At 38.4% G+C, this 144179-nt stretch overlaps 1 protein-coding gene across 1 annotated transcript; it reads left to right on the top strand.

Annotated features, from left to right (window-relative positions):
* Window positions 1-30633: 30633 nt before the first annotated feature.
* Window positions 30634-141199, top strand: LOC146762144 (LIM zinc-binding domain-containing Nebulette-like). The gene is made up of 4 exons (XM_085538692.1): window positions 30634-31094; window positions 31943-32037; window positions 99829-99913; window positions 140762-141199. Exons 1-4 carry the CDS (start codon window positions 31026-31028, stop codon window positions 140909-140911), a joined length of 399 nt encoding a protein of 132 aa, XP_085394818.1. The 5' UTR covers window positions 30634-31025; the 3' UTR covers window positions 140912-141199.
* Window positions 141200-144179: the final 2980 nt, after the last annotated feature.

The raw sequence follows: 144179 nt of genomic DNA, 5'->3' as shown, positions 1-144179 counted from the left end.
TGGAAGCTGACACTTCAGAGCTGCAGTTGGGCTCTTCTCCATCCTGGCCCTTGCAGCTCGAGGCCTTCAAAGACTGAGGGCGTGTCACTGCAGCTGCTGCATCAAACCAAATCAAAGAGATTCAGTTAGTATAAACTTCAAAATCAGTGCCATCTTTCCTTCACAAAATACTTCAAACACAGCAAGAAATGTCATCTCCCAGATGATGGAGGTTAATCTGCTTAATCTCTCCTTTTCCTCGCATCTGAATGTAAACTACTGGCAGATACCCAATTATTTCTTGTCAGTCACAATGAATTTTTCATTCCCACTACTTCAATCAAATTTTAAGGGAAGACTTCTGGTCCTTTTGTTGTATCAGTCTGGCTTCTGAGCCCATGAAACAGTGCAAAGTAGGATGGACAAAACAGCAGCCACCAGCTCCCGACTATCACTCCATCAGAAGAGAGTGATTAAACAATTCTGGACTAAATGTGGCGTTGGACTGAAACCTCTGAGCTCACTGGATGTGGCAGTTGTTGGAATTAGACTGATGTTGTTTGTCTCCCCATTGCTGATGTTTAAAATGTCTGAGCTTTTGGTGAAACCGCATGTATTTTTCTCAGTAGTCTTGAAGCTCAGAAGTGTTCCCCAGCCCCTATGAAAAAGCTGATGGCACAAAGCAAATAGATGTATGATTCTGTTAGTGTAACATCTCTTCATCTAATACAAGACTGGAAATGGAGTATTCAGCTTTAAGTTTACAAAAAAGAACAATTCTAAATCCTTTATATGAGGTTAGACACCAAAGAAATTGAAATGAAATTGAAATAGTCATTTTTCCCCCTTGAACTCCCATCATGGCTGCATAATGGTGCACTCCAACAATAAGCAAAAAATTCAGTGTCTTCTACAATGTAAGGTAGTCACATCTTAATATTTGATTGATGCCTGTCTAAAACCTCTCTAAAACTTGATAGTTACACTAAGAAAATGAATGAAGGTTTCCCTGCTTATAGCACTAAATAACTTGAGGTACATTTTGGAATGATAGGAACCAACATGTAAGTTCACAAACCTGATCCCTTCATGTTTAAGTTGGCATTATTTTTAATGCGATGATTCTTTTGCTTTTTGATGCTAAATTAGTTACCTCAGCTTTTCCAGCTACAGAAGTTTTTTATGAGCCTGTTTTAAATGGCTACTTTAGAGGAGAAAATCCAGACAGAAATTTTCCTTAGTACTTCCTTGTATTTAGATACCCCTTTGGAACCAGTCATGGTGAGATGGCTGCCAAATTCCCAATTGCTGCTGAATAAAAAACAAATACAACAATAGGTTGCCAAACAGGGCAGTATTGTGATGTTTTTGGCAATAATGCATATGCATGTGAATTTTTGGAATTGCATTAGTCAAATAGGGTGATTGAATGGATCCTGCTGGGGCCATGGGGGCTGCAAGGAGGTGGCTGGGTGCAGGCAGATCTTTTCTGAGTACTCTCTGTGGAACTAGGAGGCACAAATAAGGGCTTGCTAAGTCTAGAAGTGGTTGAAGTGGAATACAAGTGCTCAGAATCTGTGCTGTGGTATGATTAGGTTACTCTGGAGAATATTTTTACATCAGGATTTCCTGTATTTCATAACACATCCAACAGTTAATATTGGCTGGTCGTCAGCAGCCAAAGAGTGCAATGAAAACTCAGCTCCCTGTGAGGTAAAATTAACAGCAGAGCACTTTAGGATATCATGCAAACCCCTCTGGTGTTAAATGCATTTGTTTGTGATCTTGAAAGAGAAGAGACAAATAGAAGAAGAGGGGCTGGAAGCCAAAGTTGCCTGTGTTGGTTGACCACTGTGAAAGAAAACTGTGATGAAGTTAGTTGAGATTTAAACCAGTGAAAGAAACAAGCAAAAAGATTGTAAATTAACTTCAGTGTTGGTAAATGCAAAGAAGTATGCACTGGATGGAAAATCTAGTGCATTTCTCTTCCTCTGAAATCCCCTTGACCGTAACAGCTGGAAGGTATTAGATTGCATATGCACAGAAAAGTGAACGATATCAGAGTACCTTCACAGAAATGGGGGGAGCTCCCCTCTAGGGGAGCAAGTCCATTTGCTCCAAAGGGGCACAGCAGAATTAGAATACTGAGAGATGGCCAGGACTGAATAATCTGCATCTAACCACAAACATAACGAATATGGAGGACAAGATTCAGTTGCTTAAACATAGGCCCTGGTGTCAGTTTTTGTTGCAGTAGGAAATCTTCCCTAGCATTCAGAAAGGCACAAATCTCCCACAGGTCCTTTGCTTCAAGTGATGGTCTTGGAAACCCAAGGCAAATCAAACAGTACTGTGTTTAGGCAGCTGAATCTACTTTATGTTCCTCTCCTTGCCTTTTTCTCAGGACTGTTTAGCTCAGTTCTCAAAAATCCCACTCATGCCTGGACAAATTATTACCCTCTCTGGTGCACAGAGGAAGAAAATATTTGTGATGCTATTTACTATTCTTAGTGGGGAGCTGTGAAAACCAGCATTTAGACTAATGGCTACAGGGTAATTCTTTACCCGATATCTGTATAGCCTGCATTTCTAGAAGACTATTGAGAGAGTTCATGATCTTGTCCACACAGTGTGTTTGAGCTGCCTGTTCCATTTGACATCCCTGGTAAATTGAACGTCCTCACAGTACAATGTCATGTGGCTGCCCAGCTGGCAACCACGTTGTGACAAAGAGCATGGAAATTTATCTGGGAAAATTATGGAAAAAAGCCAGAGGCTCAGGTTTTCTGTTTCTTTGCCTTTTTTTTTTTTTGGCTAGCTGACATTAAAATTAAGGAGGTCATGCATACAGCTACAGTAGTCTACATTATGTCAAGGAGGTATTTTCACAACAGTGAGAGCTGGATGTTCCTTTTTATCCTTAAAAGAGAGCTTAAGTTCTGATTAAATTGCTTGGGGTCACCTGCGGTGCACACGATGTTGCATTAGTAAGTAAGCATTAGTAAGTTAAATATAAGCACTGTTAGCTCTGCCTGGCCCTGCATTCAATCATTTTGTCGAGGAACTGCACTGGCCAACTTTTTTCTAATCCTTTGTGTAGTTGTAGTGAATCAATCTGATACACCTGACATCCTCTCCCTCTAATGCTGTTAGTGGTATTTTCCATATTTACCCTTGAGATTTTGTACAATATGTAGTGCCCTAATACTCAAAATATATGGGCAGTTTTCCGACATGTTGCTGGCCATGCTCAATTAATGGGAGAGCTGACTTCAGCTGTATGTATGACCAGACTGAGATAGTGCTAGCTGATGAATTAGTGAGAGACAAAAGAGTCTTATGATTGTTATACAGACTTCTCAGTCTTTCCAAATTCCTTTCTGAGACAGAGTGCCTCCCTTAGTAAAGCTCTTCTTCCTCAGCTTGTCCTCCCTTCTTATTCTGGCCTCATCCACCAGCCTCCAGCTCAGCCACCCCCTTCAGCATCACTGTCCTGCCTCACCCTGCTGACATGGCTGACAGAGCTGCCCATGAGCAGCCATCCTCTCCCCCCAGCATGACTCCTCTTTATGACTCTGCAGCTAGGAGTTTCCAGGCCTGCTTTTCCCATCCTCACTGGCTTTCCCAGCCCAAATTGCATGAGCAGACCTCATCCCAGAAAGGTTCCCACAGGCTGCGGGAGGGCTGCTCACTCCCTGCATGCCTGGGAAGCACTGCTGGGACTGAGGACCCTGTGGATTACTCAGCTCTGGATTGACTCCTTCCTAGAATGACATGAAGATTATGAATTGGGAAGAGCCAGCAGTTGTAGCTGTGTTGATCCTCTCATTATCTACTCAACACAAGTTCTACCACTACACATTTCTACCTTCCAGACCATGAAAACACAAAACTTTTATCACCCAAGTAATATGTTCTGTAGACTTGTAGGTTATGAAACATTACTTCGAGGAAGCAAATGGCTCACCCAGTCCTCCCATTTGTCTTTGATATCTTGGTATCTATTTTTTTTCCACTCCTATTTATGGTGAGATGCTTTTCTTTCCTGTGAGTGTTAAGAATTCATATTCCTTTTCTAAATCTCAGCTTAATGACTTAGAAACATGCCTGGGGAAACTTTGTTCTTTCATTCTCCTGCTAATATTTTCCTATACAGAAGTTCTACTTTATTTTCTTACACTGTAGTGTATAGGTACAAGACTTGAGCATGAGTCTAGCTGGGCCATGGGAAATGGTGGTGGTGTTTTTTTACACATGTATTGTTGGCAAATATTTTTAAGTGTGCTTAAATACATCTTGTATTTTCCATAACTTACCATTTTCTCCTCTGGTATTCATGAGAAGCAGCAAACTGTAAGAAAATTGGAGTCTACCTCACGAAACTCACTTTAGTAGCCCAACGACGTGTTGACCTGTATAATGTTGAACTTAATTTGCTGTCAGCTTTACTATTTTTTTTTCTTACATTTTATCATTTATTGCTTTTCTTGTATTCTCTACACTTTTCTTAACTTCCCTCTTCTCTGTTTCCATTTCCTTTTCCCAAGGTAAATATGTTCCAAATATTTAGTTACTGCCTGTGGCAGCCACATTAAAGGTTCATCTGGCCCAATTTAATGCTGTATGTGGAGGCCAGCTTCAGAGGAGGAATTACAGGCTGCACAATTACTTTTCAGTTCCCTGTAGAACCCAATAAGTCTAATTCCCTGTAGAATAAGGGCTTATAGCCTCATTTTTGAAGTTTTTTTTCTTCTAATGTGTGAATTATTCCTATTGAATACATGCGGTACATCTAAGCATTTTGCTCAGGTCTTTCAAGTAGTTGGCCTGCCCTTGTGAATGAATTCCACAAACTAGTAATATATGGTATTTTTTTCTGAGGAAATAAGTACTTTCTTTCATCAGATCTATGTTTGTTGCTGCCACTGGCGGTCTCCTTTCTCTTGTACCAAAAGAATAATGTTGCTTTCTCTGTACATTTTTCAGTTCTCTCCTTTTTCTTCTCTCAGTTTAACAGTCCTGATCTGTATCTGAAAGTTTTTCCTATACTCCTGTTCATTTGCCATGTGTCTCTGAGATCAGCTGACCAGTGTCCATCAGTTCAAGTGCAGGCGTTGATTCATACAGTGCTATTTCTTGTTCTTTCCATTTCCCTCCAGAGATGCTAACACTTTGTTTACTTGTTTGTTCACCTCTATAAGTTAAATGGAGCCACGAGCACAAGTCAGAGGTTCCAAGGGACAGTACAAAGGGCTGTTTGTTAGTTAGAGCACCCCGCAGCCGGTGCACCCACATAATTTTTCTGTGGTCCCCCTCCACATGTCCCTATCCATGGCGTATTCACAGCTGCACAGGGGCCCCACATTAACAGACAATGGAGGCAGAGAGCAGGTGTGCACTGTACGTCCTCACTGCCCATTCCTGGCTACACAATTCCTGCCATGGCTGTTCTTCTTCTTTGGGGGAGGTGGGGGCTCACATCCTTCTGAGAGTAAGAGGCTGGCACTGATGAACCCACATGGTCACTCTGAATCCCGTTTCATTTCCCTAGTAGGAGGTTTCCCAAATTAATAACAAATATACAGTCCTGTTAGGACTTCATTCTACTTTTCCTTTGTCAGCCTCCTGTGGCACAGATTAATTATCCACATTGCTAAATGGGTCTGTATTTTACCATTTAGCAGTATTCTGTTCTAAAAGTAATCAGATGTTCCTTCATTGTTGCGTTTGATGGGTAGACCAGTAATCCTGTATAACTGTTACTCTTCAGAACCTACAGCTTTTTATGTTTTCTCTTTTTCATTCTCTTTGTGCAGTATTTCCAAAGAAAAAATCAGTGGTTTTGCCCTGTTTTCCCATAAGAGATTCCTGCACCCTTGATCATTCCTATTTTAAACAAACCCCCCCCCCACAATACTTGAAAGATCAAAAGCAGCAACACCAAGAAGAGAGCACTTCCCATAAGTATTTAAACAAATGAAAGGACAATTTCTTAAGTAAATATATAAGGCAGAGCTTATCCTCCTTTTGAATTAGTGAAACACCAATTACAGTACGAAAGCCATAATCTGTTGCAAGTCAATGTTTCGCAAAAATGGCGACAGTGTTCTTCAACAAGATGGCTGAGGCACACAGATGCAAAATAAATGAAGGTACAACATTTTAATGAAGAGTTCCTGCCTGTTGATTCAAATTGCTTTGGTCTCATTTGTGCTTACAACTGCACTGTCTGAGGGAGGAGGAAGCCACGCAGCACCCACTGACAGCTGCCTCTGTGGGGTGGGCTGACCCAGGCCTGCACCCCTGGGCACGGCTGCATTAGGACAGAGCAGGTGATCATTATGGCATGGATAGCCTTGTCTTGTCTTGATGGCATCCAACTCAGCAAGTTCTATTTCAGGCAGATATTGTGCGCAGCAGATCTATCTTGCATAGACTGGATGTAAAGAAAAGAATTTTTCCTGTGTGGACAACTAAGCATTGGAGCAGCTTCTCCATACTGGATTGGACAAATCCTTGAGCAACCTGTTCTGTTGATGTTGACCTTGCTTTGGGCAGGGGATTGGACTAGAGACCTTCCAAGATCCCTTTCCATCTGTTACCCAATCATGACTCCATGTCTCAGAGACTCACAGGAGGACTTGCAAGGTGAAACAGGAAGCTGAGTCGTGCCCTTTTTCATGTCCTTCCCTCTGTCCTCCTTCTCCTTGTAGGAAACCACTTTCCAAAAAGGATTAAATTTCAGGCAAAAGAAGTGAAAAGGAAAGTATGATCAGAAATTCTGTGTACAGATACACACACGTCACAGCTGCAGACATTTGGATGCCGAGTGTTTCTTTCCTTGCATGGCATTCTTGAATGGGTGGCAGAAGTAGACAGTGCTGCATGAGTTACCTAATCATGATCTGTGATATTACCTTTGGGAAGGATTTATGATGACTTCTAAGGGGAAACCAGGGTTGTGACTGAAGCAAGTTCATCATTTGGAGTGATTCAGACCATTGGTCTGAGAGTATCCTACAGTTGGGCCACAAGTCTCAGCATTAACTGTCTTCCCTGCTGCTCCAGGAAGGCCAAATGATAGCCAGAGATTTAGCTGAGTTTGTGACTGGCCAGAAGGTGGCTGAAGACAGTGCTTAGAAAGGATGGGTAAGAAATAATCTCTAGAGCAGCTTGGCCCTGGAGAGTCAGTAGTCCTGCAGTGATGGATGGCCATGATGAGATGGAGTGGCAAAGGGAAAAGTGAGGCTGCAAGCAACAGACAAGATGCATACTTGGCTTTAAAAAAGAACATGCAAGACTGAATCTTACAGTCTAGAAAACACGTACAGCTGTCTTAGTGTACATCTCTGAAATGTTGTGAAGACAGCAATGATTCCCATCTTTGTAAGTCTCATGGGGAGAACAGCGAAGTGCTGCTTTCACGGCTTGTTCTACAAACGTGCTATTCTGAAAATTCTTCTCCTTCATTTCAATCCTTAGGTGTTTTTCATCAGACTGATCTGGATTTCAGTTTCAGTACTGGATCATGTTTTGCTGTGGTATGCAAGTGCAGGCCTCTGTTCCACTGGTTGGATTTCGTACAGTATGACAAATGTGTACAACAAACCATTATGTTTCAGCATTATAACACATGAGGCAGAAACACGTGCACAGTACATGCCTAGCATGTAGACTAAAAGACTATATAAAGACTTCCCCAAGACTGAATACTAAAAGCACACCCTAAAACTGCCTCTCACTGGTACAGTACAAGGGATTCTATTTTTTTAATAACTTTAATAAAGTATATTCAAAGGATAAGACAATAAAGGAAGCACACAGTTTTCATTTAGGTCTGGGATCGATTTCCACATCAGTGAGGAAGGAGCTAAGTGAAAGGTACATGACTGCACAAGTGAAATAGCAATAGCACTGGGATCTTAGCTCACGAGGTCGGACATCTAAAATCTTCAAACAGTTGGCTCAAAGCCTAAAGAGAATACAAGTTTAGGTATAGGAGAATAGTCCAGAAATCTTCATTGCTGTTAGCACAGATCGCAGAGATAGGGGGAAAAAAATAAGGGCTTCAGTAATTTTCTGCTTTTGGATACTGAGAATTTGCATTTCTCTCTTTAGGACTGAATGCACATAGCCAGGTCTTCTCCACAGCTGCCCAAGCTTTTTCTCTCAACTTCAATAGTTCTCCATGTACTTTGAAGCACTGTTGTGAAGCTGAAGGATAGAAGGTATTGCTGAGAACAATGTTTAAGTAGTAGAGTTATCGTACCTCAGACCTTTCCCCTCTCTCCTTGTTAACCAGTTCGAGTAAATACGTACTACGACACCTCTAACAACCTACCTTCAATTTCCGACCCAGTAATTTTGCAGCTTTGCGGAAAGATTCCAGCGAGAGGCACCTATAAACATCAGTCACTGGCTAATCAGGTTAACAACGCCCCTTCTTGAAGATGCTCCCCGTACCCGCTGCCCGCCCTACCGGCTGCTCCCAGCAGATGGTGCCGCTCTGCAGCAGAAGCCCTCTGTGGAGGACGGGGCCCGGCGGCCCCGCGATCAGAGAGGGGAAGTTTTCTCTTTCCCGAAGACAGATTTCAGATTGCGAAGAGCGCCTTTTACTCTGTGGCGAACCTTCTTTATATGATAATCTACAACAGCTTTTTTTTTGGGAGTTTTACCCCCCCCTCCCCGCCTCCCTCCCTGCCTCCCTCCCTGCCTTAATTACCTAAATTAGCTGCTGTGGGGGAAGATGAAGGGAGCAAGAACCTGAACAGAATCACAAAGAAGCTTTGTTCCACAAGCCGGTTCTTAAGTGCTGTCTCCATCACAGAGTAGGAACTTCATTCTGCTTTCCACCTACATTTACCACCGATACAGCTTTTGAAAATAACATGCTTGCTTCTGAGTATGTGAATGCATTCAGTGCTTCCACCTGGAGCACTTTTATGGAGTGCAGGAAACTCTTCTGCTCGGAAGTCGGTGCTGGGGGAGGAGGGCTGCTGCAATGAACTGCTGCTTCTGCAGCTGTGCTAATAAAGGAGGGGGAGGAACTGCTAAAATCCCGAAGGACTGTGCTTGGTCAATTTTTCTAGTTCTCAAAACTCTATTTTATGTGCTTTGGCACAGTAAACATTTTGAGTTATCCTGTGCAGTGTGGCAGGGCTGTCTACCACGCTCAAGCACAACCATGCACAGCCTTGTGCAGCCACCCAGTGCCCTCCAGACTCCAGCAGGACATGGGTCCCTCTGCAAGGCCTACTGAGCGTACTTCTGGCAGCTTGCATTGACTAAGGGCAGTGTTTTAAAGGCAAGCTTTCTACCTGACCTCTAGTTCTGTGTTTTGTGGTACAGTGGGTGGAACTGAGTGAGAGGGACTAATTGTTTCACTTAAAAGCATGTGGATATCCAAATTAAACACATGCGGAACAGACAGATCTTTTACTGCTGTTATAGTTTCTCTCTCCCAGTAGACTTTGCCAGAAGAAGGGTGGATTCACACCTGAAGAGTGATGGGTTGGTACCACTTACCAATGCCCACATAACTAAACATTTTGATTCCCTCTGCAACTGGAAAAATGTCTGTCAATCAGTTGCCTGTCATCTTAATCACCTTTCTGATTAAAAGTCTTCTTACAATTCACATGTAACTCCCTCCACACCATCTTACTGGAAACTGAAGAATTTATAAACCTCTCAAAGCTGCAGTTTGTGAATTTCCCTGTCTTGGCTCATCTCTGGCAAGAAAATATTACAAGTGATTATCTCTGCATGTTGCATTCTGTCACAGTGATTCCAAAAGCCAAATATTTGGGCCCAGTTGCAGCTCTCCTGTGAGTCAGTTCCAGCCAAACCCATTCTAAATGAGTGGTACAAATAGATGGCTTTAGAGCAGGTATTTATTTCTGCTTGTGCTTGAAAAGACAAAATCAAGAAACAGCTGTTAGTTGTGTTCAATATAACTACATTTTACCTCAGTTTTTTAGTCTTCTTTGACTAATGTTGTCTTTGATCAGATTCAGCTGCTGACTATCTGCTGTTCTCTTCCACAATTTGCTGGACATTCTGCTGTACAGACCATTGCTGTGATTGGAGGAGCAGTGGGCTATAGCTGCCTGGAGGTGCTGCTTGATCAAAGTCTGGAGGCTGCACGTTCACCTTCCTGTCTCACCAGTGAGCCTGGATAGGAGCATTTACTGGTTTCCATACAAACTTCAGGTTTGGCTCCTTCTCTTCAAAAGACTGACTACTTATAATTCATGACAATGCTGCAACATGGCATGATAAGGCACAGGATATATTTAAACATAAAGACATCTGCTCTGGGTCAGTTGAGGCAGCAAAATTTTATTATTTGGTTTTGGGTAGCTACAGTTTCTTTCTTACATGTTGTTTTACAAATCACTAAAAGTGAGGTGTGTGCACAGTTCCTTATGTTAACTGCAGAAAAGATGTAATGGAGATGACATTTGCTATTCTACAAAATAAAAGAGTTTCAACTTTCATACTTATTGGAAATAAAGCATATTTTTGGCTTCTAGTCGAACAAGTTTAGCTTGTTCCCAACAGTTAATCCTCATTTGTATTTAAGTTGCCACTCTCCTCAGCTATTTATCCTTATCCTTAGGAGCTGTCAGGGAGCAGACACGCTGCCAAGAAGCCATCCTCCTTGGAAGATAGAAGCAAGGTTCTCCTCCCAGCCAGGAGCTCAGGCGCATAAGAATGAAGCGGGCTCTGTTCTCCCTTTGCAGACACACAGTGCTCCTGCACACTGCTGACCTGGCAAGAAAAAGTCCTGAATGTGCCCCAGACCCCGAGACACCTGGCCAGCTTCTTTAACCTTTTCACAGAGGCCTTCTAAGCTAAGTAATTTATTTATAGTAATATTTATCCCTCTCAGACATTTTCCTGGGGCGGTCTCTTTCATACTTCTCTTCATCTGATTAGTTTCCATAGTGACACTTATTTGTAGAGTTTAGAGTTGTTCCTAGCAGGTTTCTGCAAATGCCAGCCGCATGTGCACCATGTTAATAAGACAAAGGCAGCCCCAGTTCTTTCCTTTTGGTGGTTTGATTTTGCTCTGTGTTTGGGAGTACCCTTGGGGAAATAACAAAACAAAACAAAAAGAAGTGGGGCAGAGGCTCCTTTGGATCCCAGAAGCTTATTTTTCTGGGTGGTACTTTTGACTGAGCTAGTTTTGTCTGAATGTCAGTGGCAGGCTCTGAAGTGCTGTCTGTCTGCATGAACTATTATATAAGTGAGGGAAACCTTCCATTACAGCAAGGCCTTTAGACCGCTGCTTTATTTAAAATGCAGAATTACATGAAAAAGCAATTCAGTTGAGTGGTGCCTTGTAGGTTGCCTTTTATCCCAGGCTGAAGTAGGAACTTGTTTTTCTTCTAGGGAAATTACTACTATTTTAAAAATAGAAGAATGCTAAAATCAGATGCAAACTCGTAAACACATGCATGTACACACACATCTTAACAGCATGCTGTTCTGTGAAAGGGCTAAACAAACGTCTGCAATCAGGGGATAAAAGCGACCTCCATACTGACAAGAGCAATTGCAGGAATACATCTATTAAAAAGAAAAAAAAGCAGATTCTTTGTGGCCATCACAATGAATTTGTAAGGAGAAAAATGATAATGATAGAAGGAGACCTAAAGTTTAAAAATGTGTGTTTTGTCACCCCTCACCCCTTCTGAGTTTTTACAAAATGCATGCAATCAGTGGGGGAAAGGAAGACAGATTTGTGAAGCAGGAAAGCTCCTTGACTTCAGTGTGAGGCTGACACTAGAGTGTCAGTTCCATGTAGTGTTGCTGGCCTTCAGGTGCACTGCAAAGAGGAGGGGAAGGATGTCCTCAGTGCATCCCGTGCTGCTCAGAAGGATGGGATCTGCTGGGGAAGCTCAATGAGACAGATGGTGGCTGCAGGTGAAATCTTGACAAGAAATCAAATGAAATCTCCAGTGAATATTATTATAGGGAGAAGAGCAGCACTTCCTTGATTTAGGTTGCCTATGATTAAAAATATTACTGAAGATTTTTTTGTTTGTGGAAGCCCTTAGAAACTTGGCAGGGAGAAAGTGATGTGACTAGAGATGTGCTTTGCCCTTCTGTGAAATTCCACTCAAGTTTGATTGATAGATTAAGTCTGACAGGAAGGAAATGATGATTTTTTTAGTTGAATAATGAACAAAATAATGGCAGTGTGTCAAAAGCAGTAGGTAAACATGAGAATTCTCATCTAGGACTGCCTCTGTTCAAGCATGAAGCACGGTGGTGCTGGGAAGGACAGATGGCCTCTCTGGGGCAGGGAGGGCAAATGAGGCTGCCCTCAGGCCCACCCACCCTGCAGACAGGTGGCAGTGGCAGTGCTGTGCTGGGCAGTGGCAGCACCTTGGTGTTCTGGCTAATAGGTAATGTTAGGTATAACAAAGTGCTGCTTGGCACTTTGGGAGATGCTTCAGCTACCAGCCTGAGCTCCAAAGTGGATTTTATCTTCAGGCAATCCTCTTTAGCTCATTTTACTCATTTGTGCTATCAAGACAGTCACATTCTTAACCTGTGGTAGTGATTACACATTTAGAAGGCACAAAGAAATGTGAGTACTGTAAGAAAGGCCTTGAGGAAACAAATAACTCCTCGTTAATTACTGGCTTTGGGTGGATCACTGAAAGATATATGCCCTACTAATTAAAAGATAAGGATAAAAATATCAAAAGCCTCCATCATATGAGCATCAGTCAAAGAGATGAGAGGAGGCAGCGCACAGTCATGGTACGCATATGTGGGTTCACAGTGTGTATAACTGCAGGTTATTAAGCTGTCTCTGTGTACATGGTTACCCAGGCATGTGAGGTTCACATGGCTGGGCTATCTGCCCAACTATCAATCTTTCTCTCCTTTCCTCTCAGTAATGTTTGAACTTGGCTAAATTCAATCAAATCTGATATGAATGTAAGAACTATAAAAGTTATGAAAATCAGTGTCTGATCAAGGGCAGGGTCCCGGATTGCCCTTGCTTTGGAGAAGACTGTGACAAATCAGTTTGCCATCTGGTCCTTTGGTACATACTCTGGTAGGCCTGGATGGATTGGCATGGATCTGTTTCATGGAAACAAATGCACATGCTGCCTTTGGCTAGCAGTCATCTTAAAGACATGGGAAAAAAGATGATAAACAGGGCTTTGTAGGGGACAGCTGGAAGAACTGCAGGTTACAGTTACTATTGTGGGATATGCTGAGACAGGATACAAGTCTGTGGAACACCAGACATTACTAGATCTGGGACTGTTTAATGCTTTCCAGTCAGTATCCATATAAAGGATACAGATTTAAGGGGAGATTTTCTTTGTCATTCATAACTGCAAAGAAAACACTGTTCTTTTCTAAGGTGTTCTGTCATTTGTGTCTATTGTCTGATTCAACAGTATCAATCTTTTGTGCTACTGCAATACGTTCAGGCCATAAACCAGTTGTTTACCGCAAGATGAAATGGTATCCAAGAAATAGACTTGATACCCACACAACTAAACTGCTTATTAAACTGCAGGTCCAGAAATATGTAAGAGGTTATTGGATGACTGTTTTTGTCTTCAATGTCATATTTTATCTCTTCATTAGTACATTTTGGGCACATCTTGGACAGATCTACCCAGACCAGTTGAACAATTTCTTGTGAATTTTGGATGCTTCTTGTTAGCTCCTTGTGCTAAAAGCATTTATTCAATGCTTTTTTTTTTTTTTTTTTTGTGTGTATTTGTATATAGTGTATTAACACTATAATGAAGTTTATCTTCTTCTCTAATAATTAAATAGTAATTTATTAGATTACTGTGACCTGGATAAAAAATGAGTTCTATGTGTAATATCCATTTTAGAGGGGAATGAGCTGAACAGTACAGTAAAACCAAACTCAGGTCTTGACAGTATTTAACCAATGCAGTTAGGAACAGATTTTGAAGATGCTTTATAGATACTACATGGTTTCCCCCCAAAGTACTCAGCCTGTAGGCTCAGACCTCCAACCTCTCTGCCTCCCTCATTACTCCCAGCTGCTTTATGACCCTAGAGCAGCAAACAGATCACAATGTCTCTTTTCTGAGCCTGAACACATCAGCTGAGGCAGTGCCTAATGATTTAAGTGCAGTGTACATGCCAACACCATGCAGAGATATGAGAGCTGCCTTTGAACCAAACCTGCTGGGGTAGCAAAACGAAAGGTACTAAATCATCCCCCTTGGAGTATGTTACAGCTTTGCTTTTCCTGTTGGAATGAGCTTGCTCAGGTGAAAGTATTTTGTGTACACAAGTTAGTTATCTACCTCCCCTCCCCTTGTTCATTTTGCGAGTCATATCCAGTACACAGTCCGTCTCTATGTCTTCTTCTCTGCAGACAGTATAAAAGTCAAGCATCTTTTCTAATAATGGCTTTGGCATACCTTGTGCATCTTTAGATCTCTTGTCATGATTGACAGCATGGGGCATTTATTTATCATGCATTAGAATTTCATAGAGTAACACTGTGCTGGTTGATGATATTCACATTCCTCCCTAAAAAGTTGAATTTTACTTCTAGTTGTGGACTCCTCAAACACAAATAAAATTTCCTCCTCATGCATTTAAATAGGGCAAACATTTTTTTTAAAGTGTACATAGCTGTTAAACTACTTTCAGCTCATCTAGAAATTAAAAAAATCTGCAGTAAAATGTCCAGATATACAGAATAACACTCAGAGCCTTAGAAAAGTATTGAAACAACAGCAGAAAAATCATCAAAAGGACATCCGTAAAAGTGAATACATCTGGAAGGCTTTGCTGTTGTAGAATCACAGATTCATTAAAGGAGGAAAAGACCTCTGAGATCACCTGGTCTATAAAACAAAGTAAGTTTTCAGTATTTCTGTTTTGATTTTTTTTTTGAGAAGGTGTTTTCTTTTCATACAGACTATTTCAGAAAAAAGCCCAATGTATTAACACATATTACACTTGTAATACTCATATTCACCTGAGCTTTATCCCCTTTTCACAGTATTTTGCCCATAAATTTAAGCATAGATGACAAAAACTGACGTCCAATTAAAAAAGCAGTTCAGGAATGGCTGAAGCCATTAATGACCCTGGATTTCAAAGCAATTAGAGAAAGAATTAAGGGATTAATATTAATATGTGCTAATCTCATTAGTCATGAGGTTCTGAAGCTATAACATTTGACACCAAACCTAAACTGGGACAACAAGGTTGAATCTGTACTTTTCAGTGAATTCCAGGTAGTGGTAAGATAGCATCTAGTTTTGTTGACTTTATTTTAATGATTATTTACAGATCCTTCAAAGAAAAAGTTGCAGCACAAAGTGTATAACTTGAGTCATGGGCTCACAATTCTTTGTGCTGCACTGTGTGTGTCACCTGCAGTAACTGGGTAACCTCCTGGAGGTGTTCAAGGCCAGGTTGGATGGGGCCCTGGCCAACCTGATCTAGTAAGCGTGGAAGTTTGGTGGCTCTGCCAGGTAGGGGGGTTGGAGCTTAATGATCCTTGAGGTCCCTTCCAACCTGGGTCATTCTGTGATTCTGTGATAAGCATCTCAGAATCTGAAAGCATAAATAGTAGAAAGGAAGCAGATTTTTGTGTGAACACAAGGTTAGAATTAAAGGTTATTTTTATGAGATCAAAGTAGGAAATATTCAACTCTTTTCTGTTATATTCATGCAATTCATGTGGATAGTACTTTGTATTGCTGGATTCCGAGTGTTTAAGAGTCATAAACCTGAGCACAGAATGAACAAATGCACAGGAAACACAAAAATTACTTTTTTTTGCTTTCTATTTTCATTATCCTTTAAACATAGATTTTCAAAGTAGAGGACTAGAAATTCATACAAAAAATAAAAAGAAATCAAATCGAAATCATTACAGTCTTTGGATTTCAGTGTCTGGAGTTTTAATAGCAAAGAAACTACAAAGAAATGGCATATTACTGAGTTAAGGACTGGGACAGGAGGCAATTAAGGAACTCTGTGATGAATGACCCCTGGATCCCCTGGGGACATTCTGGTGTTTCTGCATGTCCTGGTTTTGGGTGGGATGTGTGGGAGCTCCTGATTTGGTCCTGGATCACCAATTTCTGCTATTATGCTCTTTACCATGTGGACACTCACTTTGAATTCTAGAGGGGCATATAGTCCTTAGCATTTTTAAAACGTACTGTGCTGTGATTTGCATGCTCCAGGGAGGCCTTGCCACTTAGAGCTATTTTGCACAGTCAGAGCCATTTAGAGTGAACACTGATGAAAAAAGAAATCTCTTAGGTATGCTTTTTCCCATTGGATGCATTATTTATTATGTCAGAAACGACTTATTTTTGGGATAAATCTTTAAAATTCTTAATCTCATTTTCTACTGATTCAGTTCAAAACTAATTGGTTTTATATGAATATTTCTTAGAAATTGTCTTCCTGCTCCTTTCTGGACATTTACAGCTTCACAAGCAGCGTCTTCTGCTGGTCATGGTAGTGTGAGTAACATTTGCAAGTGAAATACAGATTCTGAATCTCAGCGTGTAGGAAAATGATGCATCAGTTTGATCAAATTTAATTTTTAAGTACACCTGTTTGTTAGTACTAGAGCCCACAGCTTTAACGGTGGTCTTGAATGATGGCTGACCTCAGCCAATGAAACAGGCAGAGGTGGTCCTCCCTACAAAACTGGGATGCAGTTCTGTGATGAGACCATAGCAGAAATTATTGAAAGCTACCACATGACTGGAGAGCATCCAAAGCTTGGTGAGATTTCTCCAGCCCTGAACCTCCCTCTGACTTCTGCTGGGTCCCCTTCCCAGTGTGCAGATGGAACCCTCACATTTTAGAAGACTGGAGATCCCATCTGAAGTCTGAGTTGGCAAATGAAACATCTTTGCAAAATCTTCTGAATTTGCTGTAAAACTGAACACTGGAATATTGAATTCCTATTGGGAACTTAAAAACATTATTAGTTTTACCTGGATCCAGCCATGATAATATAAAGGGATCTGCTGGATCAGTGGATTACTGCTCTTTCAGTAGACAAGGCCTGAAGCAACAAATAAATGTTTTTAAGTGAATTCTAATGAATTTATTGGCTTTTTTTTTCTTTTTTTTTCTTTTTTCCATCTTTTCACTTTTTATTAAACATGTATTTGAGGTTGAGGTCTCTCAGGCATGGGTCAATGAACCATCATGAGGAAAATCTTGTGCTTTAGAGGTGTGCTCAACATGTGCAGCTGGCTGGGGGTGAGACAGCATCTTGCTGCTGAGTATGAGGTAGTGCTGCAGCCAGCCTGGAAAGTGGTATCAGGGATACATCCTCACACTAGGTTAGTGAGCTGCATAAGGAGGCAATTTACTCTGCAGGTTCATCTTCTGCTCCTATGCTGCCATCTCTTACAGAGCTTGTGCACCTCTGATCAATGCCCAGCCTTTGTGGGCTGCTTGTTAGCTTTTCAAACAAAGTTTCTTTGTCCTTTCTCTCTTATCTGAATGAAACTCACAAGGACATTCCCAAGACCAACTTGTCTTTTAAATGTTTTCCTTCCCAGCTGTCTAAAAACTTGTTAGCCTAATTCTGTAGGAAAGTGTTATCGATATAATCTCATTCTGTTTTTGTATTTCTCTTATGACTTCAGCTACTTCTCATCCTTTGCCTTAAACTGTCAAGTATCTATGAAGTTTAATGTCTTCTGAATTTCTGTTTGTCTGGAAATTCACAGAATAGATTCTGAACCAGTATATAACATGTCACATCCCTCAGTAGCAAAGGGCATCAGCTGAGGAGGAAATCCCCTTGTGATGTGCTGTGCTTTGGGACTGGACATCTTCTGAACTTTGCAGTTCTGAGGATTTGCTCAAAATCAAACCACAGCGTTTTCTTAACTGGTTTTCATTCAAACTTTCCTAATGTTTATTTTGACCACAATTTTCAGGATACTTTATCTCACAAAAAAATGTACAGGTCTTCTGAAGCAGACATTTAGAGCTTTCCTCAAAGGCAGACAGAGCTGCGTAGATGTTTAGAAGCAATTCTTTGAAATGGGGAACTGATTGAACACTGGCTGGGTGTCTGTAGCTACATGATTTTTGGATGACACACTGCGCAGGAGCTTTCCCAGTTCTAGAGGTGATGTTCTGAAAGCAGCTGCTACCACAAATGGGGAGTTTGCATTTGTCAGGCTTTTCTGAAACTAGAAGCACCTTCCTCAGCTCAGCTCACTGCTGAGCACCAAGTCTCAGCGGGTTAAGTGGAATGAAGCCAAAGCCAGGAGCTAAGGACTTCCCGGCCTCCCCCTGGAAAGCTGTGCTTATGTTTCTCTCTTCAGAAAATGTGCAACAGTGCAAGTTATTAACATGCAGATTCAGCAAAGGGACTGTTATGTAAGCATGTGCTGCCTTCCCTCTAACCTCAATTTTGCTTAAGAAGAAAATGCAGAGGGCTTGCAGATCCACACAAAAACAACAGCTAAGTGTCTTCAGCCACCTCCGACCCACCAGTGCTTGTCAGCTCTCACACTATCTGAAGACCCTGGTTTACATCTTCCTTTGCATTCTTTGGTCATTTTTGTTCTCTCCTGTTTGCTGAGAGAGAGCTACTTAAATGACATCTCTCTCCATTACAAATTCTGAGTGCTTTCTCCTGCCTGCTTCCATCATCCTCAGGATGATTAACAGGTAATGAATTTTGCAGATTTACCATAAACTTTATGTGCAGACTTAAAACAGTAATTCTTGGTACTCAGGTACCCCTATTTGTCGACTTTTACCTGCTGTATAAATGAGACAGACATATTCACAGTTTTCTAAGTCATGATAATTCATTCCATAACACAGCTTCTGTGCAGTAATGACAGTTCCTGTTAGCAAATCGCTGATTCACTCTACGTGGAAACATTCAGTGGTACAGAGATTTAATAAAATCAATTGGCATTTTCAGGCTTACTTAGATAGATTCCCTTGTGTCAAAATAATAATAAGAAAAGGATAATAATTTTTCTTATAGATTTATTCAGAAGATAATAATTTCAAACAATTATTAAAAGACAGTTTCTACAAGGCAGCTATTTAAATCTCATTAGTTTTTTCAAAGACTTCTATGAGAGTGGGAACTGATATATCACATTTTGAGCCTGTCTTTGGGCACTTGGTTCGGCACTGTTTGGAGCACGTACCGTGGCAATTTTGCATCCCTGGAGAAATGTGTTTGCTAGATTGCAGGTAACAGGCTGATCAATTCAAATTCTTGGAACAATGAATTGGATCTGCACACACTGTATTTATTATTTTTTCCTTGAAAAAGCACTTCCTGAAATTTTGAAATGTTACTTTTTTTAGAAGTAGCCAAGTTCAATTAAAGGATATGACCAGTTTTATTTTCTTTTTGGCCATAATTTGAGCACTGGGAGCTGTAGTATTTACTGCATTTTTGAGAAGCATTTCCATAATGGATAAATTGTTTCAATCCCTGTACTGACTGATGAAGCTAATACCTCTTCCAGGCAGACAAAAGGAAAAAAAATATTAAATTCCTTGCTTTTTCCTGAATTCCAAGCCAGTGTTTTAATAAAGTAAGGAAAAGAGCTTTAAGCATCATACTGAAATGAAAAGACTGTGGAAAACATAATGGCCACACAATTTCTACTAAGTAAATATTTAGCTTACTTGAATATATGCATCCTTCTCAGGTTGTTCAGAATGTCTTATGGAGAGAGCACTCATCACTTTGGGGAGCGGTAAATACATTCATTCAAAGTCCATTATGGACCTTCCAGGCAGAATTACGCTACTACTTCGACTTCTGCATACATAGAGTACACTCAATGACTGTTCTTTTTCATCAACATTTCCTATGGGTAAATACCTTCTGTTTTCTATCAAGAAGACCATCCTTGAGATGTCAGGAAATAATGTTCCAATCCATCACTAAAGCAGACAAACAAAGTAGGCTGGCACAATGTTGGGCAATAGGAAACCTGCAATTTTCGGAGTTGGATGGTGTACAGAATAGAATTCTGCGAAATCTTTAATTATAAGCAGTCATTCATTATCTTGAGTGAACACTGGAAGCTGCTGGAGTATTGTAAACATGAACCACTGCAGTTAAAATGGAAAGAAAATTCAACATTTGAAGTATTTTTTCCTCTGAATAAAATGTTTTGACCTCTTCCAGGAAGATGTGCACTTAAAAAATCTCTTTACACTTAACAAAGCTTCCAGAAATGTAAACATATATTTAAAATCACCCAGCTAACTTTGCCACTGCCTCCTTACAACTAATAAAATAAAATAAAATATAGGACAAAATATGACAGCATTTAATTCTCTTTTCAGACAACTGATATCATCACTGCTTCAGTGACTTGGAAAATTGAGGAGCTATCTAGCTGAGCTGTATGACTTGTTTACAGACCAGTTGGATTTTAGATTACTTTAATATTTAGAAGAAATTTCACTTGCATTTATACTGGTAAAGCCAAATTTTATCTTCTTAAATAACGAGACAAAATATTTTGAAGAAAATACAGTATCGCTTTAAATGATTTTCCTACTTGTTAGATAAGAGATACACACAACCTTCATTCCAATTTAGATCATTTTTTCCTTAGAAATGTTTTTTAATGTTTCAGAATTATCCATTTGCTCAATGTAGATTTTTCAGGGCAGGATTCTGCTTCTGCCCTGATCTTTCTTGTTGCTTCAGATCATTGTCACGTAGGTGTTGGCTCCTACAGTGTGGTCTAGGTCCACTGCTGGCTCCTCAACAGCAAGGTTACAAAGGAAATCCTCTCTCCAAACATAATGTACTTCACAAAGTTGATCTGTCCCAGTTCTTGTCTCTCCAGGCAAAATCAGTACTATCTTCATTATTCTTGATAGTAATTAAAATCCATGTAGGTTGGATAGGACCTCTGGGAATCACCTCATTCTTCTCACATTCAATGCTGGGGGAACTTCAACAGTGGCTTATTTAACAATATTGCATATTTTAGCTCTGTAAATTCAATTTTGTTATTAATATTATAATTATATTAGCTAGCATAAATTTGTGGTTTGCATTTCAGGTAGTCAGATAGGTTGGCTGCAGATCTTGACTTATATTTTGAACAGTTTGCAGGGTAGGTTAATATGATGCCAAAAAAGAATAGATACTTCACATGATAGTTACTATATGTAATTATTCGGATGTACTTGACAAATTCTGGTATAATTTGAAAATCTGACAGCTTGTGGGTTTTCTGATCTATCATTAGCTGAGTGGATTAATTTTACAACTGCAATGTACATATGATGAATCTTTCCTTAATTGTTTTTCACATTTTCTTCCTTTCCAAGACCACAAATAACTTTTTAGGGCGTTGCAAGTGCTAGAAAAATTATACCTTGTAAGAGGATCATATCTGAAAACAAATTAAAGACAACGAACTTTTGAGGACATATATTTTTGGTTTTTTTTTTTTTATTATTGCAGTTGAGTTCTGATTTTTATTTTTTTCTTCTAAAAATAGGGTTAGTACTCTTACTGAGGAGGACAGTCTTCTGAAATATTCCATCCTATTAAGTAAAATACGTGATCCTTTGTACAGTCACCCTCCCACTGCAGAGGAACTCAGAGGTACAAAGGGGGTAGGAGGGTACCTCTGGACTATGCACTTACTGCTTCAATTTTAAGATGATCTTGATACCAGAGCTGGCTATAAAGGCCTACCCCAGTTTAGATATGGGTAAGTACAATCTCAGTTTTACTTATGGGGAAAATTTTCTGATAGGATATAATACCTGACCTGCTGTGCAATCCTGCCTTATTTAACTGGATTTATGGAGACTAGATGTACTCCAGTTATACCGAGCATTTATCCAGAGTGATATTTATGCACTGACCTCAATATTTATGCTGGATGGTATATGAGCTGAGCAGAAGAAACCGGCAGCCAAACACCAACTTGGGAAAGCCTAGAAATGATTGTAGTGATGCCCTTTTGCTGGGCTCTGAAGGCAGGCACAGAACGTGCTGTGGCCATGAGGATGCGGTTGGTGGCACCATTTCTGAACAATAGTTGCAGGGACTCATATTTATTGCACCAAGAAGCATAAATGTCATGTTGACATTTATTCTCTTAAAGTCATTTTGATAGCATCACAGTGTGGAAGTTCACTGCTATTTGTGCTTTGTTTGGAAGTTTTCCCATAGTACAGTTTCCAGGGTGCTACACTAATAAATTTTCTGTGAGCACAAATAATTTGTTTCAGTTAGGGGGCTCTCTGAAAAGTGGCTGAAGGTGGTTAGCATCTATTTATCAAGGATCTACAGATAAACTTCCCCAAAGTTTAATTCAATGTTATAGCATCTGGAATAGCCCCTAGAAATCTGACCTTCTTTCATCAGTGTTAACTACAATGGAAGACAAGTCATAGAAGTAACTTTCTGTCCACTTGCTCTAGCTGGTGCTGTGAAAGGAGCTTTAAACATTTAACACTGGTGCCAGCATGTAACCAACGACACTGTTTTCTGTTTATGGTGAACCTCCTCTGTAAAACACACTGCACAGCCTGTTGTATTTGAACTCTAACCTCACACACATGGATTTCAGTGGGAGTCTTTCTGCTGGATTTGGCGTGTATTGGATGAAGCCCAAGGAGATCAGCAACGTGTGTCAGCATCACTAGGATCTGGAGATGTCTTCTGGAGAGAGCCTTGGGCTGGTGTCCCCCACAGCAATCAGCCTCCACACCACACTGCTGGGCACAAAAGTTTCTTTCAAGGCTTTGCAGAAGGGAAAGCAAGTTCCTTACAGCCCTTGCCTTACTCCTTTACCTCTCATTTGTGATTCACCATAAAGAGTCCTTTCTGATATCTGTTATCTATTGCTCTTAGCCGAGGGACTGAGAGCAGGCAGTCTGATTCAGCCTTGCTCAGGTGTCAGAACAGCTCTCACCCCACCCTGGCTCTGTCACAAAGTGAGGAGTGCAGATGAGGAGGTGATAAACACAGATGCAAGGGCACTTAAATCAGGTTGTGGTCAGAGGAAGGAATAGAAAGGATCTTTTCCTGCTCAGAAGTTGATATCCTAAGAAAGCTTTTGGTTTTGAAATGTATTTCTCTTTACTAGCTAGTGTGCAACAGCTTCTAAGGGAAAAAATGGCACCAAACAGACAGTGCCTGTGATCTGTGGTGGTGGGTCATGCTGCAGCACTGTATCCCAGAAAAGAGCAGCTGGCAGCAAGGCAGATGCAAGTCACTTGGTCACTGTCAGAGCCGGGCCCTGGCTTGGGGGAGAAGAGACAAGCTGCCTGGAAATCTGGAGATCAGGTGCCTTTGCCATACAGCTTAATCTGGGAAGCTCACCTAGAACAATAGCAGTGGTTACTTCAGGGCTCAGCATGAATCCTGTGTGATGTGCTGCCTGAGACAACTGCCATTGCTGGCTGTGGACAGCTCAGCTTCCTTGGTGAGTCATGCTGCTGGGGACACTGAAAGCCAAGCGTTCAGGAGTTTTCCCTCCTTCCCTTGCTGGACCAAGTAGGTCACTCTCATGAGAATCTGAAACACACTCTGCTGCCAAGCCACCACAGGCAGCCAGCTCAGATGGTCTGCAGAGTACAGCAGGGGAAGGTGCAGACACAGCAAAATGGTTTGGGCTTTTAAAAACGGGGATGAAATAAACAAAACAACCTCTGTAATTAATATCATCATAATAATTCCCTTTGTGGTTATGTTCCAATAATATATCCTTCATGTAGCAATACTGCCACTACGCAACTTTAGAGCCATTTAACAATGCTGTTTTCCTTTATTTATGGTTCAGTAGTCAAGGGGAAATTAACTGGCTTCTCTGAACTGTAGCAATATTTGTGCTCTGCTTAATGCCCCACATAATAATTGCCTTTTCTAAGATATCCTTTAAGATAATTCATAGAAAGCTGCTAGGGGAAAAATGAGAAATTCACACTGAAAATACTGAATTCCATGTTAGAAAATTTCAGTTATGTGATATATTGCTGCACATTTACTTCCAGAGCTAGCTCTGATTCTAAACCACAAAGGAAAAAAACAACCCCAAAAACTAAACTATTCCCTTTCTGAAGTTCTTTCTTGCTTTGTGTATGTCTTTGCATCATACTAAAAATGCAACATTACTGAGAATCTGAGTTTTGAACTCTGTCTTCTTCATGACAGTAGCACTGGGGCTGCTACTCCCCATGTGCTCTAAGGCAGAGGGGAAATAAATACAGGCTAAAGAGATGACATAGGTACAGACACTTTGTGTAAAACCTACAGCTTAATTTCTAGTCCCACCGTAATTTTACCAATTAAAATAGTTAAGCTTTTTTTTTCCCCTAATAACAAAAAAACCCTTTAAGTTTATTTGGTATTAATTTTCTAATGTAGTTGTATTTAAGGTTTAAAAAAAAATAATTAAAAAAAAAAATAAAATTATGTTTTTCTCCATCCAAGGTTCACATGACCTCATATGACTGTTCTGTATTTAGGGTGATTGTACAGATTAGACTTTGCTCTGGCCCCAGTAAAGTTTTCTATGGAAATACACACAGAATGATGTTGGAGAGAAGACACTTTGCCTCTAAGTCATTATCTCTGCTTTTTCAATGAAAGCAGCCATAAATAATGCCTTTCAGGTCACTAGTTGTCCAAATGGTGTGAGGGAGAGGACTGAGCCTCTGCCTTGGCCTTTTGGCCCCAACCCTTCAATTCTTTGAAGTGTGGCTGTTAAAAACATAGGCACAAAGCAGAACTCAGAGCCACATCCTTAACACATCTGAGCTGAGCTTAAAGTGAGATGGGCTTTGCTAAACCTATTATAGGGGTTTATTTGGTTTTTAGCAGTATTTATTTTTCATTTTAGCCTCTCGAGTATATTGAGGAATGTGAATAATCCTTGGTCCTGCCTCCTGTTGTACGAGTATGTTTTGTAAGCTTGGAACAAGGAACACCATTGCAAAAGCCCATGTTATTCTTGTTGAGAGAAAACTATCAGAGATCATTATTTTACTGACTATAACCTGTAACATATCTTGATTTTTTTTTTTAATTTATATATAGGTAATAATTTTAAATGGTCATAAGCTTTTATTGATTTTAGTAGTCTTGGAGCTCATCCTATCTGTGTTCAAAAATGAAGAGTTCTAAAATAACACTTACTGGAAAAATACTAACATTGATTCACAGAGAGATTTTCTTGTTGCTTTCTGGAAAGGGATTTTGCTAAATGTCCAGGAATTGCCCTGGAATCCATCCTTCTATTCAGCAATGCGGAATTGTCACACTGTACATCCTCCTCCTCCCCTCCTGCTCCCAATGCCACAGGGCAGCAGCAGCTGTTTGGCAGGCTGCAGTGGGCCATCCAGCTGTGCCTGGCATGTGGGGTCAGAGAATGGGAGAGAAGCCATAGTGCAGTGTTGCAAATGAGTGTGATAGGGATCTAGCTGCAGGGGAGATAAGCTGGGAGCCAAACATGTGAGACCCCCTCTCAACGTGTGAGATTTGACAGGTCTGCACTGTGAAAGCTTTAATTTTAAGATCTTGCTAGGAGGGTTGGGAATAGTTTCCCCTGAAGCCCGGAGTTGGGCTTACTAATGATTCTGTACCTGTACTGAAAGAAATTGATTCCTTTAGCAATGGCAGAAGTGTATTCCCTATAACACTCTCACTCCATTTATGGAGTAAGTGTATGCAGTTACTCTGAAAGGGTCACGTAGCATTTAGAACACTAAACTGAAGGATCCGGTCCAATCACAGCCCAACCCTTCCTGTATTTCACCATGTCATTCAGTTTAAAAAAGGAAACCTTATTTTGAAAAGCTTTATAGACTAATTTCCATCTACGTGAACTCTTTTATTTAGGCAGGAAGCTACTCTGCTACTATTTCTGGAAATAATGGGAAAGTAGTTGCACAGACAAGAGCATGAATAGCGCCATTGTTGTCCTTTTATTCAAAGCGACCAGAACCCTCTTATTAGTTTTAAAAATTCACTTTAGAACCCTAATTCTATCTCTAAATCCCCATTCTGTTAGGCTAAACATAGGCCAGTAAACAATACCCACAATTAACAAATAATCTTGTATTTCCATTTCATCTTCATAAGCAAAACACAATAGCTTTACATTTTTACTCAACACAGCAAATAAAATGTGGCAGTTGTTAAGTCAGAAAGAATAATTAACATTTTGTCCTTCCACAGCTGCTCAGCTGATGTTGTAGCACAGAGCCTTTTTCCTGGACTGTGTTGGATGGGTTTTCTGTGGTGGTAAAGGTTTTGGAAATCTGTTTGGATTGGGATGAAATGACCAGTTTTGACAAAGGTCAACAGAGGTGACTGCTGCCAATCTTTTCCTTCAGCTTCTCTGAGAGCTCTGATGATATCTTTCCATTCCTGTATCAATGGTTCATGAAAATTAATGGAATAAAATATTTGTTTTAGCTCCCCCAATCCTTATTTCTTCTTGATTTGTTTTTATTCCTGCAAAACATGGTAGGAATCTCTAATTCTGCCTAGGAAGTAACTAGGTAGAAAATTTCCCAACATGTTCAAAACAATATATGTAAAATTTTGCTCCATTTATGTGCCTGAAACATCCTCTGAGTTCTAACTCTACTGAAATGTTAGAGAGACTATACCACAGAGAGAGGAATAATAATAATACCAAAGTACTAATAATGTGTATTTCTCCTAAGCACTGTCACTGAATAGGGAAATTCAGTTTAAAAGCACCCTTATTCCCAGCTGCTTTCTATGCTGACACTGTCTTGTGTTCAGCGAGTTCCTCACCTCCACCTGCAAACTGAATGGTAGAATGAATGGTTGAACTGGGGCACTGGGACTGCTGTGCCTTCGGTAGCAGGGAGCACTGTGCTCTGCCTGCACCTGTTTGCATTGCTCATTGCTTTTAAACTATATACCATGTAAGATTAATGTGAAGAGTGTGTAGGCAAGCTTCTGATGTTAGAATATGTTACTGAGCTGTAAGACAGCTTGAATGCTTTTCCCAAATCTCAGAAGACACAATTTACAAAGTACTGGTTGTATGGGTAGAGCTAACTACTTGCGCTCATTTACCTCCATCTCTGGATGTGTTTGCTAAAGAAGCTATTGCTTAAGCATACACTGCCAAGTTCTCAAAACAGCCTGTGAGCTGCCATCCACAAAACTGTACCTGTTTTGTTTAACTCAGGTGTATGCTTTGCAGATGCCCAGCTGCTTTTTCTGAAACAATACATACACATGCAGGTAACAAGATTTGCACCAGAACGAAGTTTTCAAACTGCTTTTTGCTCTCAGAAGAGCTGTTCTAGGCTCAAGAAAAACAAAACAAGCTGGGTAACAGCCTTCTGTTCAGCATAGTCCAAGCAACAAACCCTTTTTGACTAAGCTGTATTGCAGTTACCTTTTGCCTTCAGTCAAACGTAAAGGCAAACCATCCTCCCCCCACCCCCCCATAATTTGGAGAGAAATGATCAGCCAGGTATCCTGGAAGACCCATTAATAAGAGGAAACCTTGACACCTTGCATAAAATGATAGAAACCTCTGTGGCACCTTTAACATTAAGGGAATAAAAGTCTCTTCTTTTAGACAATTCTGCTGTCATGCTGACTCCTGACTATTGCTTTTTCATGTATCTGTTCAGCACATGGCTGTTGCAGGTTGCATTACTCAGTTTGCATGCATTTAAGTGAAGAAAGGAGACTAAGAACAGAAAACACTGCTAGCAATTGATCGTCCACATTCATTGTAGTGTTCCCTTACTCAATTAGATTAATCTGAGTAGCTAAACATTGGCTAATTCTGGGAATGAGTGTTTAAGATTCCACTGCAGATTGTTGTTTGGATCATATTACAGAAAATTATGAAATCTAACCATGCTGGCTTTAGTTCAGTTTTGATTGGAAAACATTCACTTTTGGCTTTAGCTTTTCTCTAGCTGAAGTTGAAAATAGGCTCTCGCTGACCCTTGCATATGAAAAGTATGAATTACTCTTTCACAGCAGAGAATTTGAAAGCTCATTTCTCCAGCAGCACCCTGGGTAGCTCTAAACAAGGTCACATTAAAATTGCATTGTTCCTATTTGAAATGTAACTATGCAGTTCCTTCTTTTATGTAGTTAAATGTAAGCTCAGACAGGAAGGGTCAAAAATCGACTGGCAACTCCTGTGCCAACCAATACTGGTTTAATGCTTTCCGTCCCTACACAATTAAGGGCAGACACAAAAATTCACAAAACCTCTTTCAGCATAATTTATCTGTATTGCAGTATGGCTCAGAGGCTTCATCTGCAATTCTCCATGCAGTGCCTTAAGCATGAGATCATCCTTTCACTTAAACATGATACAATATCTGTTATCTGCTGGAACTTGCACATGAACTTTATGAGCTGGTCGCAGTAGTAAGGCAGTACTTTGAATGCATTACCGTAACTTGGTAGTGATCTCACCTTTATAACTTTAAAAAGAACATATCCGATAGGAAAAAAAACCAACAAGAAAATATGTCAAATTATTTCCCTGAAGCAAAATAGCCATGTCCCTCAGCATCACATCTACATACTTCTTGAACATCTCCAGGGATGGTGACTCCACCACCTGTTTCATCTTGGGATGTAACTCATAACTTGCCAATATGTACAAGCTGGGAGTTAACTCTTGACTCTAATTAGAGGTCTACCTTCTACTAGTCTCTATGCTTGTGGCAACAGCTGTGTACCTAGAGAATATGGTCTTTGCCCTTATGTGCTCAATAGTTCCTCTAGTTATTTCTAGTGAGCTATGGATCTCTTTTACCCATAAATGACAGGAAATATGTATTTTCCTTATAAATAACATCCAGTGCTCTCTTTCTGAGATTAACTTAGCTGGGTCTCCATCCCACTTCCTATTACAGGCATGGGGCAAAATACAACATAGCTGTGATCTTAAATAGTTGCATAAATGACGGCTCCTGCAGCACACACAGAGTTACCATGTATTCAGGTTTCTTTCACTAACATATGCAGATGTCTGGCATTTACAGTTCCTTGAATAAAAGCCATTATCCACCTCCAGTCAGACTGCCCAGCAGAAAGAGCAAGGCAATCTGCACAGCACAGAAGCAGCAGCAGAAGGGACTTGCTGCCTCTGCACTACAGGGTACATATACTCCCATTTCTATCAAGTAACTTACACGTACTAATAAACTGAGGGCAAATTGGTCTCCAAGTGTTTATGATAAATTATCAAGCTATCATCTGAGAAGACAAATCTTATGCTCCAGATCAGAAATCTGGAATCAAAACATCAAAAAATCTGATTAATGACTTTTGAAATCTGCAAATTGTAGCGATGTCTATGAAATGGACCAGACTGCAGGCTGCAGGAAGGGAAACCTGGCCGGTCAGCAGTTTCTCTGTTTTCTACTGCACTGAGAGCCAGAGCAGACAATAAACATTTACTGGACTGCCTGCAAATCTGCTTTCCTGTTGCTTGCATCACAGCTACCATCTCAGTGTTATGAGTTTCATTGGGTTCCAGGTGTTTATGTCTCGATGAGGCAGAAGAAGCATTATAACTTCAGTCATTTAATATTTAAAGCCTGATTAGGTATTTCTCATTTAATCACATATATTATTAATTTCAATTAAATCAGTCTCCCCACGCCTTCAACCAGTCAGTGCATAGAAGTTGGGTTGCCAAGGAAGAATGATTGCCAAATATTCCAGTTGAGCTGACTGCATTCTGATTACTTAATAACATTCAACTATGTGCAGAATTTGTCCTTGCTGTTAGGCACAGAAAGCTCTGCTCTACTGAAATGTAAAAAAACTTCCCTTGCATCAGAAAAGGCTGCGCTGTATTGACTTATGGTGTGGTTTGTGTTCCAGGTAGTTAAAGAGGTCCATAGGTAAGGAAAAAGGCACAGCTTCTTGCTGTACCTACAGCACTAATGAGCCAATCAAAAATGAATGGCAAAAACCTCCTCTGAGGAGCTGAATTTACCACTCCTGCAGAGATTTGGAGATGCACATTGGAGCCTCTCATGGGACCGGTGTGTCTGATGACACAGCCACAGCTTGGCAGCAGAACTGAGCCCTTAAAGTCATCGAAACACAAAGAGCAGAGAATGCATGCATGTTCCTCTCTGCACTGATGGGAGCAATAGGTCTGCAAGTGAAAACCTCATTTAGATTGTGATATTCCTATTGCAAGTCCCTCTAGGTGGGTCTCCCACAGCTCCCAGGTGAAGAAGCTTTGCTGGAACAATTTCACTGAGACCTGACTGAGGACAGCCCCCTTCCTTCCCCTCGAAGTTTTGATGTGTTCAGTGTCATTCTGCCTTTTCGGGAATTAAACATCTCTTTTCTTCCTCCTGAAACCATTTTTCCATCCCACATCACGCCAAGCTCTATCCCCAGGCCTCGGGCCTAATTTCTGAGAGCGCCCGAGCTCCGGAGCGGTGCCCTGGCTTTCCTTCCTTCCACGGAGACGACGTGCTGCCATCTCAGCGTTACTCCCGTCGGGCCCAGGACAGGTGCGGCCGCCCCCCGCCGCAGGAGCATCCCCCATCTCGCCACCCCCGCCCGGGCTGGCTGCGGTGTAGGGCTCATCCTCCTTTCTTTCCCCCCCCTCCTTTATCTCTGCGGGCCGCATCTCGGCGCCCTCGTGGGCTTGGCTCGCGGCCGCTGCCCGCGCGGGGCTCGGCGTGAGTCACTCCGCCGGCGGCGCGGAGAGCCGAGCGCGCAGGCACACGGAGGCGGCGGGGGCGGGTGGATGCGGGGCGGCGAGCGGGCGGGGGCGACTGGCAGCGGCTCCCCGCCCGCCCACTCACACATGCTGCCGAGCCGCAGTCAGCTGGAGCGTCGCTTCCTCCCCAGCCGCCGCCGATGACCTCTTCGCCCGCCGGCAGCCGCTGAGGAGCCCCGGCGTCCCCGCGCGGGCAGGGGATGCTCCATCGGCCGCCCGCAGCCCCGTGCAGCCCGCCCGCCGCGCAGCATCCCCGGCCGCAGGGAGCCCCAGCTCGGGAGGAGCCGCACCATGAACCCCCAGTGCGCCCGCTGTGGGAAAGTGGTCTATCCCACCGAGAAAGTCAACTGCCTGGACAAGGTGCTGCTGCGGCGGCGGAGGGAGGGAAGGAGGGCGGGTGGGTCGGGGGCGAGGCGTGCGGGGAGCTTGGCGGCAGGTGGCCCGCACCGCACCGGGGGCTGCCGCTCTTCGGCCCCGCTGCCGCTCATCAGCGCAGGGCGGGCGGCGGTCGCCGTGTCACCGCGCTGACGCAGGGCTCGCCCCGAGCTGCGCCGCGGCCGCCCGGCTGTAGAACGGGGCCCGGCGGCAGCGGCTGCCCGGGACGCTTCCCGAGGGCAGAAGTTGGCTGCGCAGCCCGTTCGTTGGGCTGGGGGCGCCTTCCCCGAGTCAAGGCTTCGGTAGCTGCTTACGCAACGGTGCTTCGGGGGCAGCGCACCTGGGTGCGGCGGCAGCGCCCCGACCCCCGGCCCTGTCGTGTCCGCTTGGCAGATAGCGCTCCGGGCTGTGGCACTGTGCCCAGGCACCGTCCCCGGGAGGGGAAGGTGGTGGGAGCTACTGGAGGGAAACGCCGTCTTATGCACTGAACGTAGTTTCTCTTGTGTGTACCGAAGAGCCACGCATCGCATCTCGGGTTTCTTCTCCTTTTAACTAGAGCAAAATGCCCAACTCCTGCTTTGGTTATCTTTAAAACAATTCTGGCAAGGTCACCGTGCTTGGTATTCACTTCAGCAGAGAATTTGCATTTCTGAGGGTGTTTCAGAAGCTCCTTCAATTTTGTATGAAAGTGATGTCTTTGATGTAGTTTACAGAAATCTATGACGCGTGGCCAAAAATATTGGCGTATAACTGTGTTTTTACATGTCCTGTACCATAAAAAAGCTTTCAAAACATCGGCGTTGAAAGTAATGCTACTTTATATTTCTTTACAGTATTGGCATAAAGGATGTTTCCACTGTGAAGTTTGCAAAATGGCTCTGAACATGAATAACTACAAAGGATATGAAAAGAAACCTTATTGCAATGCGTGAGTATTGTAAATATCAAGTCTTGCAGAAATGCACATGAAAGGAAAGCCTGACTGTGGATGTTGTCGAATAGGTATATACTGCTGTAAAAACTTAATCTAGGATAGAGCAGTGCAGTCCAGAGCAGTTTGTATCTTTTCAGATGGAGTATTCTTGCATTCAGGTGGCAGAAGATGAAGATGTTTGATTATGATGTGTTTGGGCAATGTTTTACTATCAGGATATCAGGATACAGGTCCTTTCCTTCAAGAAAAGTCTGGATCTGGTGCTGACTCCTATTACATTCATTATTGACCTGCTGGGTTACAGTTATCCATTATGCAGCTCTCTGTTAAGGGTTATGGACCTGATCAGGATTTTGTAATAAGAAAGTGAAGCCCTTCTCTGTTGTGTAGTTTACCAGGAGCAATGGTGGCAGACTGTGGCAACTTATATTTCAAACTGTTGTGTTGGTTCACATATCTCAGACTACTAAGATAGATATTCACAAAATCTCTGCTTCTGGTGCTTTGTGCTATTCTCTTACATTGTGCTAATCTCTTAGATTTTTGATATAGAAAATGGATTAATTTCAGTTGTAGAGTATAATCATGTGGTATTCCATTCCAAGATGTTGTTATTTGGGTTTTGAAGAGTGCTTTGATGCTTGGCTCGCAGGTACTACAGAAGAGACTTTTGACAACACATACACACATATCAAAGGTGCTCTTGCTCTTTGTACTATGCTCCTAAGATTTGCTACGTGTGTTTCAGTATGTTTTCATCTTCAGCAACACTTACAATGGGTTTTGTTAAAAGGATATTTCTGAAGAATTTTGAACCAGATTTGATTGTGATATTATTTCAAATGGTACTCATATATTTCCACTGTATTTATCTTTACTTGCTTAAATATGCACATATGTATTAAGAGAGAAAGGAAGTATAAACTATAGGTACATTTTATTTATTTATTTATTTTAAAGAAATATTTTCTTAGAATCCTCTTAAAATGTTTGTTTTGTGTTGAAGTAGACAGGCCATGGCTGGCCTTTGTGGAATAGTTCTACAGTATATACTCATTTCTTCCAGGCTCAACTTGAAGCCAGGCAAGGCCTATTTGTCTGAAATGTGAGTTTTGTTGTAAAAAATGCAGTGATGCCGAAACTTGAAACACCTGTTTCAGTGTGCGTAGTTGTACTTAAGTTGCTTTAGGAGCATGTGCAGTTGCACACATTCTAGCTTTCCTTGAAGTGCTCTGCAGTGTAGGGGAGTGACATCAGACCTCTCCTAATCAGGTGTGGCCAGCTGGCTGTCTAACATGCTGTAGGGAAGGTTTCTGAGAAGGAAGACTTGTGCTTCAATGAGTGGCATGCTAGAAGTTGAGCCTGACCTAAAGCCTGACACCAGCTGGGGTCTACTTTTGGTAGCATTTGAGTTGAGGTTTCAGTACAAGCTTATATAATTTACAGTGGTTAAAGTTGCGATGATTCTGATGCCTTTTACCTAACTTTTTGGTGTTAAATCTTAGTGGTGGTACTTTGACTGCTTGACCGTTCCTTCTTTTATGCTTGATAACAGTTTTTAGAAAGCTGACTTCATGCTGTGGGTTGGAGTTTCCATGCTGTGTTTATTTCATTTCTGTTGCAGGAGAGTTTTTCGTTTATGTAGTTACATTGCATGGTATCTCTTTCTATTCATAAATGAGGGGGAGTAAGGATGATGGATCTGTTGCATACTGTTTAACTGCTGTACTTCCTATTAGTCCCTTTAATAAGTTTTGTACTACAAATCCCTACATTTGCAATGTCCCTTAAACATGGTGTATGAAACAGGAAGAAACAATGTAAAACCACAAAAAAGAAGTTTATTAAATCAGAGAAAAAAAATTATGTATTTCTACATATATAAACAATTTATACTTTGTGTAAATAAGGGTGTTTGTTTGTTTTTGACATACTTTAAACAAATAATTTAAATATTATAGGACTCCTGTGGAATGACTTATGGAAGACCAATGTGCAATTCATGTTTTCAATGAAATCTAATATGATTCGAAGTAGGAATATATTGTCTAGGCAAAGCTGTGTTTTGAATACACAATTTATTTAAATTACGATATTTTGACACAGTACTCTTGCATCTCAAAACTTCCTTATTTGCAAAGCAGATGCCATTATAGTATTTTCAATTATGATGCGCCTTATCCAGGGTTCATTAGTATGAGGCAAATCCATTTTTATGTTAAATATTGCTTGATCAGAAAATCAGTGAAGAAAAGAATGCAAATTTACTCACACAAACACCTACAAGCATTTGACAATGAACAATTACTCTTAGACTGTTTATTGAGGCCATCCGTCAATGAGAATGTAATTTGTAGATGAAAGTGAAAAAGTATGCACTAATTTGAATAGGAGAGCATTACCACTAAATTATTTAATGTGTTTGGAAGCTGTGGCTAGCTTTGTATAAGGACCAGTTGGAAAGCATGTATCTGCATTCCTGTATCTATTTGTTAGCTCAAGAGTTAGATAATATATTGAATGTATTTTAAGACAAAGTTGCTTTTGGGTCATGCAAAGTCTTGGTAAGGCAATGTATCTTTAATGCAAATGGGAGCCCTTACTATACTTCAACACCTGCAGACTGAGCATATTAAATACTTGTTTAATATATATGGAAATGGCAAAGAAAAAAAAAAAAAGAAATATTTTTCTTCTTGTCAACTCAGAGCTGATTCTCTTCAACTGCAGATCACCAAACTGATGTTAGGAAATGAATGGCATTTTAGCGACTGTCTGTGTATTAGTTCTCAAGCTTGTTAAGTGATTGACTCACATAAGTTGGTTACATGGTAACTTATTCTTACAAATATTCATGTAAATACTTTGGTTTTTGACAGATTCAGTAGACCAAAACAGAAGTCTGTTTTTTCTATGTGAAATGTAGAAGCTGAAATGGATATTTTTGGAACGTGCTCTCCATGTTAGCTATACCTGCTGATGGAAACAGACTCCCTGCATGTCTGAACACATCCAACAGAGATGTAATTTTTAATTTCTGCAAAACAGAAAGCTTCTGCAGACCTGATATACTCTCTTGCCAAAGGCAGACAGCCTAACTATTGGAATAAATCCTTCTGAAATGGTTGGTGTCTAAAATTTTGCTAATCACCCACACAATGGGGTAGCTTCATTCAAGTTTTTTATTTATGACAGTTACCATATGGAATGATTACTTAACTTTGAAATTTAAATCTACTACCATCAGTCTTAGCATGGATTATTGACATGAAGAAAAACTCATCATCGCTTAATTTTTTTCCAGGTTTATTTTTTTATTTAACTCATGCCAGTAGGAAATAGGTACACAAATATGTTCAAAATACTGTGATGTTTGAAGAATTGTACTACGGATAGAATCTACAAATGCAATCAAACTTTATGTTTTAAAGTATGATAGGGAGAAGATGAAAACTGTCAGCTCTTCTATAGCAGCTTGGAAATGATAAAAACAGGGTACAACCTTTTGGGCAGTCAAATAGGTTGGAAGTGGATGCAGTTGCTGGTGATTAGATGGAATCCATTGCCCTTAAAGAGGAACTTCAGAACTGGAGTTTCATTTTAGCTGTGAAACATGCAAGAGTTTTCTTTCTAGCAGTCAGGAAGCTTTAAAAGGTGAGCAGGTACGTGATGATATGATTCATGGTGAAATTAGTTAGCATTATCTTATTTTTCAGCATTGATTTAAGTGGATGATTATTTCTCAATTTAAATGTGACAGGAAGAAAATAGTTGGGTAAGAAGTAGCAAGAATAATCCTCGTAAAATATGTTGAAGTCACTCCTAAGATTTACAGGAAAGAATGCAAAAAATAAACAGATTTTTTAAATTTTATTTTTAAAATTCTCTATTGTCAATTGTTACTGAACATCAGTTTAGAAGGATAGCACTGATTTTGGCTCTAGGAAGCAGATTGTTTTATGCTATGATTATCCTTACTGCCAGTCATGTTTTAAAAAAGAATCTTCTCTTTTTGAGCTTTTCAGCTGTCTCAGATTATTAGCTTGTTAAAAAACAAGCTATTATATAGACCAATCCCAAAGGTCATTCTTATGAGAAAAAAAGAACTCAAAAATTCCCATGTAAATCTTCTTAGGAGGCAAAGATTTACACTTTATCACTATCAATTTTGTGTATCAAATATTTTTGTCTTAGGATGCAGTATAAAATGAACAAATAACAGAACTATTAGACAAGCAACTTAAGTCAGAGCCAAATGTGTAGTTTAAGTATGTTATTTCTGGTTCAGCATCCTGTGAAGAACAAACTCCTGTATTTGGAAACATCTTTCATGTCTCCTGTCAGTCATATAGTCTTTAAGCAGCTCTCTTTTCTCACAGATTGTATTTTCTGTTCATTCTTGTTTATCTGCTTTTAGTTATCTCTGAAATTTCCATGTATCTCACCTGAATTGTAGCACTCAGTGGAGTGTTACCACAACTGGTAGAAAAGTGTGCCCATTATGTTTTCTCTGAAGACCCCGCACAGCGAGTATAGTCTTCACCACTTCCTTATTATTTGTTGTTTGTTTAAGTCATATTCAGATTACTGTGGGCTATGTTTTTATCTTTCTATGCAGAACTGCTGCCTCAGCGCTTGTTATCCATTATCTGAGCAGTTAAATATTCTTGGTTAAGCAGGGGATCTTCTACTTCATTCTGATTCGACTAAGTCTTCAATTTTTTTTTTCTCCTAGGCTGTTTCCACAATTTGTTAAATTCATTTTATATTCTACTTCTGTTCTCTAATGTACTTACAGTCCCATCCTATCTACCTATCAGCCTTCCCACTGGAGAGCCAGTAAACACATTGCGAACTTAAAGTGCAATCTTAATTTTCACATCACCAGCTGAAAACACAGAATAGTATTGGGCCCAGCGTGCACCTCTGTGTAGCCTTCCTTTCTGTCAGTGAGCAGCAATGAGTGAATGAAGTTCCTTTTCTCTGCCTATTCATGAAGTGCTAGATCAAGTGTTGAATTCTGCATAGAAAGAAAGTAAATAAAATTGAGTGAATTTAATAATTGCTAATATTTATGCAGGAACAGGAATATGAGGAACAGCTACAGGCACTCCTGTGGAGCAAACACAATATTTTGCATCTGTGGTATCTGACGGTTAACTGAGCATTAAGTCCAAATTAGTACTTGATAGTATTGAGTAATGGAAAGGAGGATAGGATAAGAAGCCAAGTCTTCTTGCTAAGAGAGCTGAAGGAGCTTCTTAGGCAAAATTTATTAGAGTTTTAGAAAGATGTTTGATGTTTGTGTTTACATTGCCTTAACAAGGCATGCAAGAACAGCTGGTGAGTTGCTGAATGCTGTGCATGAGACTGATGGTTGGTTGCAGAAGAATCACTAAAACATAATCACCCCTGACACTCAGGTATGGGAAGAGTTGGGCAGTGTTTTGATCCCTGTGACTGTATCTCAGTAAAGGGATGCAAATAATTTTGCAAGTTCCATTTTAACATGTTCAGCTGATTGTGTCCTGGCTGTGTGTTTGAACAAGATCTGTACACAACACCTTGTGTGCAGATGCTGGTAGTTGGGCAGGGAGGGAGCTCTGTGTGCTTACTTGGTTCAGACTGTTGCAGGCTTTGGAAAGCATAGTGGAGTGCTAACAGCTTAGCTGCAACCAGTCTGCTTCCCTGCTGGTGCAAATGGAGTAGAAAAACTGCCCGGAGGGAGATGAGCTACGTTTTTTTTCTGTTAGAGTGGGTGAATTCAGAGACTGCGACTGTAGCGTCTAGTACCTTATGTGAGCATAGGGCCTGTGTTTGGAATTCTGCCAGTTGGTGTAATAGCTTCAAAGAGATGGTAATATTTCAGTGTTACTTAGGACGCTGCTAGGGCAAATAAATACAAAATGTGTAAGTGAATATTATACATTTTATTTTTGTGTAAAATTACAATAAACATCATATTCAAAGATATTAGTATGACATGCTTATAGAAATCCTTGCTCTGTTCTATTGCCGATCTATGTCTTGGCTCATGTAAATACATGATTTTAATTTGTGTGGTCGTTGGTCACCACAGACTGCAGGTAATTTTTCCTAGCGAGAGTATAGGCATCTCTTCAGTACCAATAGTCACAAGATAAAGTATGATTATTCTTGGGATGCTGTAGCTAGATGGTTTCATTAATTGTGTTTGTCTTCGCTTGCTGGTATTCTAACCACTCTTCAATCTCAACATAATTTTTAAAAATAGGTATAACTTCTTTTGAAACCTGTCTAAAGATCAGTGAAGTTAGTTTCAGTTGTATTTAGTAAAATATTTAGGCGATGCAACAAGGGCAATAGATTAAATTTTGTGATTCCAAATAATTCATTTATTTACACTGCACAGTTTGAGCTTTGAAGAGGGTAATAACTGGTTGTAGCAAGCCTGTGAAATCTTGATGGTGTGTTTTGTTAACAGTTTTGTGATTTAGCTGTTTGGAGAAACTCTCTTAGCCATATAATTTCCTGTCATATTTGCTAAGGAACTTAAATTTATTTTTGTTTTTCTCAATTTGAAATTCTGTGTTAGTTTGTTAATATTAGAATCATAGAATTGCCAAGGTTGGAAAAGACGTAAAAGATCATCCAGTCTAACCGTTCACCTATTACTAATAGCTCCCACTAAACCATATCCCTCAACACAACATCCAGTCTTTCCTTGAACACCCCCAGGGTTGGTGACACCACCACCTCCCTGGGCAGTCCATTCCAGTGCCTGACCACCCTTTCTGAGAAGTAATACTTCCTAATGTCCAGCGTGAATCTCCCCTGCCATAGCTTGAAACCATTCCCTCTGGTCCTACCGTTGATGGTCATAAGTAAAGATGCTGCTGTGACAGGCTATTTCCTTTGTAAAGCTTGAAGAAAAAGGTGTGTGTTCCAACCTTTCATGTCATGTTGAATTTTCAGAGTAGGCGATGTCAATACAGAATGACAACGTTGTGCCAACCAGCTCAGTGTCAATGAACAGGTTTAGATGTTTATATACAGTATCACTGGAGTAGCATGATTATCCAGATAACTTACAATCATGACTGAGGGTCAGTTCATGTTATTTGTATAATTTGAGCATTGTGGAGAGCTTACAGAAGGTTTGCCAAATTTAGGTATTGTAGAAGTTGCACAGAGTTGAGTTATGTCATGATTAGGTTCCTTAACAATGGGGAGAGGTGGCTGAAGTAGTTGTTGAATAACTGGTCTGTACACATAGAAATGAAATCAACTGGCTCATTCTGCAGGTAATCATATGATCTCTCAAAGCAACTTATTGGAAAGACAGGAAAACACAGGTAATTTTCTTTCTTCATTCACAAATTAGACCATTTTTCCTCTCTTGATGTTAGAGTTGAGAGTGTATCAGAATCACGCATGCTGTTTTCTTTTGCTTTGTTATGGAGGCTGAAGAGAATGGGGTTGTTACCTCTGTAACTTTTATTTGTACCAGGAGGAAGAGTCTGAATGATGAGCAGTGCAAAATGTTTCATCTCTGGTATTTCCTCCTCCACCTGCCTCTTCCTCCTCCGCTCCCCCAAATCCTTTTGTTCTCAGTTGCAGTAGAATTGTATGACTGTAGTTGATCCCGTAATATCTTAAGGGAGGAGGACTTAAAAATATGCCATCAATGTCACAGTTGGGAGAGAACTGGGGCAGCTTATTTTTAGAGATGAAAAAGTAATTGTAGTTTGGCCAGTAACTGTTTAAGCATATATTATGAAAGCTTTTCTGGGGGATGCAGAGGTGCCTTCCAAAGAGCATTATAAAATTTAAGACTGTGTAGAAGCTGTGTACTTTTCCTTCCTTTAAGATCTTGCCTCACAGTTTCCAAAGATTTATGTGCTATTCTTTTTCTTTAGGAATGCAAATGTTTGGAGGTAATCCATTGTGTTCTGCCTCTTGAAGTGGCAGTGTGTTTCATGCAGGTGTATTGGTGTAATGCCAATATCGCATATTTAAAAATAAATTTGTACTACATTTTTAATTGAGTTACATTATACCTCAGATATATATATATCTGCATATATATATATGTATACACACACACACATATATATATATATGTATGTATAATATATATATTTTTGAACTTGGCAAACTAAATGATAATAGCTGTTTTCATTTTGTTTTGTTTCAGTTTTATTCTGGAAGAATACAGTGCTCATAATACAGTTCCTTCCAGCATGAGAATACTATAAATAGAAATATTTTGGGAAAGATTAAAACAGTAAGATACTGCTTTTAGATTAATTAAGATGAAATAACTATGCTTCACAGAGGGGGGAAGTGCTAAAGTGAGATCATCTGCCTCAGCTAAAAAAGAAAAAAAATAAAAAGGAAAAAACCCAGCATACACCAAACAGCACTGATGTTGCTTTATTTAAATAAAATATGTGAACTATTCCTGCAGAGTGGTGTCAAGGGCCATGTGTTCAACACAGTAAATAAGGTGTTCATGTGCTGTATGACAATATTTATGTGCATGTGTGAATGCAAGAGTGGATTTGTCAGGGCATAGAGAAAGAAAAGGGATCAACAAGTGAATTTCTAGCAGCAAAGGTGCTTAACCAGTGACTGGCCAGGAGACCATTACAACGGCACTATGCTTTATGTGTTGATGTGGGCTTGGCTGCAGTCTCTGTGTTAAAGAACCTAACTAAAAGGACTCTCCTGATCATGTGTTTGATGCAGTGGTGCTAGTGCTACTGTTGATGTTAGTGTTTGAAGAGCAGTGTAGAAGTGATACTGATGTGAGGGGAAAAGGGAAGGAATGCCCATTTGAAGAAGCTTTGTGCAAAATCCATTGCTGAATGGCCTATTGTGTTGGTATATTTTAAAATTTTTGCTATAAAATTAGAGAAGAAAAAAAAAAAAAAAAAAGGTAGTTGATGTGATTTTGTCATGCTACCAGAAAGCAGATGAAGTTTGTTACAACAGTTATGCTGATAACTTTGTGGCATTATCACAAAATTGTCAGGAGTAAATGGGGGAAGGGTAAATTTGACTGGAAGAAAAGTATCCTAAGATATATTTAGAATAAAATCATTCCCTGAAATATCTGAAAGGGATTGACAGACCTAATGAACAAGAGTGAAGATATTAAAGGAAACTTAACAGTGCTGATGTGTCTGCTAACACAAAAAGAAACAAGTATGTGTGCATGCAAGGAAATCAACAATACAGAGATGGAGAAGAGAATTAATTTATTAAAAATGTTTGAGATTTTCAGCTTAGCAATAACAAACTCAAATCTCTGAAATGGTCACATTTTTCACTACTCCACACTTCCATTAGGAGTGGGGTACTGTCGTGCTGGGTAGATAGCTATCTGATTTAGTTTATTGGCATTGCAGGTACTGAAGATTTGGTCCTTCTTTGAGGAACTTAAGATGTTTTTAAAGTATTATGAAGTTAGAAATTCATAAGAAAAGTTGTGATAAGTTTTTCTGACAGTTTAATACAGGTAGGAATGTATTGGACATCACTTTTTTTTTTTCTTTTTCAGTGAGATAAAGATGGATGTTCTGTGTAGCAATAACTTAGATTTTGCATTTATCAATTATGAACAGCTCAGCATAGCCATGTAATTATTTTAAGGTATATATTTAAATGCAGCATATCTGGTTTTATTGACTCCTGCATTTCTTCAGTACCAATGAATGTTTTTAGAAAACTTAGAAATTATTTATAAATAGGGATTTCTGTGCTTGTCACTTCAGGAAGTTTGGAAGGAGATCCTGAAGTCTAACAGAAGCTGATCAAGTTTTCCATGTGGTATATATTCCTTGAACTGATTAAATGCTTAACTTTCATGATCAAGCTACTGCTGTTTCAAGCCTCATTTGAGTCAGCAGCAGGAATCTCTTACTGCCCAAAAGGAAATGACAGATTATATGTCTCCTATGCAGAATAACACTGTACATGGGGTACGTTAACAAAGGGAAAATTTAAGCTTGTCAGTCTGGGTACAGATGCAAAGGACTATGACATGTTTTTAAAATTTGAAGGAAATAGGGTAAAAATGATTATTTTTCTCTAATTATTTATTCCACCCGGAGGGGAATGGCAGCTCCTTCTTTTTCATGCACGCTCAATACTATCCTTTCTGTTGTACTGTAGACACAGACTTTTTTGGGTTAGCAGATCAGCCTCTTTCTGCCATTTTTCATTGTATGTTTTCAAAGTCACTTGGTTGTTCAGCTTCTCACTCTGATGGGTTTCTCTTCTCCGTTGCATACTTCAGGTGTGACTAATTCAACTCTTGATGTGCTGTGACCACTGTCCTTGATGTGAGACAGATGTCTCCCTCGTATTTTCCATGTGCATTGTTTGTATACATCCTGGATCTCAACTGTAAATGTCTTGGTCTTTTGATATGTGTTTTCAGAATATTTGTTACAATAAGGCACTGCTTCATAGCTGGTATAAGTGATATTAGTAGGTGCAGCTAACAGTAGCTAACATCTCATGCTGTATTAATCTCTCTTGGTTTTATAGTGGTGGTAGAACATTTGATTTGAAGGTCAAAGTATTTAGCTTTGTCAGTTGGTCTTATTTTGCTTAGATGAATTTTACCATTTTTTCAAATTAAAAAAGTAAAATATTGTGTGTTATTTATGATAATTTTGTTATAGTTGTACGTTACATTTAGTGTTATGGTGACAGTTTACAAACCATAGAGTCATAGAATGGTTTGTGTTGGAAAGAACCTGAAGGATCATCTAGTCCACACCCCTGATATGGGTGGGGACACATTTTGCTAGACTAGGTTGTTCAAAGACCCATCCAACCTGTTTTTCAACATTTCCTGTAACAAGACATCTACACCTTCTCTGGACAACCTCTTACATTGTGTCACCACCTTTGTCATGAAAAATTTCTTCCTTATATCCAGTTAAAATTTTCAGTTTAAAACTGTTGTTCCTTGTCCTGTTATAGGCACTGTTAAACAGTCTATAAATGTGGAAGGAGATAAAATATGCTTTTTTCAGGACTATTGAGTCCACTTAACATGTTGGAAGGAGAATCTAAAAGTATGTTGAGTATTATCCTTGGAAGCAAACTCATAAGATAGAATATAATTGACTCCAAACAATCCCAAGACTGTTACAATGTTCACAAGGACAGTATCTCAGTATATTCAGGTTTATCTTCTTCTAAACATAGAATTAAGTTATTTTCAATTGGATTCCTTAACTTCACTGGGTTTGTTCACTGTAGGATTGTTTTGAAAGGTTTTTAGTTCAAGATCTGAAACTGATAGTGGGTAGTGATAGCTGGAGATTTTGGTGTTGATGTTATGCAAATAAATTTAGATTTGTAAATCAGAGGACTTCCTTTGGAGCTTGATGTCTTCTGTAACTATGTATAATTAATACACAATTACATAATATACTATAAAATATACTAATATACTATCAGTATCTTTAAACTTTGTTCAAATTAAAAAAACAAGCAAATGTATTTCATGTCCCGTGAATGATGGTTCTGTATTTGTACTTAAATCTTATTTGAAGGAAACCTTTTGGAGAAGGGACAGTCTTACTTGAATAGCTGCCTTTTCTTACTGGAAATGCATAGTAATGTCAATTTGTATTATGTTGCCAGGAGCAACTGTCTCATATTTACAATGAAGAAGAAAGACAGTAAGGCCTGTATGCAGCTGTATGTGGGCCTACTTTCACCTGAACCAGATACTTTTTGGCTTTTTGATTTTAGACTTGAAAGAGCCTCTGCGTGCTTAACAAACTAAGTATTGTTTATTCATCCTTTGTTTATTGTAGTGAAAAGGTATACTGGACTGTAAGATAGATTATTATTTGAAAAATGTTAATTCTGGAAAGAATTATGTAGGCCATTTCAGTGCATACATTCCTTGCAGTCTTTTGCAGATTTGTCCTGTTTCATTGTTAGTTGCAAGAAAGCTGATATTAATTTTCAAAAGTTATTTTTCCAAAGTAAAATAAAAGAAAAAGAATAACTTGGTACCTTCCTTAAAGCAATACGAATCATAGAAAGATTTCAAGCCACCATTTCCTTCTATAGAAAAAGTATACTAAAAAAGTCATTTGTTTTGGTTGTAGTAAATTAAAGAGTAGATGGGCAAGAACTGGGAAAGCATTGGCATTCAGACTTCTAAACATAGGCAGCCATCAATTTTCTCAAGGAAGTGATGGGGTTATTTTTGAATAGGGACAGCACAATCACACCTTTAGAATGTGGAATGCACTGTATATGAAACCAGTGGGTACTGTTAGAAATAGGCATCTGAGCTGGAAAGATTTTCCATATGCCACTATCTTTATGAAGCATGTACTAGGTAGACCTTCATAAACAGTTCTGTTGATGCATGGGAATTCATCCTAGCTGTTTTGAACTCTCAATAAAGATGGGCAAAAAGAAAAAAATACTTCTAGTGTTGATGTAAATCAAAACAAAATGAAAAAAAAAAACCAAAACAGAAGGGAAAAGATCCAGCAAAGTCAGAAAGGCACCTGCACTATCTTTAAAAGTAAAGTACTTGAAGAGCACACTCACCAATTACTTCATCTGTTTGGTTAATGCCTTGTCTTTGTGGATCCTCATACCCAGAGGGTTTAGTTACACAGAGCTGATGGGAAAAACCTTATGAAAGAATACATGTCCCTGGTGGAGAAGTGGAATTCTTCATGTCCTGGAGCACCATTTCAAGGATTGACCAGTGAAGGGGAAGACAATTGACTGGAACAACCTTGTCCTAAATGTAGAGAATTAAAGGAAGGTTGGCAGGATTAAATACTGAAAAATACCTTGTGACTATAATATGGTACTAGTCTTTCAGGACATTGTTTTGAAGAGGATAGTTGAAGGTGCTTTCTAGATAGCTGACTACTAAAACTGTTGCTTGTCTCTTAAGCATTTCCTATCATGGGTAAGTGATAGTGTAGATAATGTCTCTGAAAAGTAATTGGAATAGGTCTTTACTTACTCAAAATTCTGTTTTCTCAGTACAAGATGTTAAGAAATACTGCCTGTTGTACTTTGAATTTGGCATCGTTGTCCCAGAGGGAAAGTTATTCTCAGTGGATTATCTTGTTATAGTTTGATTTCTTTCTTACTGTAAGCAGAGAAGCTTTTATTGACCTTACAAATAGTTGTACACACTAGGATAGTGGAGAATGCAGTTTTATTTTAGCTGATATGAATTATTTAGACTAGCAGCCATTTCTGTAAGACAAATATGTGAAGCATTGGTGAGAGAAGTACTTACTACGCAGTAGCAATGGCACAGGGCAGGAGCACATTAAAGGACACTCTAGATGAAACTGAAATGAGGAGAGGCAGAAAAGTGACATTCCAGGAAGGCTGGAGTACAGGTGATGATGTTACTGCATGAGAATTCAGAGTAGAAAGGGTTCTGCATGTATTATATGTTCCTTAAACGTTTAAAACATCCAGTCCTAACCTTTAAGCTTTTTTTTACTTAATGCTGGCAGATTTCCCTTTCTGTTCCATCTACATAGGTCGTTAAATGATTTGCCTTGCTATGGTAGCTGAGAGCCAGTCAGGAGCACATTAAGCAACATGATTAATGTGTCTGTTACATGTTTATTCTCTCATCTTCTTCTCAGCAGGTGGTGTGTATATGCAATTTTTTTTTTTTTTTTTTTAAGTTTAAAGGAAAAGAGATTGTTTGCAAAGATGCACGTCTATGTAAAGGAAGAATTTGTCAAAGAAGTCGGATGTGGACATCATATAATCATAGGGGGTTGGAAGGGACCTCTGGAGATGACCTAGTCTAATCCTCTCCTAAAGCAGGTTGCACAGGAAAGTGTCCAGATGAGTTTTGCAAATCTCTAGAGAAGACTTTGCAACCTCTTGGCAGCCTGCTCCACTGGTATGTCACCCTCAAAATAAAGTCATTTTTCTTCATATTAGAAAAATGTTACAGATTGTGCCAATTGCCCCATGTTCTGTTTTATTTATTGGAGCAAAAAGGATTTGTGGTAGCCCTGAGTTCCTGGAAACCGAACTGAGTAAGGAACAAATTCCTTCAAGGAAAATTTTCCATAAGAACAGAAAACATCTAAAGCAGAGAAAGACCTTTCACTGAGGGAAGAGTAGTGCATTGGGAAATAGGTCTTCCTCCATTGGCTTTGGGTTGCCTTCTAAAATACGTAGTCGCATTCAGAATGAGCGCAGGTAACTGGAACTTTGAAACTCTATAAAATCAGCACTGACAATGGAAGAAAGTTTTCACAGCTTTTAACTTCTTTTGCTTCTGGGTTTTTCTATTGTATTCTGTCTGAACTAGAGTTTCCTTACATTACCTGATACTGCCTAGCAAATATCTGTGTGTTGGAATGATAGGGTGCAGCATATGAAATCCTGTAAGTTATTAGAAAAATGCTTTTACTTGAGTGTATTTGTGATTAGAAAAAGTGCTTTTGTGTTCTAAATGCAGCAAATAGTTAATTACTGTATTATTATTTTCTTGTATACCTTATGTCAGAGTGAAATTTCTTAAAAGTTTTAGTAATAATACATAATTGAAAGTAGTCTAGATTTCTGTATAGTCTGGATAGCATTAAGTAGAAGAATGAAATGGAAATGGCAAATAATGAAACTTGTTTGAAGAGGTTTTTTTTTTTTTTTTTTTCTGAAAAATATACTGGGATTGATAGATCTTCGCACAGTTCATTGTATGGGGGATGTGCCTCCAACTGGTACACGCAGGTTTACCTTTTCTATGTATGTAAGCTAGTTCAAAGCCATAAACGGATGTTTTTCTTTTATTATGAACATGTTTATCTTTCTTTGACTATTAAATGTGATGTTGTATGTGATTCCTGTTACCTTGGAATTTTAATCTCAGTTACAGAAGTTCTTGGTTACAGTTGCTTAGTAACGTGTTACGGAAACAGATCTGTTGATTTATGATACTATATCTACAATATCCTTAAAACTAGATATGTTGTAAGGAGAGCAAGTACACAGCGTGGGTGCCAATTTCAGATGAATGTTTCTAATAACCTCTATCTTCACGATGTATCTTACAATAAGTGTCTTTGTACTGGTTGATCTGTTATGTAACTTACATAACATTTGTAAATTGCTGTACACTGTTCTGTTTTAGTTTTAGATAATCTTGACTTTCTACCTTCAAACACTGTGGTTTCTAGGTGAGTCTGAAAACTGAACTTGTGGCCATTTACTTTCACAGGACTGCAATTCCAATGTGGTAGTTTATAATGTAAGACTTGCATTTATAACAGGAACAAGCTGTAGGATAGAGAGGAGCTTGTGGTTCATTTTACATAGTGTTAGACTTCGGTTTCCTGGAGAGAGAAGTATGTTAGAGATTAAATGTCATGAAGTTTGATTTAAGTTAATATATATTTTTGACAGCTAACGGAAGTATCTAGAGAAGTGTTGACTGTTGCATACGTTTAAGTATTTGTAATTAATGCATTTTAAGGTTTCTTGGAATGGTTGAGGTCTTTCGTTTCTTTACAAGCAGGATTCAAGATTTCTGTTTACATCCTCTGCAGTATATTGCAGAAGAATTCAGAAACTGAAAATTTTCCAACATTAGCATGCTTTTTCTGTAACTTATCTGTGAAAGCAAAAATTAAGCAAGCACCACCAAGACAGATGGAGTGTTATTCAAAATCTTGTAGTCTTAAACACAGACCAAACCCCATGAGAAAAAAAAAAAAAAATTTAGGAAATTCATTAAAAAACAAAACAAAACATTTGATGAGGCCTGAATTCATTCTGCTGCTCCATATGTATTTTAAAGCAGATATGTTGTGTTATTCAATTTAGATCATGTAAGTAGTTCTTAGGCCGGTAAGTAGATTCTTCGTGACAGGCCAAACAAGCTGGTGTTATACGATGTAAAAAGTATAGTTTTGCCTCTCTGCCTAGTATCTGTGCTACACTTTGTGAAATAATGTCATTCAGGATCCTGTGAAACTCAGAAAAACTATCGTGAATCTTTAGAATTTTTTCCTGTATGCAACATGAAAATCCAGAGAGAATAACTGGTATTTTTAAAGTGGCATTCACACGGTTCTGTTAGCTTTCTGCTTTCAGATGCTTGTAAGCTCTTACAGTTGTTCTGATACTGTCACATCCCTTTATTGGAAAGCCGTGGGTGGCATTTATCTCATCTACCTCCAACGCATCCCATGCCAATGTGCATGAGCTGAAATAGTTGTTCTGGTTGTCCGTCTTTGTAGTCAGTGAAGAAGTAAGCATGTTGAGTCAGATGAACTGAAATCTTACTTTCTGATAGAGCAAACAGACTTCTATTCATTGTTAGTTGTGTTGACTCCATCTCTGTGTGCTAACTCTGAGAGTTACTTCTCATGAAATGAGACTTGTCCTGTGTGTGGGAGCTGATTTATAGTGGTTATCCATGCTTAACTGTCAGAACCAATGGCCTCACTTTTCTGGAACTCCTACCAACTCATCGTATTCTTATGCTTAGTACTTCATAGGTACTTAAGCAAATGTGTGGGAGAGGAAAAAATTCAAGACCTCCATTTTATTTTTTCATTTTTGTGTTCAGTTACCTCACTGTGCATGAAGCTCTGGGAGATTGTATCCCTACTTTCTTCAGACTCTTGTTATTCATATTATTAATGTAAAAAACATTAAGGTCTTGGATTTCAAAGTATTTATGTCTCCATTTAACATGAAAAAGAATTGTTTGGTTGTCAGTCAACTCTTGTTCTCCATTTACACTTAAAGTCAATATTTTTTTTACAGTTTACTTCTACTCCTTCAGAATAATTTGATTAATGCTCATTGAGTGTGTGGAAACCCTTTCTACAATCTTCCATAAAAAATTAATTTGCTAACTCCAAGTCAGTGATTTATCTCCTCACTCTGAGGTCTCTATTTGTTTCATAATCTTGTGTGTGTTTTTCCTAGATCTTATTATATCTTTATTTACATGTGATGGAAGGGATATACAGATTCTTGTACTAGAAACCTCTGCTTATGGTACTGTACATGTTGTAAATCTTAAACTGAAATAATAAAGATCCATCCTTGATTCTTTTATAGGAATTAAAATGATACCAACTACTAGTAAAATAGCATTTTCTTTTAATTTAAAAGCTTAGAAAACATTTTTCTTACATTGTTGATAATTTTGTAGGCAATGGAAGTATAATTCCAGGATACTCAGCTGGCTAGTCATGATTTAAAAAAAAATAATTATTTATTTACCAGGCTCTCTGGAGGTGGTAGCTGGCATGTAACCATGATTTTTAGTCAGCACTGCAACAAAAGTGTATTCCCTTGACCGCTTTTCTAACAGTTTGAAGTTGTGACTCTTGTTTTACAATAGCTGGATTCACTTCAGAAAGAAAGCAGCAACATGTTGTGATGCCCTGCCTACCGAATGGCCAAAATTCTCTCTTTTTTTTTTTTTTTTATTTTGTTTTTTAAACTCAGTAGATTTTTCTGTCCACAGCAAATCATTGCACTGCCTTTTACCACATGGAATCATTCAGCTGGTGATGTGACTTCTGTAGAGCCCGTCCCCACTTTCATCCTGCTTTATGACATGCTCGCTTCCTGGTTGTGTTGAGACAATGAGCCTGCTTATTGGTGCTGAGTTCAGACACCAGCCTGAGTCTGCCAAGTGAACACCACTTACAACTTTGAAAAAAGCAAGAAACAAATGGCTGCTATCAGTTTGGTGTTCTTTCTGTTTGAGTAACAAAGATGGACCATTTTGAGGTAGAACAATTCTTGTGCTATTACTGGGATTTTAGAAATGCAGCTGTGTAGGAAAGTCAGTCTCTGATCCTTTTATATTCCTGCCTTGGTCTGTACGACTTGCACACAATACGAATGGAACATTTTACTAAGAAATATTCTTACTTGCTCAGTGTTCTTTGTTTGATGGTTAATGTCAGTGAGCTATCCAGTAATATATGGATCCAGATTTAAAGGGAGCTTAACAGTTGGCCCATGTATGACTGTTGCCTGTGACTATTGCTGTTGTCATTCTTTGAGTAATTTAAAAAGTTCTGAAAAACCTTGAAGCTCGAGAGTATAGTGACCTGAAACCTGTCACAGTGAGAGAACCAATAGAAGTACTTTCTTTGTTTGAAAGAGGATAATTCAGTATTGAAAATTTTCTTTCCTGAGAGTTAAATGCTCAGGTTCATCATTTAGACTCAGATATTTTAATTCATGGAAAAAGAAATCCATTTAATTTCTTATTACTTTTTGAGCAAACCTTTCCCTACTCATTTACTTGCTGAACTAAATTTTCCATGAGATATGCATTTAATATTTAATTTCTGGCCTAGTTATAAATGTACCCATAATCTCATAAATATTACTATGACATTATCTGTAAAGTGAAATGGAAATTATGAATACAGTTCTTGTTCTACCTTTATAATATCTTATGCAAGAAATATACTTTCAGCCTATACGTGAATTAGGATTTTCTTTGTTCCTAGGATAGTTCCTATATAATTAAAGTCTACTATTTTTAATCACTAATTTGCTTGGAATATTGATTAGATCTTTGCCCAGCAGAGATGGAAATTATATATATATATATATGTGTGCGTGTGTGTAATACATTATTTTGCTTCAAAAATACATGGAAAAATAGTGAATTTACTCAGATACCAAATGTCACATTGTCTATGCATAAAATATTGTCATTGTGTCAGTTTATATCTAAACAATATGTAAATGCTGAAGACCGCCTTTTTAACCCCTAAACACTGAATACTAGTAATAACCTGTTTATCTGAAGGTATATACCATACATATCCAACCCACTTTTTAATGTTTTAATAATAAATTTCATATGTAGCCCAAGTCAAATCCTCTCCACTCAATGTGACTTAGGCAAGCAAAAAAGTTGGACACCCATAGTAAATACAGTTATTTATGTTCAGGTAATGGTGAAAGGGAACAAGCCCCTTAGTAGGTGCTCTGAGTCCTTTTATAGTGTACTGCTAATGCTCTGAACTGCAGTGAGAGAGAAAACAAGACATGAAAGTTCATTAGCTTGCATGGTGATGAGTATGCAGGATAAGAGAAGTATTGTGGAAATATTAGGGAAAAAAATAAGCTGAAGACTTGTTCTTGGGTTAGTTGTTCCAAAGGAGTAACCTAGGTAAGGCACAATCATATGTAGTAAGAGATGCATGAGGATGTGATTGACTTTGCATCATGTCTGAGACTATTTTAGCTTACCAGCATAAGTGACTTTGTATGTACCCACTGCAGCTCTGTAGTGGAAAGCTTTACGTAGCAAGAACTGGTAAGGATACATGGTAATAGAATGTAGAGATAGAGAAGTGTCACTTTACCTTCTTTAACTGGAAACAAATCAGTATTTATGATGCAACACTAGATGCTACATCAATATAAATATTTTCACTCTTCTCTTTGTCTTATAGAAAATATAGCTAGTATATTTGTCTTCATATATGCACATGATTCTATTTGTTCTTACAAACATGTCTTGAATTAAGTGTGGTGGAAAGTAAATAAATAACATGCTATGGAATATATTTACAAACTTGAAGAAATTAAAATACTTTTTTAGTTACTAGGTATCTGTACCTTCTATTTAAAATGTTCATTGAAGAATGATTGGAACGTTATGAAGACAGCGTGTCTGCAAGGATGGGGCATTCACCACTTCCCTGCACAACCTATTCCAGTGCCTCACAATCCTCATTGTAAAAAGAAACCTTTTCCCTGTCTCCAATCTAGATCTCCCCTGGCTTAGTTTGAAACCATTTCCACTTGTCCTGTCACAGCAGACTCTACCATAGAGTCTGTCCCCATCTTTCTTACAGCCTCCATGTAGATATTCAAAAGGCCGCTCTCAGTTCTCCCCGGAGCCTTCTCCAGGCTGAACAGCCCCAGCACTCTACAAGCCTGTCCTTGTAGGGGACAGGTGTTCTGTCCCTGGGATCATTTCCGTGGCACTCCTTTGGGCATGATCCAGCAGGTCTATGTCTCTCCTGTTCTGAGGACTCCATATCTGGATGTGGTACTCCAGGTGAAGTCCCACTAGTGCTAAGTAGAGAGGCAGGATCACCTTCCTAACTTGCTGGCCATACTTCTTTTGCTGCAGCTCAGGATACGGTTGGCTGTCTGGGTTGTGAGAACACATTGCTGGCTCATTTCCAGCTTGCGATCCACCAGTATCCCCAGATTCTTTTTGGCAGGGCTGTACTATATCCTTACATCTTGTAGCTTGTACTGATAGTGAGGGATGCCAAGGCCCAGGTGCAAAAACTCCCAAACAAAGGTATGGGGAATGTCAGATAAATCAGAGAAGCAGCCCCAAATGCTGTAAGAATTAAATGTTCCAGCAGCAGTCTTTTGATGAGGATTACAATTTAGTGACTTAATTTATTGAGCAATTAGGAATCAGATTGTCTGGAAAAGTTAAAATGTCAAGATGCTTTGTGTTGAAACTTTGTTTCTAAGGAAGAGAAAAGAACTCTGGCAAGTGTGTCTGGATAACAGTATACTACCAAGTATTCTTAGCTTCCAGAATTTGAGAAGGGAAGAGAAAAACTCTTCTGTTGTCCTTTAAAGAATATAAATGAAAATGTAACGAGTTTTATTATCTTCATTATACCATTTATCCTGTAATCCAGTAGCATGTCTTGTCCATTTTGATTCTGTTGTGTACTTGTTGATCAGCAAGTCATGAAAGACTACTCTTAGATTTAATTAATATGATTTTTTGTTTTGTCATTTAAGCAAATGTTGGGTTCATTGTATCTCTCATATAAATGTGCTAAGTACTGTTGTGTAATGTATATATTAAGCATCTTTCCTTCTTTACTCTCTTTTGCTTAACACAGAAAAAAAATGCTCAGAAACTATGTGATGATCTTCATGCAATAGATGTCTGTCTCATGTCTTGCTGACTGTCAAAGTTAAGTGAATGTTATTTATCATCAAGGTGATCTCAGCAAGTCTTTACTAAATCCAATAAACTGCTGCTGCTGTCATGAAAACTTTCTTATCTTCATCTTTCTCTTTGAATTTTCTTATGTGTATTTTAACATGTTGCTTCCTGTTCTGTTAAATAAGCATTTCTTCATCCAATTTCAGTGATGAATTAAGTGATGTTGTTAAGACTTCTTCGTGTAGTTGATCTGCCATGAGTTGACTGTTTGTTTAGTCTTAGTGCAAGATAGGAAAAAAAAGAAAAAAAGTACAAGGCTGAATTTCTGGCTTCAGTTTTGCTCTTTTTACTGTATACTTGGACTCTAAACTCTGGCATTAGGTATTTTCCCTGGCTCTTTTATTTACATATTAAAAAACTAAGTGCAGTAGTTCACTATGGTCTGTGTTCTCATGCTAAAAAGTATTGTAGAAATCACTGTAGAAGTGGCTGGATACTGGACTCTGAAAAGTAGTTTATTTAAGGCCAGGTTGTATGGGGTCCTGGACAGCCCAAACTGGTGGGTGGCAGCCCTGCCCATGATAGGAGGGTGCAACTAATAAGCTTTAAGATTCTGTGTTTCTATGAAGGTGCTAGCTCTGTGAATGGTTACCATGCAGATAAGAGGCTGAGCTGTACGAAGTCCTGAGGTGTGCATGCTGACCGTCTCAGTTGTTCCTGAACCCAGTGGTTAATGTCTGGTCACCTTGAACTTGGATATTCTCATCTTGCCTACCCAGATGCAAAGATCAAAACATGGTACCTGAGTAACTGGTTATAGTCTGAACCAGGTTCGTCTTCCTGAGGGAGTAATGTATTTGTACATAATTCAGTGAGAAGAAAGTAGTGTTCCTACATTTATCCTTCAGACTCTTACAAAATTCAGTGCTGGGGTCTACCAAGACTACTAGTAGCTGGTATTTGTGCTTTTTAGTGAAAAAACAATACCTCTAGTGTGGGTATAAAACCAGATACAGGATCTGAGAGATGGCTCTTAAAGCATATACATCTAGATATCCAGGTACACAGTTACTCTTGGGATCTGAGAAATGAACTCTGAGAGGACCTAGAAATTGCATATCATATATTGACAGTAGTCTCATCTAATGGTACTGCAGATCAAATGCTGCAGCAAGGCTATGCCCTGCCATTTATCTCTGCATGTGGCAATTTTACTTTGCATAGGCTGGATGTGATTTTGTTGCTTTGCACTGAGGTGTTTATCTGGCAAAGACTGCATCAGTACATGGGGCCCTGCCGTGGGATTCAGTAGGCCTAGGAGGAGGTGAGATGCAGTTACAAAGCAATGGAGAAACATGCTGCTTAGGGAAACTGAATTCAGAGATCTCAATGCTGGTTTTGATTCAAACATTATTTCTCTTGACCTTGGCAAAAAAAAAAAACAACACAAAAAACAAAAAAAACCTGATGATTTTTAGTTGCAAAATATTGCTTATTTTCTGGAGGTGACAATAACAGGTAGGTGACACATTAGAAAAGCTTATTTACATTTTTACTTAAAAAAGCCTAAAAAAAAACAATATAATTTTCCCTGTCCTCCTACACACCTCTAGAAATTATCAGATCTTTGATCTTCCCGCGACTTAGGTATGTAGGCCCTTGGTGCACTGCAAATCAGGGCATTGCATCAGCAGTGCGCAGGATGCTTAAGAGCTACTTAGCAACACACGGCAGCCCCAGCCCATTGCAGCTGTCATAGAATCCAGTTTTGGAAGTGAAATCTTCTATTTAAATATTTCTTACAGTGTACAGAGAGCTGGAAAGGAGGGCAGTAAGCAGAACGAAAGCAAAAAAACTGTGGAGGAGGAATGAGAAATAAAGAGATAGTGTAGAGGTTCTGAGTGAGTGTGGATCCAAGTAGAAAGAACAGGAGAAGAGAGTAAAATTGGAGAAAGAAAACTACTGGATATAAGAGGTGATGTGATTAGAGAAATCAGCAGATATTGGGAACTAGAATGGCTAGAAGAAGGATGTCTTTTTTCTTCATCTGTGGGATGAGTGCTTGAGAATAAAATCTTGTCAAATTGAAATTACATTGAAATAACATAGTACAACACTGATGATGGGATTTCTGTATTGCATTTCTTTTATTCCCCTCTTTTTAGAGTGTATTTAGAGACAGTTAAACATAATGACGTAATTACACAGAATACTGTTCACATTAAAATGCCATAGTAGCCCTTATTAGAAAAGGCTTATAGGAACCAAGCAAGTTCTGCATAAGTTTTATGCTTCTAAACTCATACAATTGTGATTTCTCTTTATTTAAGACAGCATAGAATCTGAAAAACTTAGAGGTTATTCGGGGGATTGGAACTAAATGACCTCTGAGGTATCTTCCAACCCAAACCATTCAATGATTGTTGTATAAACACAAGATTAGAGTTTAATTTATCATCAGAATTATGTGGGTATGATAAAACGGTGACAGCAACATTGCCCTTTTCTTTCCAGCTTCCTTAGCAGCGACAGTTGCACTTTCCTTCTTCTGTACGCTTCTCTATTGCTTGAAAGTGCTGAGGACTCTCTTATCCTTGACGTTATTATGGCTAGTTCTTTGTCTGACAGTCTCATCTCTGGTTCCCTATTACACTCTAGCAAATTGCACTTAATAACAACAGTTTCTACATGGCCACGTCACTACAGACTTCCTTACTCTTGCAATATCTGGATATTTTTTTGTTGACATCAGTTATTATTCACACACATGGCAAATACTTTTGTCCTTCAGGCTTCAGATCATTATTATTATTATTTTTCAGGTTTGGGTATAGGTTTTGCCAGCATTTGTGTTATCTTATAGTGCCTGATGTGCTGTTTAATTTATGGTGCTGTTTAATTTAGGAAAAGAGATCATCCATCAGGCCTGTCTTCTAATGTGGTAACTCATCCCTGAGTATCCTAATCTGGTTTTGGGACTTCATATACTAGGTGTGCATAAGTGATAGATTATCTTTCCCTCTTTACATGAGATGTTTCCAAGTGACCTTCTGCCAATAAAATGAAAACATGGCAAAACTTGTCCACCTCCTTCCCCCAGGCTCTTGTACTACTGCAGTTCCTTGGCCACCAATGGCTATGTCTTCCTCTCCTGCATAATCAGAACTGTGGTAACTTTCACTCCTTTTCCCCTCAGTTTGATGCTGATGCCATTTCTTACTGCATTGCACTCATTGCATCTCCAGTAGTGTCTTCCTTGTCTCTAGTTTTATTTCAAAACTTGGCTTTGACAGTTTGCTTGTTGTCTTTTTGTTATTTGGATGTCCAGATCCCTCTCTTAGCACTCTCCAGCCTTTCTTAATGTGTTCAGGAACTGCCCTATTTTGTCTGGGGTTTTGACTGTATCTTGCTGGATGATACAAAACTATTCAGTCCTCTTTCATTTCCTTCACTTCTACCCTTGTCTTTCAGGTTTTGATTCCATTCTCATTCAAATCCCTCCTTTGTGAGCAAGCATTCAAAGGGACCCTTAAATCTTAGCTTTTCTTTTGCATCCTCCCCGAGGCTTACTCTCTAAAAGTAAAATGACTCCAGAAAAAAAAAAAAAAAAAAAAAAAAAAAAAAAAAAAAAACCAAACCAGAGAGTAAGAAAAAATAACCCTTCCTAACCTGGTTCAAATACAACATCCCTGCTTTCTTCCAGTTTCCACTGCATTGACCTTCATTGTTGCTTCTCCTCGGTTGTCTGTGTAGACAGACAGATAAATAGCTGGATCAAGGATTGAGTCTTTCCTGCAAAGTACAGGCACATTGGGGGTGTTCTATAAAGAGAACATGGTGATGACAATTTAGCAAATCTAGTACATTTAGAAATTGGATACATTCAAGTGTTTGACAATTTTTTTTTTTTTTTTTAAGAGAAGATGCTAATGAAATGAAATGTGAACAGGATGACTCCTGTGTAATGCACCCCGCAGTGAAAGTATAAGATCTTAAGCTTTATTTATATATATAGTTCAGAATAGCTTTTTAGAAATGGTTTCTTCCATTCAGCTTGCTGCTGATAGCATATTTGTATGTTCTCATCCAGTCCTCTGTCTCCACCTGTTATGATTTGCAAGCAGGAGTTTCCTAAACCACGTGAAATACAATAACTGTCTTACTGAATCTGAAATGTTCTTGGATGTAAGTTAAAATAGTACTCAACTTCTGGAATGTGTCAAGAAAGGAAGAACCTCAGAGTAAGTTCTACTCACTTTGAATGGGTTTTGCTATGAGGACAACAGATTATGAGTAGTGTAAAACAGCTGAATGTCTGCACTTGTTTTAGGTAGTAATTCCTTCTAAAAATGTACATGTTTAAGATTTGAGGAGGCTGGTGTGGAGATGATAGGGAAAGGCTAGTTCTATGTGAGGCCTGCACAATCCATCTCCCAGGGCAGGTGGAAACTGGTGGGGCAGATGAAAATCAGTGGGATAATCCATATTTTTCCTGTAGGCATTAAAATGTGCATAAGCAAGAGGTCAAGTCAGCCAAAGCAAAGGATAGCTTTAAAAAAGTAGACTAGAGAAGAACCAGAGGTGAAAATTTTGGCAGAAATGGTGATATGTTCACATGTTATTGTGATCTGCAGTAACACGCATTGACTGTATGCTTATTTTATGTTATCTTTGAGTGTGTTTTGACTGTAAGATGTATACAGTTTAGAGTTATGAAGGGTTTCACCAATTCTTAGGTTAAATTAAATCCGTGAATTTTCTTTTTGTTTCTGTTGGTTCAGGTATAGTACTGATTTCTTTCCCTAATTCTGAATACTTTACATGTATAAGTTTATTTTAAAAGAATGCAAGGAATGGAAATTTCCACTGTCAGATTTTCCTTGCAGTGAAATGTTTTGCCTCCCACAGACTGTAGTAGTATTATATTCACAGTCCTACGCAGGGTATGCCTGATGTGCTTCTTCATCTTGAAGTGCTCAAACAGAAGCTGAGGTGTAGCTTTGGATGGCACATGTAGGTTTGCATCATTTCCATGGCTCCTTGAGCTGCCTGTCTTAGAAGAATAATTAAAATACTGTGCTATATCTCTATATTTCTAATGGAATATTATTATATTAAAAAAATAGATGTAGTAAGATAGTCCAGTGGTACTGTATTCTGTGTCTTATCTGCACAAAACATCCAGCATACTTTCTTGTTTCTTGTAAAGTGGTAAATAAGTTCTCCCTCAGAGGGAACAGCCAGTAATTAGAATTTTCCAGCAGTGACTTGAGTACACCAGGGCACTGAAAGTATGTCTTTGTTTTTCAGTTTTGTATTGCACTCCAAGGTAACAGCAGCTCTTAAAGGTGGTTCAAACAGTAGTTACTTCTGTGTCAACTATAGTTTGTGTAAAAAGCACAGGTCTATCTGCAGTGTTTGGGAACATATGAATTTGATTTTTAGTGTTCTCATTCTTAAAGTTACTTAAAGGTACCTTGAATCTAGAATAGAATTTTCTTTTTTTTCTTCCCAGTATCATAGATTAAAATTACCACAATTTGATGAGAATACAAAGCAAAGAAACACAGATTGTACTGATGAACATTTAACTCAATTTTTGATGTGATATTTACATTGTCTATTGTATGCTACGTATGTGCAGTTGAAAGCCTTGTCAGTTGCTGTGCTGCCTTGAGGAGGAAAGTTTTAGTGAATACGTGTATGTCTGTAGCAGCCCTGTTATGGGAGAAGCTGAAAACTAAGTGTCACTTACTGCTGGGCACACAGCACTTGTAACAATGGGATGTATTATTTCCACAGCACAGAGCATTTGTAAGAGCTTCAAAGCCACGCTTATTGAGATGAAAACTGTGTTCCCTTTGTTTTCAGTTTTTTTTCTACTCCCTGAACTGAGATTGAATACTTATGACCTCTAACTCTCCCTACTTCTTGTTTGCTTCACTCAGGACTTCTGTGAATCTTCAGAAACTATTCTGCCTGTAATTGCAATCAGCTGTATTGTTGGAAAACTTGTGTTAAACACTGCTTGCCGTAGGTCAGATTTATGGTGACAGCTACAATTCATGGCTTGATACTGGCTGGGTGCATCAGTAAGGAATTGCAAGGGTGTTATTTCACTGAGCTATGTTTGAGCACCTTCCAGCTAACTCTTGTTTTCGACTGGTACTGGAGAAGCGCAAGCTTTTGCTGGCATGAAATAACACTGGAGCTTTGGCAGAATGGCTGGGTGCAAGGGCCAGACTGGCTGATGTAGTTTGCCTGGGAAAAAGATGCAAAATGCTGTCATTATGCATTTAACAAAAATTACATACAAAGCTGGCTGAAACTGGGCACATTGCTTTTTGGGCAAATCCTTATTGTTTTAACTATTCATTGGTAACAGTGAGGAGATAGCTTCATTGTGTGTTAATCTAGAATGAATCTGCCATCATGATATCAAATTTAATAGCTGCAGTTCAAATGCTAGAGTTGTATCTGTGTGCGGAACAATGTTAGTGCTACTATTTCCAGCTGTTTAGTACTAAGCATTAATTTCTGAGGTTGTTAGATGCTGTAAATGAGAATGCTATCTTGTTTGAATTAGTTAGAAAAGAAATTAAGTACATTTCTACAGAAATGCTTATTCAGTAAGTTAATGTAATTGAACAATAGATTATGCAAAAATCAAAAGAGAGGATTATTTAACAATTAGAAATCTCTCATGAATAGACACTGGGAGAGCCTAGAGATGAGTAAGTGTTGCTTCCCTCAGATCTTTAGTAAAATTATCTTATAATGATTTAAAATCCAATATCAAATCAATTCTTAATATTAATTTTGATGAGTTTGAGAGAATGAAAAATCCATAAAAGTTACAGAATGGTTGATGACATCTGCAAAAAGCTGTGCACAAAAGGTCAGAGAAATTTTGCATGATTCAGTGTATGAATAATACATTATTTTGCAGAGAATATTTTATGAAGTGATTGTCCTTTGTTATGTTTATGTGTGAGAATTGGGTTTTGTCACCAGCGAGAAGAATTAATTTTCCTGTAGCTTTTTCTTAAATGCTAATTTATTGCTATGAAAGATGCCAAAGTGACAGATCTGAAGAATGAAGCCCTCTATTTATCTTCTGAATGGATGGAGCATGACTAGCAGCAAAGCCTTTCTCATGCTCTTTTGCCAGTGTGCCACAATCTTTTTACCATGTTCTGAGCATATTTTTACCAGTGAGAGGTGCTTATTCATTCCATAGTTTCCCTAATGGACTACCAAGGGTATCAATTAGTGACAAGTGAACAGTAGCTTTGCAGCTTGGATACCTGCCCAGTAGGAACAGAAACTACCAACTCTTTCACATCAGCCATAGGACACCATCAGTGTGGTGAATTATCACCAGGCATCTGAACGTGCAGAAAGAATTCCAGTTCATCTCACTTGTCTTTAAACTGCAGAATGTCTTTTTTTTTTTTCTTTCTTTTCTTTTAAGCTATGATACTAAATTGACTGTAAAACAGATGCTGCAGTAGAGAAACAAGTAAATATTAGAAGGAATACCTTGTTTTTTCTTCTTTTTTCTTTTTTCTGCTTTGTGTGTGCATACTTTCCCAGTGCCTTTCTGCAGACTCTATATGGGCTTGGTATGAGTGAAGCTTCTAAAAAGCTAGCATAAGAAAATAGGATTACTGTAGCTTAGAACTAGCGTTTATATTCCAATTTTATTTGCAGTGTTCTGCTTTATTTGGTTATGGTACTGAATTTAATTCCTTGGTCTTTCAAGTATTCAAACAGAAACAATAAAAAAGCTTAGCAGGAAAAAAAAAAAGCGTGATGAATTGGAATCTTATATAAAATGCGTGTAAGATAAAAGCAATGCTTGCTTAGATTAGTCTTCTTAAATATTCAGGTAATAGAGCTTTCTATGTTCTTAACAATTTTCCCTGTGTCTAATATTATATTGTGTCAGTTATTCTCTGGCAGATTTGCTCTTGTGAATCTTTGAGGCTTGTCCAGACGTGCACATAGAGTTTGAAATCTCATAACTCACTCCTGCTTCCAGCCCCCTTGCTGTGAGGCTCCTGCTCAAGATGCTGACACGTGCCACCAGAGCTGGCGAGTTTGGGCTGCAGCTGATGCACTGCTCGATGAACAGCTCACACCTCACACAGGTTGCATGTGCAAAATGTGCGCAGGCTGCTTTGCACCTGTAACGTGGGCACCTGCTTTGCTTGGCAGAGGATCTGCCAGGCCATTCTGTCCTTCTGCGTTAGTCCTGGCTGGACAAAACCCAGTGGGACCAAAGCAGGTCTCATGGTTTGTATTTGACAGCCTTCTGCAGTGTGACTATATAGACATACTCAGGAAGGTTAAGTTTAATTAGCAAGAAGGTGAATTAGTAACATTCTAATTAAATCAGATTAAACTAGGCCACTTATGAAGGAAAATGTCCGCTTGGGGGTTTAATATTTTAACTAATACATTTTAAACTCACTCTTGAAGTCAATTTATCTTAGTGTCCACCATTTTTTCCTGTATAGGTATGCCTATAGAATTTTAAACAAGATTCAATGCAATTCCTATTAATGCTGTTTTTTTAATTATTATTTTTCAGGGAATAGATCTGCAAGCATTATCTATCCATGAATGAAAATACTAGTAGGAGTGGTAGCTAGTTCACAGTTGAGTGTCTCTTTTCTCCCTGCTCCTTTCCCAGGCTCCCAGCAGTTTCCATTATATAGAAAGATTTTGGTTCCCATTCCAACACAGCCTGAACTCCCGTATTTTACTGCTCATGCATGCTGTCATACCTAAGAACACATGTACTTTTTGTACACTTCCAAGAAGGAGTCTAAAACATCATCACACTCCGGACTTATTCTGACTGTGGTGACCCCTGTCTTGATGAATATTTAAATACTTCATGAAATGTTAAGTGTCTGTGAGGGTAGAAGATTAAAGAAGACCATGCCAGAGTACTTAGTGACACAGCAATTAATGCAAGATCGTATCTAATGATGCTTTGTGCCAGAGAAAATTACAGGTTGAAGAATGTGAGTTAGTATTTCTTAAAATAAAAGTGTTTCAATTCACTTTGCTCAGAAATTATTTTTTAAATTCTTGGCCCTTTTACTGAAATGAAAAAAAATAATAAATCAACTTTTGCAGCCTTTGTTGTCATCGAAGAAACTTAATTAATTGGGAAGGAAAGTAAGATTACGTGTATGGCAAGAGCTATAATTCTAGCAGGTTTATTTTTCTTCTGTTTTAAAAATGTGAGGGAAAGGGAAAAAATTACTTAATTTAATCCTGCTGCACAAAAGGATGTAAATCCAGAATAATTGCCCCCTCCTTGTACAGTATATGAGTAAGGCTCACATGGGAGATCATAAATAATAATCACACTGATTCCTTACTTAACAGAAGGAACTGGATAAACTCTTTCATAGGACTTCATAGAATCATAGAATTTCCTGAGTCAGAAGGAGCCACAAGGATCGTTTATTCCAACTCCTTGGCTCCACATAGGACCCGTTCCATGCCCACCACCCTTTGGTGCAGAACCATTCCCTGACTCCCAGCTGCCCCTCCCCTGAGTGGATGAGCACAGTGCTCATAAGGCTATTGTAGGGCTGAAAAAAGTGGGACGTTGGATTTGCGTGGTGTGATGTTAGAGGAGAGATGGTGCTGGATCCCATCTTTTGAAGCACGGTAGCATTATGTTCTTGCATTGGCTTAAGCTGATTTAAATTATTCATGATTTCATCTGGAATGTGTATGCAGCTTTTTAGTTCCTGCCCTAAATTCAAGTGAGATAATGGTCCAGGCAGTTCCAGTACATATGAAGATGTTACATATGAAGATGTTACAGTCAAAACAGTAGAGTAATAAAAGCTTACCTGATCATTCTGTTATCTTTTTTGTCCTTGTGTTATTCATTAATGTGCCTCTCAGTTATTTCCTGTTTGCAAAAAATGTATGCTATGTTAGCAGTGACAAACTTTTCTTGTGCGTGCTGGAAAGCCCCACACCATGTATCAGCCTGGTGACCAGGTTTTGAACTACCACACTGCTTCTGGTTCTTTCTGAATTGTTTTCACATTAAGGAATACTAGTGTGGAATAAGCAGATGGACAGGATTTTTTCTGTACAACCTCGAGAGCAGACATTGTGAAGTACACACTGACTGTAAAGTACTGTCACCTTGCCAGATAATGGGCTCTGACTGTACTGTTCCTACTGATTCTGTGGCTTGGCTTGACCAGATGTGCTCACCATAACAACAGTAATTACAATGGAAAACACTAAGATGATGGCACTGCTTTGAGCTGTCAAGTAAGAAGCAGTCTTCCTTTCTCCTCCTCCAAATGCAATTAATTCCATTTGCAGTTTCTTGTGATTCCCAGAAGTATTTCTGAAATAAAATCTTAACTTTTTAATCTAAGAACTAATTGTAAATTAACAGTGCTAGTATGTAACAAAGAAAAGGACTGATGCAGGTCCACGCATTTGCTTTTTGATTACATTTCTGTGGTGGTTCTTTCAGAACTGATAGCGAGCTGTGAAATATATTGTAACATAGTCAAAAAAGTGTTTAAATGGGGATGAGAATGATGGCTTTTTTTTTTTTTTAAAAAAAACTATTATTATTTCTTTTTTCTCCCAGCATGGCTAGGTTATTGATATTGAAAAAAATAATTTGCTGTTACTGTTTTATGAACAGTCTTTTGATAGTTTTGATGAATTGCTTTGCTTATTATTCAGGGTATGGAAATGATTGTGAGTAACTATAGATGGTTGAAGAAAATCGATCAGGTTTGTGTTTTCTGTTGTTGGTTTTTTTTTTGCATTTAAGTACTGCCTGAATTACTTGTAAAATGGGAGACTTAAAATTGTTGCCTTATTGCTATTTGAACATTATTTCTGAGCTGTATTTTGAATGTCTTGAATTTGTTAACTGCTATCATTTCTTACTTCCGTTGTATTTTGTTACTGGAGACATTTCTCATTTTAGCTTTATAAATGTTGAAGTGCAGTTCGTTGTGATGCATGAATTTGCATTCTTTTAGGAAAGGTAATGTTTTCAACTTGAAGAGTGCACTTAGTCTGATAATGATTAGCGTCTTTTCTTGTTAATCAGACTGTGCTGTTTTTCTCTTTGCGTATCTCTGCTTTTCATTAGTGTGAATAGTTAGTATCTATTCAAGCTCTGTGTGACACCGGAGGAAATACCTGCAGCTTGGCTCTTGTTTCTCCTTAAATGGTTGGTTCTGTTATTACTTTGGTCTTCTATGGACTATCTTTTACCACTTTCTATACTGTCCATATGTGTTGAACCATCCTTAATAACAGATTAGACTTTCGCTTCTCTGCTCTGAGACTTATCAAATGCTTCTATGAGGAGGAGCATGCTACCAAACAAAGAAACTTCTAGTAGAGGAAGAAGGCTATTTTGAGAACTGAAAAGAAAACATACCAAGATTGCTCCTTTGCATGTGTCTCTGAGAGGCATTTATTTCAGTATCTTTCTTCATGCTACAGGTTTTTCAAGACAGAGCTATTCAATCTTTTCAGAATCAAGCATTTTGTTGGCATGCTACATGACAGTGAAAATGAACTATTGCAGCTAAAGAAGTCTTACATGAAAGTATTCAGTCTTAAGAAAAGTAAATGCTTTCTTGAGCTGAATTGTTTAGAATTTACTTTCTAACCCTTCTCTGTAATTCAGCAAGTTTGAGATCTGAACTTTTTGATGGGGGACCTGTTAAGCTTAATAGAAAACTTGTTAACTTTTCTCAGCATCTGTATTGTGTTTTCTCAAAGAAGTCATAGAATTGGATTTAAGCTGAAAAATACGATGTTATCTGGTGGCTAGATTCTGATTCTGTCAGTTCATTTTCTACCGTTCTACTGGAGCAAGGAGCATTGTGCCTGCTTGAGCTGGTGCCTGGGGGTCTTGCTGGGCTGAAGCTGAACTGCTGAGCCCTGCAATTTGTGCTTGTCTGTCTGTCCTCTCCCAGGCTCCGCTGGCAGAGCTGTTCTCAGAGGGAAGGCAGATGGGACTTTGATTTAGCACACAGTTCCAGCTGTCAGTCTGGATTTTGAAGCCTCTCAGCCCTGGATATTTTAAACAGAAACATTATGAGGGCCTGAAAGGATAGTTAGGAGGAGCAAGACAGTGCTCCTTGAGACTTCTTAAGCTGGAAGTGAAGACTTTGTTAAGTAAGGTAAACTGCCTTATTCTGTAGGAGATTCCGGCTGCTCTGGAAACTCACTGCAAAGGTGGTGAAAGTTGGAGTGCAACTTTCTCTGCAGCTACTGACTTGGCCAAATGTCAAAACAGATTGGTTTCATGTTGATTAGCACACCTTTCCTGGATATGGTGACAGACAAACGAGGCAGTGACCCTTCAAACTCATCTCCTAAGTAAAGCCAGTGTCCTGGGTCCTGCCTGATTTGAAGTCACATCAAGAATTGGGAAGAAAATACATCACTGTCATTGAGCAGTGCTGCTAATGAATAGTGGAAAACATGTAACTTCCTTCTCTCAGCTTCTCAGCAAATTTAAAGAATTTGACAGTTTATTTTGAGATATTGATGACTCTCCTTAATGGCAGTAGTGAGGATTTTATTTTTCTTACAGTAAGAAAAGAAGGAGACTGTTTGTTAACATGGGACAGTTCATTTTTGCTACTAGATAACCAGACTGACAGCTACTGCTGCCATTGAGATTCTGATCACCTCTCTCTGGAAAGAGTGTTAGCATCATGTTGTGGCTAGGAGAAGCAATTAAAATCAAAGTTGCTGCTGTTGCTTACTTTTTAGATGCATGACAGACAAATGCCTCTGAAAAATGATAAGAAGCCTTGGCAGTGACTGGCTATTCACACCATGTAGCTCATCTAATGTTTTGTAGAGGGAAGGAACATTGCTGGTTATTTTATAACAAGCTGGGAACAGCAGAGGTATACACTGAAGTGAGTACTTTTGCTGAAATACAGTAAGCTCTGTTAGTTGTTTGAATTAGTTTGTGTTGTAACTTGACTGTTCTCAGGCATATCTAGTTTTGGTATTTTTTTTTAAATACAAAGTAAAGGTGAGACATTACCACTGGTTAACAGTATTTAACAGGCAGTGTTAAAAATACGTCAGGCAGTTATGAGATATTTATGTTCATTTTTGTTGTGTTAAGTGGATATATAAAACATCTGTATAATTTAAGGCCAGGTATGTTTGAATCTTCAGTGTTAGATTCTATTTTACAGTGCAGTCCATGTCCTCTTCTGTCCCACTCCTCTGGATCTTTTGTACTTTGAGTCCAACTGCCATTAATTTATGCTGGATTGTTGTTTGTGACTTACATATGCATGTAGATCTCTGACATGCACCCCACCATTCTAGTAATTGGAGATCATGAAAACATCCCAGAAGGTACCCTTGAAGAGAACATGTAATGAAATTCATATAGAAAGAACACTTTTCTGATAAAATATTTAGTTAATGCCAGTGCTTGGATCCTGGTATGGCTTCCTTCCACAATTAGCATGTGCTTATGATCCTTGGACAGCAGTTCACAGTGATACCCCAAATGACCATCTGAACGTGGTAACTAGACTCTCTGCAACCTCTTCTCTGCTTTGCTGTCTGTTAGGACACAGAGCTTTTGGAATCAAGCTTAGTACGGTTGGAGTCATGTAATTTTGTGCTGCAAGGCAGAAAACAGCCACAAACTCTTTGCTAACGTAAGCTGCTGTGCTGGTCAGGATCTTTTGAGTCCATTTCCCTTCCTTTCTACATCTTGCTGTAAAAGAAATTGGAATTCTACCCATCATTTGATCCTAAATTACTATTGGTATCTCTCAGGAGTGATCCCTGTGATGACTGTTGTGAGATTTTATTTTGTTATAATAATGATACTTTATTCTTAGACTATCTTTTCTGCTTGTAGGAATTAGATACACTCTTATATAAAGATATGCAGATTTTAGAGAATGATCCATTTGCTTTCTGTAGCCAGATGTCTCACTTTGTCTTGTTAAGCTAATAAAAAAGTTTCATTTTGATAGTTAAAAGAAGCTGAACTGTTGATTGAAGTTGCTGTTTCTTTATGAGCTCTCTTCATGTGCTGCACCTTCAGAACGCAAAATTCTGGTGGTGTGCACCATTGATAGGGAGTAGGTAGGAAATAACATCATTTAGGAGAGGCATGATTGTGTAAAAGGTGGAAATTATAGCTGGCTTTAGAGCCACACAAATTGTTTTGGTTTGTTGACTTAATGTTGTAGGGAAAAAAAAAAAAGCAACAAAAACAACTGATGGTTTGTCTTCATGCAACCTCCACTGAAAACTACTGGTGACATGTTGTGTGTGTGTAAATTGACTTAATTCTGCTGCTGTTACTGTAAACAAGCAAACTCAAACCATCTGAGGCTCTCCCCCTGTATGATGTTTTGTGTACAACATTAGTTTGCCTCACACTAGGAAAACAACTGCTTTCCTACTTGTCTTTACTCAACAGTGAAAGATTTATAGCTTTGCTGCATCTGAATGTAGATTGATTCTTGTACTCTTTCCAAAAAGGAACCCAGAGTTCAAATTGCTATGTGCTGATGTGAACTGCACTCTTGAAATTAAGAACATTCATGAGAAATAGTCTGTGAAAGCATCTACTATACATATTTGAATAATTTATAGGGACTGAATGCTGTATTGAAACAGCATCCCATATTCAGGGCTAAAGTATTAGGTCAGAACAATGATAAAGCAGGCTATATGTGGATCATATCTGTAATTGCTTTCTCTTGGCTCAACTGTCATCTGATGCTTCCACCCATCTCTAGGTCCATCTTGTTGAGACTGCTTCTTCTTTGCATTTCTCAGCTGGATTAGTCATAGAAAAAGCAAATTTAAGTTCTTGGTTCAGAGATGTTATGGAATGGCCATTCTTTGTTTTACCAGTTCTGGTTTATATCTGATCCCTTTTCTTCCTTCTCTTTGTTATATATCAGATGCTTTATAGTTGAAAGCTTTCTGAATATAACTGATTACATTCACTGTGCTAGGCAGAGTATTGTTGAGAAGATACTTTACGAAGTCTATATATGACATGTGTCCTTTTCACGTGAATGAATGAATCTATTCTGTAACTCCTGTATTTCACCATGCTTTGCTTTTAGAGTTGAGGATTATAGTTCTGCAGGAGATAAAGAGGAGGCAGTGTGGTTACCTGGAATTCTTTTTTCTTCTGGTAGCCAATCCTAAAATGATGAGTTAAAATTATAGAAGCAGTCAGGTGGGGTCAAACCAGAGTTCTGTCTTATGTGTACCATATTTGTAATAGAGGCCAGCGACATATGCTTGAGAAAAGAACATCTGCACATGTCAAGAACTCAGGAGATTTATTTCATATATTAGTAGTTTCTAGCAGTCTGTGATGTGTTTTCAGAGTTAAAGTTCTGGCTTAATGTTGAACTGTTCTGGGTGGATTTTTCTTCTAATATATTTAATATTTATTTATTTATTTGTAAATTGAGCATCTGGCTTGCTTTATGTTCTGTTGCAGATTTATGGCTAAATTACACTACGTAGAGGCTGAGTAGGCAGTCCCATAACAAGAAGAGCGATGAGTAAAGATTCTGTTGTTTTGTTTCTAGCATTTAAAGCACCAACTCTATGTTGTATATGTGGAGTTAGTGGGCCTATTTGAGGTCTTCTGAGAAGTTGCTCCCAGGTTGTCCTATTCATTTTTAGGACTGAATGGTTTGGTATTAGGTTAGCTTCTCTCTAGGGATTTCCTCATTCTGATTCCTCATCTACAGTGAGTAGAACATAAACCTTGCTTTCTTATTGTGAGCCATCTTTAAAATATCGTGTTTTTAAAATAGGTTAGTTTCAAATCCTGAATTCCCTTTTTGTTAAGATTGCAGTGTGGAAAAAAAATAACGATGGAATGAAATTTCATGTTTGAAAACAAGTGAAACTAGATTGCTTTTCCTTGACAAGAGAGTGGAAAAAAATATAATCTGTCATTTTGAGTAGATGTGAAACTTGTGTCCTGTTCACTCTGAGTCATTAAAAAACCTATAGCAATTCTGGAAATTTTAAAAATGTCTGTTGCTATAGTGCCTGAATTCTGGCCTTAGTGATGGTATTTTGTACTTCTGTTTATTAAAATGTAATACCATGGCAAATGTATTTATTTTTCCTCCTAAAGTGATCTTTAAATGTATTTGTAAACAGTTACTTCACTCACTCTTCCAGAAAAAAAAAAAAAAAAAAAAAAAAAAAAGCTGTTAAAGCCAAGAACTTAAATCACAGAATAATAGTTGAGGTGGTAGGAAACTGCTTAAGATCCACCCCTGTACTCAGAGTAGTAGTCACTAAGTGTATGTTGCTCAGGACCGTGCCCAGTTCCCTCTGAATATCTCCAGTTCTGGATGCTCAGCAACATCTCTGTGCAACCTCGGCCAATGTTCAATCACCCTCACCACTAGAAATTTCTTCCACACATTTAAACAGAATTTTCTGTATTTCATTTTACGTTCATTTTTTCTTGTGCTTCCACATGGAATCTCTAAGCAGTCTTTCTGTGTTCTCTGTTCTCTCCATGCCTATCAACTATGTGTACATGTGGATTAGATTTTTCTGTGAACCAGCTCTCCATGCTGAACAGTCCCATCTCTGAACCTCACATATGACTTGAAGCCCCTCATTGTGTTTGTTGCTGTTGACTGTACTCATTCCAGTTTCTCCATGTTTTCCTTGGATTGGGAAGCCCAGCACTGAGAATCTGCATCCAGTGTCTTGTCCAACTGCACCCCTAGAGCCTTGTCTGCAAAGATGCTTTCCAGCTGCATGGGATTATTCTTTCTTAGGGGCAGGATTTGACATTGCCCTCTGAGTCAAGGTCTGTCTGGATGGCAGACAGCTTACGAGAACAAACACTGCAGGAGACCATGAGCTACAACATTCCTTTTCCACTGGTTTAATTCATCTTTTGTTATTAACTGCAGCCTCCTCCTTCAGGCTTAGCAGATGTAAAAGTTAATATTTCACTTTCTGCTTTTTGGTGTTTGGATGCTGCTTGTGAACTTTGTTCCATAGATGCTTGCAGATTTGAAGAATATGGATTCAGGACTTGGTGATGATTTGTGCAAACTGGGGTAGAATGCAGGTTTCCTAAGACAAAGGTAGGTTAGTTAGGTTTTGTAGTATTCCACTCTGGTAATGGGGAAGTTTAAAAAAATAAATAAATAAATATATATATATATATTATTATTCCCAATATAGAATGGGATATCCTGAAAAAATTACATGTATCTGTGATCCTAGTGATGTCCATAGGAATCTGCTTGGTGTGTGAGTACAGACAGGGTTATACTATTTGGATAACTGGCTTTGACAGTAGATAATCAACAGAAGTCCTCTTGGGAGCTCTTTGATTTATCTCAAAGACGACAGAAATAACTTGCATATCTTCATTGGCCAACTATTTATCTGAAAGTGGTCTTAATTTAGAATCAGATGGTAGCTTGAAAATGTTATATTCTTGTGAGATGACAAGAAATTACCAATTTAGCAACCAACAGTGCATGTGGACGTGTTTCTATAGAACAGAATATTTTACTGCCTTTTTTAGAGCTGTCCATTATAATAGTGATTGCAGTTGAGAATTGTTAAGTTCACCCAAGGATTTTGCACCCTGCTGAAGCAAGAACCGTTATTATCATTGTTATTTTGGGTAAAACAAAGCAGAGAGTAGGTGTCTTAAAGGTGCCTAGAGGATGGTTATAGGCATTCAGCTCTCATTTAGGGAGCTGGCGCACCACTTCAAGGTGCTTATAAGAATGCAACTATTGGGATATGTCCCTGAGGCACAGCGCTGTCTATGCAGTGAGTCTCAAGAGGTTCTAAACAAGCTTATTCAAGTACTAGAAGAATACTGCTGTGTTAGCACAAAGATTTGACCACAGCTAATTAACCCTGCGGAGGAACCAAGTAAAAGAAGTGTGGTAGAGAGCTATACTTAAACTGCAAAATAGGGTTATTGGAAAGGTCAGTTTTCTTGAATTACATTAATGTATACTATAGAGTTGGCCTGTAAAGAGAAAGGCATATTGTGGGAGATTTTATGAAATAAAATCACACTAGATCCACGAGACATGGATTCACTCATCAGGGAGGTTATTTTAGCCCTTCCCCAAATCATGTCATGTATGATCTTCAATCTGTATAATGTTGGTATAGTTTTGCTGCATTTCTGTCCCTTTCTTCTCACCTTCTTTTTAATGCTGTGGTTCTTACTAGACCAGGACATACTGTAACTGCTTCCTTTATGCCATATTTGCTCTGCATGCAAAGCATAGTGACTCATAGTTGATAACCAGTGCCTTAACACCTACCATATCTCTTCCTCTGTGATGTTAGATAAAAGCTAAATAGTTAAAGAAGTAGTTTAGGGTCTGTATATGCTAGCAACCAAACCATGTTCAAATGAAGCTGATAAAGTGCAATTGAAGCACTTGACAATTGCTGGTCCTTTTGTCTATTCCTTGCAGAGATGCAAATAGAATGGCACAGACCAGGTGTTGAAATAAAAAAGTAGCAGCAACAAAACACCAGCTTGAAAGAAAAGAAAGGTATTTGGATCCAGTGGTGCTCTGTTTGCATTTAAACCCTGCTACAGAGCAGAGTGTATGAGTACATTTCATAGCATCAGCATCTCTCTGTGTTCAAGGTGCAGTTGGGCAGGATCTGTCGCTACAGGGCCACATAGGGCTGAATAGCCTGACATCTGCAAACACATGGCCTCACTGGAATGCTGGACACAACTGTTCGTTGAGAGCTGCAAGGAGAAGGCAGCAGGAAAAGGCTCCATAAAGAATAAAGGTTATAGAATCATAGAATCACCAAGGTTGGAAAAGATCTCCAAGATGATCCAGTTCAACTGTCCCCCTACCACCAGTATTTTCTTACTACACCATGTCCCTTAGTACTACATCTGTCTGCTTCTTGAACACCTCCAGGGATGCTTACTGAACCGCCTCCCTGGGCAGCCCATTCCAGGGCCTGACCAGCCTTTAAGAGAATAAATTTTTCCTAACACCCAACCTGAATCTCCTCTGGTGCAACTTGAGGCCACTCCCTCTAGTCCTATTACTAGTTATGTGGGACATATTGAAATATAAAGTAGACTTCATTAAGGAAGTATTATAGAAATAAAAAGACTTCTTCAGTTATAGTTGCTGAATTCTTTCATATTGCCTGCAATTGTCAGTATGCTACTGAATATGTAAGTCTAGATACAAGGGTCAAAGTAAATCAATTCCTTTCAGTGAATTGGAAACCTGAAAAAAGTTCCTGGTCGCAAAAATAAATTCTATTTTTTTTTTTTTCCCTAAGTTTTACAAGTAGGGTGAAGCTCATTAGAATTAGTAAGTTTTTAAAAATAATTTACTGCTGTGTTATGTTGATGCCATTATAGCGACAGATGACCTGGATTGTTTTGCAGGGAAGGAAGAACCATTCCCCTGAGAAAAAGCCACAGCTGCTTATCTTGGCTGTATGAAAACAAAACCTTACATATTTATTTGTTTGTTTATTTTAGATGGAGAATTCAGAGTGGAACATTGTTTCTTTTATTCACCAATAATGGTGGAATAATTCAGATTTCTTTTAGCCCCAAAGAAGTACTTAGATGTGATGTATACTAAAAATACCCATGACAGTTTTGTAGTGGTCATTGTCAAGCCTCCTTGCTAAATCTTTTGTTACTCTAACAGTTGCAAATGATAACATTCTGCCAATCACTAATAGCAAAATAGAATTTAAAAGTGATTATAGTTTCAGGACTTTCCTTCATAGGGCGCGGTCACTTCCATAAACCTCACTGATGGAAAAACAGGCATGTCTGACTAATTCCGGTAGTGACTAACTTTAATCCTTTGTTCTCGTGATTTAATCGGTGTCGTACAGAAAGATTAGCGTGAAAAAATATCATTTGTTTTCAGATAGTAGAGGAAGTAGATATGGAAAGTGCCTATGTCTACCCATTCTCAGTAGATTGTGTGCACTTGAAAGTGCTGCTTTCCAGAGGGAGCAGGAGGTCTTTTCCTTCTTATGCAGTGCAGACCAACGTAGCTCTGTAAAATGTGGACCCTCTATATATTGTAATTTGGAAATCTCTGTAAAAATTGGATTAACCAAATATTTATTTTTGAATACATGAAATTGTAAATCTTGAGAAATGTTTTGAAACTTTCTAAAATTAGAAGTGTATCTTACAAGTAAGTTTGAGCAGCTTTATGCTTGAGCTTGTGAAAATTTGTAATCTTAGGTACAGAATACTCTAAATCTCCAAACACTATCATTTAAATATATGCTCTTGATGGCATTTAAATAAGGGTGTATTAATCAAAGCAGAACTGAAACATGTCAGCAACTTTAAAGGCAAAATATTTTTGACTGTGCACATGCAGTGATGCCATGAGAAATGTAACAATTTGCTGAAAGCACGCAAGTTGTCATGTTGGCACGTTTTAAACAAGCAAGGCTAAATGAGGCTCAATATGACATTTTGGAGTTCATGTTGGGAGTAAACATGCCACAGTAATCAACTGTCTTGTCAAAGAGCTACAAAAATAATTTATTTTCCCTCTAGAACAAATCCTAGAAGAAGAATTGAGTGTTTAAGCTTTCTGGGAAAAATTATTGTGGATATTCGAAAGCAGAAAACATTTGGGCTAAATTGAAAAAGAAATATAAAGTAAACGTCTAGGAGATGTTTGTTGAAGCTCTTTCTGAACACCAAAATGATGGACTTACCTATCATTAAACATGTGCTTAAGTCTGTCCTGTAATCAGGTTTATCCAGTTAGCCGGGAACTATAGATGAAACCACACTTTAATCCTAAAATATATTCTTGATTATTTAGCAAATTTTTCCAATATTTTTTTCCAATGTGTTCGCTGATTTGTATCAAGTTATTCTAAAGCTATTGTAAATAATCACTAGCACATATTAAATATTGCTAAATATAATAGGGAAATTTTTTTAGAAGTAGTAATTATCTATGTAGTTTGTGGAAGAAGTTTAAATTAGAAAAATATATTTCTATATATTTTGCATTGGCATCATAGTGAATACAGTGATGTTAATTTCCTTGTGTGAATTATCATCTGAAACCAACAAGACCAATTTAGGGGAACTTTCCCATTGGAAATGTTTGTGCAGAAAGCAAAATAATGTCAAATTCTGTAAAGGACTTCTCTGTAAATCACAGCAACTCTGGCAGGCAGGATTTTAGGAAGACTGGCTTTATTGACCACACAGAGTGACCGGTGATGGATGCTGAGGGTCTGAGTAATTCCTATAGCACTCCACCAATGTTGTTTTGTTCAAGCATGAAAAGGCTTCTGTCTCATACAAAGCTGCAGCTCCTGAATTAAAGGAATTAAAGAGAATCTGGAAGTAAATCTGTAGAACTCATTAAAAGAAGTTTTTAGCAAAGCCTTGCATCATGACAATAAAGGCTACAATGCTACACATTGACATACAGATTTCTTTCCCCCACAAAGCCTTTAGGAGTTACTTAGAAATGATGTCATCTGATTTAAGAACTGATTTTGAGATGGTTGCAAATATATACTGTGTGCATAAGAAGACATGCATATTCACTATATTTGGTACTCTGCAACTTTTTGACTTCTTGACTGCATTTTAAGTGTCTTTTATTATAGACAAATATGACTGTAGCTTTCTTAGCTAGGCTCAACACATGTTGTGTGTCTGTCTGATTGTTCCCCAGAACTTTTAAAGCCTTTTGGTCAGTTTAAACCAAATTTGACAGAAGGTTGAGTTCAGTTGATTGCTTGTGTGTTTCCCAGAAAGTCACCCAAAGAGAAGACAGTGTTGGCAAAAGAAAGCTTATGCTAAAATAGGGTTGTGAATTCACTGCTTTGGTGACATTATAGAATCTGTGTGCAATATCACCTTCAGATTTATCTACAGAAAACCAAATTCCAGCTGTTCTTGGAACTGCTTGTTTTCCACTAAATTTGCTGCTTTTCTATGGAACTCTCTTTGTTGCCAGCTTTTCCTTTGATTTCTTTTACACTGGAAAAGCTGCTTCTCAGAATTCAATTCCAATGTTGATTCTAATCCTGATTCAATATTCTAAAATATCAGCATGTTCTTTTTAATTGCTGGTTGGTAAAATTCAGGCTGTTAAAGGGTATGCTATGACCTTGTTTCTGAGATTTCAAGAGAGTTCTTTTTGGCTAATTTATTCTCATTTAGGGGAGAGTGTTGTAGTGTCTGTTGAAGCACATAGTACCAAGGGTCAGCGAAGTGTCTATGTGGTATGATTTGGGTTGGGGGAAGGGACTGTATTAGTATGGTTTCTTGCAGGATGAACAATGGTGAGGTATTTGAACTACTTTTGGCTTTAGACCAAAGTGAAAAATTAATGGGCTGTAATGTTGTTGGCTTTGTTTGATGAAGTGCTTAGTGAATGTTATTCAGCTGAAGAATAAATATTCTCGATACAGTTGTTGAGAGAGAAGAAAAGACATTACAGCACGTTGTAACTTGATAGAGTTAAGCATTCATTTAATCTTCGTGTTAATTATTAGCTTTTTTAGTTTTGGAGTAAGGCAAGGCTGCTCACCAAAGTGCGTTTAAGAATTTGAGTGGCCAAATCAGAGTGACTTAATTACTAATGTTTATTGCAGTAACTACATGGCAAATTGTAAAGAAGTGAAACAATGAAGCTTTACCTGACTTTACTAAATGTAAGTCTGGGTACCATATTTCATTGCATTTCTGTCACTTTCTCATCAATTGCATCTCTTTGCGATTGAGGTTATTATGGTGGGCTCTTGTGGCCGGTAGGTGCAAGATAGGTGGATATGTAACTAAGAGATGTAACAAGGATAAGTGCACTGTGAATTTAAGTAAACAAATTAATAGTTGAATGAACTTCTTTGTGAAGAAATTTGAGGTGGACATAAAGGATTTATAATGCAAAAAAAAAAAAAAAATTTTTTAAATTTTTTTAATTCACTGCCACTAATCTGTCCTGTGTGTATCTTTGGTAGGTCATCCTAATTGCACAGCACTTTCCAGTGAAGAGTATGATGGTATAAAGGGTGTTTGTTTTCCATAGAGAAAACAGGGATGGGGCAGCAACAGCTTCTCTGGGGGAACCTCTGCCTGTGCCTCACCACCCTCACGAAGAATAATGAAGGATTTATTCCTAACATCTAATATAAACCTTCTTTCTTTTAATTTAAAGCCATTACCCCTTGTCTTATTGCTATACTCCCTGACAAGAAGTCCTACTTTAATCTCAGAATGTTAGCTTCATAAATACTGAAACACTCTGTGGACAGAATTTTGATGCAGTTTGGTTAAGGGAATACTCTTTCTCCAGTTGGCTGCCAGCACTCACAATTCCAAGTACCTGTATTATGGAGACTGTTCTTTGGCAAGGAAAACAGCAGTCTCTAGGACTGGAAGATTTTAGAAAGAGTTTTTTGTCAGAAGCAGCATGGGGGGAGATATTGCGTTTCTGAAGCAAGGGATGAACCAGGTCTTGAGCCCTTTTCAAAAGCCATGTTTTAGGATGCTGTATAATACTGAAGCAAAGCCAGTGACTATATTGCTTATCTAAGTCAGTTTTGCACTGTAATCCTTTGGAAAAGAGAGTACTTTGCAAAAAATAACTACAGAATACTTTTAATGATCTCTGTTCCTCTCAGGATTTAGTTTTTCAAAGGTCTATTCCATATTTAAAAAAAAAAAAAATTTTTTCCCCCCTTTTCTTGCTTGTGTATTTTTTCTTGAGAATGTTCAAAGGCAAATTGAGAATATATGCTAAGGGAAATAGAAGAATGAACAGAATGATTGATGTGGAGGTGGCTTCATCCTTCTTTCACAATACACTGACTGTCTGCAGATCTGCTGGGAGGCCTTGCATCCGCCCAGCAGACAGATTCCTCCCTGGCTCTTCACTTGCACCCCTACAGCAACCACTCCTCCTACAAGCCCAGGTCCAAGCACTGATTAGTTGGTTTATATACAAATATAGTTTTGCATCTTATCTATAAGAGATCACCAGAAATCTAAATATGTCTGGTTTAGTACCCTCTGACCACCAGTTAGCTTATTTTGCTTAGTGGATATAAAAATATAGTTAGTTATTGTGGAACAGTACCGTATTTCTAATTAGCACACAAAGACATGTACATGCAGTATGTACGATGTGTATTATATTTTTCATGAAAATAAGGATGTGCAAATGTATGTACTTAGTGCACAGAACTTTAAAATCATGTTCTTTAAAGCTAAGTTTTGGACTGTTGTAGAACGAAAACTTCATATTGAAAAAAAGTGACTATTTTTACTAGCTTTAATCCAAAGATTAAATATTATTGATATATTATAAATACTATACAGTGCATATGTAATATAAAGTATAAAATTAAGTAATAGATTTGATGGGAGGAGAAAAACAGTAACAAGGGGGCTTGAGTAAGTGTCATTCTTCATGTCTTCAGTGGACAGCAGGCTAATTCCAAAGAGAGGTTAAAGGAGCAGAGCCTAGTGAGTAAACTTGAACTTTTGTCGTGTCAGTAACACCTGAAATCTGTTTATAGTCAACAGAGAGGAGTACTTCCTTCTAACATCTGATCTATAAGTGATATCTTTATAAGCATCTCTGTGCTATTAATTATGTGTAGATGACTAGTTTCAGATATTGACACATATTCTGTAAATGTCTGTATTTGATTAGATGAGTCTGGTTAGATGAATCTCCTGCCTAAGGGGATCTTGACTACAAAGTCACAGCTGGAAGTTTTTGGTGGAATGAAAATTTGCTTGCTAATGAAAGTTGTGGGGCAAAAGCCAAAGGTAGAGTATTGCTGAATTGCCAAAAGAAAGTAGATGCCTGGAGAGGAACTCTTGGATGGTGGGGAAAAAACCCAAGCAACAAAATGCCTAGGAGGTGGTTCCAAATGCTAAATCAGATGTCACAAATTTTCAGTGATTGCAGGATTGGGAAATTATAGGTTATTAAATTGCTTGTTGCTTATGACCTGATATCTTTGGTAAATAGCCCATGTGTTCTAGGCTGCACTCTTATTATATTTTCTCATAGCCAGATTAGAAAATACTCTGAAGTTTCTTCCACAGCTAGAACACAGTTTACTATGAACTGTAGTTTATATAGTTTTAGACATGGTATCTGTTTCCTTGGTTTTTGGATAGAGAACTTGAAAACCAGAAGGAACTAGAAGTTCACTGGAAAAACTAGCTTAAAAAATAAATAAATCTGGATGTCAGCTATAAAAGTGGAATTGAAACTGCGGTGACCATCCAACAATCTAATGCTAAAAAAGAAATTTTGATGGTCTGAAAAACATGAAAATAAAGGGCATGATTTTTCTGGAGGTACTGTGAAACTACAAACAGATGTGGTTTAGTTGGTTTTAAATTTCAAGCATGTTGGCTGATTGCAGGGCAATGTAGTAGGACTCTTCAATATTCCTTTAGCTGAGACTACATGGCTAATCTGCTTATTGGAATTAGAATAGAATAATGAAAAAAAGATTCACTTCTCGATGTCTTGCCTCTAGGAACATTAGATAAATTGTAGTAAATTGATGATTCCTGTTTCTCTCTTTCACTGGATTTATAGAGAGCAGGAAAGAGGTTTATTGGAAAAAAAACACTGAAATCTGTGGAGATGCTTCAAGATACTGTGGAAAGTGCATGATAAAGCTTCTGTAATTCTCTGTATAGAAAACACTCATCATCCTGTAAGGATTTTTGTAAATTGTTTTTTATGATTGGCTTTACGATCACTTATTTTTTCTTGAATGTGAAATATAAGTCTTTGGAAAACTTTGCCAGAGGTTTGACAGTAAAACATGGGATACAATTTTGATTTATTACAAATGTCTATATAAATAAGATTTTTAAAAAAAATTTAAACCTGTGTTACATTATCTACATATTTTCAAATGGAGCATATACAGCTGTGATCAGACATTCAACTAAAATATGTGATCTTGTCTTTTATCAACTTCTATAAGACCATTCTTATCAGAGAGAAATATCCCTCACTTTGCAATTATGTTTAATTCATGCCATTGCTTTGGCAGCATACACATTTGTAAACATCTGTTTTCAACAGTGAAGCACAGGGAGAGTAAATTTCCATCCAAAACCTCTGATGAACACCTTGAGAACTCACTAAGAATGGCAGCCACTGCCACTGAGCCAGACTGATGTGCTAGATTCACAAAAACAAGGTCAAACATCCCATTAGTTTTATGGTTTTGTTGCTCTCTCTCTTTTTAAGGTTTTAATAAAACATTAACAGTTAAAATAAGTTTTAAATAAGTTTTGTTACTTACATACATAAACTATGCTATATATCTTATGAAGGTCACTCTGAAAGCAATGCCTCCTATTTGATCAAGTTGGTCCTCAACATCAGAGTTGGTGGTATGGCAGTAGAGGCTGAACTTTCCCACCAATTTCCTGTTATATTTTTTTGCTATGTGAAAGATGGCAGTCTGACAAAATGGTGTTGATATGTAAGTGCATATTAAACAAAGGTGTGGAATTGAATTCTTTCATGCAGAAAAAGTTGCACCTACTGATATTCATTGGTGCTTGCTGAATTTTTATGGAAACCAAATAGAGGATGTGAGCACAGTGAGGTGATTGGTGGTACGTGTTGGCGGTGGTGACAGCAGCCATGGGTCACCTCCAGTGGTGCAGCCTTTGATGAGAATAGCATGCAGGCTCTTGTTCATAGCTGGTGAAAATGCATAGCTAATGGCATGGATCATATTGAAAAACCGTTTTGTAGCTGAGAATTTACTTTATCAATATGAATTACTGTGCTGACTGCAGCTGTTGTAGTTTCCATAAAAATAAATAGGAGGCATTACTTTTGATGTGGCCTATGTGTATGTGGCCCAAGACAATTCTTGTTCACTCAGTGAGGACCAGACAAGCCAAAAGGTTGGACAGCAATGAAGTAATAAGGGCTGGTGATAAGATCCAATGATTATCACTGAGCGGGGAATGTCAATACTGATTAGTTTCTCAATCAGGCTCAGGATCTGATGTCCTGTCTGTAGTGGCTGGTGCTAGATTGTTATCGACTGAAATCCCTTCTGCTGTTCTTGTGGAAGGTCAGGGAGAGTTTTCTTACAGAAAAAAACTTGCTTGGTGTTTCTCCTTGATGAAGTTACCTGTGCATGGTATCTTAGTTTTATACTATCTTGCAAGTGTTTATATTATGTACTGTAGTTTCTTTTTTTCTTTTCTTTTTTTTTTTCCCTTTTTTTTGGCTGAAACATAACAATAAAAAAGTTATAAAAATAAATAAATATAAATAAAAATAAAAAAACAGTGCTTTTTCCCAGCTCCCCTGACAATGAACTCTGGCTGCATGTGCTTGCTTTAGTGCTTTTCTGGGCATCTTGATTTGATGCCTCTTTGTCTGTTGAGAGCTTATAGCAAATCATAACCACTATAATCAAGATTAGCCAGTTTTCAAATATCACCCCTCCTAATAACAGTAATAATTTCATTTTGAATAGAACATGACTAGCTTCTTGAGATCATGTAGCAGATGAAAGAGGAAACCTACCTCCAGAACCAAAACCATGCAATGGTGGCAGTCTACCACCACATACAGACATGAACATTTTTACTGAGGTGTTCATGTAACTGGTTCAGGCTTGTTTGTTTTAGTTAATGCCCCACTGGTTATTTTGCTGGGGTTCAGGTAGGCCAGCTGTGCTCTACAGGCCAGGCCCTGCACTATGGAGGCTGCGGCTGTCCTCAAGTGAAGCAATCTGACACAGTTCTCATCAGCAAAACCTCCTAATTTTTGCAGAAGAAAGCAAGAGGAGAGAGTAAGGAGTAGGTAAGCTTGAAGGTGCTCCTCGCTAAAACAGAAAGCTGATGTTGGTATGGGTGTTGCAGATCAATTGCCAAAATGTTCCTGTATGTAATTGTTTGTTGTGGGCTTCAGCAATGTAAATTGTTGTTTCTTCTCATGTGAGCTTAAACAATTGCTAACGATTTATTCCATACAGTGATGTCTGGAGAGTATGCTCAAAATCCATTATATCCTGCTTTCTCTGTGGAGGAGAGAACCCATGCTTTAGCTGAGCTGTAAACTGAGGGTTATTTGCTACAGGAGCCGACATAACTGAATTTGCCATTCTGTTGTTGCTTCACACCTTTTAAAGAGATATTTATTTATTTAATTAGGCTATTGCCAAATAACTAGTCTAAGAGTTAAAAGCAAACTAAAATAATCCCAAAACAGCAACAAAAAACAAACCATAGCAAAAGAGCTCTGTGTATTTGTTTGCTTTCTTGTAGTGTAGATGCTGACTAGTGAATTATTAGTCATTTTTCCATATTCTGACTCCTGTTATGTGATTATCTGAAGGTCAGCTTTTGACAGCTTTCTATCTTTCCTCTGAGCTCAGCCTGCAGCCACGTGCTGACAATGACACACTTTCTTCCAGCTCCCACTCCAGCACTGTTGTTTTAAAGGCAGTAATCATGCCCTCCTTCATATTTCCTTCCCCGCAAGTCTTTTTGATTGCTGTCGTGAGGGAGTCATTTCCCCTGCTATGCAGTTGTTGTAGTTGTGATTTCTAACCTAATCAATATCTCTAGAGATGTTTAAAGTTTAGCCGGATCTGTATCTTGGGCCCACGGATTGCTGAGTCATTTTCTCTAAACAACAATAAAATGTATCTTTTTGCTGCTGCTTCCATTTTTTTTCCCCCCACTATTTTTCCCTTTTCTGTCTTTTCTTCTTTGTCATTTTATATGCGTGTAACTCTGCACATGTGTATATATGTTATTTTCTGTCCCACTTTTATTTTTCTTCTATATCAGAGAGTTCTACTCTCCAATGTCCTTCTGGCTTTCCTGGGCTTGTTGTAGTCCTCCTGCAGGAATCAAACCCTCTCCTCAGAGCTGTGAAATGTAATTTAAAAAACAAATAACTAAATTAAAAAAGTGAAGCCTTTACAAAGTAGCGAATTGTCGCCTTGGGGTGTATGTCAATAAAAGAAAAAAATCCAGGCTGACCAGGTTTGCATTTCATGTAGAAATTTTCTTGAATAAAATGCTTGTTTCTGTGTTATCTTTGGAGTGGGAAGTTCTTTAGGTCTAATTTAATGCACTTGAATCATAAGGGGCTCATTCCTGAGGTTCATCTCAGGAGGAGTCACTGGGAAATCCTCCAAATGCAGAGGAACATCTTTGGTCTGGTTTTGTTTGTTTTAAATATCTTTTAGCTAAATCAAACACAAAATCTAACACTTGGACACCATATGGATTCATGATGTTTGTGAGAAGTATTACAAAGGATATGAGATCCATAAATCAGGGAGTGGCTTCTATTGATCTATACATGTATATTCTTTTTCTCAGTGACAAAGATACATAATCAAGTTCATATTTCTTGGTATTTCAGGGCAGATCATAAGCTAGAAAGCACAAGAGATTTGCTTGCACTCTGCTTGCCTTCCATGTTGTAATGTTTCTGAAAGAGCATCCTGTCCTCTTTTCTTTTGGAGAAAAAAGATAGCAATGTTGAGATGCTGTTCTAGCAATGTTGACCTATTTTCCATCTATGTCTGCCACTTTATCAGTTAATAGTGCATTGGCAGGAGTTTATGCCCAGTTCTCCAGCAGCTCTCTCTGCTTCCCTCAGTTATGAAACAGTAAATTTTTGGAGACCTTCATTTTTCCCAGCCTCTCCCACCATTGTTTTTTTTCCTGAGATACAACTATGTACTTTGTCACGGTGCTACCAATTTTTCCCATCCGTATTTACTTGTACGCTCTCAATTCAGTTAACTAACAGCAGCCTCTCAGCAGGAGGTTAGTTTTCTAATCTTTATAAAATTTGTCTTTAAAAGAACACAAAGCTCAAATTGAACTGATCAAATAAATTGAAAGGAAATAGAAAACTCAAGACTGCTCTACCTAGAGACTTGTAGCTAAGGCTTATATGGATTAGGTCATGTTTGGCAAGCATGTGTGTTTGAGTTGCATCCATTACAAGATCCATGCTTTCAGATTCACTGGAGAAATGCATAGAAAAGTAATTGGTGGAACTTAAAGTTATGCCAGTGACCGAAGACAGGTGATAATTTTGCATTTCTTGTTCTAGCTGCACATATAGGTTCTAAATTTGAAAGAGGTGCTTTGCTTTTAATTTCTGCTGCATCAGTGTTTACCTTTCTCAGAAGATATCCCCCAAAATGAAGTTATGAAAATTTCCTCTTTGATTCTGATAGATACAGAGAAGGGCATAACTGAAGAAACTTTACAGTTAAGGGGTTAATTATTGTAACTGTTACTTTTTGCATTATTGCTTGTATCTAATATTTTGCCTTTTGCTGGTGTCCGGGGCACATGTCACAGGAAATAAGTGAGATGCTGTGCAGCTACCTTGGTGTCAGGAGGTCTTTTGCACTCTGTAGCCTATAAGAGAGGACTGCTGTAAGAAGTCTTAACTGGGCTTCCCTTTCTTAGGCTAAGTTCAGCTGTTACTGGGATGCAAAATACTAGAAAGCTATCTTGCGTTCTCACTGCTGTGTTTCTCAGTGATACTTGGGTCTGAATTGCATTCACATAAAGCAGCCTGTCCACTTCCATCTGCTGACCCAGTTGTTTCAGCTTCTTTCTGTTCCAGTGACAGCCCCTGCTGCTTGCATTCATTAGGAACAGCTGCTGCTTACTCTGGGCCACCTTTGCTACCTTCAAAGTCAGCTGTGGCTCTAGTGCTTTCTGACTGCTGGGGATCTCAGAGGAATTTCTGGTAGGTGTGTGCACACATGTATGAGGACTGATCCAAAAGTAATGCCTGTTTTATTTAGTTGGCTCATGATGTGAGAGGTGGAAGTTGGTGGTGTGGCAGCAGGGACTGAACCCCCCCACAACAAAATTAGATTTTGTTATGAGATAGCAGCAGAGGGGCAGTCTGACAAATTGATGTCTGATGAGGAAGAGTAGAGGAAGCAAAAATGTGGAACTGAATCCCTCCGCGTGGAAAAAATGGCACCCATTGACATTCCTGACACTTCCTGAATATTTATGGAGATGAAACAGTGCATGTGAGCGCAGTGAGGTGATGAGTGGTGTGTTTCCTCTTTACATTGTTTGGAGCCCAGAACTACAGATAGTATTCAAGGTGAGCTTACATCAGTGCTAAATACATAAGGAGAATCACCTCTTGACCAGCTGGCTATGCTGTGTTTAATACCCCCAAAATATGTTTTGCTCCTTTGGCTGTCAGGATATGCTGCTGGCTCATGCTGATCTGCTCTCAACAGCACCCCCAGGTCCCTTCTGCTGAGCTGCTCTTCAGCCACTTGGTGCCCATCTCTGCCTGTGTCCAACATTGCTCTGTTCCAGGTACAGAACCCAGCATTTGCTCTTGCTGAATTTTGTGCCAGTGATGAAATGGCAACCACCTTTTCCCCAGTATGAACAGTTCCTTTAAGCAGACATCACTGCATAAGTGCTCCAGCTACCTGATCATCTCTGTAGGTCTTGTTGATCTCACTCCAGTATGTTGATCTTTCTGGTATTGGCGTCCTGGTGCTGGATTCAGTATTCTGGATGTGGCCTAAGGAGTGTTAGGCAGAGGGAGATAATCACTTTCCTAGGTCTACTGGCTATGTTCCTTCTGATGGAGTCCCGGGTGTCTTCCTGTGGAAAGAGAAGCTATTAACCCACAGAAGGTGTGAGCGGAGGGTTTAGGCTATCTAAAAAGACTGGGAGTTTTAAACTGCAGCTTGCATTGTCATGCAAGTAGTGGGAGGCAGATGGTTGACACTTCTTTACTAGTGATCAATATGCCACCTTGGTATGTCTCCCTCTGCTTCCATCTGTTGTCAGCCTGGTGGTGGAGTAACCTATCCTGGGACATATGCAAGGCTATCATTGTATGCAGCACCACACAGGGAGCATTGTACATATGCTTAGCTGTACTGCTGGCCCTTTTTACAACAATTATTGTTGGAAATGGAACACTTTTCTGGCATGTCAGAGTCCTTGTTCATTTATTGTTTCCTTCCCCATGCTTTCAGCCAAGAAGCAATAGGGAAAGGTTCAGTGGTGGAGGATTGTGAAGAGACCGAATGGTAGAAGAAAGGAACAAGTGAACGGTACTGAGAGAGTCTGAGTTGTTTCACTGGAAAGATTTCTCATCATCTCAGCACTGATTTTACTTACATTGATGATGACTTTTTGCAGCTATATTTTCTTCACTGACCTTACTTGGCAGTTGTTGCCTTTGGGAAGAAAAATACCTAAGTGATTTGTGTAGGAGAGTTCTCAATAGTAGGAAATTTACTATTAAAGCATACGAGTTACAAGAAACTGGTGATTATACAATTTATTTTGTAAAATTTAAGTATTAGTACAAAGGTATATACTGGATATTTAATTTTCAGATTTCATCCTGGGCATTAGAGAACAAAGACAGCAGCATTTCAGGAACTCCATTTGTTGTGAATAGGGGGGTACATACTTACTTATACTTGTCTTTTAAAAGCATGTTGTTGTCATCTCTTCCATTTTATCTTTTTATTATTATTATTATTTTTAATGAGTAAACTCTGGTAGAGTCTGATAGGAGTCTGTGAGTAAACTATAGTGTCTGATAGCTCTTCAGTGCATTGTCATTATCATACACATGAGATCAAAGCATGAACACTAGTATAAGCAGATGGAAACTGTAAAAATGAGCCATTATTCTGTCCTTAATATTGGAGTTCTGGATTATTTGGGGTTTTTGAAAAATTGCAATGGACAATGAAATGCAGATTACACTGAAGGGATTACTTTGGAAATCTTGATGGAAAGTATTCCAATGTTAATGATTTTAATTCTGTAAAGGAAGATTAGTTTTATACAGTGATTTCTAGTCCAAGTTTTTGACCATGCATGGATGCTCATCTCAACTTCAGTATTGCTTTTGACAGTCTTCTACATCATCCTCACAAACTGAGGAGGTATGGGCTAGATAAATGCACAGCAAGGCACTCTGAACTTGATTCAGAGAGTTGTGGTCTGTGGCACAAAGTTCTGCTGGTGAACAGTCACTAGTGGTCTACCCCAATGGATGACACTGGGCACAGCACTTTTTAGTACCCTCATTACTCACCTGCATGATGGGACAATGCATGCTGAGCAAGATAGCAGGTGACAGAAAACTGGGAGGAGCGGACAGTACAGCAGAGGGATCTGCTGTCATCCAGACAGACCCTGACTGAGAACTCCCCTAAGGAGGAGTAATCCCATGCAGCAGTACAGCCTGAACGAGCTGGAAAGCAGCTTTGCAAAGAAGGCAGCAAATGTGGCGATGCTGGGAGACAAAAAATGGGATGTGAGCAAGGAGTACAGCCTTGTAGCAAGGAAGGCCTCCTTTACTAAGCAGGAAAGAGCACTGCTGGGTGATCCTTCCCCTCTTCTCAGCCCTGGTGCTTTGTCCGGTGCTGGGATCTCCACTAAGGAAAGATGTGGATGTCTTTCCTTAGGGGAAAGTTGAATGTGAGTGTGATTGTTCACTGTGAGATGGCTGAACACTGGACACATTGTGGGGTGTTCGGAAGAGAACTGGGCATAGTCCTTAGCAGCCTGCTCCAGTTCAGTGTGCTTTGAAGATTTTCGGAGATCCCATCAAGTCTTAGCTCTTCTGTGGGTCTGTGTTTTAGAAATGGAGGCAAGAAGTTGCAGAAAAGCCAAGCAGAAGAATGTATATTGCTTTTGTTGAAATGTCAGAGCAGAAGTCATTCTTAAGTTTCTTCCTGGAAAGCAGGGAGGCTTGGAATCCAATGATGTCACTCTACATGGGATATTTATGCTTCATCTCTAGTAGCAAATTAAAAGATTGGTATTAAACTCAATTGATTACACACTTTAATTGCTAAAAAGGTACCAAATGCAATAGCTTTAACCTGTGCTAGTTACTCTGTCCCAGACAATTCCTAGGTATGATTCTGACTGTGATCAAGAAAATTTTTGCTCTCTCTTGGCAGTTTGGTTAGTGACCTTGTTTTGGTTCGTAAAAGTGTTAAGAAGTTGACGTAGGCTGCTCTATGCAAATTAGCTTCAGTACCAGAGAATGTTGCTAGATGCTTTTTGATTTAATAGCACAGATGTAGCCTAAAAGTCTGTGTGCCTGAGTCCATAGCTGTCATCCCAGCAACCTCAAGAAATGTATCTTTTGCCAAAGCTCTTGCTCCCATGCTTTTAGGCTCATGATTCAGATGTGTTTTCATTGCAGGACCTCATCAATCTTTAATGACTGATGGGGAACCAGGAGACTAGACATTGTGTCTGAGCCAGAAACCCCCTGAGATTGGTCTCCAAGTGTTAACTTCCTTTATAAAATATAAAAGAACATTAAAACACATGGGAAGACATTAAAAAGCTTGCATTAAAAGAGTGAAAAAGGCTGTAAAAGTATTTATGTGGGAAATTTAAATACATATTTTAAATTCCAAACAGCAGTAGCTATGCTGTATTCTTCCATTTTCTTTTTTTCTTACAGAGCAGAAATTCTGTTTAAACTGCTCTCTGCTGACAGTATTCTTTGTAGCTATTCTTCACAGTGTATCCAGCTTCCCATTGAAACAGAACGTTTAGTCTTTCACTGGTGAGCAATGCACAATGTGCATGTTTTTAACAGCTTTGACAAAGCCAGTTTAAATCAGTATGCCCTCCAGCTTTTTCCAAAGACATCTTTTTATTTCCCTGAAAGTATGGATCACGATTTTTTTTTTTTTTTTTCAAGTACTTATTTTGGACTCCATCGCTGCCTTTCACTATTTGGATTTCAGTGAAACTGTTGAAGTTTGTCAAATACAGAGTGTGGTCAGCTGTCATCTAGATATTTTAGTCTTCACTTGGTGTGCAGAAGTTTTCCATTTGCTTTTCTTGGCCACTGAGCTGTTCCACAGAGGCCTCAGCTTTCCAAGGTGAGGTCTTCATCACCTTGAGCGTGAAAGAAGTGATGTGACCAAACACCTTGGAAATCTTGGTCTCTGGGTTTTGATGAGAGAGCATGCAGAACTCCATCAGGCAGAGGCTCAGATGTGGGAGGAGAAGCATCTGAAGGAGCTTGGCAGAACTGCTCTTCTGCAGACTTGAGCAATGTATCAGCTCGAAGCAGATGGCTAAGACATGCTTTCAGCGCTTGGAAATGCTTTAGTTTGCGTGTTGAAACTGTTTTTGTATTGTGCATTTGTTCTTGTGTTAAAATCTATGTGTGGAAGTACTCTGTGCTCCTCTCTGGTTGTAGCTTGTATTAGAGTGTCAACATCCATATGAAGCCCCCAGGAATAATCTCAGTACAAGAAAGAAAGTATCATTATATATCCAAGAGACATTGGCAGAGAGGTTTAGTTTTGGCAGAAGGCATATGGCTCTTTGAGCTTTAAAATATTATATTAGCTTGAGTTATACTGAAAATACAGAGTTTTTGGAATCTAAAATATTTGTAGTGTAACTTAAAACACTTCTGTAAAGGAGGCCATGTGCTTCAGCAATGATGTAGGCAGGCTGGTACTCAGGTGAATTTAACTGCTGAACTGCTTCAGAAGTTTCAGGCTTCTTCCTCATTGAGCTGCATGTAAGTGGTGGAATCGATTCTAGCTTCTTTGAACAGGCAGGGTGAGCTGGTTCACTGTGTACTAAGTGCTCAGTAAATTGGTAGAAGAATAATATGTGGAGAAAGTCATTCGCACTGTACTGAAATAGAAAAAGAAGAACATTTTTGTCAAATGATGTATCAGCTGAAATAAACCCCATCAGTTTAAAGGGATCTCTGCCATCTTGCAGTCTTCATTTTTAACTTCTGAAGGTGATCATTGGATGGCATAGTTTTCTTTTATGCTAACACGTGAGAGGGGTGGTATTGGTCGTGTATGATGCAAGAATCAGTTTTTCAACCAAGAGTATAACTTTAGGTGTTCATGAACAAACATGAGCTATTGACATATTTCCTGCATGTCACTGTGAACTTAAATAACAACAGATACAAATAGTATGCTTTCCCTTTCCTGTTATCTCTCTGTTTGTCTCCTACTCATTAAGATGTCTTCCATTTTATTCCAAATAGATTCAGTTGCACTCTAAGGGCAACTCTGCTTATGGATGATCATGGTGGTGTGTTTGCAGGAATTTAGTAACAGGTGTAGAAGGGGTCTGGACAATGACATCTGTCAGCTTTCTTTTTTTCATGATTATGAATTCAGCCCTAAGTTTTCTATTTTCCTGTGGTGTAAATGCTATTTAACCACTATGCTGTGTGATCTGAAGCACTGGCTATTCATTTCATCTTGTACTTATTGCCTGAATTTTCTGTGATTAGGTTTCTTCTCTATCTTTTATGTCACTTCTTTTTTTTTTTTTTTTTCCTCAATCCAAAAGTGTGACATTGCACATTCTCTCTTGCGTAGGTTGATTTTCTACACTGCTTGTGGAAATTACTTTCAAATATTTGGTTTATACTTTGGGAAGGACGCCTTTGTAAACTGACTTAAGGATAGTTTGCATTCCTCTTACATGTTAATTCAACTTAAAGTTCCCTTTGGGACTGTTTTGCATCCTAAGAACGCCTTCTGTTAAGTTGTCAGCACCAGTTAGTGGGTGCTCTTCTCTTTCCAATGGAGGAGATGGGAAAAGCCTTTTCTTCCAAAACTGTTGGAAGAGGCAGATCTACAGGGGGTTGATGGGCTTCAGGCTGTGTAGTGAAAAGCTCATGAGATGGCATCAAGCTCTGGTTGTTTGAATAGCTCTCTCTCTGGGAGCTTGTGAATGGCACCTCAGGTGGCATCCAGTACAATCTGATCTCTGGAACATCTGTGTCAGTGAGATTTGGGGTTTGTGTCTGAGGATGTGATGAGAAGGCTCGTGCCCTATGTTATCTAAAACTTTATCATTTCCCTAAAATATGAAGAGCTGTGAGACCAACTCCTATACTCCAAGGGTGGTGGATTAGTACCAACAGGGAGATAACTGAGAAAGCAACAAGTAGGAGGGAAAATACAGGCTGTGTAGCAATCCTGTCAGAGCAGTTATATTGCTGCACCTGATCCTACATGACTCTACTGAAAATAGTTAGGCCGTAAGGAACAGAATGCATAGTGTGTGCAGCAATTCTGGGGGTGTTTGCAAGACATTGTGTGAAAATATGCTACCTGGCTGTTGCTTTGTTACAGTAAACAAAGAAACATCTGTGGTTTAGTCTCAGTTATGTACGCTTTAGATTTTGTGTTCATGGACCATATATTGTGTGTAGCATGACAACTTATTCCAAAAGTGTCAGTTTTCATCACTTCTGCTATGTTTCTGTTAAAAAGTTACAGTGTAAGCTTTATATATACCCTTACTACATCAGAATAGGGCAAAGCAGGAAAAAAGTGTTTTTCATTTGCAAGCAAAATCTAGATGTATTATATAATAATTTTGTGAAGGTGTGAATATAGCATAAGCTGTGTTTTATGAAACTCTTGTGTGGAATAACTTTATTTTTTCCTTAGCAAAACTTATTTTATGTAAGTGTGTACAAGAGGGACAGTTTGTAAAACTGCACAAATAATGTACTTGATTAAAGTTTACAGTATGTGAACAAGCAACTACTTTGTTTTTGAAATTATTAGACAGATATATATTCAATATAAAATACAGATCCATGTTTTTCCCAGGATTTTTATGCAAAGTATTACCTGGTGTGAAATTTTTGCTGTATTACAACAAACAAGCAAACAAAGAAAGAACCCAACAAAGGAAAAACCCAACGAACACTAAAAAGAAATAGTTACTAAGGAAATAAAATGTAAAACTGCTGCCAACTACAGGTCAGCTTCTTTATTTTTGATTCTGAAAAAAAGGACTTTTTTAATTATTAATCAACTGTAAGATTGTATACTCTATTATTTGGCAAGTCTGCTAGAAGTGCAAAAACAGAATGCCATCTCCACCCTACTAATTTTGTCATTTTCTACTTGGCAAAAAACCTAGCTTTTCCTTATTTTATTTTAGTACATGTGTAAACTGTTTAATTTACTTTTTTTTTTTTTTTTTTTTTTTTTTATTAGTAGCTTGAAATTGTCGGTGTTGGCAGAGCTTTACAGGAAAAATAATATTGCAATTACAATCAAAGAGGTAACAGTGTTAAGGCGTTCAACACAACTTTTTTCCGTCTCCCTTCTCGTCTCCTCCTGCCTTTTTCTTATAATGTTCCAGCTGATTAGATTGCAGTATACTAGTTCTTTCTCTAGTAACTTGCAGAAAAAGGCCCGTTTGAGGGGACTAGTATGCAACATGGATCACCATTCACTTCAGGATGATACCCACAGTTATCAAAGAGGCAAGTCAGTTATGACTCAAGGTCGTCAAGCTGTTTGTGCGTTTACCTTCTGGCTTTTAGGAACCATTAGATTCCCCATCCTGTTGACAGCCATCTAAACACTTATTTCTACAAGTTCAGAAGAGGTATGATGTCTGTCTAGCAGTTAGTTCCCTTCTGTCCTCTAGCTGGTTTTTAGTATGGCTTTGGTCCCATTGATCCCCACTTCCCATGTCCGGGAAAGATAAGTTTGAAATTGGGAAGCACTAAAGAGTTGTCTTTTGTTGCTTGGCTTTATAGCTTTGCAAAACAAAGAAAAGCATAAAATTAAGAGCTAGTCAGAGTACATAGAAGAGTTATGTAACAGACAACGTGGAAGCTGGAAATTAGGAGAAAAAATCTATTCCTTGTGTGGTTTCCCAGGTTTTGAACTTAAAACTTGTTTTCTTCCTTCAGTTTTATGAGTACAACGGCTGTAGTCCAGCTTCATTACAAGTGTGATCTATTGGCATATGACATAATAATTTTTCAATGAATACATGGAAATTTCAGTTTTTAGTAGCAAGTATTCTTTCAGTCAGTTGCTGTCTTGGAAACTGAAGGCTTAATGCATATACTAAGTAGTCTTTCTTGATCTCTGACATTATTCTTTCATAGATTTTCAGCATTAAATTTTTTAGAATAAAGTTTCTGTTGTACTTTTTGCATTTCAGATGCTGGGAGTGAAGAAGTTGTTATTAGAAGTGATTCAAGTTTTACTTCCATTTCTACATGGACCTTGTGTAACAAAATTTTAAATTTAAATGTTCGGTTTCAGTCCCCATATTGTATATTTCATATTAAGTAGAAGTGGCGAGGTTTCCTAAGCATGACAAAAACGGATGTCTGAAATTAGAGAAGTTGAAGTGTTTCTTGAGTACAGTGCCTTGACTATCTAGAATGCGAACAGTGGAGATTCAGTGGTAAATACTGATAATGATGCATAGAAAAGAGTAACTCAGGGTTGAAACCATTTTTTAAAAAATAGTCATCAATTAATTGAGACTCTATTTACAAGCAAGAAAGACTCTTGGAATTTCTTTAAAGTATATTTAATTTCTGCTACTGGAAATAGTTTAACAAGTGTTACCTGACTGGATGAATGTTTCTGTACAGAGATGACAGTTAGATGGAAATCCTGAAACTGAGCTTGATTTATAGTCAGCTTCTCAGGATTTACAGTCACTTAGGGCTACACCACATGGGTGATGATGTTTACTGCTCACAGAATTTTCCTTTGTAAACATGCTATCGCAGTACTGAACCATTATTTTACCAATACTCATAAGGGAAATGCAGTTTTTATCTTGTATGGTTTGTTTGTTAATGCCTTGGTAATAAGTGTTGTGAAATCCGCAGTGATTAACATTTTAAGGGAGGTCACTTTTAGCACATCTTGAACTCCTGCTGCTGGACAGGCTTTTTGTGTCCTTCACCAGTCATGAGAAAACTTGCCTTACAGTACAAGCACAGAAGGATTGATGATCGTAAGCACACCGCTGCAATGTATCACTGACTTTCTATTAAGTGCTTTACTGTGAGTGAGGGGGGGGAGTAGATGCAATGCAGTATTGGAACATAGGGGATGTATGTTTTTTAAGCCAGTCTAACTGTAAAGATGCCATTTCATGTAACATAGCATTCATTTTTGAAAGGAAATGGTTTAATAAATTACCTGTATAGTCATTGACACATTTCAGTGAATAAAATTAGATTCCAAAACCTAATGAAGATTTATGAAAATGATATATGTACACATACCTGTGATTAGAAATCAGGTGATGAAATTACAGTATGAGGCAGAAAGGACATTATAAAACATGGGACCAGCCAGATTTGGTAGTCTTCATATGTAAGATGGGAGTCCCAGGAGTTAGCCAAGTACAAAAATGCTGGCTTGTGGTATGCAGAGAAAGCATTTGTATGAATATTCCTCGGCCTAAAGGTTCTTATTACTTGAAAAATATTCCAGAATTAAGGGAAAAATAGTGAAGTTAAGAGCAGAATTTAGAACCTACTCACTTGTGCTACTTGAGATGCCAACTCATTGGTGGTACAGTAATTGACAGGAAATTTTTGGAAATTTATAAGAAAGTTTGTTACTGCTGGAGCCATGAATTATACTCTGATATATACCCTAGAACTTGAGAAAACTACTAGCTCTGTCCAGGTTACATCAATACAGAGCATACCAGGCTGTGCTGAAAGTAGTCAAAATGAGTGTTTGGGCCTGTGCAGAGCAGACGGCTTTTATTGTATCTCTGTGTATCATGTTACTGGCATTCTTAAAGGAGAAAATCTACTGCGAATTTTGCTGTTCCAGTCAGTATTTTTGTTTTTTGCTTTATGCTGCCAGAGTTGCCTATACCTTCCTTGAGCTTTTTGATCGTGTTCTGCAGATTCTGCTCTGACAGCAGCTCTCGCTTCTCAGTCTGCTGTCAGTGTTTATTAATATGGTGCCGGCGGGTTCCTGCACAGCTCAGGGCTGCCCTGTAGCTTTCAGTGTGTTACAGATTCATTTATTTCCCCAAGCAATGCCATCCAAAGCTGAGGAATAGTTAAATCTGAAAGTAAATTATTGAAAAAGTGAGAGCCTGGCTCCATTGATAATTCGGAGTGTTCTGCTATTGAAGTCTGTGGTGCTGGGATTTTACTCTTATTTTTTTTTCCTGAATCTGTATTCCAGCTTAATGTATTATAGCAGTTCTTTTTTTTTATTATATGGTAAGTTTCCTAAATATGAACTGGATGTTCCTTTCTGTTGTATTTTTTAAGATCTTTAAAAATGAAAAGGTTTAGACCTGAGTTTCTCAAGAAGCAACTCACATGTCTCCCTAACAATGTATTTATTTGAATCTGGGGAAGGGAGTTAAAGGAGTGAATAAGAGAGAGATGAGATAGGAAAATATGACTAGCAGAGGACACCAAGACACCGACCTGTGCCCTGGGGCCAGATACTGTCAGAATATTTAATGTGGTCCCTAAACTTAACTTTTGTAAACAGCCCCAGATCAAAGTCTCTGCATACAGGTTATGAAATGCCACACTGGTTACATAGTGTTAGGTGATGTGGGTATGGTTGTAGGACAGACTAATTTGTGGCCTTTCACTTGTTCCTGAAGTGATGATTGGGAAGACTGGTGGAATATCCTTGCTAACATTTTTTCATGGTGTCTACTCTTTTCTAAATCTCCAACTGGTACAAACTCATCTCTCTAGGGGAATTTTCTCATAAACATTAACTTGTAGTTAGCTGGCATACTGCAATAACCTTCTCTTTTACTTCAAATAAGAAATACAGATGCATGAATTAAATATCTCAAGAAGCAAATCCCTCGAACATCAAAGGATAAACATGGAAAAGCATTTTCCAAAACAAATGTATTGCAGCCAGAGTATCTTATATTCATTTAGCAGGGTAGGTGATAGAAACTACAGAGAATTCTGTCTTCAGAGTTGGTTTAAGGGAATTGTTGAATCTTCCTCGCCCACTTCATTGCCCGAGTTCTACAGTAACAAAGCTGTATTACCCACTACCTAGTTTATTTGTCATCCATAATCATTTATATAGATAGAAGATCCTGAACAGAATGTTCAAAACAAAAAAGAAAACCCAGGGAAATCCCAGAGCTTCAGAACAAGAATTTCAAAGCAAGAAGTCAGCTGTGGGCAAGGTTTCCCTGCTGCTGCTGCTTTCTTTGTCACTGCACATCTTATGTTTCCTTCTGTACAATGGCATGGTTTCAAAGAAAGGAGTGGAAGGCAGTCCCATGAATCTTCAAACCCAGTGGTAAACTGCCAGCCCAAACGCTGCCTGATGAGGAGAGTTTAATATCTGGTCTCCTTCCTGGGTATATTATTTCATCTCATTTCTCTTATTGGGAAGTTAATTGGTGATCTGTGTTTCTCCTCTGTGTTTTTGTGCTAAATTCAGTTGTATTTGTGGATGTGGGCTCAAATCATGATTAACAAATTGGGCCCTTAGAGGTCTAAGAAGGATCTTTGTTGTCTGTCCTTTAGTTGTTGTGAGTTCAGGTTCCATCCAAACTACTACATCCTTATACACTATTCAGATGTAGTTTGAAATACTTGCATACACTATACTGAAATGCTAAGTGTAAAAGCACTACATGTTTTTTGTAATTGTTCTAATATTGATTTAATTTTTTTGTTAATATATGTATTTTTTTGCTCGTCTGAATTACTGCAACTGAAAACATGTATTTTTTTTCCCTTTCCTTTATTTTTCTTAATCTTTCTTTACTTTTCTTAACCTCCTTGTCTTCTAGAGTTGACTTTAATTTGAAGAACAGTTGTTACAAACAAGAATACTCTAAGAGAAGAGGTAACTTGGCAGCAATCTAGTTAAGCACTGTAATTCTGCAACTGAACAGTTAACATTACAGTTAGAAAATATACTCAAAGCATTCTTAGTCATGTCTTAGATCAGAATGAGCAAGAATGAGGCGTGAACATATTACTTTCAAATAGGCTTGAATTTATCTCAAGTTTTGAATCTGACCTTTTTCAGAACAGGAAAAGCTGAATCGTCATCCCATTATCTCTGAGAACATGTTTTTTATTCCTTTTGTTGGTTTGAAAGTGTGGAAAAGCTGATGAAAGCCTTACAAGTAAACAAGTAGGTGGGAAAATTTCTATGATTAGTCATTGGAAAAGCTGTTAGACTTTCAGGTAGTTTCCTGAATTCTTGAAGGGTTTGCTGTTATTGTTTCCAAATGGCAGAAGTGAAGGAGTTTTCTCATAGAAACAGAGATTGAGTTGGAATTCAATTTATTTATCAAGCTGTGCAGCTGAAGCTAGCAATACAGTACATAGCAGAAACACCATACTGTGTATGTTGATTTGTTCTGGACCTTCTTGTATAGGTCTTTATACAGGATTAATCCTAATAGCATTAGTGTAGTAAGACATATTGCTAAGTAGACTTAGACCACTAACAAAGACTTAAAACAAACAAAAAAAAATCCTTTGGACACTGCTATTAAATAGCTGGCATGACATCAACCTTTTTAACCAATTCTCTGCTTTTCTCAGACATCATCTCAGACAAAGGGAAACTGAGCAACGGATTACCAGGAACTGCAATATTACCATGAGCCTTTTGAATTAAAGACTGTTGCCACCCATTTACTTATCCTTATTGAGACCATTCTGATGAGATGTGATATAGCCTTAATCCAACAGTTAAGAAGCAGATTTGATCGCTTTAAAACTATTTAACAAGCCTTCTCTTTTGGTCATAATTATGCAGTGTTACAATACTTGGTTTTCAGATAATAGTTTTCAGATGATGTCTTAAATAGTGATATTTTTAGTGATTCTGAATACACAATATCAGTAAGCTTAAAACAAATGTGAATGCTGAAGATAGGATTTAAATTTAATAGTGATGTTTTTTAGTGGTTTTGAAGCAAGGTGACTAAAAACATGCCTTTCTGGTTGATAAGCCATGTAGGTGGCTTCATAAATCAGCTATAGTTAACATTATGAACCCAAGCAGAATGAGTTGTTAATCTGATTTTTGCTATGATTCTTTTTTAAAATCACAGTAATTCATTGTGATAAACAGTTAATGAGATCAATGTAAAGGCTGAGTTCAATGTCAGCAGGTTTTTTCATTTCAATTGTGAATACTGTTTACTGCTATGTTCAAGTATATATACTGATGTAACCAGCATACATTGTAATTTGAAGCATAGTAGAGCACCGCTGGTGATGAATAATACCTTTTCTGCTTGAAATGGAACTACTATTTCTATATCAGTAGTGACCTTAGACACATCGGTGCCTCGGTGATTTGTTCTGCTTGTTGAGATATCTAGGATCTTCTGAATATAAGTTGTGGAACCAACCATTTAATTTGCAAAGGATCAGAAATAAAAGCTGATGTAGGACAGGGACAAGGTTTGCTTTCATTTGCTTCAGAATAAAGAGAAGGATGATTTGGAACCCTGGCTTTACAGAAATGTCTCTGCTGCTGTTGCCAAGAGAGTGATTGTGACACCACTCCAGTGTCACATGCACATTTCACATGGGTCTTGACAGAAACCCACCCAAGTGCGCTCTCCACATTAAGGGCATGAGTACAGGTGGTTGCTGTGACTGTAGTTCCAGAGTCATGGTATGTAATCACAATAAAAATCAGTGCTATAAAAGTTTATGGGAAAGCTTTTGGCATTCTACATGTGCCTGGCATCATGTTTGAATTGTGTGTGTGGCAATGGCTTTTTTTAAGGGGCAAGGACTCTGTCATCTACAGGAGTTTTCTCTGGATATCTAAGAGGCTGCTTTACGTTAAGAGCACATTACACACTGCTCATCGCTACCTTGGATATATGCAGATTCTGGCTGTGAGGTGGCTCATTGCCTTCTCCATCTGTCCATTGCTCTTTCCAAATGGGGCTCGTGACCCTCCTGATGGTCACTTTGGCTTTTGTCTTTCTCTTCTATACAGAACAAGGGAGGGTAAGATAGAAGAGGTGAAATAAAGAGGGGAAAAATCCCCACGCTTATAGAAGAATCTTTCTGTCCCAGGGAATAATATTGAGCTGATACTGTTTGCATCATGCAAGTGCTGGTTCAATTTTTTGTCATCTAAATAAAGCCTACTTTTGTCCCCCTGTGCATTGCTGGAGCTGTGGCTAAGCCTGGCATCGTCTAGTTGCGTGGGAGCCCTCAGATTGAAAAGAAAGACAGGCAGCTGTGTCTTGTAGCACATGCATTTCTCTTTTTTTTATGTACTGAAGGAAACCTTTCCCAGGAAGCACTGATTTCTGTGGACAGAGTTACAGTCTTGGTAGGTTTGGGAGGACTTAGATGTGATGGCACAGGAATAGGCTGGATAATGTCATGATTAGGTTCTTTTTTCCTTTTCCTTTTTCCTTTTCCTTTTTCCTTTTTCCTTTTCCTTTTCCTTTTCCTTTTCCTTTTCCTTTTCCTTTTCCTTTTCCTTTTCCTTTTCCTTTTCCTTTTCCTTTTCCTTTTCCTTTTCCTTTTCCTTTTCCTTTTCCTTTTCCTTTTCCTTTTCCTTTTCTTCTTTTTTTTTTCTTTTTTTTTTTTCTCAGTGACATGGGCTAGCTTAGACAAGTGGTCAATGGGTGGGAATATATTTTACCTTATATTTTTAAACTTGCCATGGCATTAATCCTCCATCCATGGAAATAAAAATTGTAAACAAAAAATAAATCTTACAACTTTGATTACAAAGACCATATAAATTTTCAAAACACAGAATTTTTCTGATGGAGGGGTAGAGACTGAATTAGTTTCTGAAGGAACACATTGGAGATGATCTTGAGTTTGGTCATGGGAATGCTTGATACTGTATATCCCCATCTGTCTTTGGACTCATTCTTATATACTGATTAGTCCCTCTATAGAAATTAATCTACTGTGCCTGTTTTGTTTTACTTTTGAAATGTTAGAGGCAAAAGAGGATTAGTAGTCAGATCTGAGAAGCTGTTGAGTGGTAACTGAATGAATGAGTGACTTATATAAGTGTAAACTGAATCTTTTGATACTGAAGGTTCTCAAAAGTAAGAATCAGATTCCTTAGAGTGTTGCTACCTCATATTAATACTTCCTCTTGGGATAGCCTGTCTACTTTTATTATTTCCTTATGTTGGTGGTCTTTCTTAAATTATACCTTTCTGTTTAACTATAAATTTGCAGGATAAATTCATGAAAATCAGTAAATTGTAGTTCTGTAAATTGATTCTAAATACAGTGAGTAGGACTTGACTATTAAAGATGTCTGAAATGCCAAAGAAAATAATAATGTTATAAATGTGTAAAAATTCAAATAAAAAAAGATTTGACTGACAGATTACAGTTCTGAGCCATTACAACCTTTGTTAATAGACGTGATTCTTCTTCTACGTCTAGCAGTGTATTGACTGCTATAGCAATATTTGCTATTAATGGATTTAAATTTCTGTGCCTGGAATGACAGTACAACCTGGCTTCACTCTTCATTTTTCTGCACCATGATACTCTATCTGCACTAATTTTATGTAACTTTTGAGTTTCTATAAAACATTCAAATGTTAAAGCATTTAATCTGTATTCATCATGTGACTGTGCCAAGAAAATGCAGTTAAAGATAATTTTGTTCACTCTGTTAGAAAAAGAATTGTCCCGTTGGTCTCTGCAGACAGTGATGAAGATAAATGGATAGTATTTAGATTTGTTGCAGAAACTCATTCATAGTGTTTTTTGCAATGCAGCACTGACACAATATTAGAATATTAGAGTAAATGTTTCTAACACAGATCCAGTAAACTATGAAACATTCCCATACAGCCTAAGAAAAATTGCTGCGATGGATTTGACTTTCTGTCATGTGTAAATGTTTACCCTTTGGCTTTGTACTTTTTTTTTTAGACATTATCCAAAGCAGTCCTTCACTACAGTGGCTGATACTCCAGAAAATCTACGTCTGAAGCAACAAAGTGAATTGCAGAGTCAGGTAAATCGAATGATTCTTCTGTTTCATTAGTATTGGATTACCAGCCCCATTTCTCAGTGGTTTTTCTAAATAGTGTTAATATTCCTTCATACTGAACTGTATTACAAAATACATTAATTACAAAAATACAAAAATTACAAAATACAAAAGCATTACATGCATTAAAGCATTTATGTCTGATCTCATAAATGTAATCATATAGTTGTAACTCTGCTGTCATTACTGAAGTCATTAATTTTCAACTGTATGTTAAGTACCTCTTTACGTAGTTTTTAAAATTTGAAATCTAATAGCTGAATCCAGAGAGTTCAGTTGCCTTAGACAAATGTCATTTTTAGCTTGCATCAAACTTCAGAGCTGTGTGATTACAAACAATTAATTTGTAATTAGCATACATTTAGGAGACCTGTCAAACTGGTGTGGCTGAATGATCCATTATAAATCTAGTATGTCCTGGTGAGTTTAGATATGGTCTATTCTATAAGCCAGATATGACAAAAATATTATCCATCAAAATTTAGGTATGTTAACGGGACACTGAAATTGAAAGGGTAAAGAGAAAAGTGACAAAAAATGGACATAATGTAAAAAACATTGTATTTGCTTACTAGTATTACACAGTAGATTTACTACTGTTTTTATTGATTTGAATTCCTTAACATCTGGTCTTTTCCATCTAAAATATCAGTTTTGTATTGTTTGATTTTATGTATGCAACACTGGAAATTATCCTGGCCATGTGAGACAACTTGTAATAATAATTCATTGTATTTTGTGAAAGTTGGTTTTCTATTACAGTTTTATTCATAATTTAGTTGCAATTTCTCATTATAAATTGACAATTTATAATAATCACTGGCAATTAACATAATAAGGTGTGGAGCAGTAGACAGACAGAAGGCATAAAGGGCTTTTCTGTTTGGGAACCTCTTTGAAGGCTAATGGGTGAAATCAGAGGAGTGTTAAAAAGAAATGTCATCACAGATATTTGGCATGATGCATCCATTAAAAAAAAAATAATTTTTTCATTAAGGCTGTTCTTAAAACTCAAAGAAATTCTTTCATTCTGAAATTCTACCAGAGGGAAAGAGGAGAGTTCTCTAGTCCAGTGTTCTGCACACAACAGTTAGCATTGTGTTAACAGGAATGCATTAGCTATATTTTGTAAAAGTCTGTTTAAAAGAATATAAACTTTGAGTATACTATTTTCCCAGTGGTTTGAAGAAAAACGATTGGATCCAGGAGAATAGTACACTTTTTTTACTCCGTCAGTTTTTCACTGTATTACCTTGTACATCTGTGCACATATACGTGTATACACATGCAAAAAATCACTTTCCCCATCACTTTCCCTGTTTGAAAGATGCTGACATATTGCTTTGTGCAAGGAAACTTATTTTGTACTGGTTAAAAAAGCGACAAAAAAGACATAGTATTTTAAGACTTGGTAGGCAGTACCTTTGTCAGTGAGAAACTGGATTTTGCTTATATATAATCTTGCTGCAACTATTTGCAAGAAGTGGCATAAAATGCTGTATAAAGTTCTACTCAAAACTTGGAAAGAGGGAGAAACCTGTAATTTGTAAAAGGTGCCTCTTTATTAGGTGTTGAAAGTTTGTCAAATACAGTTCTAAACTGCATAGATCTCTACAGAAGTAATGCCTCCCATTTCTTTCTGGAAAATACAAAAGCTACAAATAGCATAATAACACTGTTTCATAGAGCAAATTCTCAGCTACAAAACAGCATTTTTCAACAGTAACCACTATTAGCTACACATTTTCACCAGCTATGAATGAGAACATTCCTGCTCTGTGCAAAAAAATTGCTCCAGTGGAGGTGATGCAGTGTTTCATAGCTGCTATGATGGCATAATTATGCATTCAGCATAGTGAGCTCTGCAATGGTCAGGTCTGATGGTTTGTCTTGGTTCCAGGAATTCCAGAAGGCTCATTCCTTTCCTATTTCAGAAGACAGTGCACATCACTTTACTCTTTGAAAGCTGTGTCTTGAACTTTTTCGTTGATGTAGAATTCATGTGTCACAGGATCCATTTTGACTCTGGCTTGTAGTGGTGACATCATGTCCCTGCATTAGTAATGATGCAATCCAGGAAACTGTCACCTTCAGCCTCATTTTGGTTCAGTATGTCCTGACTAACTTGTATATGGTGTTCTTTGGGACCCGCCTGGAGCAAATTTTGGGGTATTCAAATGTTGCCACCATCATTTCAGGCACATTGAAGCTGATTTCAGCTCTGTACACAGTTTCCTGACTGTAATCTGCTCATTTGCATGGATGAGCTGATTGTGATGCTTTTCATTTTGTGGTGTGATAGCTGTGCAAAGTTATTTGGAATGTGGCTTGTCATTCATGTAGCTGTCGCCGCTGCTGAAATATACCACTGTACCACCTCAGTGCCTCAGTATGCTCACATCCACTGTTTGATCTTCTTAAATCTTCAGGAAGTGTTGATGAATGTCAGTGTGTGCAACTCTGTCTACATAGGGAAACTCAGTTCCACATCTTTGTTTCATATGCACTTCCATGTCAGATGCCATTCTGTCAGACTTCCTCTGCTGTCATCTGTCACAAAGCAACAAAATGTAACACAATATTTGTGGGAAGTTTCCACCTCTGCTACCATACCACCAACACCAGTCTGCTGTGCCAACATAATGAAATAGGAGGCACTACTTTTGGAGCAGCCCTTGTACAGTGCCACAAATTTATCTACTTGGAAGAAAAGTCATTACATTTTCTTTTGGTAATAATTGACTTCCTTGTTGTTGTTTCATATTGTTTTAATGCTGAAAAAAGATTCCAAGGAAATTTTACAGTCTAGTTTAAATCTTATACTAAACTTGTAACTTTTGAATAATTTCTGTAATATTTTCCCAACAGTATAAACCCATCCATATCCTGAATCAACCCTATTGGCTGTTGTCTGTTGCCCTACCACAAGCTTTGCAGAGAAAGTTGCAATAAACTCCCAGTTGATGCAGATGTTTGATATATAATATGCCATTGCTCAGGTCTCCTCCTGTTTTGGCGCCATGCAGTGCAAATAAGCGTGTACATGGTTCAAGAAAAGTGTTTCCCATCAAACCAGTATTCATCAGAGGTTCTTGAAACTTCTGCCAGTGTAGTGATACTTTGGGACAGAATAAATTCTGTTAGGTAATGTAAAAAATTAAGTTAACTTCTCAGTAAATAGAAAAGCTTTTCTATAGTAATAGCTGCTTTTTAGGTTCTGTATAAGCAAGTTTAATGCTTTTAGTTCTGAAAAGGCACAATTCTACATTTAGCTGTGGGACTCTAAGCGTCTTTTAAAAAATCTAGAGATTTAGAACTGTTGTTTAACTAGCAAAGCAGGAGGAATGGGTAGAGAATGCTCCATTAAATCTTGCATAACCGGAAAGAAGTGTGTAACTTTGTGGTTTCAATTTTCATTTAAACAGCAATTGACAACTTTTTAAGCTGAAGTGCTGTGTCCTCTATCAAGAATCCATTAAGGTCAACATCAGGTGCCAACCTGTTATGTTGGCATAACAAGAGAAGCAAAACAAACAAAACCAAAATACTGTTCTCTAGAGGAGTCAATAGAAAATGAATTGGTCTTTAGTACACTTGAAAAATTATGTTGTTAAGAAATCAAAAGGTAACATTTAAAAGCTTTCTAGAAAATGTTTTCTTTCTATACATTATAATTTCATAGTTTTTGCTTTCATGGGCTTTCATTCATCTCTGTAGTCTGAAGGAGAGACTGCATTTGTCCATTAGGAGAGGCTGGAAGTTTGCTTTTCCATTCAGGAAAACTCCCCTGTTTGGTATGCCTCCTCTCTGAAGAAAATGACATTTTATGATCTTTTGTCTTCTAAATAAAGAACAATGTTTCAAACAGCATTTTTCTTTATGCCTCTCTGAAGAGAAATCTGTACCTTTAATTTGTTAGAGGCGTGTTCCTTCATTCCACAGATATTTTCTCTATGCATTTACAATATTCTTATCTCTGATATTTCCTCTCAGCTGTGTATACTTGGGTACCACCTTCATGTACCTTCTTTGGCTTTCCTTTGCTCCTGCTCTCTCTGTCTTTAAGCAATGTAATCAGCTCTACAGTCTTTAGTTCTTTTCTGTGGCAATGCTGTGCAGATCAATTGTAGCATTTGCAGTTCAGCTTGAAGGAACAGAGATGTTCTGCAGCAGTTCTTGGTAGATAGGATATTGAAGTATCAGATCAAAGGGAAGGCTAAGGCTTAAGGTAGATTCTCATACACCAACACTGAGAAAATCTATTTCTTGGTAAGTGTTGGGGAACCTGATATAAAATCGCAGGTGTCATCTACTGCCTTCTTGCCTTGATCTCACTGTCACAGAATGAGATTGCAGTCCTTGGAAGCTACCAGTGCATTTTTTCCATCTGACAGAAAACATGTACTTCCCTTATGATAAAGCAGCCTTACCTGAGCAACCTGCTGCTTACTGCTTTGAGCAGGGAGATGGGTTGGATGATCCTCAGCAGTTCCCTTCAGTTTCATCTGTTCTCTGATTCTGAAATTTCTCTCTGTCCTTCCTTGTTTCTTCATTTCTATCTTCTTTCTCGCCTTCCTCTCCTAAGTCTCCCTTGTTCCAACAGTATGTACTAGCAAACTTTCAGGCTGATGTGTTTATTAATTGTTTCTCCTGATTTTTCAAATTCATGTTCAATTAATATGCTTTTATGAAATCTCTGGAATGAGCTGCCACAGGGGAACAAAATGCTGAACAGATTACTACAGCAGGCATTTAATGGATTTCCTGGGGTGCTCTGAATGAGCTGATGGGAAAATATTGTGGAGAAAGCAGCCATTGGAGCTATCGGCAAAGCAACAGGTTACCCAAGGAGGTCGGGGATGCCCCATTGCTGTATGCGTTCAAGGTTGGATGCTGCTCTGGTCTAGCGGCTGGCAAGCCTGCACATAGCAAGGGGGTTGAAATTTGATGGTCGTTACAGTCCTTTTCAAGCCAGGCCGTTCTATGATTCTATGATAAAAATATCTTCCTTTAGCTAAGTATACGAAGAGGAAATATAGAATAGCAAGCAAGGAGGCCTGGTTGTAGATATATAGGTGATTTTGTAAGTTGTGCTAGATGACCTTGGAACAGACTTTAATATTAGGATTTTTCCAGATCGCCATCAAGTACAGATTTTTTTTTACCAGTTCCTCCCTTCAGTTTTCTAAGGATTTTGAATCCAATGTGCCATATATGTGTAAAGAGAAAGAGAGAGAGAATAGAATGCAGCCTTCTTTTCTTGCTGTTGCTTGTGAATGGCACATCACAAGTTCTGGACTAGTTGGCTGTTTGTTCATTACAATAACCCTCAAATGACTAGTACTGTCTGCATGAGTCACCGTCATAAGAAGTGCTCTTGCTTTGAGTAATACAAAACTGGGGATGATTATAGTGAGCAGAACAGATTTCTGTCTTCTGGGAAAATGTTTGTCAACTTTTCTGATTTGTATCTTGCTGGACACTTGAGAGATTCTGTCTATTGCCTGTCCATACCGGACTGACTCTTGCTGCAGAGGAGATGACTGGTGCTACTGCATAGCTACCGTGTTTCTGTTATTTTTCGTGCACTTGCAGATATTAGACAAGCAGTAATATTCAGGATATGACAGTAGTGCTTCATCTTCTTTCCTGTCTGCTGCTCCTCACTATCATGGAGGCTAAACCAGCATGTAAAGATGAACACGTTGTAACTCTGTGGTCACCAGAACACAAAGCAAAGACACCAACCAGTGCGTAGTACTAAAATGCCCGATAAACAGATTGGGAGGCAGAGAGGGAATTTCTCTGTGGAATATATTGACTTATTTTTGTGCTATTGACACATGTTGTGTCCTGAAGTTCTTTCAGTATCACAGGTGGAATTACATATCTTTGTATGAGGTATAAGATAATAATCATAGACTTACTTAAGTAGAAAAGAATAATGATTTACTTAAAAGTTAAGTTGTTAAGAGTTAAATCTGTTGATTCCTGTCCAGAATGTGTATCCTGCACTTTTTTTCTTTTTCTTTTCTTTTCTTTTTTTTTTTTTCTTTTTTTATTTTACAGTTTTGTCTCTGATAGCTTCCAATGGCAATTTGCTGATCAGAGTAACAGAAGTTGCTTATAACTGAAATAACTTTTATTACGATTTTGAGGGCTGACTATTCTTTATTTTCTTTTTGAGCTACATAATGACTTCAAAATCATTAGGATAAGCAGTATGGATAAAAGCAGTAAATTCTCTTTCCTCTTCGGAACCAGTCTTATTGCATATATAAGTGTTATAGCACAACCACAGGCTTCATTGCATATGCAAAGCAACTGTTTTAGACCATTTCTTTTGCAGTATTTTGTCATTTCTCTGCAGAAAGTCTGCAAAAATGATTATGGAAAGAACGCATTGGGAAGCAAGTATGAATACTTAAAAAACATTCAGACAAAACTTTAGATAGACTTACAGGTGAACATATGTAAAAATGTCTACCTACCTAACGAAGTTTTTTTACTATTGATTTGATGATACAAGAAAGAAAAAGCCAGCATTTGTTGTGGGATTTTTTTTTTTTCTTTTTTTTTTTTTTTGCATTGGTGCTTGACCAATATTTGTAGTGATTTGGAAAGCTGATATAATTTGGTAGGAGAAAACTGTATAGGAGCTTAAACTGTATTTAAAGAAGAATGATAGCATTTGCAGAGACTCAGAAGAAAACTGTGCAAACAGTTCCTGCTGGCCAGAAAATCATGGGGTGTGTAGAATAATCAGTAACAGGAGAAAAACCACCTTTTCCTGTGCAAAGATGCAGAAACATTAAAGAAAATAATCTTGAATAAATTGATGTAAAAAAAAAAGAAAAAAGAAATGTAACTTTTCTCTTTTTCAGATGTATATGATGTATAACTGTAAAAAATGAAGAGATAATACATCTGGGCAAAATAGAGATAATTCTTATGCTAGGATGAGGGCAGAATGGTCATGATTATTAAATAGAGTATTTAAGTAGAGCGCTTCTGTAGACTTCTTTATGGCATTGACTCCGTGTACAGCAAGTAGGACATCCCTAGCAGAAAATGTTAGGATCAATAAAATCAAGAGTGAAGCAGATAACTTCTAGTTATGCAATCAAAAATTATCAGGAAAGAGACAAAAGAGGCACAGAATTTGTAGCTCTTATTTGTAGAATTCTTAACTAATCCTCACTAGCACTGAAATTTTTGTAACTTTTTACAGGGACAATGAATAGAACCACTAATGTTAAGTTGTTATCAGAATTGCTATGATTGAAAAGTTATTCACTTAATCTTTTATGTTTTTGTAATTCAAATGGGAATGGGTGTTCACTGAGCTTGGGCCATGCTAATATGTGTTCCTTTTTTCATGTGTTAACAAGTTTCCCTTCTGATTCTTTGAATTTCTTTTCTGCTTTTTGTTTTTGGAAGTAGATCTTTTGTTAATTGTTGCTCTCTGCAATTATATTGCAGGAAATAGGATGCTGTGATTCTTGTTAGTTATGTTTTTGACTCATTACTGCATGGAATTTAAATTGAAATGAGGGAAAAATGTGTACTTCACAGATAATTTAAGATCAAGAACAGAACAGTTTTCATAAGTGAGTCACCCAGGATGTTAGATGCTGAGGACGGTTCTATACCAATACCTAGAAGAGGGTCAGAAAGAAATCAGTTGTGCTGAAAAGCCCTATGTACTGGTTTATGTCCATGTTGTTAGTGGCTTGCTCTCCTTAGAGTGGTCTGGTTGCCACTCAAAGCACACAGCACTGAATCTTGGTACTGGGTCTATGTAATGCACTCTGAATATTCTGAGTATGTATAATTTTTGTATTTGAAATACTGTGAAGGCTGCATCCCAGCTCAGTGGCACCTGTGAAGCTTGAAGTTGAGTTTCCAGGAAACATGATGGTACTTGGTGTGCTTGAGGGTCAGTGTCCTCCTGACTATGTGGAAGGGCTCTACAGGCCAGCAAGAGTGGGATGGGTGTGAGTCTGTCTGCACTGCCCTGAGCTCTGCTTGGTCTTACCTTGCATGCATGTCCTTATTCCCAGTAGTTCTTAAGCAGAGCAAGAGAATGAACTCAGCACTGTGGGGGACCAGAGTGCCAGTACTGAGTTCGCTCCCTTATGTTCACTAATTTATCACAACCATTGTAAAAGAAGGTCTGTAAAAGCCAGGAAATGAGCCCACATCACCTTTTCTTTCCTTTCTGGTCTGCAGATATCTGTCTTTCATGAGCTGCCATGTTTAATCAAAAGGGTTCCATGTAGAGTCATTTCCCATTGATGCTGCTGCCTTTTTTTTCCTGAAACACTTCATTATTATTGTGATCAGCAAGGAGAAACTAGACTAGATGGGTGACTGGTCTGATCCAGAGGGGAGTAATGGAGTAATCAGCAGTAATGGAAGGAGCCTGCCTTTACTTATTCACCCTACAATGCAAAAAAGAATTTTTAGTCAGTGCACCGAATTAGGAGAGCTTGTTTTATTTTCTTTATGTTGCCACTGTCGACCTCCAGGATGTTCTTGGTCTTTGCCCTAGACTTCCATTTATGTAATGGAGGGATAAATTATGTCTTTTTAAAAAAAATTTTTTCTCTCCACATGTAACAGTGGGTGGCATATTTGATAATTTGTCAGTGGCTTATAAGCATTGTTGTTAATATCCTTTTATCCAAAGTAAAAGCTTATTTATTTATTTTTTTCCCAGTGTGAAATTGTAACATTTCTTCATAGATCAAAGCACCAAATTAACCCATTTGGCATTTTCACATTGTGACAATTAATGGATTCCATTTGGTTCCTCATTTTAGACTCATCCTTTCAGAGGTACTGACCTGTTTCCTACCAAAACATGAAGCTATATCTTACAATAAGTAACCAGTTTTTCTGTTCATCATTTGCATTTTCTTTGCAAACTTCAGAGACACTGGACTGAGACTTTTTAGGGGCAAAGTTAATTTTTCTCTTCATTTTTTTTTCTTATCCTTATTCTCATGGCCTTACATTAATGTGTTCAAAGGATATGATTAAGGGCTATATTTGACTTAATTGTATTGGTTTTTGTAAATGTTTTGAAGATGGTCCCATTTCCCATGTGAAGTTATTTTCCTCAAGGAAACACCATTTCTGTTCCTCGGGCACTATTCTTTTTTTCTGCTGATGCTAAAAACTCAACCTGTTGGTTTTACTAGTTCAGGGAATTTTTGAATATATTCATTGCTCCGGCTGTCACATGTACCTGAATTTATCAGTAGACTGAGAGATCGACTTCTACTTCAACCTCTAGAAACTGCCTCAAATCCATGTTTATTTCGTGGCTGAATATTTTATTGTGGCATGCAATAGTTTTGTTGGATATTATCTGTTGTGATGGTATATGTAGAATTATAAAACAGAAGTTTCATGAGTGAGGTGCAGTTTTTTTCTTTTTTCTTTCCACCCCCCATAGAATGCTTGCACTCTTTAGATCTATATTTGAAAATAAATAAATAAATAAATAAAATTATTGATTTGCCCACAGACGTCTCCCAAGTGATTATCTGTCATGTGTCTGTTTCTGAAAAGCCTTAATAAGTATATGTTTTGTTTAGCAGTTACTTGTCTGTGCTTAAGTATTTTAGATTGTGTAAAGTGTTACTTGGCACTTCCTCCCCCTCCCCCCCCAAGTTGTAACACAAAAAGTCTATCCAGATACATATCTTCGTTTTCTGCAAAACATCTGTTGCCACTGTATGCACTGATAACAGAGCAGTACCTCTCAACTCCATTAGTAATTCTGTCAACATTTGTTCTGTAGATGTCCTTAACAGAATGATCAGCAGTATTGCTTAACTGGCTAAATTCAAGCCCAGTGAGAGTGTCATAATTTTTCAATTGAAAGTGTTACAAATTACAGACTTTAAGCAAATAGAAAGGCAAAAGGATAGCTTTAGTTGCAGTGAAGGAATTTAAGAAATTAACAAACAAAATCTCTTTCTTCCTCTATGCTCCTCACCAAAATGCCATAGGTGGCTCCAAGGTTTTCAGTGGATGCAGGAAGGCTTTGTCTACTCCTTCAATATACATTTTTTCCATTTTGAAGCTTTGTGGATCTTTCTGTCTATCTGTCCCTTTTTGCTTTTTAGTTCTAGATTCTTTCCAACTCTCTGTAGGCTGAGCTGTCTCTTAATGATGCAAAGAACATCTGTAATATGCAGCGTGCAACTTTGAGAAGGCAAAGGAAGAAAGGAGCCCAAGCCTGCCTGGTGGTACAAGGCCAAAACAGCACATGGAGTAGAAATTGCATGATGCTGGCCTTATAGAATATTGAGAAGAAGAAAGGCAGGAGTGTTCCTGGGCAGTCCTACCCCTTGACCCCAATAAAAAGACAAGTGTGTTCGTCAGCATTTCAGTTGGTCATTTTCCTGATGCTTAGGTTACTTATTGATGGGGCTGTTTTAGGTCTAAGAAATATATCGTCCTTCTGATTTATTCTCAGATGGTACAGGGACAATTCAGAGTTCAATGATTTCTTGTAACTGCTGCCTAGCAGGATGGATTGAGGTCTATTCGGGGTGATAGTTTGTCAGGTAGTGCTATGCTTGCAGGAGATTATGTTGATTGGCTTTCAAGTGAAAGGGTCATGAAAGAAAAGGAAAAAGACAGGATTAGTCTAATGTTTAACCTTGTCCAAAACAAAGAGACCGGAGAAAAATAATAAATGCTCTAATTGAACTGAATGTTAGAGCTTTAAAAATATTTAAGGATTTTTCTTTTTTTCTTCTTGGGGAAGAGGGGAAAAGTAGAACCTGCCTGGAGCAGATTTTTACTTTTTTTCTGATAGCTTAGTAGACTGTAAATGTTGAAGAGTGAAACACATAAGATGTTTAAATAATGCCATTGCCTCCTGCTTCTTCTGTTACTGCGGCATTGCATGCTCAAAACAGAAATCCAACTTAAAAATATTCATTTGATATTGAGGGCCAATGTGTAAATACTTTGTATTTGTATAAACTTATAGTTCAGTTTGATTTTACATTTGGACTTTTATGTACAAATATATCTGTTCAGTAAATACATTCTAAGTCTCTTGCAAATTCAAAGTAGTCAAATTTCACTTGAAGGAAAGTAATTTTACCAGGTGAAATTAAGTATCAGTATCTTTTTTTTTTTTTTTTTTTTTTTTTCTTTTTCCAAGAAGACTAGGCAAATTGCTTCAAGGGTTTAAAAGGAAAAAGGAAATATACATCATAGAAATAGAATAGCTCAAGGTAGAAAAGACCTTCAAGATTATCAAGTCCAACCTTAACCTAACCATTCTACCCTAGCAACCACTGCTAAATCATGCCCCTGAGCACCACATCCAGAAGGCTTATAGAATCAGAGGATGCAGATTAAGCCTTTATATATCGATAACTGTGCTCGTTTTTGCAATATATGATGACTTAGTAATGTTGTAATATAATTATTGGTAAATTATTTGTTTACATGAACATAAATGTGATTGCGAGGTCAGAAGAATTGTACAAATTGCTGAATCCTGCCAAGGAGGGAGTAACTCTGATAAGGTTATTGAGCAGAGGATGCTCCAGCTTCTGTCAGTAAGGCTGGAATAGAGGGCTTGGTTTGATCAAAGGAAGTTCTTTTGATTCCTGTATAAGAAGGGAATCAGAAAGTCAAGAAACAGCGTATATAACTTCAGTGGTGGCTCTCTGCTGTGCTGTTGGCCTGTGGATCCTTATGGTGTTGGAGTAAGCATGCTGATACAATGCCTTATGAACACTGTGGCCTTTGCAACCAGTGTGGGCCTGTGGTCACTCCTAATGGACTAACATAAACAGTGGAGCCTCATAGTGCTGCTGCCGGTGTCTCCACGGTGACAGCTCCTAGTACAATAGAAACCACTCACCCTTTTCCACCTTTTAAATTCAGCTGACTCACTCAGTTAATTCCCTTCTTTTCTAGTGTCACATCCTATCTTGTAGTTCATAAGCCCAGCTATCTCTTGTGGCTTTTGTTCCTCCTTCAGGTTAACTCTGTTTGGCATTCTAGGCTGCCAGGTTCTGATAGGAGCTGTTTTGCTGTTGTAATACAAGAATTTGGGGTCCCCTCTGTAATATGTGAAGTGAGCACCCACAAACTGGAATATTTTGAAATGGGTAATACCTACCAGAAACAAACCTGTCACCATGGGAGGCTGTCTGCAGGGTCCTTGTCCAGAGCCAGCAGCTGCTGAGTGAAGTGGAGGGACGGTGAAATGAGGCCAAAAGAGTGGACAAAGGTAAAATGCTGTGCTTGAGGCAGAGCCGCAGTTCAGGCTGCCAGACTTTAGTTTGAGCACATGGAGAGCTTTGTTGTGTGGAACATATGGTGTTGGTGAGTGATAGTTGCACATCGATCAGTGATGGATTAAGTTAACATATGAAAATTTTTACATTTTTTGTACCCTTTGGACATTGTTCTTCTGGTGTCTGAGATGTACCTGGATGGATCAGGACATCTAAAATAAGTTGTAAGAACTGCTCCCCTAGAAAGGTCTGTTTCTGTCCATTAATGACTGCTTCAGCTAAAGCATTCTAACGTAGGGTGAAATCCAATGTCTTATTACGGGCAAGCTGTATCTGGGTACTAGCTGACACAATAATCAGCAAGTCTAGCTTTGCAGAGGGCTGTAGTCAGATGTAAGAACAAAATATTGAACAGGGAGAAGGCACATGAGAGGTCTAGTGAAAAGCTTATCTGCTAACCTGAACCAGCAAGTAGTGAAGAGTTATGCTTGTAATCTTATTTTATAAAATTATTTTATAGCATTCTTGCTCTCACAAACATGGTAAGGAGATTCAACCAAACCTTTACTGCTTCCTCCTGTTCAATAAGGATGGGAAGAAACTTCCTGGTGACCACAGTTATTGAAGTTACTTATTTTAAATAGAAGCACAGGACGTGCAGAAACATACAGTCCCTACTCTGCCTCTTTCTGAAGCAAGGCTCCCACCTGCTTCTGGTGAGTTGAAGAATGGCTCTTTTTTAATGTTCTTAACAGGCTTCTCTGTTTCTTTTTTTTTTTTCTTTTTCTTTTTTTTTCTTTTTCTTTCGACTGTGTTTGATGGCGAGTGATTTGACATAGGCATCAATTCCTGGAGCATTTAAGTGTTTCTGATTCATGACTTCTGTCTATTTTTAAGAAAGCTGTGTTTTACTAGTTAAGAGTTTACGTACATTGGGGAGTTCTTCATTAATTTTGCTACTCAGCTCCCTGGAGCCATTTGGGTTTTATATCTCCCTGATGGATGAAGAACCTCTAGATCAGATGTGTGGAGATTACAGGAATATGACTTTTGTTTTGGCAATAGCGAACAATTCTAGTGATTAACATTTTTATCTTATTGCTCTTCTGAGAAACCTGGTTGTTTAATTTGCTCATTATGACTCTGATCAAATTTTTGTCTGCTCTTATAAGCTTTAAATGGGTAGAAGTGTAGAAGATCTACTGTAGCAGCGTTACAGAGCCCAACATTACCAGAACACAAAGTGGTGACTTTGTGACTAGCCACATAATTAGGAAAATGTAGGCTAAGATAGTCTGAGAGATTAGGAATTTCTTCACATATAGTGAGAAAGGGACAACTGATCACTGTGTTTATACTTATTGGTATAAATTGGAAGTAATTTTTTGGAAGTAGAAAATGGTGAAGTTCAAAAGCAGAAGAAATGCTCTAAAATTTGGGTGCTTAACTTTTTGAAAACAAATGAAATGTCAAGAGGAAAATAAAAGACTTAAAATTGACACATTTTCAAGTTTTCAGACTTCACTCCTCAATCTTTTTAAATATTTGTTAGAAAATATTTATGAAAATGTTTCACTTATCTCTGTTCAAGAATCATGGAAGCTTTAGCTATTTTCCACTCAGTGTGGACTGACAGCTTCCAGGTAGCTTTTCTTCTCTCCCTTCTTTCATCCAGTAGAAATGGAGAAAAAATGACAGTTAAATTCCATGTTTCCCTGGCAAACTTCAAATTGAGAATACTGAGAATTCCTCTGTAAGCACAGCAAACTGGGCCCTTAACTTGTGCATATTGACTTTGTCTCATTGATTTGCTTTGTCTTCCAGTTTGGTTGAAACTCTCATTTTTGGTGCTGGAGAGTGGCAGCTTTTGCTCTCAGTGAGAACTGCAGTCTTTTCAGAATGGATATTAAACTACTTTAATAAATGTATTCATTTAATTTTAAGGTCATCCATATGCTTTATTATGGAAAATTTAATTTCGAGACAAAGTGATAGCACCAGGAGAAATAACAGTCTGTCAAATAGGACATGTAGGACTCATTCAAGCATACTAAATGAAAGTTAGTTTTCCCTCCTTCTAATAATTATAATACAAAATAAATACTGGCTAGTATTGTCAAAAAATGCTCTGTAAATGGTGTAAACCTGAAATGTTTCTAACAAGTTTCTAGCAGGTGCTGAAAAAATGTGGTTTTAATTTTTCATTCATTTTACTCTACTTCCAAATGTTGGGTATGTCACTGATTGTGGGAATTACAACTTGATGTTTTACTAAAATCATAGCAAAGTAGTGTTCTGCTGCAGCTAGCTGATGGTGCATCAAATTCTCTGCTTGGTACAGTCATTTCTCAATGCTTGGGAACTGACAGTAATGTGGTTGCTACCATAGCATGGATCCTCAGCTAAGTGATTTTATTCATTTGAGTAGTTGGTGTTTCAAAATCTCTACTCATGTATCTTGGGTATCTCTATGATACTGCATTAAACAATGCAGACATTGGGTCTGTAAATAAATGATCTGCGAAAGCCTTCACATGACATCATAGTTAAGTGGCCAAAATCAAACTATCAGATAGGAGCTTCTTCATATTACTGGATATTTGTTTTACTTGAGAAATTGTTTCCTGTTGTTTGCTGCAGTAACTACAGGTCTCTCAGAAATATGGAACGAAAGAAGCTTGTTGTGTCAGTTAAAGACCATTAAATAGTAATAGTTTTGTAAGGACAGAAAAGGAAACGATATGTGGTTTTACACTGAAATACTACTTAAAAATAATAAACTTGGCAGAATTAAACTTAACATCTATCAATAATGTTACTTTACAAATAAATAGACCGTTTCCTTTCTGTAATCTTTGGGATATCAGCATTAAATTATTCATCTGCAAACTCTTGTTTCTTTCCTGAATAGATGCCTGAGGTTCATTGTGCTTGCTAGGCTGATTCATGTTCTGTATGTAAATGATGGAATGGCTGGCTGCTAATGGGCTACAACAGCAATGTGGAGATGTTAGATGTTGTCTGTCCCAGGGAAAAGGCAGGTTTTTCAGCTTGGAAAGAAAAGGTTGGGAAAATGTATTTCCTATTTGATATTTCATTTGGAAGAGCCGATTAGAAAGACACATGTGACTTAAATTGCTTTGTATCCATTCTGTCTTCCTTTACTTATCACAATTTTCTTCTTTGAAGTATGTCTTCTTTGCAGCAGAAATGAAACAAATATTAACTACTGTCTCAATCCTGATTTGGAAATAAATTGCTGTAGCATATTATTTCTTAAGGGTGTTTCCTTTTATATGTTTCAATCATCTTAGGAATGTACGCTATTGAAAAAATAGGGGTTATTGCCCTACTTCCTCCTTGTCTCACTTTGAATTAAAACTGATTTCTGTTACCATAGCATTGCCTGTTCATGTACCACTCAGACCAGTGCTGGTCATTTGTGAATATTTTGCATGTGACTGTATTGCTGTAGCTCTCTTTTCCAGACTAACAGCCTCTGTCCAGTATTTTTGTCTGGGATAGGGGGGGAGGGGTGGTCAAGCAGCTGTTTTTTCACAACTGATGCAATTGCTAATATGTTTCCTATGCATGAAGGCAGACTTCTATTCAGTCCCCCTGGGGACAGTAAACATCATTTTTATCATGTTGGAACTACAGGCTCTGTCAGCCCAGTGAAGTTGTTCTCAATTAGTATGAGGCAGTCTGGTTCAGTAGGGAATAGCTGCTCCTGTTCAAACCCATTTTTCTTTGAGCACTGCCTACACTGATTTCCAGCTGTTACTGTGAAGCTTTGGGGAGCTACTGGGGTTCATCGGGAGCATCTATCTCAAAAGCAAATGTCTGAGTCAGTGTCTAGTTGAATGACTGGAGATTCTAAAGAAAAAAACAAAAACAACAACCTGAAAAAGCCACATACACAAAACAGTTAATACCCACTTAGCTAATTATCTCTCAATGTATGTGATCGTCTTTTACAGTCCAGTAATTAAAGAAAATTAAGTGGAACCTCTCTACTTTGCATTAATGTTGAGAACAGTCTATTGCCAATTACTGAATTTCATTAATTAGTGCAAATGAAAACATGCACTCTTTACAAATATAGGTAGAATAACATATGCTGAGCCTGATACAGTAATGCCACATTATTGTTTCACTACCATTACATCCCTGCGCATGCAGGGAAAGTTAATATGTTGTAAACTGAGAGCAGAATCTTTCTTATGCTGATATTTACTCTTGGCTTACTGTGTTGAGATGGCCATCCGATAGTGAATATTTTTTCTGCTGAGTTTTACAGTCACATAGTGCTTCCTGAATACCATCACTTTATTTTCTAGTAGAGAAAAACCCAACAAAAAAATCCCAACCCTTCTGAAAATCCAGTGCAACTGAATGATCAGCCCCTGCTAGCTAACTGCTATATTTTCTGAGCTATTAGTCTTTCTTCCATGAAAGTACATGGTTTTGCTTACAATCCCCTTGTGGGGATGCATTACTTTCCTTTCAGAAGGCTCCTCCCTCCAGTTGTGTTTATAGTGCCAGAACTAACAACATGTTTCCCAGACTTCAGTTAGTGTTCTGCCTGTTAGTGTTGAGTGTAGCTCCTAGAAAGAAAGATTTCTTGCCTGTATTCTTTATATCCTCTATCCATTGCTCTAAGCCCAATCATTGTCCAGACTGAAATACAACATAAAAGCATGAGCTAAATAGTTCCTGACACCAGAAGTTTGTTAGAGATTACTTGCAAACCTTTTTGACTTAAATTAGTTAAATTTATCTCCAAAGGCATATATTTGTTGCTACTTTAGCTTCACAGTGATCCTCCTTCATAGCTGTGCATCTTTTCAAGGCCTCTCTCTACCCATTGTGAAGGCGTAGCTGAATTTCCTTTGCTGGTATCAGTAACACAAACTGATGAAAGCCTGAATGCCTGGAACATTCCAGAACACAGCTTACAGTTAGGAAGGTGGAATGCTTTTTGCAGAGCTGCCAAATTTGTTGTCTGTGACCTAACAGCAAGACTAATAATCTATGAAGATAACCTACTTTTCACTTCACGCTATCTTTACTTTTCTGTTATGACACTGAAAATTTTGTTGGAAACTGCCAGCAAGTTGCAGGATCCAAATGCTGTAATGTATTCATTGTATATAATGTAAAAGGGGAAAGTAGGAAGTCAGCGAAGATTGTATTTCTTTGCTTGTATTCTGCCAAATGTCATTTTTGCTGGAGGAAGATCTACTGAAATAAGAATGATGTTTGGTAAGCTTAAAGTTGTAAGGAATGAAACATAAGTTCAGGTTTTCTTTTATCCTTACTCCTTTATATTCTGAATCAAAGAGTTAGTTCCCCCAAGTGCCCAGACCCCATTTATTTTCTTACAAGTAGGACACCTAAATATTTAAATCAGTCCTAGGGAATCAAATGATGAAGTTACTTCATAAGACTTAGTCTTCTAAGACACATAACTTTTTGAGCAGCATATTCAGCCCTACAGTTGTCAATCAAAACTCAAAAATTCAGACCAGTTCCTTTAAGTACTCTGTTTTAATGATCTCATTCCATAGTTTTTATACAAGTTGGCTTCTGAATTTGGTTAATATGAAGTAAAAATCAGTACTAATATAACTGTTACATAAATAGCTAGTTCCCTTCTGTTCTCCCCCACCCCCCACCTCCCTCCCCCAATAATGTTAGGGTAGGTGAAGTCTTCAAATGAATAACCCCCTTAATAACTTCTGCTCTCTGCTATTCTCCCAACCATCTCTCTATAAAAAAAAAAGAAGCGATACCAAATTCATGTATATGTATATTTATATGTTCTAGAATCAGAGATTAGCTTGAGTTGGAAGAAACTTTAAAGCACACTTAATTCCAACTCCCTGCTCTGGGCAGGGCTGCCACCCACCAGCACAGGCTGTTTCTCTCCATATGCAAATATTCCAGCTGCACAGCTTCAGGTGCAAATTCAGTTGTAGCCCTACAGTAGAGTACTCTAATCTGAGCTTGTCAATATGAATCAGATTGCATGGCCCACAGTATGCTGATATGCTATATGGAGGACTTCTTGTTATGACAGCAGCCTAAAAGATAAGGTTAATTATTTTAATATAACATTATATGTGATTTTCGTTTGTGTGTTTTATAATACCATAGCCAACACAGAAGGCTTTGGTTTGTGCAGAAGTAGTGCTATTGCATAAAGGAATTTTAAAAACTTCCCTACAAAAATTGAGTTCCTCGCTGAGTGCTGCACTATAGCTGGACTGCTTCTTAGGGAACACTCAGCAGAAGGCCAGTGCTGTGGGCTGATGCAGGTAGGCTACTAAGCAGCACACAGATATTGATATTTGTCCCCCTCATCTCCTGTGGGATGTAGGAAGAAAAAAGAACAACAAATCTCGTTGAGATTAAAAGATAGCTTTATAAGCAAAGAAGGAATGGAAGAAGAAGGGAAGAAAACAAGTGATACAAATGCAGTCACTTGCCACCTCCTTTGAATAGATGATACTCAGCCAGTTCCTGAGCAAAAGATATCTAACCTACCTAAACACCTCTCCTGTCTTGTATTTCTGAGCGTGGTGTCTTATGGCATGGAATACTTTAGTTCATTTATCTGGCTGTGTCCCCTCCCATCCTGTTGAGTATCCTGCAGTTTGTTTGCTGAAGGGAGTGGGATGAGAACAAGGAAGGCCTTGCTGCCATGCAGTGCTATTTAACCATAGCTAAAATGAGATTGCTTGGGCTGAAAATCTAAAACCTGAAGAACTGTGACTCCACCCTAGCTGGACCCCATACAAGCCATAATGATGATTAAAGAGTTGGGGAACTTCCCATCTGAAGAGGGATTGAAAGGACTGGGTTTTCCCAGCTTACAAGAAGAGAATGCTAAGGGGAAGCTGAATCACAGCAATCCCATTACTAAAAAGTTAACTACAGAGAAAAGTGGAGGTTGCATGGTGGTAGAGTGTGCTTCTTCCCGTTCTGTAATCTGGGGAACTTCTCATGTTAATTCTCTGACCTCTAAAATGAGGGAAGATGTCTTATTTTTAACACCCGAGAAGAATAGTACCCAATCAGCACTTTCATGGCTAGATAGTGCTTTTTGTGATACTGTTTAGTTGATTTTAGCAGAGCATTTCTTGTGCTTCATGGATATTCCTCAGGGACAGTTCAATTTCAATTTGAAACATATTTTTGTTTAAATAGCAGAAAAAATTGTATTTTCTTTCTATCTTATAAAACAGTGTAAGCTAAATAGAATACAGACTCTCCTAGGACTTACACTGCAAGTGTATATTTTTTTCTGCTACTGTTAATGTAAATTTTTGGGGGTTTATTTTAGTTTGAAGGAACATTGCTCAAAATATGTTTTTTACAGGTTTATTTTTGATTTTTTTTTAAAGAATTCGTTGTGATTGGGTAGTAACCTTATAATCCTCATTTTGATAGATATATGCCACGTTTTGTATTGCGTTTCCTGTTAGCAGTGTTCAAGGTGCGCAAATGGTGAGTGCATCAAACCCATCAGGAGTGTGAGGAGGTGGCTCACTGGAGTTCATTGAGAGTGTCGTTTAAAAAAATTCTCCCTTGTTGATCTGCTCTTCCTAAAGCAGTTAATGTAGGAGAGTGGCTTTTTGTGGGTTAAAAGGAGGAACTAAAAACAGAAATTGGAGCAAAATGATTAGAGTACAATCACTCATGTGAACAAATAATGTGTGACATAAATATTTGCCTTGTCATTTTAAAAATATAAACTGAAGCAGGGGAATAGATCAGAATCTGTCCTTCATTAAAAGAATAGATTAAAGCATCTGAATTGTGTGGATGACCCTCAAACCGTAAGGTTTACAGAAATATTCAGGATATATAATCAGGAAAAAAAGGGAAAAAATGAAAGTTCAGACTGTAGCAACTATTTATTTATTTATTTGTAGACTGGTTTCAGTCATAAAACAGAAAATGAAGAACAAGAAAGAGGGTTAACTGCTGCCCTCTTCCCTCCTGGGAAATGTATGAAGCCATATGCTTGAAAATAAGAAAACTTTTGATTCTGTGGCAGCTGATGTTAGAAAACTCCTAAGCTAGTGCAGTACTGACCTCCTGTGTTTCAGGATATAACAAAATAAATGTGCAAAAATGTCTTGCAGTTTTGAAATAGCACATTGATGCTTTTTCTTTAAGAGTAGGAAGAAAGGTGAAACCAATGATGCTGTCATCCAATTGAGCATTATAAACACGTTCATCTGACTTCCGTTTTATTCTGTCGCTACCAAGCTATATACGAAGAGTAGTTCTTGACAGAAAACGACATATTAGCGCTTTCATTTTCATAGGAATAGGAGAATCCACAGTTTTTGGATCTTGCTTTCTACTTTAAAACACAGTGTTAACATCACTCTTAATATTACCTCGTTTTCTCTCTCCTGCAGTCCGCAGGGAAAAAGGTCAGTTCACTGAATGGAAGCCCAAAATGTGAATTAGACAAGGAAGAAGGTATTCATAAATGAGGCTGATATTCCTGAAGATCCTGAATGTATTCCATCTGTTATTTATTTCCTATTATTTTTTTTTGTCCTGCTATTCTGTTCATTTTTTCAGTTAGTTTCCTTTTGTTCCTACAGACCTCTATTAATAATCTGTACCATTTTTCATATTTCCCCCCATATCGTGCTTTTCTGTCTCTTAACTTCTCTGATCTCTTCTACAAAGAGCTGTGTGTGCACTCAAATGGTACATTCAGATAGCAGTCAAACTTGTAGTTATTTCTTCCCTAAAATTTTGTTCAAAAATTTGTTTGCTTTTTTATTTTTTTCCCCTTTCTTTTTGTAAAATGAATAAGGAAAACATTATGTTGGACCCTTTTATTTTTATTTTTTTTACTCTTGTTTGTGGGATGTAATTGATTGTTATGTCAGGATGCGGTGGAATCCAGCTCAGGAAGGATTGATTATGAGCGTAAAGAAAAGGGCTCCATCTCCACTGAGGGCTTTGTGGGGGCAGGGAGATGTAAAAGAGAAAGCAAAGGAGAGCCAAAGAAAGAAGAGGTTAAGAAGAAAGAAGTTTAAACATTTAACCCCCCAAAAAAGTTTCTGTGAAGGATTATGGCTAGCAGACATTTTTAGAACGTGTTTGATTCCCTTTATAATTATTCTGTAACACTTGCATGCTAATGTGATAGGAACTGTAAAAGTAGCTGAAATGGGAGTAAATCCACCTTGCATTTTCCATTCATTTCCTCAGGCTTCTATGGTCTAATTTATGTTAAATATGGCTAATAGAGTTTCTGGCTTTTTATGCAGTGATACAACATTTGTTTTCAGGTGGTGAATATCTTCTGTAGTCATAATTAATGCTATAATCAGTGCTCTCTGCAGTGTGAGCATTACATGTGCATTTCTAACCTGTACATTTAGGATTTATGAATGTGCAATTTAATCACAAGTAATTGTATGATTCTTAAGTGTGGGCTTTACGGTGGGTCTGTATTATTTTCAGTGAAGAAAGAAGAATTAATAGATGATATTTCAGAATGTGTTGTGAAAAGATATTTCTGAACAAAGCTTGCTCTTGCGTTCTGCTCTGCTCATGATTAGGGTCAGCTGATCACATGAGTGATGGCTTTGCAGGGGCTCAGAAACCTTCCTCAGCCTCATCTACAGACCCCTTGCATCCAAGGATGGATGGAGATAGTGCATCTGGCAGCACTGTCCTGGAAGCAGGAGGTGTGATGTTGGGACTGTGGCACCATCAGCACTGCATTGACTGGCAGAGCAACACATGCATGTGAGAGGCATACACTGCATCCATTCAAAATGTGGTTGAGCATCTGTAGTTGTGTACACTGCCTTGAAAATTCTAGCTGAATCAGATAGATTTGCACCTGGTATTTCCTTTGTGCTATGGTAAAAAGAATGGGCTGACCTAAAGTCCAGATTTACATGGATTTACTTATGGAATTCTCAGTGAAATCAATGCTAAAGGGCTCTATATCCCTTTGGTGTAGTTAACATATACCACTCTTGGTAGCTGCATTTTTCTTGAGAAGAAGCAATCATGTCCTGTTTTGCTTACTGAATCTTTCTTGGCTGTGAGTTATGTAATTACCAGAATCCCAGAATTGTAGTGTAAGCTGAAGAAATCATGAAAAGGTTCATGGAAAAGAAGGAGTTTCTCTCTTTCCACTGAAACTTTTTTGGTATTTGAAGAAGCAAGATATGGTATGAAGTGTGCAGGAGATTTCAGGCTGTAGTTAAAAGTAAGTTGGAATTTGTTTGACCTTTCTTCCAAACATTCTTTCCAGAGCAGTAGGTGGCTGAGGTCAAACTGAAATGTGTCATTGGTCAGTGTCTGAATTTAATTAGTAGAGGAGGACGTGCAGAACTCCGAAGTACAAGATACACTCAATCATTACCTGCTCATTTAAAATAAAAGCAGAACAGTATCTGTTTGAGTTTTCCTTCCACCAGTTTGGACAGTTTTCTTGAATTTGTTTCTTTCTAAATTCAAGGCTTAAGTGTGGGAAATGTTGCACAAAAGTATCGTGTTGCTGAGCTGGTTACTCAGTGTAGTTTGTGACATCTGAAATGGTTTATGTGGACATTCACTATTATATATCACATTTAATAACAAAAATTAGGAAAAACTACTGTACTTGCTGCAATTATTTCCTTACTTCCCAGTCAAAATTTCAAGCTTTGTGTTGATTTATAGATCAATCTAAGAAAAATTGAACTTTTTACTCTACATTTTACTCAGAAAGATGCAGAAAACACCATAGATGGTTACAATGAACTGTGATATAACTACTCACCAAAACTCAATAAGGCAACAATTTCAGATGGTTCAGTACAGATGTCCCAAGCCAAAACACAGTATCAGTGCTCAGTGTCTCAATAACAAATAGGTTTGCAATAACCCCAGTATTTCTTCATATACTACTCTTACCATTTTAAATAGTCGTAGACTTGAGTAGCTTCTAGAGAATGACTTGCCCCCAGTCTGAAAAGACTGCATAGTCTTGAATTTCATACACAGTCTTAATAGTTTTCACATCAAAGACAGCATAAGCAAAAAATTCTAGGAGATTGAGTGTGCATGATAGGGAGTTTTAGCAAACAGTCTGCCTTTGATGTGTATTGATTATTTCCGTTTTACTCAGATGACTTTTTATCCTTGCCAAAATACAATTTAGATATGGGCTTTTAATTCTAACTTGTCAAGTATTTGCCAACAGTCACCACAGGTATGTGCCTATATCTTTTCTTTTGTGTAACTGGATTTTTTTTATATTGATGGTTAAAGAGTAACAGATATGGAAATGAAGTTTGAACTATTAAAGTTTAGGGTCTACACAAAGCGTGTTTTCTTATGTCATTCTCAACTCTCTCTGAAGAGCTTTCTACCTCATTGCTTAATCATGTATTTTATGTGCTTTAAATTTTAAGTTATTGACTCAGGAGAGTGGTAGGGGCCTGAAACAAGGATTATTGGTCTCTTGTTAGCTAGTGATACCGCAGTTTTTCCACGGTATCAGAGAAAAAGTCAGGTATTCCAACGAACGCTGCATTGTGCATTCAGTAAAAGATGCCAATGCAGGGCCCTCAATGCCAGACTTGAACTGAATACCCCTCAAATGCCATGGGGACATGGCCCTGTGGCAGCACTGCTGCATTTTGGGGGGTTTCCTAATGTTTCTCTGGAGTGCTGTCTCCATACTTTGTGTGCTTGGTGCTTTCTGTCTCTGTTCAGCAGGATTCCTCTTGTTTAAGTAATGGCAGTCTTAGTTGGCACCTACCAATAATCAGTAATTTCAGAGGATGCAGTATTTGTCAGAAACTTAGCAGGTGGGTGGAAAGGAGCAAAGTTCCCCAGACACAGTGAAAAGAAGTTAATCAAAAGAAAAAAAGTCTGTTACTGGTCAGGAATTATCTCACAAGAGAGCTGTGTTTAATCTCCTTAGCACACAGTGTGATTGTGATGACAGGTTTCAGTACGTATAACATGATAAATAGGTGCTATTCTTTTATGGCAATGATTACTTTATACATGTTGGCATTTATGGAACGTAGTTGTATTTTGGTGGAATATTCAATCTTCTCACCATGTTTTCATCTATTGTTTTTTTCTGACAGCTGGAATAAGACCATGAAATCAAGTGGCAGAGGCCATAAGGGTCCCTGGTTGCTGAACAGCTTCTCTGCCTCAATTTTCAAGTTAGATTTGCTTTCTAGAGTTGTTATTTTTCTTTTTCTACTTGGTGACTTATTTAATTTCTTAAATAAAGATCAACACTTTGAGACAAGGTCTTTAAACTCTGCCTGCAAAATTCTAATTAGATCTGTTGTGGGTGTAGATTAGTAATGTGCAAAAGCAGTGTGTCATGTAATTGCCTACTGCATATGTGCAAACAAGAGTTTTTTCACGTGGATGAAGAAAGCTCTCTCCAATCTGAAAAATTAGCCTTGCATGCGTTTCATATTTTAAAGTAATAACTGATTCTATGTTGGGACTATAAAAACCATCTTGAAGCAATGAGACTTCAGAGAGTGCTTAAGTAGTTCGTGCAGTTATCACTATCTTTGACAAAAAAATTCCATGTGAAATACAAATATGGTTTCTTTTTAATTTAATTTTAGATGTCAGATCAATAAATGATGGTCTTTGGTTTGGTCCTTTGTACTCACCTGCAGCTCTGGCCCCACTGCTGTCTCCCCCATTCCTCTAGTCTTTCTCTTCTGGCTTGAATTACCTTGTTTGGAGTCTGAACATTTCTGGCTGTTTCTGCAGCTCTGTTACTGTACAGTGTGTGTCTGTGTGTAAGAGGTTTGTCCAGGAGCTGGAGGAGAGAACAATTATAAATCATTAGCAAAAATGTCATAATTAATGTGCTATATTGCAATCATTCAATTAACTTGTTATACAGTTATATTGTAGGATGGCCTTGCTATAAAAAAAAACAATGCTGTTTTATAAGTTGCTGCATTTATCATTACAGAGTATTTGCTGGATTCCCTTTACTTTATGGTAGCTTTTATTTGTCTACTTGTGTATATTTTAATAGTTAACATTTCCTATTTCTGTCTCATTTGATGCTGGTGCTATTAACAAAGAGAAAACTGAGACCAGATGGTTGCCAAACAGTGAAGCCACCTGGTATTTTAGCAATGCCAAATATATTTCCCCCTCCATTTTTTCTTAAGAAAATTATTGAGACTGGTCCAGGATCTGTAGGGGACCCTATCCTGAATCCTTTAAGTCCCTTCTCTTCTGTTCTTCCTTCTCTCCTTCTTATATCATTCTATCTCTGGGGCCTGGCCTTGACCCACTGCTGCCTCCACTGCCTTCTAAGTCCTGTTGCCCTGCAGGAGTGGGATGAGGAGGGTCCCTTCTCAGCAGAATCAGCAGGGCCAACCTGCCTGGATCCTGTAAAGAGCTCTCTGTGTTTCTGGGGCTGTTTGTGCTATGCAGCAAACAAGCACAAAGCCATGTACCTTGAAGAATAGTGCTTTATGGAGGCAGCAATCTACAGCTCTCCATCCGATGTCTTGTTGATTTGAGGGCCAAATCAGAACTGAAACTGTTGTCAGGGTTATGACAGTGTGAGCTGGAACTGATATAATCACAAACATGATGGTACAACAGGGCATGCACAGCGTACACTTTGCTCTGAGCAGCAAGAGTTAGATTAAGCTAACCAAAAATATTTTTTTTTGCCAGTAGAAATTGAGTATCTGCTCCTATATCCATGCCAGTGCCGTATGCTGATCTGAGCCGCACCATGTGTACAGTGACAGACGAGCTGTTCAAATGTGTAGTTCTCACACATTTCCAAAGTCTGGTATAGGCAATGCCTGTGTCAGTATTGATACATCTGAGACAAGCAACACTCACACACCATACTGATACAGGGTCGGGGAGGGGATCAGCTCCTCACCTCACTGCTGCCAGTTCCTCCCTGCCTCTCCTTCCATCCTTTGCCTTTTTAGCTCATTTCCTGGACCCTGCTGATCTATGGACCCCAAGTACCTTGAGTCACGCTGAAAGGAACACTGAGTGGCTGTGGATCTGAGAGCACAGGTTTTAGTCTTAGCACCCTGATTGAATTCCAGCAGAGAGAACAACTGCAGATTTGTCAGCTCTCAGGGGTACCGAGGTTACTCCAGTGCCACCTGCTCTTGTCCTGGCTGCTGTTCTGCTAGGAGCTGGGTGAATTCAGACTGAAAAACAGGATGTGTCTGAAAAGAGCTTATAGTCTACCTGCAGGAGATGGGAGAATAATGTAAGAGATGAGGAAGTAAATGTGCTATAAATGTGATGTTGGTTAGTGTAATAGCTATCTCTGATGCTGTGGATATGATTCATCTGTATCTGTTCATTTCATAGAATCATTCAGATGGGAAAAAACCTTAAGATCATGAAGTCCAACCAAACCCTGGGAGAACGTGCATGCTCAGATCACAGTTTTCCATAGGATTGTTGGGACTTTAGGGTGCCAGATGTTGTAGAAGGAAGACAGATAAACCCCCATACTGTATCTTAGCAAAATCATGCTACCAGCACCTCCTAGCACCATGAACTGAGCTCAGAGATGGACATTTCCTTACGTCTAATCACTTGTCACCGGGAGAAGAGGCCAACACTCTTCTCTGCAACTTCCTTCCAGTTCTGGAGGGTGATGAAGTCTCCCTTCAGTCTCCACTTTGCCAGACTAAACTATCCCAGCCTCTCAGCTTAAATGTTGTTTTGTAGTCCTCTCATGAACCTTACTGCTCTTCTCTGACTGTAATTTTGTACAATTCTTTCTTGTTCTGTGGTCCGACAGTGTTTACTGCAGTACTGTACTTTATTCTTGGAGCCTTCTGCCTTGTGCTGGGCATATGGTGCCTTCATTCCTTTGCTCACCATCATATAAGTTGTTACATGATGTTCCTGTTTCCAGTATGTTCTGCAAGTGTCAGAAGAGGCAGTCATCCTCATTTAGCAAGGTTTGTGCTTCCCTATTGCTCTCCTTCAGCAGTTGCCTTGCTGTTGATGAGATCTCCCTAAGCAACTGCAAGCCATTGTGCAGAATGGTCCCCTTCAAACACCAACTACAGCTGCATCTGGATTTCTTGAGGTCCATGTTCCTGCTGGTTGCAGTAAATTGAGAGCAGGCCCATTGCAGTGCCCACAGTCCACTTCAACAGCTGAGGACCTTTCAGGGAGAAGACATCAGTGTGGCATCCCGTCAAACTTCCCATCACTTTGGGTAACATTCTTGAAACACTAATTTTTCCCACAGGCAGAACTTAAATGTGCGTTTAAGCTCTGCAATCGTTAAATAGTCTAAAAGCAATGTATCAGCGTAAATAACACCAGTACAGAGCCTGCCTGTGTTGCGCCTATTTAGCCTGTCTAACCAACCAAGGCATAATGATTCAAATGTGTTCTACAGAGGTAGTTGCATGGAATGATAAAGATGTTGCTTTCTGGGGCTTTTCCATTGTAAAGAGATAGCGTTTCTCTTCACACTTCTTTTCTGTACTATATTAGTAATAATTTTACAATATTTAACATTCCTCAAAATATGCAAATATGCATTGAAGTTGGCAAGATACCAATGGATCAAACTTACTAATGTAGGTAACTTGTTCTCCTACAGTAGAAAATACTAAAAAATATCAAGGGGAAGGGCAACTTTGAATCTGGGAAGTTTGTATCCAGTCTCTTTAAGTAGGCTGGAAAGCACATGGTGCAGTTGCCAGTAGTTGTGCCTTTTTCTATTATTTTAGCAGATGAGAGTTGGTAGACTTTGGAAAAAAGTCTTTGCAAGTAATAAACATTCACTGGAATATTACTATGTGTTTACATAGTAAACGAACAGCAGTAAGACTATGTCTTGACTTGTGGACTTGGTGGAATTGGGGCTGCGGATGAGGATTTGCCTCTTGCTGTTAATTGTCCATGTCACTGTTGTCCTAGGAGGCAGGGGGTATGCTGTTTGGAATATTAGAGCACTTAGATGGGTCTTTTTTTCAGCCAGTTTGATTTGTACAGCTGCTTGTATTGCTCTCAGAAGCAGTATTTGCCATTTTTTTGGTGATATGTATGTATGGGAATAATACGCTGGTTGAATGTGGGCTTAGACCTCTCCTTGAGTACTTGAAACAGGATTATTTGTAGCTGTTTTCCTCTTTCTCTTCCCTCCCTCCCCTCCTGCCATTGTTGTTAGCCAACATCTCTGATAAGAAATGCAATGTGCAGTCCTGTCTGCACCTCTGAGATGCCTGGCTTTGCTTTTCTGAAGTGGGTTTTCCTCTTTCCATGTTTTTTTTTTTTTTTTTTTTTTTTTTAAAAATAATTATTTTAAGTTTTGATTTCATTTCTGGAATCATTTCTCTATGTCATGGAGCCTTCCTTTTCTTTCTGCTTTTTTTCTTTATGCAAGCAGGCCCTGCTGTTTCACCCCGCTTTTTGCTCTGATCCTAGCCCAGCCAACTGTCACTTCTTAGCCTGCAGGGAACCTTCTGGTACTAACATTCCTGCCTTGTTTTTATTAGAAGGGCATCTCTCACAACATATCCCTCGCTGTTTGAAGCAGAAGTCATGTGTATTCAGTAGGAATGAATAATGGATGCATTTAAAGGGTACCTTGCCCTTCTCGTTCCTTTACACATCATAAATAACCACTATTTTAGTTTGGTTTTACATATTGCTCTACAGGCACAGCTTGAAAAATCTGGTGATTCAGCTCTCAATTTAAAAAAATACCATGCTGTTTGCAGCTGATAGTCTCTGCATCTGAAAACTGATTGTGCACCATGATAAGTTGTGCATAGCAGCATCCACGTGTAGCTCTAGAATTCTGAAGCCTTAGGAAACTGCTCACATATTTACTCTGAAGCAGACCAGAAAAATACAGCATGATGGGCGAGGTACAGACAGTGCAGCGGGGTGGTGTTGGGGCTATAAGTGAAGTTCATTTCATGTGTCCCTAGATCCCTGCAGTGCATCTAGTCTTTGTAAGAGAAGAAGGTGCTTTTAAGGTATTTAAAATATCTTCCTCAGGATGGGCTGAGATCTCTGAAAACACCCGTTTCTCTCTGTCCACTGCAAAAGCAGAGTGGCGGATTAGATTGCATGGAGCAGTCTGTATCAGAAGTATCTGCTTTTTGTCCAAGGATCCAACTGTTCCTATCAGTTATCACAATCTGAGGAGCTCGCTGGATTAGTGACAGTATTAAGAGATAAACTGAAATTACTAGGAATTTTCCTATTAACTATAACAAGCTTTAGCTGGGGTTCCTAGAGAAGATCTTAAAATTGAACTCTTTGCATAGGGAATGCTTTAATAAACTGATCTCATTTTAGGAATGTAAAAGTAAGCAGCAAATATTTTTGATGGGGAAGGGAAGAAAGGTTTAGTTGTATTTTCATTGCCCATTTTCCCTTAGATAAATTACAGATGAAGTGACCTAATTTGGCTGTTACTATCAGCTCTGTTCAAACTGTCCTCAAGTTATTGTGCTCTCACTGTGCTGCTTTCCCTTGAGCATGTGGCTAAGAGTTTTTGATATGTGGTTCTTATAGCCACAGTAGCCTGTGCCAACCCGTGTTTCTTTGCCAGTCAGCAGTGGCAGGACTGTAGTACGCTTCCTGGTGTTCATGGGGACACATGGGGTGGTGGCAGGGTGATGAGCCTGTATTCTCCTTGTGAATGCAGGACATTGCCTGCATCAGTGATACAGTTCTCCAAAATGAGACGGGTAATCTCATCAGACTTGCCAGGAAAGGGCAAATGTGCTGAGAGGAAAAAGATCCCAGTGAAGATTTAAAAGAAATTAGATGTATCTTTATGTTGTGGGGGAACAAAAAAGATGATTTTTAGGCTGTTTTTCAATTTCTCTTTGGCTGGTATGTTTGGTATGTTTGGCTAATTATTTATTTATTGTTAATGAATGTATTAGGATTCATTGTGAAAGACAATTCAAAGGTGCTGGAAACCTGATGATTCCAGCAGCAGAGCAAATGCAGAAAAGGCAATTAGAATCAGGTTACAGGAGTGATTTTGCTTGTTGTTTTTGGCATCTTCTGATCTCAGTTCATGTGGCTGTAGCTCTAGAATGTTGTATGACTTTTCCACGTTTCCCACAGTTCTGCTCTGCTTATTGTTATCATAATATCTGAGACTCTGCTGATGCAGATATTAGATTTGCATTTATAGGAGGCTGTCTCAAATCTAGAGAAAGTTAATTCTCTTTGTGTGTTATTTAGCTAATCAAGCACTATGAAGATTAACCTTTGCAGTCTTTCAGTTTCCCCCACAGATATCTGTTTTTGGAATGTTACTCAGGGCAAAAAGTTTTTCTGTGTATTTTTTTGCATCTGCAGCTGGTATTTCTTAAGAATAGCTGAAATTCAGAGCTGAAAATAGATGAAAATTTAAACAGAGATGGCTGATTCGCCTGCTATATATTTTCTGATGTGAAAACTACCTTTCTTAAGTGTACAATTTTCCATTCATGTTTTTTCTCTTTTCACTTTAAAATGAAGAACAAAACTGAGAATTTATAGCCTCAAAGAACTGTTTGCTGCTGTGTTCTATCTTGATTTTAACCAAAATCGCTTAGTGGGTGCCAAGCTGCAGGCATTAATTGAAGTCTGGTTTTATAAGCTGTCACATTTTGTTTCGCTTTTTACTTCTAATTTTTAGAAATAAACTTTGTCCTAAAGCATTAGTGCGCCTTCAGTAGCTTGGGGTTTTATCTTCATTACTGAGTGGCAGAAAGGTACCTTGGAGGGGAGAAAAATTCTGACGATTTCAGACTCTGCTTACAGTTAAATGGAACTTTTATATAGTGCCTCTTCTCTGTGCTCAGTTACACAGAGGCAGAGGAACTGCTTGCCTGAGATGTCCATAATGTAGCAAAAGGGGCACCCTGAGTACACCAGCTATAGATCTTGCAACTATGGTTGCACTGCAGGCTTCCACTTGATGCATCAATTTCCAAGATGTAACCAGGAAAGGACAGAATAAGCATTTGTAAGGGACTTTTTTGTAAGAGCTCCTAAAGGCAAATGATCCATTAACTCTGAATGATGGACATGAGTGACCCTGAGTTTATTAAGATGAGGCCAGGAGGTATAACTGCACTACATTTCATTATTTTCTATAATGCCTGTTATGTGCCATACATCTTTGTTGTTCAAATCTAGGCTTTTTTTTTTTCAGCTCTGTTTCCTCTGCGGTTTGTTCTGGGCTGCATTCTGGTCCTCTCCAGTTGGATGGATTTCTGCCTTTTTTTTTTTTTTTTTCTTTTTTTTTTTCCCTAGAACAAGGCAGGGACACAAACTGGAACAAGTTTCATCTGAATGCCAGGAAACGCTTTGGTGCTGTGCAGGAGTACTGGTACAGACTGCCCATAGAGGCTGTGGGTTCTCCTCCTTGGAGACCCCTTCAGAAGGGGTCAAAGGCCCTGGGCACCCTACTGTGGGTGTTCCTGCTGGAGCAGGGGTTGGGACAGATGGACCCAGAGGGGTCCTGACAACCTCAGCCATTCTGAGATTGTGTCTTTTTGGCGGTTGGTCCTGAGAATTTTACAGGCTTTCTTTTTTTTTTTTTTTTTTTTCTTTTCCTGCACGTCATGTGCTGGCTTCTACTGTCTGTTAGTTTGTGTTTGTTTTGGTTACTTTGGTAATATATGACTGTACCTTGCCTACTTGGTGTGCATTACAATTTTATGTGGTCAACCTTCTTTATGTCCCTTCTGGGGTCAATCAAATAATGGCATATTTTTAGCTCAGTTTTGGCTTGATTCTTTGCATAAATTTTTCTACAGCCTTTGTATCAAATCAACCTATTATTATTTGGAAGATTTATCTGATGGTATTATTTTTTTCTTTCATTTTGAGGGTGTGGACGTGTGGAGGGATGGATTATTATTATTATTATGCCCAGAATTGTCACGGTTGTGGCTGCCTGACTTTTCTGAGGAAGTGCATTTTTGGGTTGTCTCTCTCATACATAGCAGGCAGAGGCTCTCACTGTGAGCCAGCTAAAGGCTGTGTGACCGTGCTCAGTGTGGCTCTGAGCCCAAGCTAACATATCCTGCTACTCAGCAGGACTTACAAGCTCAGTGCTGATGCCCTACCAAGCCAGCAGTTATGCATTTTCTGCCCACCCTGGAGGGTGAGCAAAGCAGACTCGCACATGCTTGCAATTTGCTGTGTACTTCCTTCAGAGCACACTGCTCAGGAGCTCATAGTTTTCCTGGAGGTTCTCCTTTCTGATGAGGAAAGCAGCAAGTTTAGTTCAGAATCTGGTACTAACAGAATATTGCAGGATTAAAAAAACACCTATATTTGTAGCATTAAAAATGTTTTTTATTGTTCCCTTTACATGTGATAATTGGATGATGATTATTATAATTATTATTATCTGATCATGACTTAAAGAAGTTCACAAGTTTTGTTTTTGAGGAGATTATTAAAATTTAATTCAATTTATCAAGTTGCATTTAGATTTTAAATATCAATCTTTCATTTTCTGCCTGGTGATGAAATATAGCAAAGGCAGCACTACCTCCACTGCGCCACAGTAGGAAATTCTTCACCTCCTCAGGCTTCTGTTCCTTAGAGATAAACTAGTTCAAACACAGAATATATGGAGTGATAGGGAGTGGATGGAAGATCTGACAATATTTATCTCTCCTAAAGGTTGCTGCCTCATCTCTCCCTCTGCAGTGAAACTGCAGCTGTAGTTCTGCATGGAACTCATTACTGCTTCCAAAATGCTAGATTTAAGGTTTCTTTCACAAATTGAATGGAAGATAATTGCTGATGGAATTCAGTGGAAAACAGCTTGATCTGCCACTGGCTCGTTCTTTATGCAGCTTTCCTATGTCTGCAGACTTTGGAGAACATTAATGCTCTATTTTAATAGGAAAGGATATGACCTCTGCTTTGCCCATTTGCAAAACAAGGTGCAAGTCACTGCAGAAATACACTTAGTGGCATTTAAATAATTTCTTGGGTTGAAGTACCCATACTGTTTCAGTGGAAAAAACGTGATGGAGTAGAACATAAATGACTTGTTTGGATGTAAGTCTACAGAAGCAGTCTCAGACTGCCCTCTTGTCAGTGGTAATTTGACTTGGATCCCAGCTACTGTTCGCATGCTGTTGCAATATATCCAAACCGTGGGCTCAATCTTTTTCTCATTCTGAAATTGCTGATCTCTCAGTGCCTTCAATTTCCTGTCTCCACACATCTCAGTCTGGAACTCTTCTGCCTTTGCTTTTACTGTGAGCCAGTCTCACTGTCTGAAGCATAAAGAGACCACATTACAGAGACATTATCTGCAGAATTGCTATTTATACATTTTAATTTACTCCCATCCAATGTTTTAAATGTACTGACATCGAGTCCAAGATACTTGTCAGATGTAGCTCCCTCATGCACTGTGAAGGTCCTTGGTGAAGTATAGTAGAGAGATATACAAGCAGCTGGAGACATGCTCAGGCATAGCCTATGGGACACCACTGAAGGACTTGCCCAGTTTTTGAATGATGTCCATAGAAAGATACACGTTTAATGCTAGCGATGGCACTTGAAGCTTCCTCACTCTGTATGACTGCAAATGCTTTCTGTAGTGTTGTGCTAGCTGTTTCAGATTTAATATAACATTTACCAATAAGCCTTTTTCTCACAAGAAGTTTCAACTATTACAGCAAACGTTTAAAGCTGTGAGTTGTGAAAGCTGCTTTTCTAACTGTATTAAAAGGAAAATTTCTAAAATGCGTATGTGCATTCTAACAACTCTTGGGAACAATTGCCAATTTTTTTGTTTTGTTTTACTTACAGCTTTTCTCATTTTTAACACAGATTCCTCTAACTAAGGACAGTAAAACTAAAGGACTGGGGGGATGAAGTACTTCACTCTGTAATCCCTCCTTCCAGCAGCACTCAACGGTGGCCTTTTTGTGCTTGTGGCCCCTTGACTGATGTAAGAAATACTTGACCTTAGTTTCCAGTTCATATAAAAACATTAAGGACAACTTAGCCTGCCCTGTGGGTAATTCCCACTTCCTGCTTTCCAGCTGCTAGATTTGCAGTGGACAATTGCTCTAACCAGATACCAATGTTTTACTGCCATGAGAAGGAACGGTTCTCAGGCAGGCTGAGTACCAGATGTTGAGGTCTTAGAGAGGACTTAAATGTTCCCCTGATGTTAGCATGAGGTGAATGGATTTAGTCTATGGACAGTGTTAGAAGACAGGAGATGTGAACACTGAAACCTATCTTTGTCAGACAAGATAATGTTACAGATCATTCAACTAAAATAAAGTCTCACTGACACAGCTGGGAAACGCTCTTTACATTTGGATTACCTGTAAACGTTTTCTGGTCATGTTCATAAAACCTGATTTATTTTCTCTGTCTTGCCATTAAGTTTGTAGGAAGCAAGATAAATCAAGGTAAAACCAGAAACTTAGGTGCTATATGGAAGAAGCACATTTAGACAGAGGTATTCTTGTCAATATGTGTCTCCAGCTCCTGTACTGTTGGAGAGTGTTTCCTGCCTGTCTGCAAACACCAGCGCACAGCAGATGGTGACCTTTGGGAAGTACTTATGTGTGCTGGGCACAGAAGGAGCAGATGGCTCTGGGCAAGCCTCAAACACGACACACCTAAACAAATGCATAAATAGCTGGGGTATGGTAGAGACAGACGACTGTGAATGTTCCTCTTGGGAGAACTTGGGGTATGAGACCCATCCTCCATTCCAACTTGTGTTACGTCTTGGCTGCTTTCTTGCCCCACTTCAGGTGTGGTGATGCCATTCTGGGGGCTGTGGAGTAGTTTTGGAGCAGATTATCCGTGTAGCTAACTGATGCATACAAGGTTGTGAAGAACCATCTGTAGAGGAAAGCAACTCTGACATTGCCTAGGCTTTTTGGGATTTAATATTTGTTTGGAGTGACTGAATAATCTTTTGATGTATAGATGGATTAAAAAGTTTCTGAGATCTGCATTAGTGACAGTTCCAGTGATGGTGAGAGCATGAGGATCCACTATACTGAATTCCTACTCTGTCTTTTTTGTTTGTGTAGTGGTTTTGGAGTAGGTATGTGCTTTCGTTATTGTAAATGATTCTGGACTTAGGGTAGGTGCCAAGAAGCAAAAGAGAATAATCATAAAACCATAGAATATGCTGAGTTGGAAGGGACCCACAAAAATAATAAATTTTTGTCTCTGCACGGAACCACCCAAAGTCCAAGCCTTATTTCTGAGAGTGTTGTCCAAATGCTTCTTTAGCTCAGTCAGGGATAGGTGTTGTGACTGCTTGGACTGTGTTCAAGTTAATGGTGATAGCAGAGGCTATGATGCGGATAGTGTGCAGATGTAGACACTGGTGCTATTGCTCTGATGTTGTGACAGAGAGCCAAAGTATGCTGGGGGCATTGTCAATTCATGTCTATCATAGGTAGATCCACTTCCATCAGTTCTTCATCTCATGGTGGATTCACATCTATGGGCTTCATGTCCTCTGATGGACAGATGCAGCTGGGCCACTTGCTGTTCTCTGGATAACTGGTGTGCCTTGGCCATACACCTTTCTCTATTTGATGGACTCCCCTGGGCCTTACACCACTCTCTTCTGAATTCATGTTCATGATCTGCATGTTATATGAGCTCTGTCCACTGTTTTTGTGTCTTCTCCAAAGGAACAGCTCTTTCTAACTTCTTCATTGATCTGCAGCTGTTCTTTGTTCAGTACCACAGGGAATCTGACTCTGTCTTCAAGCACCTGCTGAGTAGCCTTCTCATCCTCAGGCTGAGACAACTCCCCTACCTCCAGGACTCAATGTCCATAGTAGCTCTCTGAGGGGAGCCACCTCTTGCCCCAGTGCAGTGTTCAAAAGAAAAATACGTCCACATTTGCACACTTCCTTGGGAATCCATGCAGAAGATATGCCACCTCTTCCAGAGAGGTGAGAACTGGGGATGGAACTGAAAGCCATCCTGCAGGTAAGCCTGCTAGAAGCTAATGGGAGGCCTCCCGGCTAATTTTAGCCCGAAGGCTGCACAATGAATAGGGAGCTGTGCACCTGGATCTTTGACAGCGCTACTGTGACTATACTGATGGGAGCCAGGGCAAAATGGTGTTCTGCCATGCCACCATGCAGGTGGATCTACCTCCATGGGCCCCACAGCAGTGGTCACAGCGCCAGCTGCTCAAAGATCATGAGCACTCTTCCTCCTTCACTTTTCTCCTCTGTGTGCCTCCTCAGCCTCTTTGGTTCTGCAGACCCAGTCTCTTCCTTCCTCCATAAAAGTGGGCAACTATTACTCCAGGTTCTCTTGATTCCAAGCATGGTTGGATATTGTGAGAGATCTGGTGGCTCTGTGAGCTGGGCCAGGTGCAGGTGCTTTTATAGGGCTCATGGCAGAGGGTGGGACTGCAGTGACTACTGTGACATTGGGAAACCTCTAATGGTGACTGTGATGATGGGAGTGTTGTTCAGCATAGGATGAGGAGGCTGGAGAACAAGGTGTGGTGGTGGTGGGAGGTGGAAGGCAGTCCTTGTGCCCAATGGGCAGCCTATCTCTCTGGCAAGCAAAATGGCATGGAGGAGCCATCCCCCAAAAAAGGGCCCTCAGCCTCCCTTACCTATATTCTTCCTCTTCCTTCATTCAAGACTGGGACAATCTTTGAGGCTTCATTTATATTTTCAATGTACATTTCCCAAGGAAAAATAATCTTGTTTTTTTAACGTGTGACTTTGCTGCCAAATACGGAGCATACTGAGCAGCACTTTCACCAACATGAGATTTTATGTGCAAAGTAAGAAGGCAGACCCTGTGTCCTTGGCTGTTTCATGCTGACTTCATAAATGGACTTACATACAGTCCTATCTTTGAGCCTTTCAAAGGTATCTTCCCAGTGTCATGGATTTAAGTAAGATTTGTTAAAGATCTGCTGGATCGCTTAGTCCTTTCACCGTGGGTCTGTGCAGAGTTATTTCTCATGAAGTATTTTCACTTTAAACCTTTTCATTCATGATGATTTATTACTGTTTTATTTCTAATGTTTATGCCACACATAGTTTCTCAAAGGATCAATTTTTCAGGGCACTCACTGCTGAAGGTACTCTGCATTTGTTAGATGGCTCTGAATTTTGGAGCCATGAGGGAGGCATTATAAAACCACTGGCTGGGAGTTTGGTAATGAGTTGCTAAAATGCAGCTTTGTAGGAAATGGCTGGATTTATGATACTATCATTAGAGATTACAGACATGTCCATTTCAAAACTGAATTTCAACAATTCCAATTACTGACGTTGCTAATTATAGCAATATTTACATCTATTTCTACTTAAAATGGCTTAGAGCAATTAAGCTGCATTTTAGCCCCTGATTATGGGGTAACAAAGATCTGTTTTTTAGGCGCATCTATTTTTTCTTTATTAAAACTAATATTTTAAAAATTATCTAGAATTTGAAGTCAGTCAGCAGTTGTTTTTTCCCCTTTTCATCTGTATCTACTTTTGATACTGATTAGGAATTTCTGGATCCAAGTTCTAAGCGATGGATGACATTTTATTATTTTATATTTTCTGGAAACTTAAAGAGGTTTTGCTCTTTTGAATTTACAGCAACCACTGGTTTTAGTAATTATATTTCACTGAACTGTGGTCTTAATGAACCATTATGTTTCTCTGAGATTTTTGTAACTCAGTACCACATTTTGAAGCTAGAAGATCCCAATGATGTGTATATTAACTCTGCTGACATCTTAAATAATTTACATTTTTAATGATTTCCGAGTAGCCGTTCTGAAGGATATATTACACCTATATATATACCATACTATATATATATATTACACCTTACACCTATGGAGCGATTTATTAAGAGATAAATCCTTTCAATCCAGAGAACTAAATTAAGTTGAAGTTAAATCTGCCTAATTCCCTCCCAGTTTTCTTTTGGTGTACCTTTACAAGATGAATAAAGGTCCTTTGAAATTAAAGGCCAGTACATTGAGAACAAATAACAGGAAATGCCCTTTTGTACAGTAGGTAGTCTCCCTTCCAGGCAAGGCTGAGCCCATTTCCCATTGTAGGATGTTGTTTTCAGTTGCTTATAATTCTGCTGAACTTTAAGCAATAAGACTGAACATTTCCATGTCAGTGGTCTGTCTCAGATCCTAATTGGAATTTTTATGCAGAATGTTCAACTTTTTCCAAGGCTGACACTAAGACAGACTTTTATTCCCCTAGTGAAAATTCTTGACACTTTTTTTTCTTGAACTTCTTTGTTGTCTTAGTGTTTAGGGCTGATCAGTCAAAGATTTCTGAGATGGAATAAACCTTTTGTGTATGATGTGTGTATGAATTTCAGCCAGCTGTAGTACTGGCACATCCAACCATCGAGCCTGGCCTGCCCTGCAGCCGTTGCTGCCCTGCGCCATTATGATGGTGGCTCTGCTTTCTGAGCAGCCCAGCCTGGCCCTGGAAGCTCAGCCATGGCCTACAGCCACTCATTGTGTGTGATCGGCACTGCCAGGCTAGAGCTGGCCTGCAGGCAGGGTGCAGGGTGTGATGGCTTCCAATAAGGCATGTGATTTTATGCATGTTGATACATTGGCTAGACACAGTCCTGTGAGCAGTGAAACTTGTGCAGCTCTGCTTGGTGTTTTGACTAAGGAATTTGAGGACAGGTTTCTAGATTGTTGAAAAAATCAATTTCTTGATATATTTGCAAATCCATTTTCAGTCAACGTGTAACGACATTACCTGTGAATTTTCAAATGGAGTGTGTATCCATGCAGTCACATATTCAACTAAAAAATTCAGTCATGTTTTATGTTTTTATTGCTTTTTTAAAAAAAGTGTTTTACTAGAAATATGTTTAAAAACATTTTGTTACTTATGTACATCATCTATGCCACATATTTTATATGTGGCTCATAACAATTCCTCTTCATGCAGCCTAGGCAAGCCAAAAGGTTGGACTCCCATGCTGTGGAGGTAGAACGCAGGAGAAATGTTCCTTTGTTGCTGTGATCGTTTAATACAATGCTGTGTGGGTCTGTGTATATTTGTATAATCTTGACTTTCAAGAATGCCATGTTAGAATTTTTCCTAATGAAAATTATATACATTAAAACTGCATTTAGAGAAAATACAAAGGTTGCTAAAATGCATCTGGAGTTGGAATGGGCAGGACAAACTGTACTATATAGCTTTGTGAGGCTTTACTTTTGTGATCTAGGAGTACTTTTTCCCTGTGTATCACCATCATAATCTTAAATGCTAGATGGTCAAATAAGATGAAACCAACCCTGAACAAAGGGTTTGGTGCACAATCAGCAGGTAATCTGGGTATCAGTTGCATAGAGAACGCTGCTTTTCATGGAACAGCTCTGCCGAGTGTTGCAAACTTTGAAGCAAATAAAGCAGGGGCATAGGAAGCAAAGGAAGTGGTTATGGATAAAGTAGTTGAATTCAGCCATGGAGAGAAAGATGTTTTAACTCTTATGCGTATATATATATATATTTTTCCTTGTGTCTCAACAGTAGTTCAAGATTTTTCATATTTTATCTTGTTTCTTCACGTTGAAATTGAGATGTCTGGAACTGATTTGCAGAAATGCTGGATATTCATACACGTAACTTAAGTCTTTGACTCGAACTTACTCAAGTTTTAGGATTCTGAAATTGGATACCCTGAGACTATTGTTGTTGTAGGTGACGTGCAGATAATGTCATTCCTACTTTCCAAGATGTGATAAGAAGGTTAATGACTGATGAAAGATGTAGAAAAACTCCTGAGGAAAGTAATATCCCTACCTTGGCAGTAGGATTTGATTGGTCAGGTACAAAAAATGGTACGACCATGTATAGAATGATCTCTGCTGTGGACAGAATAAAGAAGGGGACCTGTCAAAGGATAACATGTGATTACTCGATTAAAGTAAAAATCACAGCGTATTTGTACCAGAGGGACAAATTTAGCTTGTATGGGCAACTATTTTTTAACTTCTGAACTTAAGAATGTTTTACTTTGCAATCTCCTAAATACTCTTTTCATGCAGCAGGTTTTTTTTTAAACATGTGATTTATGTTTCAACTGGAGAAGAGGATGGTGAAATCATTATGAAGAGAGTCTGAAATGTGAAACTGTATGGTAGAAGACTACAAATTTAGTGATAGCTATTTTTTGTGTATGAGAGTAAGTACTTGCTTGGTGCTATGTTGGTATCCAGTGTTCTGTAGTTACTGCTTTGAGAATGAGAGATCTCTCTGTAGTTGCAGTACGTGTGGAGATAAGTCTTCTTAGAACCTCAGGGGGTGATTGCTTCAGCAGTAGGAAATTTTGCCCAGTTGCTGTCTGTCTCTGCTCTTGGATGAGGGAAGGCTTTCCCTTTAAGGTTTGAAAACCGTATACTTTTTTATGGTAAGAAAAAAAAATACCACTTGCTAGGGGCATACTGTGTGGAAAATAAAAACAACCCTGTTCTATATTTTCTGTTCTGTAGGTAAAATACAAAAGAGACTTTGAAGAAAGCAAAGGAAGAGGGTTCAGTATTGTGACCGATACGCCCGAGTTACAAAGACTGAAAAGGACTCAGGAACAAATCAGTAATGTATGTGACTGCCACCTCAAGTGGTTGGAGGTGGAGAAATAGTATGTCTAAGAAAAGGAGTGTTTGTTGATGTTTCTGATGCAGTCTGTGAGAGTGAAGAATCTGATTTTGGTGAGTGATTTGTGTATGCTAGATTTTGAAGTGTGCGCAACTTTATACCATGGACTTGTACAGCACATTGGCAATGTGTGTTCACCTTTCCAGTTTTCATCAAGTGTGCTCAAAGTACTTTCTATACCAAAATGCTTTTATACTTTTAAAAAAAAAATTTATTTTAATTTTAATTTTTTAATAATCTGCTGGGAAATAAAAATAGTTTTGTACCTTTGATTTAGATTTAAGCTCATATAAATTACATAAACTATCAAGTGATTTTTCTTTTTTTAGCAGGGTCTGTCGAATCTTAGCCTGCAAGATGAAGCTTTCAAAAATCAAATAAAACTTTTAATTCTGACTTGTAAAAGAAAAAACATGCACAGCAGTGTTCTCAAGTCGAGAAGGGAATGGCAAATAGAATAACCTTGACTATATGTTTCACTGGCTTAGAAAGTAAATGCAGAATGCTTTCAAGAGTGAGACATTTCATGTTATTTATGCTGTATTCATTTGTAACACACTTAACTCACTGCATGATAGAGGGCTGGGTGACACATAGTGCAATTTATGATACGTATAAGGCAGGTAACAACCAGTGTACAGCTTTCTGCTTTTTCTAGCTTCTCTCTGGGCTGTTCTGCTTCTACTAGAACTTTTATCTGTGTTTTTTTTTTTTTTTTCTTTTTTTCTTTTTTCTTTTTTATACTTGAAAGAGAAGTATTTTTTCAAGACTGGAAATTATTGGAAAAAAAGTCACTAAATAGAAGTAATTTGTCACAGCAATGGAGATGTTCCATTCTTGTTGAAATCTTCACTTAAGATTTTTATGTCCAGAGCTTGGTCTTTGAGGTGAAAAATTGAGGTTTCATTTCCTGGAGCCATGGCCATTTGAGAGGGTAGTTAATTTAAGAGCTGTGCACATGATCCTGTGGGCAGATAAGCTTGTATCTTATGTTAATGTTGGGGCCAACTGAAATTTCTGATCTGTGAGACAGAAGGATGCATCCTTCAGAGTGCCAAAAAGCGAGGCCATTAAGACTTCAGTCTGGGATCTGGGAAACTTCAGTGAGTCCCTGGTTTTAGTCAGCTGCGTTTTTATTCAGACACGGATCTTAACTTAGGTCCTCTCATGACCTACATAGCTTCTTCAAGCAAGGCTGATTCTTTAGTGTGGGGTAGTTCTGGAACACATCAAGGAGATGAAACGAGTAGCGCTCAAATGCTTAATCCCTTGTGTGGAGCTGCTCTGTTAGGAAAGGCCGAGTGGGGTACCCTAGGCCTATACCAGCAGGCCTATGGTATTCATTTTTGGATGTTGTCAAACCAAGAAATTTGATTTAGATCTTCTCAGCCTAGTACCTTCAACATCAGAATGTAGGATGGTATGACAAAGCTCACTTGCGTACTCTTGTTCAAATCAAATTGGGTTTTCCATTGTTGAAATCTGGAAAATTAAAGTCATATTCAGGATGTTTTGTGAGATGGGAAAAAAGTTTCCTTCTCAGCTCTATTTTGGATTGAGATAAGGGGTTTACTCTTCTAGCAGAAGACCTTATTACATAATGTATAATGCTGTCTGGTGCTAGAAACAAACATATTTATCTGCCTTTTCACACTCAGAAATCTCTTTCTAAAGGCAAAAACTGATTTATTTTTTTCCTCTTTTTATGTACAGCTCCTGTCTCTTCATTCCTAACTACCCCAGACTTAATAATGCAGATTTGTTCCTTCCAGTCTTAAGACAGTTGTTTTATTTTCTTGATGTGGTTAGGTGACACAGATTTTACATCATGGACTCTATTAGAAATAATTAATCTAGATAAAGAGGAATTTTAAAATGTGCATTATAAAGGAAATAGCATTTCATTTACATTTCTTTAAATTAATCTCATTTGATTTATAGCCTTACATCCAAGAAAGATAATTCTGCATTGGCCACATCTTGAATCTAATTAGCAAACTCCTCTATTATAGAAATGCATTCCACCCAGAGTAGTCTTTATATTTAGCAGATAAACAGTATACATCATGGACTGAGGATCTAAATAAGGGTACAAGACACTGAAAGGTAAGCTCTTTAATAACTTTTAAATAATTTTACTCTTTATATGTAGCAAAATGGAAGAATGCTAATATGTATATATATTTAATTTTCAGTTTTGTTTTGATTTCATCTTGAAGTATTAGAAAGTTCTCAAAGAGCCTATTTGAAACAAAATTGTAACTGCTTCCTTGAAGGGGTAAGTGCATAGCTATTTTTGATGAAGATAAATAGCAATTATAGGTATTATCTAGTGGAAATCTTTGTAAAATATTGTCTTTTGCCTTAATAATAACTTTTGAAAGGTAGTTTAAAATTAACATAGTGCACTGATGTTTGAAAGAATATTTTATGCTATCAATATAAACCCTATGAGAGAAAAGAGAGCAGGGGGAGTGGGAGGAGGGTGGATTGATGGATGGAGGTTGGAGTTCAGTTGCTGTTTTGCCACCGGCAGCATTACTTCTGAAGACTTAGACCAAACTAATGGAATTTGTTTCATAGTGTGGTGAATATATCTGAAACAGAATGGGATTTATTGGTAAAAAAAACAACAAACGTACTCTCATGTTTCTTATTATTTTAGCATTAGAAGCCTAATTCTGTAGATGTATAGCGTGCTTGTTAGAATCACAAAGCCTCTCTGGGACTTTCAGGATCAGCTGCTGCAAACTACAACTGTTGCACCTTCTTAGTACTGAGCTAGCTTGAAAGGTGTAAGCCAGGCATACAAGCACGCTACTCTAGATTGATGTTGAGAATGCTACATAAACTGAGCGGCTTTTTTTAGTGATGAGTCTGTAGGACTTCCAGCAGCCTTTCTATGGCATTATATTAATTAATGTATGTGGAAATGCATATAACTTACTTTTTTTTTTTTTTCTCAGTTATTTCAAATGTAAGGTTTTCATCACTTCTGCTGCAAATGAAGTTTCTTGGCATTGAATACAAACAAAACATTAGCATGTTAATACAAACAAAATTTATGCTGTTCATGCCGAGAAATGGGTTAACTTTGTTAAAGACCTTGTTGTATTATTTCTTCATTTAGAACGTTGAGAGAGGATTTTCATTCTGAATGCAAGTGTTCTCAAAATTAAAAAAAAAAACACCACCACAATATGTGTTTTGATTGGTGATTTTGCCAATAGGCTATAACTGTAAACTGATCTT

Source organism: Coturnix japonica, chromosome 2, assembly GCF_054131305.1.
Source record: "Coturnix japonica strain WE chromosome 2, WE-NBRP24, whole genome shotgun sequence".
Classification (NCBI taxonomy): Eukaryota; Metazoa; Chordata; class Aves; order Galliformes; family Phasianidae; genus Coturnix; species Coturnix japonica.
Note: the sequence above shows the minus strand (reverse complement) of the source record. Positions and strands in the feature narration are given on the sequence as shown.

Excerpts from the sequence above, each read along its gene's own strand:
- LOC146762144 (XM_085538692.1), top strand. The coding sequence starts at position 31,026 with ATGAACCCCCAGTGCGCCCGCTGTGGGAAAGTGGTCTATCCCACCGAG. Across the intron at positions 31,095-31,942 it reads AAGTCAACTGCCTGGACAAG|TATTGGCATAAAGGATGTTT; the intron begins GTGCTGCTGCGG and ends ATTTCTTTACAG. Across the intron at positions 32,038-99,828 it reads AAGAAACCTTATTGCAATGC|ACATTATCCAAAGCAGTCCT; the intron begins GTGAGTATTGTA and ends TTTTTTTTTTAG.